Source organism: Sorghum bicolor, chromosome 3 (genome assembly GCF_000003195.3).
Source record: "Sorghum bicolor cultivar BTx623 chromosome 3, Sorghum_bicolor_NCBIv3, whole genome shotgun sequence".
NCBI lineage: Eukaryota > Viridiplantae > Streptophyta > Magnoliopsida > Poales > Poaceae > Sorghum > Sorghum bicolor.
In genome coordinates this window covers 72,471,677-72,609,725 of record NC_012872.2, presented here as the reverse complement: position 1 = coordinate 72,609,725, position 138,049 = coordinate 72,471,677, and the positions used below count along the sequence as shown (strand labels likewise).

Sequence of the window (138,049 nt, the reverse complement as noted above, 5' to 3'; positions counted from 1 at the left end):
CTTTGTGAAAGCTACAAAGAAGACCCGCCAAAGTAACTGTTGCTTTCATGCACGCATAAGCTATGGCCGGGCGCATTTCTCATCAAAGCAAGTTTAAGTACACAAAAGCTAGACTTTTTAAGCTTCTAGAAATCTGTAGCTTTGACAATTGACATAATCTCTCTCTACACATACCTGTGGGTGTGTGCTGCCAACAATTAATTAATTAATAATTAAGGAGTGTATAGTATCTTTTTTACTTGATGTCACATCTCATTGGATGTCACTGACACTTCTCTCTAGATTGCTTTCAGATATTCTTAATTAACTATAGTAAAGAGGCCTAACCTAACCATGTAGCTATAAGTTTACATAAAGTTGCAAGCAAGCCTAACTAGATCACATTACGTACTAGCCAGCTTTCATGTAATCAATCCGGCCCAGCTTTTGCTGATTGAGGATGAATCAGTGAATCTTTGACAACAAACACCATATCTCAGCTAGCATATAGTATACATGCAGCCATGTTTGGGTTACGTACTAGCTTCTATATATTAAGCTATATATAGCTTCATCAAATTATTGGCAACTGAGATATCAAGAGCACTAAACAAAGCATATATGCTAATGCCACATCCAAAGAAAAACGACACTAGCTACATCGATTACATCAATTGCTAGTAGCCAACCATCTGCAAAGCTAGCAACAGCATACATACAAATAAAATCTACGCGATCATGCATCTCTTTGAAGATCTTTTGATGAATATATATAGGGGCAGCCTTTTTCTGCCCATATATAGCTACAAGTACTACACAGCAGGTGTGGCCGGTTTCCCATTTCCAAAGTCAAATCAGTCAGTGCAGAAATGCTGCGCTAGCTAGCTGTTGCGACCTTTTGGCTAGACTATAGATTTGGTTTGGTTTGGTTTGCGTGCTGCTGGGTGCCGGATACAATAGAACCGAATTCTGACCGTGTTTTGCCCGGCAACATGTCGCCTAAAGGCCCAGCCATGAGAGCCCCACCATGGGGTTATATATCTCACATGTCGCCTAATGACCGTGTTTTTCGTTTAATTTTAAATTTTTTTGGGCACAAATTCATTGCCTCGGAATGTGCCCCCGTACTTCGTGCAAGTACGGTGGTTGAACTTAATTTGCTACGGTACACCGGTTACCTCATGTATAGGACGTCAGATTTCAAGAAAATCCCAAAGCCTTGATTTTGATTTATTATAAAACAAACAATGAAAAATAATTTGGTAAAAAAGAAAACTCTAGCCAAAAAATAAATAAATGCCAAGCATCATGAGATAAACGTGTTTGAGTTTTGTTTGAAATCGACGCCAAGAGATGGATCATTCTTTCCAAGCGTCTTCAGTGGATCTTGTCTTTGAGGAACACACATAGTCCCTATCATGCATTCTTTACATGTGCTTCCTAATTTTGTAGCTGAAGGGAGCCCAGCAGATTTGTTATGTGTTACTCCTAATAGAATATGTGGTCGATCACTCTTCTATTTGCTAGCTGTAGGTTCTTGACATATCGCCAGTCGAATAATGCATTGTTGTCCTAGATGTCTGACAGCAACACATTATTCTCCATTATAGCATTATATTGTTGGGAAATGAAGCAGTTGTAACTTTTTTTGTTGGCCACAACATTTCACTCGGTGTGGTAGATCAGGCAGAGGCAACTAGGATACATAATTAGTAGGATGCCTGTCTTTTGATAGACATGCATGTATGTGATGATGATCTCCTGGTCCTGGGTGTGCTAATAAGCAAAATGGAATAACAACTCCTGTCTATATATTCTACCTACAAGAAGGTCAACATCGCTTGGATTTTGTGTTATCCACCATGTTCAGACACACTGGATGATGCTGTCTCAAAAACAAACATGCTGTTGGGTTATGCTGAATGATGTGTCGATTGTTCGTGGGATAATTAGGGCATAAGTAATGCCTCCCCATTGAGTCGATGAAAGAACATATACTATATATAAAAAAGTGAATGCATGATGTACAGCTTTCAGGGTGCACGCACCTATCATTTCAGTTTCCTTTGGACGAAACGTGTTCGTTTGGTGTCGTTTTCTAATTATTCTATCTGATACTTTTAGTACAAAAAAAGTTATTCCCTGTGATCATCTTTCCATTTCCCGCTTTGCTGTTGTTAGAAGCAGATCTAGCTAGCTGCGGAAGAACAGGTGAGATCACAAATATGTTTGGAAAGCAATGTGCAATCTAAATTAACTGCAATATTATTTGAGTTGCTTTCATGAGGCTGTGTACTGCCAATCCATTAGGATTTGTTTGTAGCACTTTTAAGTTTTAGCTTTAGCTTTATTACTCCTCCATCTCAAAATAAACCAAAAATCTAAAATCACCCCAAGTCAAACTATTTTAATTAAGTTTGACTAATTTTATAGGAAATGATAGCAACATCTATGATGTCAAATAAGTACATTATGAAAATATATTTCATGATATATCTAATGATACTGATTTGATATCATAAATAATGATGTTATTTTCTAAATAGCTTGACTTATAACAAGTTTAAAAGGTGATTTAATTTGAGACAGAGGGAGTCTATAAAAAGTTGCGTGGAAATTAACACAAACATATTGTTGCAGAATTACTTTTGATCTGTAAAAAAATAATCTCCTTTCCACTTCACTTTTCATTTAATTTTAGCTGTGCGTAATTAATTGTATGGATCGATGCCTCGTCTTTGATGTGATTGAAGCCCAAACAATTTTTATTATCTATAATTAATTGGATGGATTGGAGTATGTTTGCCTCATTTGTACGGACGTGTATGGTTGTACTTTACAAAGACAAGTATTATTATTCTTTTATCCCAGCTGGGTATCGCTTTCAACCGCAGTTTTCTTTAATTATTTCCCGCAGATGTATGATGTAAGCGCAATCTAATTAGTATCTCTTCATGGTCCAACATGACATGGACCCTTTTGCTCAATTAATTATAGCTGAAAATCTAAAAAAAAGGTTACAAATCTACAATCAAAATGCAAATATCAAGAAAGCATAACTGTATGTAATATGGTTTTATTTTATTAATATGCCACGTCGTCATAATCCTTTTTAGGCTAAAGGCTAATTTGTTAAATTAATCCACAGAAGAGGAGTGAAAGAGAAGCATGATAATAATAATAACAGTAAAAAAATAACATCATCTGATCTGGTGGCTGTGAGATTGCCACTGAAGGAAAGTTAGTATGCATATAAAATGGGGTGTAGACTATAGGTGTAACAAATTATTCGTCACCTCGTAGCGTTTAATATATTTTTCGTTGGTCTTTTGGGTTATTTCAATATTCTTCGGATGTGGACCATATCCCTATACAGCATCAGCTTCAATGGATGCAAGTAAAGTATAAAGTCCAAGCCCACAAGTTAAACACGAAAGGTAGGGGCCAGGAGCTAGCAAGTTGGATAAAAGGGTGACAGGCCATTTCTGAGGGTGGGAAGGGAGCAATGTTCATATCATTGCTGCAGGAGGGGTGGAAAGGAGAACCAAACAATGCCCCTTTTTTTTTGCTCTATGAGACAATAATGTACTCCATTTCAGTCCAAATAGTTATACTACACTTGACACCAAAAGGGGCATGACCTGTACTGCAATTGTGGAAGATCCTTTGTGCCATCCTTCATGTTATAACCAAAGTACCATGCATATTTTATATAACGCGTGAAGAAACCCCCCATAACGTGTTGCTTGCTTGTCAGCATACTGCAGTAACTCTCAAAGATTTATCTTGTTTTACGGACGCAGACATTTCAAAGACTAGATCAACAAATCTTAAGATTGATAATGTTGTCATAGGAATTTATCTTCTATATTTTTCTACAAACATAGATACTTCAAAAGACTAAGCCAGCGGATCTCAAGATTGATGGCATTGTCATAGGGATTTATCTTCTTCTTTTTTTACAAAAATAGATAGTTTGAAGAAAGACTAAACCAATAAATCTCGAGATTAATAAAGTCACCATAGTCACATGTTGTCGACAGAGACATTGTCTTCTACCACTGAAAAAATAACACGGCTGAATTCTAGAATACATGAAATGAAATCTAGAAAACTGCAAACATCAATGTCAAGTCGAGGACTTAATTAAATATAGGTAAACATATATTCCACAAGGCACCTGACTAGCTAGAATTCATTTCTATTCCTTGTTGAATTATGAAATAATAAGAATATATAGTCTACTGTATGCATAAATTTCACTCCAACACAAAACTATGGCTCGCCAAGAATCTAGACCCATACCACACATTATGATGGGTCACTAAGAATCTAGTCCCTAAAGACATAGAGTCTGTCCGCTTAGCAGGAAAGTCATGATGACTAAAAGTACTGTTCACTGATTTATTGTTACAGAAAATATTGCTGAATGACTGACAGATAAACTCAAGCGAACAGGGTCATGCTCCTCCTAAATGATACCTGATGAACATGACAGGTCACGACTCACGAGTTGTTGATACAACTGGCCCAGTGCCACACCACCAATCTTATCACCCATGAGTTGCCACGAGACAACGGCATGGATGATGGCAATCAGGACTAGTATGATCCTTCTTATTAGTGCCACCAAGCTAACAGTAGGTGAGGACAGGTGCAGGAGCTAGGTAGGGGCATGCATGCAGCAGATCGCTAAATGCATGGGCGAGAGGATGATGAAGCATAGCATCAAGCATCATCCACTATTGCAGAGACAGAGAGAGAGAGAGAGAGAGGCGGTGCAAGGAAAGAGATGGGATGCATGAAGCAATGTGCACAGAGATTGGGTGCTGAGCAGCCAGCAGCTGGAGGCTAGCATCTAGCTAGGGCATAGGGCAGGGCCATGCCTACTACGCCAATCGCCACCCCATGTCTCTCCATCTCGCTACATTCCACCGCCAAATCCTGTCCCCCTTGTCTCGCCTGTCCTCGTCGTTAGTAGTATATTTTTACACGCACGCCACAGTGCTTTCTTCTACTTGCAGTCCAGTGCTCCTCCAGGCTCCATGACCGATCCCTTCTGCTAGCTAGCTTTCTCCGATCCCTGTGCTGGGTAAAGGCGATTGCGAAGGTGGATATAATGGGTCAGCAACAGTGGATCTCTCTTTTGAGAAGCTATTTGTTGTATTGTTGTCTTGTCTCGCATCATGTCTGAGGGGTGGACTGCATGATGCTTGCATTATATTTGGCCCGGGACGGGAGGCTTGAGCACCAAGAGAGATTCGCGTGACCTAAGAAGATCGAGAGACCTGATCTGTGATTTGCTCGTCTGGGGCACATCTCCATCCATCGTCATCGACAGTTGGAATTGACGCAGCAAAGGAGACGGCACAAGTAAGCTCGTAAGTACGTGTCAGTCTCGCTGGTGCCATTGCCCATCGATGTCGTCTGCGGCAGACATTGCACGCATTGCTTAATTTCATCACTTGGAATTCGACTCGCATGCAGCCTCGCATGATTAAAAGAGGCTGAAATTGGTTTAATATACTCCCCTCGATCTACATGTCGTATTAGAATCATTCATAAGACAGGAAGGATATCGTGGAGTTACTAGCTAGAATTCATTCATAAACTAAATTAAGTACCATATCTGGTACTCCTACAATGCCCATTTCCAGTCACATGTGTTGGAGCTCGACACTTGCTGGGCGTTGCTGGCTCACACTGCCGTCCGTGCAAAAGGAGCCGTGACGTACTCACGAGAGCCTGAAGCACGACGACTGGTAGCCGCACGGAATGACCACGATGCCCAGGTCCCGGTCCTGGGAAGAAGGACCGGCCGCGGGGGCCGGGGGTCCAGTCCAGAAGCGCCATGGACAGCCCAGCGGCGAGTCCGGCGAGCCGGGGCAGGCTTGGTCCCGGTGGTTGGACGCAATCTTCCGTACTAGATGCTGTAGGTACAGTGCCCATGTCGTCTCGTCTCGTCGTGGCTGTGTCTCAGGCCCAACAGAACAGGTAGACTGTCTGAAAATCCTACTGCCATTCGTTCGTCGAGGGCAACACAGAGCACCAGAATGACTGTCAGGTAGATCGCAGTTTTCCTGGTCAGATCACAACATCTTGAACGTCTTGAGAGTGGACGGGACCATGGTCTGAATGAAATTCTGAATCGAGAGATGATCATCACCATCCATATCTATGCTGCAGATACGTGTCGGTGCGAAGGCACCAACTTCATTCATTGCTGCATGCCAAATACTGTCTCCTCCTAGCCCCCCTAGGCCTTCCCCGCCCTACAACTACAACAGTGACCGGACGGAAGGCGACTCTGGCCTGGCGTCGACGCGTCGTCCTCATGCTCCGGCATCCAGCTCGGCCAGAAAGGATCACACAAGATACAACATCATGTTGCAAATATGACATAGGCAAAGCTGTAACTGAACCCCAGCACACAGGAACACATACTACAGACAGCACCAAGGGGGGAACCATGGCAGAATTCGTATTGACATAGGGCAGCGACAACGAGACCAACTTACAAACCAGGCTCTGATCATACCGATTTGCTGCCCTGCAGATTTGCGAGAAGAGTCAACTGCACACTTGGGCAATCAATTCTTGCACCAGAAAAGAAATGGCAGCATCAGGGCCAATAATTGTGCATAGCGAATGACAAGGAAACTACAATCAATGCAACATCAGTCCCATTCGAGCTCCTCAATGGACAGGAACAGCAAATCTTTCATATTATTTCGCATGTGGGTGTGTTGTTCACCTCAAGCTGGCAGACAAGAGAGGACTGTCGGCATGGGTAACATGCTGCAAGCAGACACCTCAGAAACCACAGAGCTCTGCCTCCTTGTCTTCCTCACGCTACAAATTACAGGAGACTTTGCAGTCAGGCGCTCTTGAGAAACTTAGCATGGTGCGCAATGTGATCGTCCATGAACGTAGCGATGAAATAGTAGGAATGGTCATATCGAGGCTGCATCCGTAAGATCAGAGTAGCCCCTACAGCCTTGCATGCCTCCTCGAAGTTGTGAGGTAGCAACTGCTGCTCAGCCAGGAACTTGTCAGCATCCCCCTAAACAAAGTTGTCAATAAGAGCACAGCACAGTGGATAAGAACTCCCACAAAAATAACTCTTTTTTACTTCTACTCTAAGACAAACAAAAAAACTACACACCATAGCCTCAGGACTCATCAGACATTTCAATTAAAAAAAGACTCATCAGACATTTAATTTCTCCAGAGTCACACTGTGGGTGATGTATGATAGTTATAAGCTCTAAAATCTATCGGAACCAGTTGATAAGCTTGACCCTACCCTACTCTTTAGGAGCCTACACGATTAGACTTCTAACCAGTTCAATCAAAACATGACATTTTAAATTAAATCAATCCATTCAGGCTGTAGGGATCTATGCTACTGTTAATAACTGTTAAGTGACCCTGATAGGCTCTGAATAATGCTCATGTGTGGAGTACTACAAATGCTACGTTAATAAGTAGAGGTCTCATCGTTTGATAAGCTAATCCAACCCAGTGCAGAAGATCATCAGAATGGCTGTACTCGATCACGTGCAACAGCGTAACAAAGAAAGCATGAACAGCCCAATTGACAAAAATGTTCTAAGGTCCCCATTTGCCATCAACTTCCCACCTACCTATTATCCAGGATGGCAACTCAATAATGTTCACACAAACATCTGAGTAAAGCTACTTGAGTCAGATTCAGTGGTATCTCAAAAAAAAATCCAGCTATAATGCTAAGTAGATTTTCAGATGTATCCTGGATTTGTTCTGATACGGGCTGGGTGGTCTGGGTGAGATATCATTTTCAAGAATGAGAGATATCAAATGTAAGCACTAAAATGAGCAGTCAACCCTTTTTTTATTAAAAAAAAACATGTGTGGCAGCAGGGGCGGATCCAAAGGGGGGGCTGGGTGGGCTCCAGCCCCCCCTATAAGTATGATTTGTTCATTAAATTAGGGTTGATTAGCCTTAAATTTTTATTGATCTCTAGCTTTAATCCTACATATCCACTATTTAGCCCCCCCTTGGCCTCCATCCTAGATCCGCCACTGTGTGGCAGGTGGTTTGGCAACACGGGCATGTGTGCCACCGCACTCGACTTAAAATCATACTTCCTCGTTTTCAAACAGCTAATAGTTCCTTTCATGTTTTCAAAATATAGGACAACAAACAAGCCTGGCTAGAAACAACGTGACAGCAGAGACAGGACATGAGTGAATACATGCCAACACTATACCTGGTCAATTAGGATAGGAGTGGGAACATTGCTGTTCTTTTTAATCAGGCAGGTTGCATCATATTCCTACACAAATCAGGCACTTATAAGTATCCAACATGTCTCGGAGATAAGTGATTTCTAAAGAGGAGAAATGGAGAATACCTCCCAATCTGATTTAGTTGGGCCCAGGTAATTTGAGAATGCTTTCTGACCCCACGGGCAGTTTATTGGATTGGCAATTGGAGCAAATGCTGATACTGACTGAAATATATGATAAACCCAAAATTCAGGGTGAGATTCAATACAGAATGTCATGGACGAACTTGAAAAGGTTATCTTGGCTAAATAAAACAGCATGCCAAGAGTACCTTGTATTTATCAGTGTTTTTCAAGTAAATTGTCAGCGCACCATGCCCTCCCATTGAGTGCCCAAAAATTGATGCCTGTGAAGTGTTAAGCTGTTCAAAGTTGTCACTTAAAACTTTTGGAAGTTCCTTCACAACATAATCATACATGCGCCAGTTTTTCCACTTTTCATTTGTGGCGTTCAAATAAAACCCGGCACCTAGTAACAAAAAGAAAACGTTAACATATCTGAATGTGTGTGCAGAAATAAAATCATCCAAGCTGCTAGTGTATACCACATTCAAGTAGTGTTTCCGCAATGTTCCAACAGTAATGCTTTGACAGAATGTAATGGACCTCCCCTTACTACTAAAGCACTATTATAACCTACTTGCTATAATAAGGGCGCCAATTTCCATCTCTTCCTCAAAACACGTTAAAGAATCTCATCATGCACAGCTACTGTATCACCATGAGCATACACAGGGCAGCACTACAAACAAGAGACACTGCACACTCATTTTCAAATATGCTAAAATCTACCTAGGTTAACACAGGGTGACCATGGTCCAAGATCACAATAATTGGTAAAAGGCACAAATGAATTGTATACTGTATAGCTAGAACTCTAAAATATTTACTATCAGGGCTACAGGAAGTAAGCAGTGTTCCTATCCAGATCACTAGATACATCAATATGGAAATTGGCGTGATTAGTTCTTACAAATTGAATGTTGCTTCTATTGTTACTTTATCGATAGATTACCAAGTTTGGTCCACCGTAATTGAACCCAAGTGTTTTTTTTTTGGCGTGATTTCTGTTCTCCTTTTGTAATTTGATAAGTTTTTGTTATGAATGATTCCGCAAAAAATGCTGATGTAAATCACTGTAGATAAATAGGTAAAGAAAGATGTACTAATGCACTGTGTTACATGGATACATGGCTGAAGCCTCGTATCGCATATCGGATACGTATCAGATACAAATACGCGGGCAATGCATATCTTCGGAGTATCCGATTTTTGAATATTGAGTATGTGGGCCGATACATATCTGTCTATTCGATACGTCCCATCCCAGCAAGAAGCAATGCTCTCTTATCTCCCTCTGCCCCCAACGCCCGCTCGCACCTCGCGCTGCCTCCAATGAAGACGCTTGGTGATGCCTAGCCCCCGCTTGTCAGCTGCCTATATAGCTTTATCCATAGTGTCAAGAGAAATTCTTTAAGTCCAGAACGTGCTGAAGATTTGGTCTTTGTGCACTCAAATCTGAGGCATCTGTCAAGGACTGATGCATACAAGACAGGAGAGACAAGGAAGTGGGATGTGGGAGGAGATTCTTTTGATTCGCTTGGTGATATTGGCATTCTCGAAGTGGCTTACCAGCCTTGATGAGCCTGAATTGCAAGCTGTGTCTTTTGGTTTGGATGATCTGCGGCTTGATGTTATGGATGAGAATGAAATGAGACAAATGGGGAAATAAGAACTTGATTCGAGCCTAAGTTGCAAGCCTGAATGCCTTTTATTAGTTTTCTAAATCTGAGATTACTATATTTGAGAATTTGAGAACAGACTTGAGACCAGCTGTACTGTAATAATATAACTTTAGTAGTTAAGTAGATTGCAACGTTTCATTGTTACTCACTTTTAATATGTGATGATACTCTCTCCCTTCGAACCAAGGGCAAATGGCTTTATGTTACGCACTTAGCAACCATTCTCCTTGGAAGTTAGAGTAGATAGACTATAGAAATTTATTTAGCATTTGTTTCAACTGTATTTGTGTTCATGAGATTCAATATTACCATACAAAAATCATATATCATGCATTCATGTGGCAATCTATTGTGCCATAGTTCACCATTAACTTTAGTAGAGATTGGACTAGTAAAAGTGCTGCTCAATGCAACAGACTTATACATGTAGTCACAACAAATCTCATGCATTGCCTAAAAAAAGTACCATCATATAGTGAGCTAATGCAGACTAGCCTATAACCTCCTGCTGAATTTGTGAAGTAACAATTAAGAAAGGCGGATGATGGCAATGGCATAATGAAATCATCACGGGATAACTTGTGAAGTTGGACATTTAATCAAGTTGGACATATATTTGTGCAAAATCCAAAACTTATAGCAAGATTATCTTAGTTAAAATCCTTCATTCCTTACCAACACCAAAATCATAGCTGTCTGACTCTCCTTCAATATTTAACCCACCTGCATGAGCCAAAGAAAAAGAGCAATGAGAAAACAGAACTCATTTACAGTAAGAAAATAATAATAAGCATATAAAGTGTATTCTCAATGATGAAAGGTGAAAACTATTAATAGAAATGAGATCACACTGGGAGAAAACATAACTCATTTACAGTACGAAACTAATAAGCATATAAAGTGTATTCTCAATGATGAAAGGTGAAAACTATTAATAGAAATGAGATCACACTGAGAATACTACAAATCATTTGCAAGAAAAGGAACAGACAGTGCAGTGATTGATCAACAGGACCCTAGTTATATGGTAAATTAGGAAATAATCGTTACTATTGGTTATGTCACTAAACTCAACTATCAACTATGTTTAGGCTGGGGAGAAGAAAAAAAACAAATCCTAAGATTGTCTTGCTCAGACCAATCCCAGAAAAAGGATCTACAGTGGTGGGATTACTCATGACACAAGCCTGTAAGATATCAACACTTCAGATAGTAAACCCTTGTTCCTTAAGCTCTCTAATATACCAGCAGCATTGTATTTATCAAATCAATTTTTAGGAATCCAAGTCAATACAAGTCCTGACAAGTCATAGAAAGGATAATACTGTGATATTAAAACTAATTGGCAGATATACAAAGGATGAGCTACCTCACATGAATAAATGGCTCTAAATTCTACCATACAATTGCTGGTTAGGCCACATAAATGAACCAATAACAGTGAAAAGTCACTAGTAGGTGGTAGTGCAATGAACAAATACCACTATGAACTTTAGAACCTTTCTTGACAAGTCCCCGATAGGGGAACATGTCAGGTTACTCTGCCCTTTTGAGGAGGTGACACTTTTTAAGTTGAAAAGCATTTGATAAGCATTAGTTCCACTGAGTTAAAAAAATGTGCCTACTAACATCTTCAAAATGTAACTCTGGTCCTTGCATAGGGTAGGAACCAGTTGCATGCTGCCTAAACCTATCGAAAGGAGTGATAACACAATCGATTCTAATTCTAAATGGGCCTCTCATTACACATTGGAATTTGGCAGTCAGCCAGAATATGCAGGCAACCATTAGATGCCAGACTGCCACTTACTGAAAGTAGAAAACAAATAAACCTTGCCACTAGCGAGATTATGATTCTCAAGGCACCAGACTGAGCCTCCAAAGTTTTCTATAGGCACCACGCTTCCGGACCGAACACATAGATGGGCAGGCATAAACCCTAGAAACATAACGCTGTCAGACAGAGGGAGCAGGGGTTCAATTTCGACATACGTGGGGATGTGTCAGGCGAGACGAGGGCGATGCCGTGGGCGGCGGCGGCGCGCTGGGCGCCGGACTTCATGATGAAATTTTCGTCGGTGCAGGTTAGGCCAGAGAGCCAGTACAGCACCTGCAAAGCATCAATACGACGCCGCGTCACATTCCGCGGCACATATTAGCCAACCGAGAGAGATAGAGAGAGGATAGAGGAGCGAGGGCGGCGGCGCACTCACGGGTATGTTGGACGCCGGGGACGGGGGCATGTAGATGGAGAAAGTCATGGCGCAGCCGAGGGTGGCGCTTTGGTGGCGGAAGCGGAGGTTGAAGCCGTCGAACATCTTGCTCCTGCTCAGTTGCTCCAGCGCCGCCGCCATCGTTCGATCCGCGCCGCGGCTTCGGCTTCGCCTTCCGAGTTCGGATGCGGTGTCGCTGTGGAGGATTGGGGGGTCCGGTGCACGGAGTGGGGACTGACTGACTGGCGTTGGGCGGATAGGCAGGAAGTATCCGAGGGATGAAGGGCCGTCTTTAGTTTAGAAATATTTTGCAAAATGCTACCGTAAGTGTTTTGTTGGTATGTGATAAATATTGTCCAATCATAAACTAACTAGACTTAAAAGATTCGTCTTGTATATTTCGATCAAACTGTGTAATTAGTTTTATTTTTATTTATATTTAATACTCCATGCATACGTCTAAAGATTCAATATGACAGAGAATTTTGAAAATTTTTATGTTTTGGGTGGAAGTAATATATGGCCCGAAAGCACGAAACCGTGTATAATCAGATTTTTTTTTCCTGAACTAGTGCCAGAGCCAAAGTTTTCCAGAGTCGACATGAAAAGTGTTTTACAATATGTAGGCCGCCTCCTCAAAGAAATGTATGGCCTGAGACACAGCAAAATAGTAATTTTCAGGAAGACATTTTTCTTTGAACCATCTAGTCACACACAAAAAAAAAGGAATCTCTTGTACTGATAATGTTATATACTACTCCCTCCGTCCCAAATTATAAGTCATTCCAAGAATCTTGGAGAGTTAAAATTTTTCAAGTTTGACCAAATTTATATAGTAAAATAATAACATTTTTGGTACCAACCAAGTATCATTAGATTCTTTGTTAGTTATATTTTCATAGTGTATTTATTTTATGACATAAATCTTTATATTTCTCTCTATATTTTGGGCAAACTTGAAAATGTTTTGACTCTTCAAGATTCTTAGAATAACTTATAATTTGGAACGGAGGGAGTACTCCGTAGCATTTTGATATACCCATGCCAAGACTAATTCTCTCCCTTGGCAGTTGGCAACCATTGGCATGTTCCAAGCATTGTGCTCTTTTAGGAGAGTTACATATCGGTCAGCCAGCACCTGACGGGCAAGTTTCTCATCTTGTGAGTTCTTGTGTCATTACATATCTTTATGCTGCAGGAATATTGCAGAAAACTGAGAAAAGCATCCGCAAACAAGCCCATCTTGACCGTGAAAATCAGACACACCCACACAACACGTTGCACGATGCCAATTTCCAGCAAGAAATCTTCCTTGACTACTTTTCAAATTGGGTGTTCATATAATATGCACTTAGAACATTTATTGATTCAGTAATCTCTTGTACATTATAGCAATGAGGAAGCACAAAGAATTAGACAACTCACAAAGCCCCATGCAGGTCGGACACAGGACAGCAAGCACAGGGGAGACACCTGCTCGAAGCACAGCGTCTGTTTATATTCTACTAATTTACAGGATTAACTAGATCATGGTTTTCCAAGGAGAGACGGGCGGTAGAATGCATGGCTTTGTGCCATCTCAATCCTTTCCCGAGGATCATTCATCGTTTCATCCCTCAGTGCTTGGAGGATGTCCCTTGCTGGGAGCTCCCTGCACACAAGTCAGGTATACTATATCAGAAGGGTAAAACGAAAGCAGTGAAATGCATGAGTGAGAAGCGGTCACTTTTCACTCCTCAAGCACACTGTAAATCTCTCCAGTTATGTGGAGAGTAATGGTGATACATAGCACAAACCTTTTTATCAGTATTCTATAAAGCCTCTTCAGAATTGGGCATAGCTCAGCTGGAGCGACCAGCTTGTTTTCTTCCGGGTGCTGCACACTTAAGCTGGGTTGACTAAGCAGCTCAAAAAATGCACCAACGGCAGAGACACCCTGTCCAATGGAATAATAAAATGATCACGGTGTGTAAATAAGGAAAAGGTATGGTTGCAGATGTCAGGGTTATCAAATATCTAGGAAACTTCGACATATTCTGAAATTGTTGCCTTCCAACATTTGTTAGATTCTCAGAATCAATAGAACAGGACAAAAAAAAAACAGTCATTATATTACCTGAATCATTCCCTTTCCCTTGATACTATCGCCCATGTCAGGACTCAACTCTCCCTTGGCAAGCATTTGCCCATACCATGCATTGCGACCTTTTAGGAGAGTTACATAAGTGTCAGCCAGCAGAGGACCAGCGAGTTTCTCAGGTTGTTCTGTCAGCAAATGAGTGATGAAGATCATTTCTGATGTGCAATGAGAAAAATATACAGATTTGCTTGTTGCACTCTCATTCGTTAAAGCAGCCACCATTCCTGAAACATAAAGAGAAATATGATAAAATAGGTACTCAACGTTCATTCAAAGAATGGAAATTATCAAAAAGTAAGCAGCAAGCATTTAACTCTATTCCCTATTTCAAGGTTTTCCAATTCGATTGTTTCTTTTCTTATTAAAATTCTAAGGAGCTCTTCTGATTTTAGTGTACCCCACCCATACTCTATTCAAGCAAAGAGGTCATGTTGATGGCCCGATGGATGACCATTAAGAGATCAACTAAAATTTAAGCAAAGAAAAACATTTCCCTGTTTGTCATGTTTTCTTCAATGTCAAGGAGTAGAATGCCAATTGTACAATAGTGTTGACAGCTAAAAAGACATAGAAGTTAGTTTTACCAGCGCCAATTGCATAGACATTCTTCAGGCCACCCATCACCTCATGAGTGACAAGATCACTGTTGTCCCAGACAATGAAATGTGGCTGCCTCAAAAACTTAGCAAGAGGCTTCCTCCACTTGTTGGATCCACAGATTCGAGCGTTTGCATATTCTTTGTTATAAATTTCTGAGGCGATGTTTGGTCCTCCTAGATACAGTATATTCTCAGTTGGAACTCCAGCTGCAATGCATCCCTAAAAAATATCAGACTGTACTGTTGAGCTCAAATATGCAGGCCAAGCATTAAGCAGAGAAAAAACAACAACTGACTATACATTTCAACCAGATGCATGTCAAGATCAAGGCCATTCCATCCATCAGAGTATTGAAGAATGAAGATAAGCACCATGTCATGATCATGCCATAAATTTACAACCTTGGTGTGTTTGACTTACAGTATACATAAAACACATGGTAAATAAAGAATTGGAACAGACAAGTAAACACATCAATTAGAATTCAGTACAGTCTTCAAATGGAGGAGAAATTTTAATACTATATCATGGAGCGAATGGATTGTTGGTGAGCGCATATCCACAAACTAACTGTGTTCAGCAGCTAATGGCATTAATTGTGCAAATTACTATCTAGTTATGGTATAGAAGAGAAGCAGTAAATGGGCTCATGCTGTCCTAACGTAATGAAATTATTAGCATAGACTACAGACATCAGGTTCGTTTGTCAGAGATGTGCAGTACACAAATGAACTTTCCACATGATAACATTTTGTACTCCCTCCGTCCCAAATTATAAGTCATTCCAAGAATCTTGGAGAGTCAAAGTTTTTCAAGTTTGACTAAATTTATATAGCAAAATAATAACATTTTTTGTACCAACTAAGTATCATTAGATTCTTTGTTAGTTATATTTTCATAGTGTACCTATTTTATGACATAAATCTTTATATTTCTCTCTATATTTTTTGTCAAACTTGAAAATGTTTTGACTCTCCAAGATTCTTGGAATGACTTATAATTTGGAAAGGAGGGAGTACACTGATAAAGAATTCTGCTATTTAATTATTACACTATCTCAATCAGCTTATCATGCATGTCACAAATCATAAACTTTTTTCAGCAACCAAGACTATTCAACTTCCTTAAGGAAACTTGTTGGTTGAATCTTTCAAGTTTAAAATACGCAGGCAGGGACAAGACAGAGACAAGAGAGGTTCTTACTTGCAGAGCTAATCATTTGAGTAGGTGTAATGATACGAGGTATTGGATCCAACGAGGCTTCTATTCCCTTGGCAAGGGAAATTATCACTGGAACACTGATCCTCTCCTTCCAATACTTGCTGATCTCATCAAACACCTCCCTCGTCTCGGTTGACGGCACCCCATTCACGACGATGTCGGCATCCCAGACGGCCTCCTGCAGGTTGGTGACGACCTTGAGAGGGCAGAGCGGCGTCTCGATCATGTTCAGACAGAAGCCATCCTTGAGTATCTCGTCAGCATACAGCGTGCGGTCTCCGAGCCGCGCCTCGACGTACTTGAGGTAGGCGCAGCGGCGGATGAGGCGCCTGAGCACGTCCTCCCTGGAGTTGATCACCTCGAACAGGTGCTCCGCGGTGGAGCGGTCCACCGTCCGCCCCGGGCGGCGCCAGATCCTTATCTGCACCTTGTCCCGGAAATGGCCGTAGGCATCCTGCAGGAGAGCCGCGAAGACACTGCCCCACGCACCGGCGCCGACGCTGACGATCTTCAGCAAGTCGCCCTCCGACTTGCCGAGCAGCCGGCGCAGCTCGTCCAGCCGCTCCTCCGTGGCCGTGCCATTGCCACCGTGGACCGATCCATTGACGTGCACGCTCCCAACCATCTCCCAAGCCCAGTAGTCAGTGCAGCAGGAAGGGCTCGGCTCACAGGCGCGCGCTCCACTAGCTAGGTAATTAATCGAGCACCTTGAGCGCGAGCGCGAGGTATTCCCACCCTCCCAGAGCCCGATTCCTGCATCACCCAACGACCCCGCCGCGCGCGAGACCGCTCCGACCGCCGCTCACCAACCGCGGACCTAACGAAACGCCCTCCGATCCTCCGCTCAGACTCTGAGAGCTGGTCATCCACCGCCACCTACAAACCAAAGAAACGGCAAGCAGAGCACAGAACAGAATCAAGCACGGCACGGCACCGCGCCGATGTGTAGCAGGGTTGCAGTGATGGATAAGTAAGGAGATGAGCCGCAGTAGTAACGCAAGCGGCTACCTTTACGTCGCCACCCACCTCCAGCTCAAGGATCCCGGGGACGGAGCTGGCCGGCAGCCGGCATTGGGAGAGGAGGAGGGGCGCGGGGTGGGTGACGGATGGGGATGGGGATGGATGCAACGGTCCGGCCGGCGCTGGATTGGAAGCAAGCGCCCGATCGGCGTGGATATGTAGATAGATGGGGGCGGGGCGGCCCGGAGGTGGGTGGAGGCATTGATGGGCATGGATGGCGCCAACCATGCAGTGCCCGCCATTAATGAGCAAGCGAGCGAGGGCCGGGAGCGGAGACGTGGAGTGGAGTGGGGGAGGAGGAGGAGCAGAGGGGCGGGGCATGCAAGACAGTCCTCTGCTTCAGTGCTTCGCTTGCTGCTTGCTTCCCGAGCTGGTTGTTGACGAAGATGGAATTTTAGGCAGAGTGATGTGATGAAACGAACTGCTGCGATCGACACCGATGAGCCAGCAACAACGACGGAGATGGGGGTATGGGAATTGGGATGGCATGCTATCACGAAACAGGCAACAGATGGAGTTGATCACTGTCTTCGTTGACACTGGCACATACTACATGCCATGCAGCACATGCGGCCATGCGGGAGTGGACAATTACAGCTTGCAGCTTTCTAGCTCAGCTCCATGGAGGCCAAAGATACCGACGTCCCTCTCAGAGTCTCAAGCACATTTCTAGCTCCTTTCTTGATTGTCAGTTGCAACCTCCACCATGGTACTCCCTCCATAACAGATAACAGATGGTGTTTCAGCTCCGACTCCGAGTACACAAATTAAGAAAGAATGACGCTGATGCTGATTTGTTGTGAAAGAAAAACATTGCTGGCTGACTGTAAAATTCTGGTGATGGTGATAAGTTGAAGCGAACAAAGATTACTAGTCTAACACAACTCGGCGATTAGGAATAGGACTGTACCTAAGATTTGGAGGCCCTGAATCATGATGGGGTCTTAAATTTTGAAAAAAAAAAACATCATAACCAGGGCATTCTTTCACTTAAGGCTGTCTCCAACACCAAATCCATTTGGGAACCCAAACCCAAAATGGGTCTCCAATACAGTACCTATAGCCTCCAACAGAGTACCCATACAGAAGACCCACTTTGGGTATCACGAGAGGCATAACTCAAATTTGGGTATCCTCTCTCTTCGAGACCTATGCAGAGAGTATTGTCTTTTAGGTCTTGTGATTGGAGAAGACTAAAAATAGGTATGAAACCTTTTATCTGTAGCGCTACCTAAAGGACAAATGAGTCTTGTATTTTAGGTGACGATTGTTGGAGATAGTCTAAAGTAAAAGTAAAGGAGGCATAGCCAAATCATTTTTTTTTTCACTTCAAGTTGGAAGCTAGGAAGCCAAGCAGTCCGGTGGACATGCCACTGGACCTTACATTGGTGAATTGGTCCAATTAATAACAAACAATCAATTACAGGTTTGTTTGAATATTCCACATTTTTTTCTTATTTAAAGGATTAGCTATTACTGTATTAATTATGACTTAGTGTAAAGGCCCTTAAGTTTTGGGACCTTGAACAATTGCTTGCACTCTTCTTCTCTTTGTCAATCTGCATGTTAGCAGTCAGATCGCATTGTAGGAGCGCTGGTTGGAGAGCGATGGACACATGAGCCACTTTAGGTACTCTAGCGTCTCTTTGTTCAGTTATGAGCTGTGGAAAAGCAACTTTGAACAATACGTTGTGGAAAAACAGTAAGTTGTTTGGTTAAAACAACTATGAAACCTATTCCCGCTCTTTGTCTCTATTGAAACCGTTGCGAAAAGTCTCTCTACTTTCATCCATTTAGGAAAACACACACTTGAAAGTAGGGTCAAAAGTTCTAAAAAAATTGTACTACACGAACTTAGGCCTTGTTTAGATGCGAAAAGTTTTTGGATTTCGCTATTGTAGCACATTTGTTTGTTTGTGGCAAATATTGTTCAATTATGAACTAACTAGGATCAAAAGATTCGTCTCGTGATTTACAGGTAAACTGTGTAATTAGTTTTTGTTTATATTTATATATAATGCTTTATGCATGTGCCGCAAGATTCGATGTGACGGGAAATCTTTTGGGGTGAACTAAACAAGGCCTTAGCTTCACATTGATCGGTGCCCTACATTTTAGTTGCATAAGCATTTTCTAGAAGCTAAACCAGCCCCCCTAATCTTGTATATGTAAATGTTTTATATAAAAAAAGAGTAAAATTGAACTTATACCATGTTGTCATCTAGGCCCATCAAGGTCCAAAACTAAACATATCAATAATTATTGGTTTACTTTTTTAAAAAAATGGAGGAAAGCTAGGCCCATACTTGGGCTACCGTGCTTGTTGAAGTAAACTGGGCTTGGACGTACCTAGCCATGCATATTTTCTTTTGGAAAAAGTCTACCTTTTCTCTCCCAACTTTCACGAAAGTCCGCTTTCTCTCTCAACTCAAGAAATTAGAAAACCACCTCCATTAACTTTTCAAACCGTGCATTTTATCTTCCTGGAGTGGTTTTAAAGGTGGTTTTACTATAGTGAATGGTGACTCTGCTATGTCTTTTTTCTTTTTTATTTGTTTAGGCTAAATCTTTAAAAAAAATCATAATAAGTCACAGAAAAAACGTAAAATAGAAATTCTAATTTTGCTGGACTCCACATGAGTAGATCTACACATATGTTATATATATTTTTTGTTTATTTTGGCTAAATCTTTGGAAAATCATAGTAAATTATAGAAAAAATATAAAATATAAAATCTAATTCTGTTAGACTCCACATGAGCATATCTACATAGTGAACATATAATATGATATACTTTTGTACAACTTTTTTACTATAGCTTTAAAATTATGCTTTTCTATAATTGTTTGAAATAATTCATAGTTGCAACTTCTATAATTATTTTGTTAGACTAAATCATATCATATTATATGTTCACTGTGTATATTTACTCATATGGAATCCAACAAAGTTAGTTTTTCTATTTTATGATTTTTTATGATTTTTAAATAATCAACCAAATAAATGAAAAAGAAAAGGACAAAACCTTCATAGCGAAAACTTTGTACTAAAGCAAACTATATTATATGAAGTCCAACAAAATTGATTTTTTATTTTTATAATTTTTTTGTGATTTACTATGATTTTTCAAATATTATGTCGAAATAACTAAAAAGGAAAAAATAAAATCACTGTGAGTGTAGCAAAACCATCGTTTGTAAGACCTTCTTCGAAACTGCTCTAGAAAGATAAAATGCACGATTTAAAAAATTAAAAGAGATAGTTTGCCCGATTTTAAAAATCGGAGGAATTAAAAGGGACTTGGGTGAATTCTGGGGGAGGAAGAGTAGACCTTTTCCTTTGAGAAAGATGCACATATTTTTTTTTTCGAAAACCTATGGAGGACCAAAAAGCCCGCAGCTTGGCTAAACTAGCTAAAGACTAGACTCCAATTGGGCTCGCTTTTCTTGCCCCAACAGCCCACGTCTAAATGGAGCCGAAAGGAACCCAACCCAGAGGAAGCATCCGGCGCAGCCGACCCGGGCCCGATGTCGCTGGTCGCCTACGACGCCTCCTCCGACGAGGAAGACGCCGGCGAGCCTCCCGTCGCCCCGGCGCCACAGCCTGCCCCCATCGGTCCGGAGCCAAGGCCTCCGTCTCCTTCTACATCAGTGGGTGCAGCTCCTCGGCCTACGCTGCCGCCGCCGGCAGCCAGCCAGTAAGCTTCTCTCCTTGCTGTCTTCTCTCTCTAGGGTTTCGCATGTAGAGATGGGTGTTGCTTGGTAGGTGACCAGCTGACGGGGCTGCCTGATTGAGTGTGCTGTACTGGAAACTGAAGCTACCGGCTATCGAGTCGCTGTACTAGCAAACCCTGCATCAATACGATTGTTTCGCTTTCCCATGTACTTAGCTCACAGTAGCACGACATCTCTGGTGACGAAGGTTTAATTCGGAATGAATATTGGCATGCATGCGTTTTGCAATGTGCTCCTTTAGGGATGCGATTTACTTCTACACTTCTATACATATCTGTTCATCAGGATGTGCTTGCCCTTCCCTTTATAATAGCACAGCTTCATCCATTCTCTTTATAAACCACGGAACTTTTTCTCCCTGTATAAACACATCAATACATTCACTTCACAAGCTTAGCAGCACTCAAGGGAACCCAATTTAATCCAACTAAACACTGTATCTAAAATGATAAGGTTGGTCCCGGGACATCTCATTGACCACAATGGTATTCTCTATTTTGCAATGTTTGGAATGCTTAATGATGGCTTATGAATGCAACCGACTTCATGTAGAGTGCATTTTGTTTATGGCCAAATTAACTATATGTGAACAAGTCAGTCACATATAAATTCTGGAATGACAATGCATTTGTTCACTACTGCTGCTGCATTGGGTTCTTCATGGTCCTTCCTCTTAATGCTCACCATGTACCACAATTAGATGGTGATAATGTTGTTCTACTTTAGCATGCCAGTATAAATCAGTCTGGAAATTTTATACTTATATAAGACCCAATCGATTTGGTGGTGGTTTTCGTGTGGTGCTAGATTACTCTTATCATGGTTTATACAGGCCGCTTGTTGTCAGAACGAGGCACTAAGACTGTTCTGTTCCCTTTGCATGGGCCTGGTAGTTTCTCTAAACTCGAACAAGTAAGAAAGAGCATATTTGCCTTGTCCCTGATATTCTTCCTTTCTTTTGGGAAAGGAAATAAATTGTTTTTCTAATAGGATAAGTTAGATTATTGAATGCCCTGTGATGCTTTGGTTTATTGGGCAAAAATGTTGCAATTGATATTGGTTATTTAAAGCAGATACTTCCCTTCTGTATTTAATCTCCTTATTGTATTGGGTACGAATGTAATTCATTGCTCCCTCTTTATTTTGGTTACTGGTATTGTTTTTGTTTCTTCTGATTTTTTATTTTCAGTTCTAGCTGCATGCTGAAGTGTTATTCTGGATGTATACTTGACTACTTGTCAGTTTCCTAAATGCACAGCACATTATTACCAGTACCCCCACCATTACTTTATAGGTTTCATATGGTATTGTTTAGTTCTTAACTTATTGGTTTTGTTGTTTTGGTCCAGGAGTGTAGCACCGATTAATTCGAGTAATGTCTCTGTGGCCACACCATCATTGGACCTACCAGATGTTGCAGATCTCTTTGCTCCCCCTGCAGACAATGCATCAAGGAAGAGAGAATCAAACGGGTCTGCTCTTCATGACGCACGCAGTAAAATTCCAAGGATGCAATCACAACACGGAGGCATAAGAAGTGCAGCAGGGAACGCTCTAATTCCACCACAGCTTCGTGGAAGGTTAGTTTTTAATTCTTTTCATGTCCCTTTCGGTGTCATATGGGACCATCTCATTATTTGTATTCTCTCACCCCCTCAGCTAACCAATCGAATGAGGTTTGTGGGCTCAGTCCCAGTATGTATTTGCCAATTGTTCACATTATGTATTTTGTATCCCTGAGTAATGTCTATCTTTTGGTACTGCTTCACAGGAGCAATGTTGTTACTGAAGACATGAGCAAACTCTTTGTGGCTAAACGAAAAGAGTAGCATCTTAACACTTTGAACCAGAACCTCCATTTGGACTTCATAGACACATGTACTGGCTCCCATAGTCCCCTGGATGTGGCGGCATGAGCATGATCTAACGATGTTGCTGACTCCTAAAGAACTGAAGGAAGGATACCGCAACATGGACTATTAACCCACAGCGGGTCGTCGTCAGATATCAAAATGTTCTCTTGAACATTTCTTTGGTGCTCGCTTTTCATGTTCAATGATGCTACAAGCCTGATGTTGGATGTATGCAAACTTCTGTAACTCTGTTATGTTATGGCAGCTAGATGCTACTGTTCTGTTTAGGAGTTAGGGCTAGATGCTACTCCATTTATCTTTTGATCGGTGATGACAATCAGTCAATCGCCTTGTTCGCTTGAGCTTATCAGCCAAATTTGTCAGCCACAGTGTTTTTCTCTCACAACAAATTAGTCAACAGTACTTTAGGGCTAGATGCTACCCCTGGTTAGGTCTTGTTTAGTTCACCCCAAAAACCAAAAACTTTTTAAGATTCTCCGTCACATTGAATTTTGCGACACATGCATTGAGTATTAAATATAGATAAAAATAAAAACTAATTACACAGTTTATCTGTAAATCGTGAGATGAATCTTTTAAGTCTAGTTACCTTATGATTGGATATTTTTTGTTAAATAAAAATGAAAGTGCTATAGTGTTAAAATTCAAAAAAATTCTGAATCTAAACAAGGCCTTTGTTCAGGAATGCTGTAAACTACGTATTCATCTCTTAAGATTCTGCTAGCAAATGAGCTTGTTTCTTTTAGTGGGTGTTTAGTTTCCCATAAAATGCAAGATGCCAACTATTCTAGAATGATGAACAAAATGTCAAAATTTTTAAGGTTATATTTAGTTCCATCTAAAATGCAGAATTTATTGCCCTCTTAGTGGTTTTTTGGGTTTTTTGGCATCCTAAGGCTAAAAGTTAAAATGAAGAATAGTCATTTTTTTGCTAAAATTTTTGCATGATGCTTAGTTTTATTATACAAAATGATAAATCAAAATCCAAATTTTTTTAGATCAAAGGAGAAAAACACCCCCTTAACCTAGTTTTGACATAAGCTAATTCCACGCCTGTTGTAAATTGTAATCTACCGTAACCATCCTTCTGCACCATTGCAGTTGGACCAAGAAAGATGTTAGGGAGTGGCAAATAATTTTTTTATTACTAAATTTATTTAATTTCGCTCGGCGCGTGTACTTTATTTTTTCCCGCAAAAGATGTTCGCGGCCGAAATTTTCGTCCAAATTTGCGCGGCCGAAATTTTCCTCCAAATTTGCTTCTTTCCTCTGGAAGGAGGCGCCGTTTTGGCTTCCCGAGTACGCTTCTCCCGCGGCGTTTTGCTTCGGAAGGAACCGGCGCTCCCTCTTTCAGCGCACTCATCATCTCTCCTCCGCTGCCCCCCACTCCCCCCATCCGTCCTTGGCCGTCGCATTTCCACCCCACCCCACCGAGCCCCGAATCGATCTTGCTCGCTTCGATCAATGGCGGACTAGTGCCGAAGCGAAGACGCGATACCCTGCAGGATTTCTGGCCTTACTCTCTGCAAACGGAGGTATACTCGATAATCCCTCGGTTCCCCCAATATTTTCGCACTTTTTTTTTTTGGGTTTGTTCATCAAGTTTGATGATCATGTTCTCCGCGGCACTGAATCGTTCGTTTCTCGCTGCGGACGAGAGGGATTTGGTCGAACCTCTGATTGCCGATTGTTCCACACGGCCTCTATTAACATCGCCTGCGGAGTGCGATGGGCTTCTCTCCTATCCTAAACCTCAAGCCAAACCCCATATTTACGCGGAGTGGGATTTTGGCGATTGCTTCGTGACGAGCGCAGTGAGCGTGAGATTGTCAAGCCGACGCGTCTGTGAAACTAGCAGTTGTGATTTTGTTTCAACAGAGATATCGTAGCTTGCTATAACCCCTTGCCGCTGGCTACCACATGTAGCTTTCCAGCCTGCACGACTTCTCTTGAAACTCTGCTTGCAGTTGGTTGTGTTGCCTTAAATCGGCATACGCCAGGACACTAGGACAGGGCAACATGGTCATTTATCTTGTAATCATACATTTTTTTCTCTCTGCACATGTGGGTTTGTATATCTGCATTTGAATACTTTATCCGTTTCAAAATGTTCCTTCCATATTTGCAGTATTGGTGTTTATATATGCATCATCTGACCATTTGAATTTGAGAATATTCCAGCACTAGTATCAAGTTTATGTTTTCTTATCAATTCAATAATCACATCGCAATTTATCTGGTGTTGGTATGCTATTCACAGTTTTCAATCTTATAGGTTCTGCTTGCCTGTATCTCCAGCAACCACAGCCTGGGTACAATGAGCACCACAAGAGTTCAGGGAAGATTAAATTACCTTAATTCACAGGAGCCTGGTGATGAATCACAGGCTACTGCTATTGATATTGTGGAAAGACTGCTGGTAGAAGATGACATAGGAACTTCTCAGAAAATAAGTGCTGAGCCAATGAGTGGAACAAAGTCAGCTTCTATATTAGGCACAAAAGTAGCCCAGTGCCTGGCCAAAAGGGGTGACTGCAGTAGCCCACTCCAAAAGGCAGGTATTTTTGACTGGGCTGATGACTCCAGTAATGATGAGTGCACAACCATTATGATTTCCAGGAAAAAACAAAGGATCCATGCTAATACTCAAGCAAAGAATTTGACCTCCCAGACCATTGTTGGTTCCATAACAGAATGTAATGGTCGTGACTCAGGCTTGAATTCTTTTAAGAAGCCAGAGCCTGTTGGTTCTACTGATGATTTATATGATGCATATGATATTGGGCCATGTACTCAGATGGCAGCTGAAGCCATGGAAGCATTGTCCAATGCATCAACTGTAAATTATGCAGTCAGGGAGAATGCACATCCTGAAAGTTCAGTTCTTAGAACAAATTTGGGAAAAGAAAGCAAAGCCAACAAGCTATGTTCTGAATCGCCAATTCGAAGGCAAATTGGTGGAACTTCAAGCTCTGTGAAAAAGCATCCCAGCAAGTCGAAAGACAAGAAGAATCAAAAACAGCTGGCAGGGAAAGCAAAAGGAAGCATGGACAGTATCACTATACAGGGAGATACAAATCATGAGGTGTCTGAAGGAATCAAGAGATCTAGTCCAAGCGATTCAAATATTGTAGGCTCTGATGCTGTAATCCACCCTAAAAGGAAGAGGACCTACACGTTTATCTCAAGAAGCTCAAAAGTTCAATTCAATAAAGCTGGAAGATCAGCTACACTTAGATCCAAAAGTACAGAAGTAGCTGACTCATCAACAACAAATCCAGTTAGCATATCTGGCCCTGATTTAAATCAGCTTGCCAGATTAGAAAAACAATCCACATCTGCACAAGAAGATCATAACTCTAGTTTGACAAATAGAGAACCACTGAAGGAGCTAAATAGCAAACACTCCCAATTTAGGACACAAATATCAAAGAAGCCACTGAAGAGAGGACTTGAGAAATCACCAGGTTCCAGAGAACTTGCCAGTCTGTTAAGAAATGAAGCACCTCCAGTTTTGCAGACAAGCAGGCAAAGAAGAAACATGTCCAAAGTCCATGTTCTGCTGAGCCAAAGCATGGATAAGGAAACCATCAAAATGCAAACAAAGGTAGTGGTTCAATATATTAGCTGTGCATATTTAAAACAGTATTTAATGGTCTGTTGATGAATCCCATTTTTAAAATTTTCTTGGTGTTGGCAGATATTGATATACTTTGGACTACCAGTGGCGAAAACTATTTCAGAAGCTACACACTTTGTTGCTGAAAAGTTTGCCCGTACAAGGAACATGCTTGAAGCAATAGCTATGGGCATACCTATAGTCACGCCATCATGGCTTGAAAGCTGTAGAGAAGCAAGGTGCTTCATTGATGAGAAGAAATACATTATGAGAGATATGAAGAAGGAAAAGGAGCTAGGCTTTAGCATGCCTGTCTCACTTGGTAGAGCCTGCAAAAAACCATTGCTTCAGGTTTTCCTCTAATAATTTCTTATCTATGAAGTGTCCAATTGAAATTAGAGATAGTATTCTTGACAGAGGACAGTATTCTCTTTTTATGCCAAGAAAAAACTCGACATTTACAGTATGCTCACATCATTCCTTTTGTAATATTTATCATACTGTTTCCTGAGGTTTCCAAAATTCGTTTCAGGGTAGAAGAGTACTAATCACACCAAATGCTAAGCCTAGCAAGGAGCTTCTGACAAGTTTAGTAGTTGCAGCTCATGGTCAGGTATGCAATTTGTAATCTAGATATCCGTATCAGTCTACCATCTCACTGTCTTTTGGTAGTTTAACTAAATTTGCATTCATTTATGAACCATGTAGCCATAAAGGCATAAATAGAAAATTTCGTATAATTGCTTTATGTTTTACTGTAACTTCGTGTAATGAATAATTTTGTATGATCTCTAGAATCCCATGTTTTGTTCAATAATTTTCATTGGCTAATTTGCTTTAGTGCTAAACAAATTTTGTCAGCCGTTGGCGAGAATCACAGCCTCTACAGTGAAGAACAAAAAAATTGAGGTGGCCTTTGTACTCTCTTGTGAACAAGATCACAGTGTCTGTATGCCATTAATTGAGAGTGGTACATGTTATGAATTTGCCCTCCCAAAAATCTTCTTCTGTTGCTTCTCCATTTCTTGCAATTTAGGGAACAAGTTCTGTACAATTGTTTCAGGTCTGAAAGTCTTTGACTCGGAGCTTCTGTTAAATGGTATTGTCACTCAGAAGCTAGAGTTCGATAGGTACATGCTTCTATCTTAACAAGCTAGGATCATGTTGTGTCTTGAACATTTTGATATTGATGAAATCTACCCTGCCTTCTAACTCTGAAAGCGGTATATTTTGTTTTCAGGTATCGCCTCTTTCCATGAATAAACCATATGAGCGTGATCGGTTCGGTTACAGTACCATGCAAGGCAGACAAAGTACTTCTGTACATACGCACCCTTATCTTTCTCTAGTTACTCTATGATCCTCTGGACACTCTTTGCATGTATTTATCGTTCGAGCGTCTGGCCCTTACCACAATTATTTGCTTTCTATTGGCTCTTTCTTTTGTTGTATGACTGACCATGTTAGCCGTTATTAAAACCAATTATCTGCATGGATTGGATTATCATATATCATTCTGCCAATGAGCCTATTCAGTGTAATGGTAGAACCAATCCATTCGGTTGGGGTTTCCACGAGGGATTTGAACCCAGTGGTCTGATGCTTTATTGTTTGACTCTGAGCAGTATACTCAAGCAAGCTAAGTTCTTGTGCATTCATCAGCCTCTCTTGCTGAAGTGGCACATAATATAGAGCCTTGCCTCTTGTTACATTTCCTTAAAATTTTTTGTCCTGATGCAGTTTGTAGCTGGCATTTTTATCCATAACAACATGCACTCATGTGAGTTATGAGAAAGAGAGCAATGTCATCAAGAACTCCTGGTTAGAGCTGAAAGAGTGATGCAGTATGTTTGGACTAGGAGGCACAGGGAACAAGCAGTCTTGATAAAACAACAGATCAAGAGCATCTGGTGTGCAGTTCTTTGTATCGCTTCTTGTTTGTGTGCTGTTTTTGTGGATGTTTTGCATTTGAACCTATCATGTTAAAACTGGCTTGTGTGTGTGTGTGTGTCCCAACCAACTCTTTATTTCAGAAACTATCACGCAGGAGTTTGGGAGAGTTAAATGTTGCAGTTATAGCATGATAAAAATCTGTAACATTCTATTCTATAGAAAAGAAAACTTCGAACATCCTCTCTATAGAAAATGTTGCATTCTTGATAGAAAAGAAGACTTAATATGATTATAAGCATCACCCCTACTAGTGTTTAGGGCCAAACCTTCAGTCAGTCTTCTCTTAGAAGATTTTTATGTAATTTCTTAGTTTTTTCTTGGATTTTTTTTGTTGGATCTCTGGTCTTGTATCTGTACATATTGCTTTCTCTTATATAATGAAAAAATAGGTAGGTGCCTCCCTGCTAGATTCAATTAAATACATACATTTTTTTATGTCGGGGCATCATTTAATTAGAGGCCCAGGGTGAAAATGCTACGGATCTTAAACCATTTACATCTTTAATGGCAAGTATTGTGGAATGTTCTCTCATGATACCTAGATGTATTATACAACAAAGGAAACAGTTAAATAACTTGGATTCATGAATCATTCTGATGTGCTAGGATGAAAGACCTATCCTAGTGATGGTTGATAGAATCCCCTTAATGATGAGATTGATTGTTCGTACTAACGCGCACTATTGTTGAGTAGTACTACTGCTGTCCTAAAGTAAATGCATTTTTATAGCTATGCGGCTGGTGTATCACACGGAATAGCTGATACGATCCTTTATTATTGAGCAAATGCACTACTGCACCCAATATAATTGACCTGGCCTTCGATAAAAGAGGCGCCGATATATATGATCGGCCAACAGATGTTCATCTTACTAAGGCCTTGTTTAGTTCCAAAATATTTTGCAAAATGGACACTGTAGCTCTTTCATTTGTATTTGACAAATATTATCCAATCATGGACTAACTAGGCTCAAAATATTTGTCTCGTCAATTCCGACCAAACTGTGCAATTAGTTTTTATTTTTGTCTACATTTAGTACTTCATGCATGTGTCTAAAGATTCGATGTGACTGGAAATCTGAAAAATTTTGCAAAATTTTTTAGGAACTAAACAAGGCCTAAGACACAACACCCACACAATGCCAGCAAGATCAGAAAAATGTCTAGGGAAAAAACAGATAGTGCCTAATCGAAAGCCACCACCAAAGTTGTTGCACTCGGAACAGGAGACATCTGGAACTGCATGGGCAGTAGAACATGTCATCGATGCCTATCTCTTAAAAGACAAATCTTGCACCAGACACTCCCGCACCATATTTGGCCACGTCGCCTGTTAGCTCGTTGGCCGTTGGATCCGACGGGCAAGCAACATAGTCCGTCTGATGCGGTAGCGATCCTCGATCTCTGTCCGCTTCTCACATCCTATGGCTCGCGAAGTTTCTCGGCCCTTGGCCGTCGTGCTCCCTGGGAAGCAAGCGGCAGCCAGGGCGCGGCGACAGGCGAGGAGATGCGGATCTGTAGCGATTTGGTTCTTCTTTCTTTGTATGCCAGACGACAAGAAAATGAACAGTAGAAGCTAATAAAAACTTGCACATTGATACGAATCCATACAAAAACTTGTGAAAATCACAGGAAAATAACAGTAGATCCAAATATTATAAAATTATTATTTTTTAGATTCATAACATAATCCTCTACCTTTTTAAAATATGTTTGCACATGTCATTCTAACCAAAATTTCTTTATTTATTGTAATGCGCAGAACTTGAATAAATGCGAAATAAATTCCCGAGGGATCTAGAAATTTCAACACCAGTTTTATTGGATCTTTTGTGAATCCCTTAGCTTGAGAAATCCATATGCACATGTGTTTCTTCAACTGTAGACTACATCTACAAACTGGTTACTTATTGGTGTGATGATAATATATGAATGATTATTCTTGCCTATGCCATTTTGTATTTCAGGCTATCATACCAGCCCATCGTCATGACAGGCCAAACAAGCATAATGATGAATCAGAGAGTATGAAGAAAGACTAGGGCACTGAAGCTCACCTGGATAATGCTTGCCTTTGCACCTACAAAGCAGCCAAGTATACGACCTGCAGGTACTGGTACCTTCCTGAGCTTATATTATGATAGTTGTTTTCAACGATACACATATCACATATTTGATACTTGATAGTTAGTATTTCACATTTATATAGTAGCTGTTTTGTTTTTATTGTCCAAAGTGAGCTCCAGACATAACATAACAATTTTTTTATGGTCAAACCATTATGGTCACTGATATACTCTGAATTATAGGTTGCACAAACTCAAATATGAGCGCTACAGGATCAAACTAAATTTAAATGTACAGGGGCTGATCATATTGTTTGATATGCCACATAGAAATAGAGAGATTTTGGTCAGTGCAGATCAACCTAAAAAATGGAAGTTTACAATCTAACTATTTTATTGAGTGTTATTTTATTTGTGTGGTCATCTAATTGTAAGCAATTTTGATCATTAGTGTGCAAATACAGAGCCATATAAAATGCTTTCATGAAAACTTGAGCCATTTTACAGATGATCTAAAGCATAGTATTCAAACCAATTATGCATTTTTTTCTCTCTCTCAATTGCGGAAGGAAAGATACCTCCAAATAAACTTTCACTCCTTGCTCCAGTTCCGGTGGTTAGCATGCATAAAAAAGGAGGCTCCATAGCAAGCCTTTGATATATTTTACACAGTGGGGGCACAAGGTCTTGAAGTCTAAGCAGATTGCAAGCCATGCTGCTTAATTTCGTGATACTTAGCTTTTCTAACTTCACTGCAGATATTCTAATCTTCTTCCCATCTTAACAAGGAACACATGTTGTTTACTCGTCGTCCACCAGAATCCTTTAGACGGGCTCAGCGGGGTCGATGGCAACGTTTTGCTTCCTTGCTAAATGCAAATTAATTACTAGATACAGTACCCTATTTGAATCAGGATAATTAGATAACTCGCAATTTCTAATGGCCGTGCAAACATGTGTAATACAGATTTGCTAAGTTGTTTAGCCTTGCGAAATATAGAAGATCAATAGCTACATTTCATTTTTGAGATCATGCATAACAACACAATAATACTCAAAACACTACTTGCTCCATTAAACTAAACAAACTAAACAACAGGCTCAGCTGCACAGGTTCTTGCACAGAGCAGATCATCATTGTTTCAAACCACTGAACTGGTACAATGCCACGCCTGTGTTTCTAGTAGGGCCTTGTTTAGTTCCCGAAATTTTGGGCCGAAATGCAAAAAAAATTGCAATTTGGCCTTTTGGAAGTAAACGGGCCCGAAATTTTTTGGGCCAATTTCGCAGGCCGAAACGGCGGCTCTAGCAGCCCAATTCCAGGGCGCGGTCGTTCTTTACCCGGGCGCCGCGTGAAACCCTAACCCTTCCGCATTCGCCCACCCGCCGCGCACACCGCCCGCCGCGACGCTCTCCTCTCTCGCGTTCCTTCCCTCCGCCGCCGCGACGCTCTCCTCTCCCCCCGTTCCTTCCCTCCGCCGCCGCGAGGCTATCCTCTCCCTCCGCCGCGACGCTCTCCCCTCCCTGCTGCACACATCCACGCCCAAACATCCACGGCCGCCCGCGAGCGGTGTTTTACGCGGCCACCCGCACGAACCCTAGCCCTGCTCTCCTCCGTCGCGTCCGTGCTCCACCAGTAGATCCACCCTTCTCGTGTACTCTCCTCGCCTGTTGCTTGCGAACCATGGCCGGGCATGGCAGCGGCGGCTTCGACGGCGAGCAGGGTGCCTTCAACCGGAGCCACAACAGTGGATCTGGGGCCGGCGGCGTGACGCGGGACTTCTGGGGCTCCTCCGGTCCAAGCCCCTTCGGCTCAGGCGCTGGTTCAAGCTCCTACCCGAACCCGCACCTAGGGTTCGATGGCCTGGACATCAACGCTGGCAAGGCATGGGCGCCAGAAGACGTGGACGACTACGTCGAGCATCTCCGCGGCAGCAGGGACCTCATGCCGCCTCCCGTCCGAGCTCCGTCGGTCGGCGGTTCGCGGCGTCCGTTGTTCCGCCCGCCTCGGCAAGCGCCATCAACTGAGCCTTCACCCGACGACGGCTTCGGCGGCCGGCTATCGCCTGACGGGGGCAGCAACCCCCGATCTGCACGCACGCCATCACGAGGCCGAGGACGCGGTCACCGCGCACACGCATCGGCCGGGAAGGTACAAAACACCCTGCCCCATCTTTGTAAATGTTGCATGTTGTATACTAGTACTAGTAGGAAACGCGCGGCGAGATGTACCACTGTCCCAGAATGTAATTGTATCTCTATTTTGTATGAACTTAAATTTTTGGTTAACCTGCCTTTAACACGGCAGACGAAATTGGTGCTGCTTCTGCTGAATTATGCGGAACACATGCCCTATTAAAAGTACTTACGTGGAAATTTTCTTTTCTTTCTATTTTTAAATGATTTACTATGGGTGCATATAGGGTGTATTTGGTTATTTGCATTAGTTGTCCTACAATTAAACCTTATATAGTACTAGCTAGTATAAAGATATGCAATGTCTTGGAGTGTAAATTGCATTTGGTAAAATTATAGTATTTGATTGCTTACATTGTGTTGTTTTTATCAGAGGTTTTATTTATGTTTGTATTAGAGGTGACGCGTTTTTATATAAACATTAATTATGGAAATCTGAAATGTTCAATATGATTCAATCTTGAATTTACTTTTAGGAACCTAAGTCTGTGATTACTGATTAACCAAACACAAGCAAATTGTAACATAACTTACGCATAGCCAGAACCAAAGAGAGCTGAGGGTAATGCATCGATATGAATGTTTGTCCGATATTGCACTACATTATCTATTGCATTGTCTGCTCTATGGTTGAACTGCATAACAATTGTCTGTCTAGTCTTCAGTTTTGTTGTGTGCATCAGTCAGAATACTACAACTTGAATCAAAGAATTAATTTTCCTTTGAAATGTAAAATTACTGATCAACTCTGTGATTCATCACTCAATATACTGTAGGAGAAACTGATCAGCTCTGTGACGTGCCATTCACTATTTATCCGTATAGCATAAGCATCAGTTCTTCATTTATTTGCTGCACATTCACCAGTTATCATCGTCAGCCTTCATCTACAGTTATGCATTCATCTTCGACTGTCGTGTTAAAGGTAGGTTAACCAAAAATTTAAGTTCATACAAAATAGAGATACAATTACATTCTGGGACAGTGGTACATCTCGCATAAACAACTTTGCTTGAAAATGATGTAGATGTCATGGGTGTGGATATACGTGTAGATATTTCTGTGCATATGAAAACATCATTATTCACACAGATTACTATACACGGTATTCATAGTCAGAAAAGCCGCAGTACTTTCAGGCAATGCTTTTGTCGTATTGTGTTCTTTAACAAAGACGAAAGGACAATCTTAACGGAAGATCATACAGAGAATGATTTATTTTTGTTTACCTCCCAGTCTGAGATCTGCAGCCATTTCAGAGTCTTAGATTTGCAATCATCTTGCCAGTCATGAGTTCTCTTGCTTAAGTTTATCATCATGAGCATTCCGGATCAAGTCTTAGACCTGGAAAAATAAAAGAGAGCATGCAACATTCTGCCTAAGATAAAACTTAAGATAGACTATTCATTATAAAATTCTATATGTATTGTGTCGAGTTCAGGATGACATATTAATGAACCAATATTTTAAATTCAGAGGAATTACCCTTGGGACAAAATTTCCCATTTTATCTCTTAGCTTCAAATGCAAGATAAAAACAAAAGCAAATAGGTGACATTAGTAGTTATCCCATATGTTTCTAATGAAATAGCAAATCTAAGAATTTTATTAGTTATCCCATATGTTTCTAATGAAATAGCAAATCTAAGAATTCATGGCACAATGCATGTTGAATTTGCCGTCATAGTCTTCTGCAATTATGACATTACGTTATTCATGTTATATATAATTTGTGCTCTCGGTTATCACGGTTTAGGTCCACAAGAGCAAAGCAAATTGGACAGCCGATAACCTAACCAAGTACTGCGAGTGCTATGTTCTAGAGATGCACTATGGGAATTGCCCTGGAGGCCAAATGAACAAATTTGGCTGGAAGGGGTTGAGCAGTAGGTACTATGCTGCCACAGGTTTGCTGCACGATAGGGAACAATTGCAGGGCAAGCAGAGGACCCTTAAGAAGCTGTGGAGGTTCTGTAACCTTGCACGTACTCACACTGGAGTTAACATAGATGCTGACGGGTTCATCCAGGCTACAGACAAGTGGTGGAACGACAACGCTACGGTATGTGTCTCATGGACTATACATTGGAATTCACTTATACAGCTCCAACAATATGTAACTGTTGCACTGCCTGCAGGAATCCGAGTTCATGAAGATTAGGTCAACTGGACTGCCTCCGTACTTAGATCAGCTTGATCAGATGTTTGTCGAGAACACAGTGGACGGCTCCCCATCGTACGTTCCAGCTGCTGGTCCAACAACTGAAGTCCAAGAAGTTTCATCTGATGACGAAGGAGCGGATGAGGAGGACACCCGTACCCCTAGGAGCCTTGGGACCAAAAGGACAGGAAGCAGTAGCACAACTGCAACGAGCCCCAACAAGAAGACCAAGAACACATACGCGAGGGTCATGAACCAGCACATGAACTCGCATTTGGAGCTTGCTAGAGAGAGGCTGGAGGTTCACAAGAATGCCCTTCAGAAAAAAGCACATGACAAGGACGCCGCAAGGACAGCTGTGAACTGGAAAATAGCTGAGTGCTCTAGGATTGCTGAGCATGAGCTTGGCATTTCTCGAGACACGCCAGCCCTGTTGGACGGACTCCTTGCTCTGGCAGAGAATGAAGCACAGATGGATTTGTTCCTTTCGTCAAGTGAGACAGTGAGGATAGGAATCATCCAGAAGCTCGCCAGCAACCCTCCGCCGGTGGACCCCTAGAACACCTTCCATCTAATGCATGTAGCAATGGCGCCGTAGTTCCACTGACAGTAGTTGCACTGACAGTGTAGAACCTTTTGCTGGAGATGAGGGCCGATGCTTTTGGTTTAGGGTTGTCTGTTGTAGTGCGTACGTGTGTGTGGTTTTATTTCTTTCTTTTCAAGAACTATGAACTCTATGTTGTCATTTGTTTGGAAAGACCTTTGAATGTACTAATTTGTTTGATCACCAATCTTTGTTGCATTATGAATTTGTATGTGCTACTATGCTACTTTTGGGCCATTCTGGTAACCTTGATTGTGTTGTACCATGTGCTGACTAGTGTGTACTGTAATTGTGGCAGGCTAAGATTTCTTGGTATGATGCACGAAGGGAGGAGTTGCTGCAGCAGTTGGAGAAGGAAGAAGATGAGTTGCTGGATGAGATGATGGAAGATGCTGAGGAGGATGAGTTCATCTTCGGTATGTACCAATATGCAATGCACATAGACAAGTACATGTGTAGAGCTGACTATAGAGTTCCTAAAATGAGTGGCATTGAATGGGTTCATGCTAAGACGGCCAGTGAGAAGTCATGTTACAACATGTTTAGAATGACCCCTACAATGTTCTTTACCTTGCATGAGCTTTTATGTGCTAAGTACGGTCTCAAATCGACTACCAAGTCGACTTCTTTTGAGGCTCTAGGCATGTTCTTGTGGATGGTTGGGGCACCACAGTCTGTTAGGCAAGCTGAGGACAGATTTGAGAGGTCTTTGGAGACTGTGTTAAAAATGTTCAATAGAGTCTTGAATAGCCTTGTGCAGCTAGCAGCAGACATCATTAAGCCAGTTGACCCAGAGTTTAGAACACTGCATCCAAGGCTTACAAATCCTAGGTTTTATCCACATTTCAAGGACTGCATAGGGGCCATAGATGGGACTCATGTCCAATGTGTAGTGCCAAATGACATGTTTGTTCAGCACTTGTGCCGCAAGGGAATCACTACACAAAATGTCATGGCTTGTTGTGACTTCGACATGAGGTTCACCTTTGTGAATGCTGGTTGGCCTGGATCTGTTCATGACATGAGAGTGTTCAATGACTCGATAACAACATATAGCGCTGTGTTCCCACATCCACCTCAAGGTAGTGACTATTTGATACACATGACTGATTGTAATACTTGATGACACTGTGCCTAACTGATTGTCTGTTGATGCAGGGAAATACTATCTTGTGGACTCGGGCTATGCGAACAAGCAGGGGTACCTAGCTCCTTACAAAGGCAACAAGTACCATCTGCAGGAGTTCCGTGACGGGCCCGAGCCACAAGGTAAAGAGGAAATCTTCAATTATGCACACTCTAGCCTTAGAAATGTTATTGAGCGGGCATTTGGAGTTTTGAAAATGAAGTGGCGCATGTTGCAAAAGATCCCTCCATACGCACCTCACAAGCAATCGAAAATAATTGTTGCATGTATGGCCCTGCATAATTTTATGAGAAGCAGTGGCATAGCAGATAAGCACTTCCATAGGTGTGACAATAATGAGAACTATGTGCCGCGGCAAGCGTATGAGAATCAGCCACCTCCTGAGGTTGTCGAAGATGGTCCAAACCCGATGGCTGCATTCCGTGATTCGCTTGCTTATGCTATGGCAACTGGTTCGTAAAACTGTTGTGATTGTTCACAGGTTTGTTTATTTGATTATTGCGGTTTGTGAGTATAGATTTACGACAGTTTTGAATTCATGCGAGTATCTGTGAATGTTTGAGGACATATATGAGCTGTGATGTTTACTGTAACATTGTTGAGCCCATTATGTGGTTGTAATAGGAAATAAAAGTTGTAATAGGATGATCACAGTTTTTTGTAATAAAGTGTGCATGAACATTGCCTGTGATTTTGTCTATGCTTCAATCTATGCTTCTTGTGCATGTGCATGGGGTTGCATGGCAACCATTTAATGCAGCTGCATGACTTGCAGTTTTGCAAAATTTTTTGGTAAGTAAACAGCAAAACCAAAATACAAAATGTCAGTATTTTGGTGTGCTGCACATTCTGTTTGGGATTTTGCAATTTTACAAAAAAGTTCAGGAACTAAACAAGGCCTAGGGTCCAAACCAGCACCTGTGCATAGAGACGCCCGATGCGTGACACGTCTCCCCTAGAAAGATCCATCGCGGACCTCCGTTAGCCCCTCCACTAGCACACTCTCTCGGCTTCACCATATAGCTCGTCTCTAGCATACCCAACACCCAAGTCACATCCATTCATTGCCAACGATGCATGGTGGTGCGGCACGGCTGTAGCTATGCCTCGCGTGGGAAGGAGGTCGAGAGCCGGTTGGTTAATAACATTTGAACCAAAGATTCCAATCCTATCCACATGTGTAGCGTCTGGGGGTGTATGTGTAGTGACCATGAGCTCATCCAGCAACAAGAAGTTGTTGACCATGTGGCCCAACGGGCGGAGGTCATCAGATAGACTCGAGCTGATTAGCAGACTAGAAGGAAAGGAACTTTCAGCCATGTAACTAGTAAGTCTGATCATCTAAATTTATGGAAACTGGAGCTGCTCTAAGGATGGACTCTCGCTCATTGCGACTGGGGAAATCCATGATCATGACCAAAGTAGTATGAGCTCTCGGCTGATAAGATGTCGAGAGCTCAAACATATCCGTTGTGGAACCTGATACACGAGATTGTCAAGATATTCTACAGCATGACAACCTAGACATAACTATCACCATTGAGATAAACTTAATTCAGCACGAGTAGGAATCATAAGTGTTATTAGCATAAAGTAGTACTTTTTGGTAAGGTTTGAGCGTTAATTTGTAGAGTATCTTGGAGGGTGGAAACTTCCATATTAGGGCCTTGTTTAGTTCACCCTGAAAACCAAAAAGTTTTCAAGATTCTCCGTCACATCGAATCTTGTGGCACATGCATGAAACATTAAATATAGACGAAAACAAAAACTAATTGCACAGTTTAGCTATAAATCACGAGACGAATCTTTTGATCCTAGTTAGTCCATAATTAGATAATATTTGTCACAAACAAACGAAAGTGCTACAGTACCGAAAACTTTTCATTTTTCGGAACTAAACAAGGCCTAGATTTGGAACTTTCATAGTAATCGACAATTCAGAAGGTCCAATAGGAACTTCTTGTCTAAATTGGAACATATGGGTTAGTAAAGAAAATAGCCCGAAATACATCCGGATGACGATAGAGTTTGATCAAGCACCCTCAAAATCCAACAAAATTTCACATATATTATTGCAGATCTATGTTGAATCTTTGCCCAAAATAACTTCTAAAATATTAAGACTTCACCTAGCTTTTAGGGTTTTAGGGGTTTGAGGAAAAAACAAAAACAAAGTAGCACGATCGGAAATTCTCTCGAATCATAGATGTTTGTGAGATTGATTCTGGATTTAATTTGAGTTGAGCTCCTCTATCTTAGTCCCTGATAGTCAGAACTTTTTAGGACTCTAGATAGAAAACTGGAATGATATAGTGATGACCTCTTTTGAATGCCAAGATACGATAATCAACTCATCACCTAATTCGATCCTGATCGAGCAAACTAAAACGCACTCACTGGTCACTCCATCGACAAACTGCTGCATACCATACCCTAGCTAGCTCGATCGATATATAGCTAGTGTTCCAACTCCAAACAATACACATGTTATCATTGAAAGAAACAAAACCTCCCAAAACCAGCATCAATGGAGCACTAGACGCATGATATGATTATTGAATCTTTGCTCTCATCAATATGTTGAAAGCATTTATTCTTATCACTAGCTAGCTCATTTAACATGTCCTCCTATAAAAGAAGCACCTATATATGCTCAGGCAACACGTACTACCAACAAATGTTCATCTTGCTAAGACACACCAACCACACAATACCATAAAAAAACCATGTCCAAGCCAAAAAAAAGGCCAGTGCCGAATCAAGAGCAACCACGGAATTTGCACGGTTGCACCATGGAGTATGCATGCATGTCTCGGAACAGGAGGCACCTGGAACTGCATGGGCAGGAGGAAGAAACAGTGATGCCTCCAGGGTGTGAGCCACCACCTGTGCATGCAGACACCTGACGCGTGGCATGTATTTCGCCCAGAAGATCCAATACCCACCTGCGCTACTGTCTCCACCAGCGCTCTTTGGGCTGGGAAATGTTGCTCGTCTCGAGCGGACCGAACACCCAACAAGTCTGTTCCATTCTTTGGCAATGGCGTGTAGGCATGGCAGACACGTTGAGGCGGTGAGACACGGTGTTCGCTACTCAAGCCATCGGTGATTCTTCCGCCGACCACATCTGCGCAGCATCGACCGAGCTTCCATCCTCCACTTGCTGGCTGGTCTCCCCTCTCACGGACAGGGTGGACCAGCTGATTGTGTGCAGGACGAACAAGGCACTGGTGGCCGCAGTCTCAAGCACGCGCGCAGCACAGACCGATTGCAAGAGGAGGCACTTGTTACAAGACAAGCCAATGAAACATAGACTCGCTAAAATTTGCACTGGCCAACCGCTGATCTGTTGGCAGTGTTAATCAGAGAGACGATGTAGACTGTACTACAATTCGAAGTCAAACTACAAATAAGAGAGCATGAACAAATACATGAGTTCTTGGATTCGAATCCCACACGAGGCACGGAGGTGGGAGGCCTTATTTTTTTTTATTCTCGGGGGATTTTAGTCCGAGTTCAGTCAATCAGGACTAAAATCATTACCATTTAATCTCGGATTCGTAGTCCCGAAATTGGGACTAAAAGCCAATTCACAACCGGGACTAAAGTCCATCTGTCTACTAGGGTTACATACTCAACAATAGGGCCCATCATTATACTGTATGGACAAAATACAATACATGTTGCACGATCAAAATGATTGCTTCATAAAGTATTTATATTACAACAGAAATTTTACTGGCCATGTATCCATCAAGAGATCAGCTCAACTCCTTGTAAATTAGAGATTGCAAATTCTAATTAAGTACAACCAGGCAAGTTTAATGTGCCACAGCCACAGGGATCACTGATAAATACATGTTGCTAATCTTTGATGGAGCGATCTTTTAAGGTGCGGCTGCATGCCTTTGCTGAATGTGGAAATACTTATCTTGGTACCTATACAGGTCCGACGATGCTGTTCTTAACTTCATCATGCAGTCAATTTAAATATTAATCTGTACCCAGACAACACCTGGCAAGTAACATGTGTAGTTTAAGCTGCTGGATTTCTATACTAATTCTTGGGCTGCCCCTGAAGATCACATGATCTTATTACTAGGGCTGTCAGTTTGCACCTTAGAAATAATATATATTTGGGAACATATCTAGTGCAAACCACAACCTCCGTGAAAACCTGTACAAACCATGGCAAAAAAGTCATCTAAATTCACCAAAAAAATCACACATGTAGATGATATGATGATACACAACCTTGTAAAATATCTTATCCAAACTCGAATTCATTTGTGAGATATAAAAATAACAAATTTCTAGCAAATTCTGTGGATACCTTTCTGGCTTGAAATTTGTTATTTTTATATCTCACAAATGAATTCGAGTTTGGATAAGATATTTTACAGGGTTGTGTATCATCATATCATCTACATGTGTGAATTTTTTGGTGAATTTAGATGACTTTTTTGCCATGGTTTGCACAGGTTTTCATGGAGGTTGTGGTTTGCACTAGATATGTTCCCTATATATTTAGTCCCTAAGCTGACAAGTAGGCCCACACTATTTTCTTTTCTTCTTCTTATAAAACATGAAAAAAAAATCTCATATTACAACACCTGAGGCCTAGGATCTAATATAACCCAAAGAGTAGGCAAACAGGTACGTTTTGTCAAATTTTACCTTTTGTGCTTCACAAATTTCCAATTCGAAATTAAACCCAACACACAAATAGGTTACCATATTGCTTTCCTTGCTAGCTAGATGTAGCGATGGTCGGTAGATCCTTCATTACAAATTGTAAGTTGTTTTAGTTTTTGTGTTAAGTCAAATTGCTTTTATATATATATAGGCAGCGCTATTCTACACTCTAGGTGTAGAATATTATTCTACACCGCAAGTCAAAACTGGGTAGAAAAAATACTAAGCAATACTGAACAACGTTCAGTATCATCCAGTCGTACACTCAAGACTACGAAATACTGAATAATACTGAAACACAGGTACTGAACAATACTGAATTTTGTTCAGTATAACACTTTGGTGTAGAATAGTATATATATATATATATATATATATATATATATATATATATATATATATATATATATATATATATATATATATCAAGAGTTTATAGAAAACTATATTACCATCTACAGTATCAAATAAATTTAATGTCAAAGTATATTTCATGGTGTCTATGTTGTAAGTGTTTGTGCAGTTTTCTAAAAAAATGGTAAAAACTATAAAAGTTTGGCATAGGACAAATCTAAAATGACAGATGGAGTATAATTTGGAATGGTGAGAGAACCTTTTGCATGAATGCTAGCTGATTTAAGGTCAACTAAAATAGACTACTCTCCGTCGATGAAGTAAGCACTTCTAGCATTTACTCCACAGAATTTATACAATCATGTGTGGGAAGTATGCAAATAAATATCAAGCAAACTGCAGTTGTACGTGTTCGTCAACCTCCTCTGCTTGTTTGCTGAAGTGTAGTGCAAGCTTCTTATATAGTGAGATCCTTTGTCCCTTGCCACATCTCATGACAAAACGCCAAGTTAGAGCTGAGACCATTATGTAGCGAGATAGGACTTGGAGGCACCAGGAACAAGTAGTCTCGTTCAACCATGCCGCCTAGAACGATGAAAAGAGCTGTGGGAGTCCTTAGTGAGACTCGTCGACCAAAGGCCCTCGTCTCGATGGTTGAGCCCATGTATGAATGGCCCTTCCTACTCATCTTGTTCGGGCTAGCGCAATATACCGGCTCATCACTTGTGGAGGCCCAAACAGAACAGAACAGGGCATCGCCGCATCTGTTGTCCACTCGGTCGGTGCTGAAGAAGTGAAGAGTGATTGCCGCTGAAGAAAGGAAAGGAAGAGGGCAGTGCTGAGCAGCATTGGCTATGAAAAGCTTGTAGAGAGTGCTAGTGTGCATGCGTGCTGATGACAGCTGAACAATTTCCGTATGTTAATCTGACTAACAAGAGGAGCCCGGATCCAAAACAAAAGAGAGTTAATTGGCCAACCACCACTTTCTCTGCTGCATCAGTAGCCGGGTGTGTCCGTTGTCCAAATGTTCAGGCCTTGGGGTTGGGGCTGGAACCTCCGACTCCGAGCCAACAAACTCCTAAGGTGCACCTGCATGTCTTTGCTGAATGTGGAAATGCTTAATCATCTTGCTCGCTGTTCTTAACTTCATCATGCAGCCAATTGAAATAATTAATCTGCATCCCTAACAACACCTGGCTGTTCTTATCTAAGCTGCTGGCTTTCTATACTACTAGTAATTCTTGGACTGCCCCTGAAGATCACATCATCTGCTAGCTAGGGTTGTCAGTTTGCAGCTAATAAAACGCATAAAGTCCATAAGCTGACAAGCGGGTCCAAACTATGTTTCTTTTTTTTTTCTTATAAAACATGAGAAAAATCTAATATTACAACGCCTAGGGGCTAAGATCATATAACCCAAAAGAGTAGCCAAACAGGTGGGTTGTGTTGTGTCACATCTTACTTTTCTGCTTTACAATATCAATTTCCAAGTCGACATTAAATCCAACACATATCACCAAATAGGTTACCATTGCTTTTCTTGCTAGCTAGACGTAGCGAAGCGATGGGTTGTAGTCCCTTCGTTAACAAATTATAACAGGTTTTAGTTTTGTGTTAAGTCAAATTGCTTATCTAAAAAAACTGCTTATCTAAATTAGATCAAGTTTATAGAAAAATATAGTAACATATACAGTATCAAATAAGTGCAATGTCAAAATATATTTTGTGGTGTCCCTATGTTGTACTCCCTCCATCCAACATTATAAGACGTTCGACTTTTTTGTTCCTAAGTGTGATCACTCGTCTTATTCAAAAAAAATTGTGCAAATATAGTCAAATTTAAGTCATTCTTAAATAACTTTATTAATAAATCAAGCCACGATAAAAGAAGTGTATTTTGCATAAATTTTTTAATAAAACGAGTGGTCAAATTATGTGTTAAAAAAGTGAAACATCTTATAATTTAGGATGGATTGAGTAAGTGTTTGTGCAATTTTCTAAAAGCTTGGCAAAAGCTAAAAAAAAGTTTGACATAAGATAAAGCAAAAAACGACATATAATTTGGAATGGTGAGAGAACCTTTTATTGGATCACATGAATGCTTGTTGCCACATTTGTTGTTGAATATTGATATGCAACATGTTCGCTTGAGTTTATCAGCCGAATCTGTCAGCCATGCAGCAGCAATAAATCAGCCAATAGTATTTTCTGCCATAGTTGTGTTTAATTTGATGACAATTTTTATAGACTACTCTGGGTCGATGATGTAAGTATTTCTAGCATTTAAAATTCATCCATAAATATAAATATTTATTGTCAAGTTCTCACTTCTCCCTCCCTTGTCATTTAATTAAAGCATGTGATTTATATATAGCATCGACTATCTGGACAGACAGGCATTGATTGAGTGATTTGTTTATCATATTCATTTCATCTCCACCATAAAATTCTTACATAATTTACCCCATTGTCCACCCAATGTCTATCAGTCATTGTACAATGTTTTTCTCTCACAATAAATCAGCGTATAGTACTTTTCAGCATCAACATAAATCAAATTCTCTTCTTCCAATGGCTCACTCCTCTGCCACCACAACAATCACAAAACCAACAAGAACAGAGTCTAGCAAAAAGGGCTCGAGCCCAAATGAAAAATACAAGGCAATTAGACTTGGATGCAGCATGCAAGTGCATGTGCTAGGAATAGGAGGCATCCGGAACTGACGTCGGGGTGTTAGCAGTGTAGCTACTAGCGTCTCTGATGGTTCTCCCTCGCATTGATGCTACCTTGCTCCCTGATATGATCCTATGTATGTTTTTTAGTCTATGAATTGCAATGTTTTGGAAGATGGGGGTGCCACGTCTGGAGGAGTCTCTGTTAAGCCATAGAGACAGCAGAATGTAATCTGTGAGCACCAAAATCTCTTGTAGATTCCATTCTTTTTATTTGCCAAAGAGAACCAAGCAAGATTTAGATGGAGAACTAGCAACAAACTAAAAGAAACAAATCAGAATGTTTCTTAGGAAGGAAAATAATTCAGTCTAAATAATAAGGCAAGTGGAGGCAAAAAAAGATAGTGGGCTACAAATTGATCAAGCACTAAACATTTCACACGTTTTAGTTTCATATTTCTGCTATAAAAAAGATGCATGCCACACGTGTGCTCTGAGACAGGGACCATTCATACCAGGAATGATATGAAATGACCTCTTTTGAATGAGAATATACGATCATCTATTCATATCACCTAATTCAATTATGATCGAGCAAAATTGAAATGCACTCCTGGTCACCACCCCATACACAAACTGCTACATACCATACCCTAGCTCACCAATATATACCCAGTGTTCCATTTCCAAACAACACACATGTATGTTGAAAGAAACAATACCTCTCGAAACCAGCATCAATGGAGCACTAGACACAATTATGATTGATGAAGTGTGTTGCATAGGATGTGCAAAGTGGAACTATAGGAATAGGAGGCATCTAGAAAAGCGAAGCCGCCGAGTCACCGGATGTCTCTTGCTGTCACCGGCCTATGCAAGATGACCTTTAGGTCTCAATAATACGTTGATGTGTTGGTAGAGGCTAGCGAATCAATGCATGTACCACACCAGTTTTTGGCTTCACAACTCGCAAGTATTTTGGGGCTTGCACAAGGCTTTGCGTAAATGAACCAATTAGGATTGCCAATGACAGTGGTTACTGGTTTGATCTATTCTCTCCTTTTGACCAGGCGACTCTGATGGTTACTATAGCCTAGGATGTTTACAGAGCAATATAATTTAGAGTCAGCTCATAAAGTTTAGTAAAACAACTTGTATGTACAACACCTTGGAATGTAAAGAGAGACTATCATCTTGAATTGTAGCAAATGAATACTGATGCCAATTTGTGCATACATATATACTATCGTCATTACAATGTTGTGATTAAGCTGGAGCAAATGCCATGGTACTACTACACAGTACAAACCACCTACTACCACTAGTCCAAATAACACATGCATTGCCTAGCTCTTATAAAGGGCATATCACCCCGGCTTGCTTCTATTGAATCTGCATATAGTCAATGCCAAAACAATATAGCATGCCAAACAATTTCATTGCTCTCATCTCTCTTTGTTCGTGAGTGTGCGTGCGTTGGTGCTAGGATAAGGAGGCATCAGGAGCCACAATTGTTAGGTCCGTAACATGCTGAAGCCAGAGCCGAATATTGTACTGAATGTTCGGAATCTTCGGTGAAGCGGCGGCTAGGAGTGGCTAAGTGGGCGAGCCTTTTACTTCAGCATATTTTGGACGGACGGGACCATCGGGATCAGCTCAGATCTCTCCACCCAATGGGATCTTCTAGAAAACACGCCATCACAGAAATATATATAGCAAATTTCTTAATTTAAAGATGAAGGGTCTATATTGATTCTCATTACTATGCCAGTAATAATATGCAAAGCTTCACACAGATTCTCGTTATTTGCTAAAAAACTTTGATTCTATCATCCACATTCAGAAAACAAACATTGCCGGCTACAAAGACAAATTAGCCAAGATATCAGGATCAAATTCCTGAGGACGGCCATATACAACCGTCGCTCCTATCTAAAATGTTTCTTTTTTTTTCCAAACTGTAAATGCTTCCAAGGGCTCAGTTCTCTTGTCTTCTAATAAAAACAAAAAGAAAGAAGAAGAATGGCAGAAGGTCTCCTCCGAGATCAAATCACACGGCGTTGGGGCCGGTGGGGATGGGCTGGTACCCATCGTGGCGACCAGACGAGACGTCACTACCGGAATCAACAGGGATGAGCTTCAGGACGGCGCCGATCACCAGGCTGACCGAGCCGATGAGCACGCTGGCGAGCCAGAGCCTCCCGCTCAGGTGCACCGTGCTCGCGAACGTCCCCAGGAGCTCCACCATGATCACCTGGAACACCGCGGTGGCGCCAGCCACCGCCGAGAAGATCCAGCTGCTGAAGATGCCGCTGAACACGTTGATCTTCTCCATCTCCCGGCTGTTCACCTCGTTGAACACCTGTCAACATTCAGACAGTGTGGTGTGGATGAAAACAGCCTGCTTAAATTTCAGACTTTGCTAAATATGTGAGCTTCTCTACTGACCTGGCAGAAGACGAAGGTGTTGAATATGAACGTGTTGAGCTGGGTGTCGGAGAGATCGCCGGCGCCGGCGTTCAGCCGGAGGAGGCTCTTTCCCTTGAAGATGAGGACGCCGAGCACGGCGAGCTGGTAGATGCTCTGGCCGACGATGTTCCGCCACATCACCCTGGTGATGAAGTTGTCACCTCGGCCGACCGGCGGCCTCCGCATCATCGAGTCGTTGGGGGGCTCCGTCGCCAGCGCCAGGGCGCCCAGGGTGTCCATGATCAGGTTCACCCACAGCAGTTGCACAATCGTCAGGGGGGCACTTCCTGAATCACTCATTTGTGCATCCATCAGTCATGTGTCACTCTGAGAGCTCGGCTATCTGATGAGAAAGAAAAGCTGCATGCGCACCTGTGAAGGATGCAGAGACGAAGTTCACCATCAGGGCGACGACGTTCACCGTGAGCTGGAACTGCACGAACTTCTGGATGTTGATGTACACCGACCGGCCCCATTTGGCGACGTTGATGATGGTCGAGAAGTTGTCGTCCATGATGATCACGTCCGCGTTCTCCTTGGCGACCTGATTAGCAGTTGTTGCAAGCGTGAAACAGTTGCCGTCCGGAAGACATGTCATGAACAAGCGTGCTACTACAAAGTACAGTACAAACCTCTGTTCCTGCAATGCCCATGGCGAGGCCGATGTCGGCCTCGTGCAACGCCGGCGCGTCGTTCGTGCCGTCTCCGGTCACCGCCACCACCTCGCCGAACATGCCCCTCAGGTTCGTCACCAGCGTGTGCTTGTCCAACGGCAACGACCGAGCCATCACCTGCAGACACAGACGACAGACAGACCAATCGCGTCAGCTTTCACCATGCAAGCAAATTCACTCTTCAGAGAAGACGACAATGTAGCTGTACGTGCCTGGATTTTGGGTATGAGCTCTCTCATCTCATTGGGACTCTTGGCCCTGAACTCGGGGCCCTCGATGGCGATGCCGTCGTCGGTGAGGATGCCGCACTCCCTCGCGATCGCCTTGGCCGTGTTGATGTTGTCGCCGGTGACCATGCGGACGTTGATGCCCGCGTCATGGCACGTCTTCACGGCCTCCCTCACGCCCGGGCGGAGCGGGTCCTTGATGCCGAACACCGCGATGAGCGTGTACCCGTCGCCGGGGACGTCGCTGGCGCTGCCAACGTCCTGGTACGCCAGGCAGAGCGTGCGCAGCGCCTCGCACGCGAACGCGTCGATGGCGCTGGCCACGCGCTTCGCCTTCGCGTCCGTGAGCTTCTCCACGCTGCCGGTGCCGTCGATGACGGAGCTGCACCGGCTCAGGACCACCTCGGACGCGCCCTTGAGGAACGCGCGCGGGTGGCCGGCGGCGTTCGGCGACGCGATGACCACGGCCATCGTCTTCTTCACCGAGTTGAACGGCTCCACCTTGAGCTTCTTGGCGGCGGCGTGCTCCACCTTGGTGTACTTCTCCACCTCGAGACCGAACTCCAGGATGGCTGTCTCGGTGGGCGTGCCCATGACGCTAGTCCTTCCGTCCTTGCTCGTGACGACCTCGGAGCCGGAGCAGTGGAAGACGCCCTCCAGCAGCACCCTCGTGAAGTTCTCCGACACCGACAACCGAAGCTCGTCGAAGCCCTTGGCGGTGCTCACCGTCTGCGCCGCCCCGGACGCCCAGACCTTCTCGACGACCATGTGGTTGGTGGTGAGCGTGCCGGTCTTGTCCGTGCAGATGCAGCTCGCCGACCCCATGGTCTCGCACGCCGAGAGGTGCCTGACGAGCGCGCGCTCCTGCATGAGCTTCTTCATGGCGAACGCCAGGCTGAGAGTGACGGCGAGCGGCAGCCCCTCGGGCACGGCGACGACGACGATGGTGACCGCGACGGCGAAGAAGTTGAGCACCGAGAGCGCGTCCGCACCCTTCCACCGCAGCAGCCCGCCGGGCGCGTTCGCCTTGCCCACCAGGAACCGCGCCATGAGCACGGTGAAGGTGAGCACCGCGAACGCCAGCCCGATCTTGCCGATGATGGTGGCCACGCCGTTGAGCTTGACCTGCAGCGGCGTCTCGTCCTCGCCGCCCTGGCTCAGCGTCTCCATCAGGTTCCCCCACTCCGTGCGCATCCCGACCGCGGTCACCAGCATCCGCCCCGAGCCGTCCTGCACCTTGGTCCCGCCGAGCAGGAACGGGTTCGCGCTGGACAGGTGCACTGGCTCGCTCTCGCCGGACAGGCTCGACTCGTCGACCACGAGCGAGTAGCCGTCGACGTACAGCCCGTCCGCCGGAACCTGGTCGCCGATGGAGAGGTGGACGATGTCCCCGACGACGATGTCGTAGATGGACACCTTCTGCCGGTAGCCGTCGCGGGTGACCTGCATGTCGATCTTCTTCTTCTCCCTGTCCAGGTCCCGGAACTGCAGCGACTGCTTGTAGTCGCTGGCCGCGGTGATCATGACGACGAGGAAGATGGTGAGCATGATGCCGAGGCCGTCGTACATCCCGCCGGGCCACCCCTCGGTGGCGAGCCCGATGACGACGGAGATGAACGCGCAGAAGGCGAGCAGCAGGAGCGTCATGTCCTGGCTGGCGTCCCACAGGAACATCCAGAACGTCCTCGGCGGCTTCTCGGTGTACTTGTTGGCGCCGTAGACCTCGGCCCGGGCGCTCGTCTCGTCCGACTTGACGCCGTCGGCGAGGGAGACGTTCACCTTCCGCGCGACGCCGTCGACGCCCCTGTGGTGCCTCAGGCTCTTGCCGTCGTGGTTGCGCACCACGGTGGCCAGCTCCTCCGCGCTCACGGAGAAGCCGCATTGCCGCGCCATCTCTGGCAACGGGTGCTCCGTCTTGCGGGCGGCTACATATGATTCCAGCAAGCATCGACATTGTTAGGATTGAAGGAAGCAGCAGATTGATGTTGATCCACCCAACACGAAACCGAATGCAGTGATCAAGAGAGAGAATGAGCTAGTGTCGTGTACCATCGATGAACTGCAGTGCAGCCTTCTGCACGTAGAGTGCAACACGAAGCTTCTCCTGTGAATCAGAAAGAAACATTCTCAGTGCTTTGGGCTGGGTGTGAACAAAAGGATGCTAGTAATTGATTGAGAAAATAATTTCATTGATAAAAAAAAGATTAATTGTTCTGTTATGCTGCTTTAATGTGAAATAGTAAAACTTCATTCAATCAGTAGCATTGAGAGGAACTTTGACCAAACATATTCTTTCAAGTACTGCATTTTCATATTCATGTAAGCTTGGCAGATAATTGAGCTAAAAATAAATAAACATCACTCCCTCTGTCCCTTAAAGAATGCAATTTTAGCACATTTTTTAGTACCTTAAGTCTGATTTATTATTATTATTATTATTATTATTATTATTATTATTATTATTATTATTATTATTATTATTATTATTATTATTATTATTATTATTATTATTATTATTATTATTATTATTATTATTATTATTATTATTATTATTATTATTATTATAATAAATAAAGTATCAATATTTATGATACCAAAAAATATTATTAGTAGGAAATGATGTTTTATAATAAATTAATTTAGAGCCATAGATATGAATACAATACACCAAAAACTTAGTCAAACGTGAACCACTTTACATGCCACGTAATTCATAGTTGTGTTCTTTTTGGGTCGGAGGTAGTACATGAAGCTTCACCTTTTGCCTATTTTGACAACGAACAATTGTTGTATTATGTTCTCACTTAAGAAATACCATATATAAACATGTTCGTATATATGTTCTAATAACCATGAAGCGCACGCATACAGATAGAACAGGACACAACAGTCTTATTAGTTAGTCTTGAGAAATTGAAAACCTGGCAATTAAACTAGCTTAAATCTTATCTTTTAGGTTACACGCAAAGGTAACCGGTAAGGCAACCTGTGAAATAACTAGTGGAAATTATGGGGCACTTCAAGGACAGAGCATTTGCTGTTCGCTGCTTCTCTAAGTTGACCATTGACCAACTCTCCAGTCACATAACAGAAGTAAAAATATTGTTTTTTATCATACATAATATTATTTTTTGTATATATTTGATCAATTGACTCAGGGTCTGTTTAGATTGGGAACGAAAATTTTTTGGGTGTCACACCGGATGTGTCGGAAGGACGTCGGGAGGGGTTTTTAGAAACTAATAAAAAAACAAATTATATAGCTCGTCAGGAAACTGCAAGACAAATTTATTAAGCATAATTAATCTGTCATTAGCATATGTGGGTTACTGTAGCACTTAAGGCTAATCATGGAGTAACTAGGCTTAAAAGATTCGTCTCGCGATTCTTAACTAAACTGTGTAATTAGTTTATTTTTTTATCTACATTTAATGTTCCATGCATATGTCCAAAGATTCGATGGGATGGATGAAAAAATTTTGGATAGGAAACTAAACAGGGCCTCAGTAGCCAAGCTAGAATTGCATGCATTGTGACAGAAAAAAAATGCTATTCTGCATCCAGGATACACATTTGTCTCAACAGATCTTCTTGTGGATCGTTTTCTGACAACACAGCTAATGGGCAAACGCATCTTTGTATTGATCGTATCAATGACTGTACAAAAAAAAAATACCGTGCACGCGTGTGTGGCTTAAATGTGGAAGAAAATTGTGCTCTCCTACTATTATCTCGGTAATTTGTTGGTCGCGGATAATAAGCACGCACAGGTCGTCTGCAGCGACGTCGTTGAGAAGGGCAGCATGCATGTGGATAGCGAGCTTGCCGTGCTGTTAGCGATAAGCTTCCGGTCGCAAATAAAATTCGTCATCGTGATGCGGCATAGGTGTAAACGCTTCTCGCGTGAACGCACTTGTGCTCGCGGTGTGTAACTTTCAAATTTCCTTCGTGTCAACGGACACGTGTCAACGTTGCAGAAAAAAAAATACGTTGAGCCCTGGCCGCCCTAGGCAGCAGGCCCAACGGCATGCCATTGCCATCCATGGACATGGACATGCGTCATCGGATGAACAAACCCAACGGCATGCCATTGCCATCCATGGGCATGCGTCATGCATGGGATGAACAAACCGAGAGAGATGGGCATGCATGCCGTCTTTGCGGTCGCGGATGGAGAAACTAATAACAGAAGAGTTTAATCACTTGGGATTTGGGAATCCGGGAGCGGGGGTATGTATATAGATGGACGGACCTGGATGTTGCGGCGCTGCGTCTCGACCTCGGAGCGCTTGTCGAGGTCGGGGACCATGCGGAAGCGGCGGCGGCGGTTCTTGACGAGCGTGCCGACGGCCTCCCGCCACCGGCGCTGCGCGTCCTCCGACGGGTTCTTGGCCGGCACCTCGAACCGCTTCAGGAACTCCATCGACTTGTTCCGAAGGTACGCCATGATCGACCGACGATCGATCGATGTCAGTAATGGCTGCCTGGATGAATCGGCTGCCCTGCCCACCAAGTGAACTGAACTGAACTGAACTGAACCTACTCGAATTCTTTCAAGCGAAACCAAACAACCACTGCGCCGCGCTTGGCAAAATCACGTCTGCAACTCCATGGCCATCTCTCTCTCTCTCTCTCTCTCTCTCTCTCTCTCTCTCTCTCTCTCTCTCTCTCTCTCTCTCTCTCTCTCTCTCTCCCCCTAACGCTGCCGCTGCCGGTGGGCGTGCGCGTGTCGATCTCCTCCTCCTCCTCCTCCTCCTCCTCCTCTCTTTTGCGTCTCGCGCGGCCGTAGGTGGTGGAGGGGGTGGTGGATGGGCTTCTGGCTCTAGGAGCAGAGCAGAGCGCGGGGTACCGACCCGAACCACCTGCCGCGGAGTCCGGGTTGCAGGGGAGCTCGCAGCTGCTTTGACGGAATCACAACCGTAACAACCTCTAGTTCCACGCTGAATCTCCGTCCCTGGATAAATATAGCACTTTGCCATGTTTATTTATTTTATAGTATACTTATATTTTTTATTATAATAATAATAACTTTTGGGAGGAAAAAAAATGCGGGGAGTCCGTATAAATATTTTAACACCGGAGTGACTTGCTCAGCTCAGGCTTTCACACTCACGCCTTGCTTTCCCTGTTCGAGGCGGCCATCAACGTCGAGGAGTAGTATTTTATGTCATTTAGCAATATTTTTCTATTATAATAAATCAGTCAGCAGACGATAACACCGTCAAAGGAGGAAGCCCCGAGGACTGCAACTCCTGCATAATAATTTGGATGGGCTAATTCTCCAAATTATAATAAGTTATTCGAACTTTCCTGAGAGTCAACCAAATTTACATAGATATCAAATAAATATCATTATGCATTAATTATATTTTATATTATATCTATCTACATGAATATTTGTAATTTTCTCTATAATTTTGATCAAACCTGAGATACATTGACTCTCCTAAAAAGTTCAAATGACTTATAATTTGGAATAGAGGAAGTATTATGTAACCTAGCTTAGAGAAACATAGAGCACGGTTTTAAAAAATATGAAAATGTTTTCATATTTTTAAAGTAAAAACAAAATTTCTATGAATTTTTAATATTAAATCAGATTTTTAGTATTTTTAACTGCATATTAATCTAAGAAATTGAATATTTTTTTAAATATAATTTTTCAGTATAAGCCCTTGCCAATAGATGTTAGCTTTAAAATGATCCATCGTAGTATGGATCAGTTCAGTAAATAAGATTTAGAGTCTAAATAAGACTTAGAGTCTAAATAAGACTTGAAGTCTAAATAGATGTTAGCCCTCGCCAATATGGACTTAGAGTCCAAATAAGACTTAAAGTCTTATTTTTTTCTACTTTTTTTCAATAAATATGCTGCCACATCAGCAAAAAACCATAAATAATATGTAATTAATTGTCTTAGACTCTATGATAGAGTCTTGCATTGTGAGTGTCCTAAAACCCCGGTTTGTTTAGCTCGTTGCAGGGGAGCTCGCAGCAGCAGCTACTCCTTAGAGCAACTCCAAGAGAAGAGCTATCCGTGTTATGTATTCTATATTTGGCTATTTTAGGAGAGAAAAGAGAGTCCAATAGCTATTGTATTTGATTTGCTAAAATAGCAAGTCATCTATTCCGGAGTTTTTCATGACAAATATAGCTTGCATGTCCCGCTAGCCATATGATTTACCGTATTAGAAAGACTGTTGGTGATTTTTGTTTTTTTGTATGATTTTTTATTTTAGAGGTTGACTAAATTTTAAATTTAGACATCTATTTTTATCAACTCTCTTGAATTGCTCTTATAGAATTCTAGCCGGCTTTTACTCTGTCTCCTCCTATAAGCTGGTAAAGCTACTATTTCTGGTTTCGCTGACTCTAGCAAGGAGCCATGACCCTCTGAAACTATACAAACAGGGCTGTATATCCGAAAAGAAATCTACTACAGACATAGACCGGAGATGGTAGATCCCAAGAATAAAATCTTGATCGATCATTGTAACCTTTTCTCTTTTTCTTTTTCTTTTTTTGAGATCGTGCAACGCACATCTTTCATTAAGCAGAAGATCACTGTAACTATATGTTGCATTTTGAAACAAGCCGGGCAGTAGAGCTGGGATCCACAACTGTAGATCGCAAAATAAATTTACTTATATATGCATTATGCATTTATGCAGGCTATAGCTCTCTAAATATAAATTCAATCATCACCATGATGAAAAATATATACCGACTGAATCTGTAGCTCCCTCTAATATAAATTCAACCATCACCATAGCAGAAAAATATATATTGTTCCTTTCCAAAGAAAAATACATACTGACCGAACCAATCCCTACATTTCTCGTCAGACATGAGCTCAGCATCAAGCACGATGAAAGCAAAGGAGACAACCCTGAAACCTTCCACCACAAATAACGGGCAAGATGTTCCAATCATGAAAAGATATTACATTCACCACCTACACTAGAAACATAAACCACTCAACCAGGTAACCAAACTGTATAGCGCCTCCGCAGGTGCCTTCTTTGGCATGCCAATAATCGACCAGGTGCGGTGTTCTTGCAATTCAGCGGCTCGTTACAAATGCCCAGAAAAGATTGTTCCAAAGTAACAGTATACTGAATTGGTATCTCCATCTTGGCTTTGGAGCATACAAGCATCCAGTTTTTTAGCATCAGCAGTTCAGCACCACAATGCTCCAGAGTATCCTCGTATCTGTCCGCATTCTGAAATACAGAAGGCACCTTTTAGTCTCCACAACTCCGGCATGCTGGCAGAACAAACTAAACAGGAATAGTAATGCCTTTTTCTAAAGCGATCACTTATTAACAGACTCAAATTTCGTACCAATCTCAAAAGTTCATTATCATAAATTTCAGAAATGACAGACCAAGCATTAACAGCAAAGTTTACCTGCTCTTAGGGCGTCCTCAACGGTGAGGAGGAAATTGCTAGCGGCGTCAAGTGAAGAAACAATAAAGAAAAGGATGGCAGACTGAAAAGCTCTAGGTGCTGTGAGAGGGAGTGTTCTTGGAACATGTGCGAGACTAGCGAGTGCTATCTCGCTAGCACGCTGCTCCTGGTTGCTCACGTCCAATAGAATTTCATCTTGACTGTCTATTTGACAACCATTGGGGACGCCCTTAGGGCGTCCGTAATGGCAATTTGCAAATAGCTAGCTAGATGATGTACAGAAATAATAAAAAATAAACACTGTAGTGGAGAGTTATGTGAGCTAAGAGAAGTGTTTCTGAGAGATCATGCTAGATTGGCTATTTGGGAGTCGCTATCTATTTGATCTCTCTCCTTGATAGCCAATGAAATTCTTTCTAGACTAGCTATTTAGGAACCACTGGGACGCCCTTAGTACTTTGGTGTCAATTGTTAGCACGCAAAAATATGATATGAATATCTGAATGAAGCACGACCAAACTGTATAAGCCTATTGCCTTGACACTTTCAGCTAAACAAACCTCGATTTTCACCAGGATTCTGAGATTCTGAAATTAGAAGAAAGCTGCATGACTTCTTCATGCATGCTTGAACATCTTCATGCTAAGCCAGTGCAGATAGACAGCCACAATTATTACAGGAAGCGTCAAAGGCACAAGTAGACAGTAATACCTGCAAAATTATGAAGCAGGCCAGTTAGGTGAATTCTTATATTAATTGCACAAGCTACGCTGTTACAAGGATCTCACTCTTTTAAGGGAAACAACAACAGAACATCCATAACCATAGGAAAAAAAATTATTAGCTAATCCGATGCACCTAATTTAGTATATATTATTAACAAGGTAGCACAAAAGCGGACAGCCTGTACTCCAACGTCAATTTGCAGAAGAGATACAAGTAAACAAGCATCTCTCTTGGCTTGACGTTCCTTACCAATCATCTTGGATGGCAGCCAGGAATTGATTTTCATATGGTGGAAGCAGCTTGGACGCGATAGCAACGTAGAAGAAACACGCGAACAATGTGATCCCAAAAGCAATGAACGTCGACCCGATCAGCTCATCTCTAGAAAAATGCATCTCTGGATTCCCAATCTTTTGGCCTCTGATCTGCAGACTGGCAGGGGCGGACCTAACAAATCCTGGGGAAAAAATCGAAGTTAGTAGCTACCACACTTGTAACTGAGTCAGATCCGCTGGTTCGGGATGCTCAGTTTCGCACGGCAGAAAGGGAAAGAGCCTGGGCGGGCATACCCAGTGGCTGCTCGTAGCCAGCGAAGGCCTGCGTAGGGAGGCAGCGAGACAGGTAGACGACGCGGAGGCGGGACACGGTCCGCTGCCGCGGGCCGGACCCGGAGGTGGGGTTGCTGTGGTAGGGGAGGCGGTGGTGGACGAGAAATTTCAATATTTAACCCTGAATTCGCAAGCCTCTGAGTATTTGACATCCAATTCGCAAGCCTTTCAATATTTAACCTTGCGCATGCGAATTGTTTCAATCCGAATTGAGCCTAGCTTTCAGGTCATTTTTTAGCATCATCAAATTATAAGATCGACAATCCATAACCCATTCATCACATTTTCGTGGCACATCAACAGAGCAACCATCATCGAAATTAGTAGAAAACTGAGAAAACTGAACACACAACCTAAATACGCATCCCGGTCCACTCTAACGTGTGTAGCAACAAAAAAATAAGAGGCAATTTTGTGCCTCTCCCCAAAACCAACAGATACTGTAAAACCGAGAACAGATATTCGAGATCGAGAGCTTACTCAGGAGAATCCATCAAGACGAAGGGGGAGGACGGCCTGCTGGCGTCAGGCAGGCCAGCAGGGGCGGCGGCGGCAAGGAGCACGGCCGCCCCAGACCCTAGGCCGTCGAGTCAGGGAACGACGACGGGCGGAAGGGGCCTGAGCGAGCGGAGGGAGGCTGGCCGAGAAGAGAGGCACTGGGCGGGCGGCAGGGAATGCGGCGAGCAGTGGGCGAGTGGGCGGCCACCGGCAACTGGCGGCGACGGTCGCGAGCGGTGTCGCTCGTCTGTGACTCGCCACGGAGGAACGCGGCCTAGTTACGATGGGCTTCGGTCATTTTCCAAGTGCTAAATAGTAATAAGGAATATTTGAAAGTGAAAAAGGTATAAAATCTTAGAAATCCCCTAGATTAAAACAATTCGCGTGTGTAGAGTTAAATATCCAAAGGCTTGCGAATCAGCTGAGAGGCTTGCGAATTTAGGGTTAAATATTGAAATTTCTTGTGGTGGACCAGTGGTTGTCGAGGCTGGGAAGGATGGACACCGAGACGTCGCCTAGCAGCGCAGCCGCCTCGGCCAGGATCTAGTCTCCACCGATGTCGGTGGTTGCGAGGCGGTGGAGGAGTGTGTCGCCGGCGGCGAACTACAACGTTCCTACTAGAGGGAGGGATAGGTGCGGCGAAAGTCGAGGGACAGGAGCGAGTATACTTGGGCAGCCCGGCCCTAGCACTATGCAGCACTATGTTCTATCGTATCGTGCCGTCTTAGGCCATCGTGCCAAACTCTCGGTCCAGGCATGACACTATAGCTCCTTAGCCGTGTCGTGTCGTGCCTTCGAGAGGAGTTGAAAAGCTCATCGTGCCCTGCCTCAAGGAGAAGACGAGCGTCACCGCTGTCGTATAGCCATGTGGGAGAGAGAGTGGCCACAGCAGCAGCAGCGTCTTGCAGCTATGCTTTGCGCTAAGCCACCACCGCAACAGCTATGCCTTGCGCTAGGCCACCGCCGTCGCAGCCACGTCTGAATGGTAGTACAAGACGTAGGGAGCAAGGAAGAGAGTGGCTTAGGATCTGCATGGCCACTGGCCAGCGAGCGAGAGACAAATGTTCGGTTGTTCAAATGTCAGAGAAAGAGCAAGGATGCGTCTGCACCGTCGGATAGAGAGTTAGGGTTTGGAAGGATTGTGTGATGTTTAAATATGTGGCTCAGAATACATCCAATGTTCATGATCTATCCTAAGAGCATCAGATGGTGGAAATAATCGGGCCGGCGTCATGTTAGCCTATTAGCCGTGCTGTGTCCATGCCGACACTGCGGGCCGAAGTTGCGGTCCAGGCACAGCACTACCACTGGATCGTGTCGTGCCTGGACCATGCTTTTTAATGTTGTGTTCGGGTCGGTCCATTGTGTTAGTGCCATATGAAAATCTATAGGGGCGAGAGGGCGAGAAGGAAGATGACCGCCGGTAGGACCGCGAAGATCCTGGTCGGCCGAGTGGAGTCTCCCAGTGACATGCAGGTCCGGGAGAGCGTTGCGTCGATGAGGCGTCAATGCGGATGTGGCCGAATTTTTAAGTTAGGCCCGTGCACAGCTTCATAGCTTTGGTTTTTATGCGGCCTAGTATGGCCTAAACAGAGCATGCCCATTTTCCCGATGGGAGCATTTGAGAACGGGATAGCCCATACTAGTGGGTGATTTTTTATTTTTTAAAATTTTTTTGGCGAGACGTGAGTGATGTAATTAAAGAGTCTTGATACACCATTAAGACCAATTTTAATGGAGCATTTCATGTCCCAGTTTTAGAAACAATGTAGAAGAGTTTCATCCTCATAAAACTCTCTCTGCTTATATTAAATTTTTATCATCTCTCTTTATTAATATGGTGTCACATCAGCATATTTAATGCCTATGTAACTCCGGTGAAATTCTATTGAGACTGGCCTCACACCATCCCTCCCCAAATCTGACAGCATACTCAAAGACGTTGACACTAGATCAAAACCCGATGAAGATCACGATGGCAATCACCCACGAAGATGCTGACTTCTTTCAAGTTATAAGATGTGATTTGATTTGGTATAATCCTCGATATCACACTCTGTTCGTTAATCTTTTCTTATAACATAATACAATGTATTACGATAAAATTTCAATAATTACAAAATATTTCTAAATACAAATATAATGTGGCCACTTTTGATGTAGTAGTATATGCTTCCATATGATCAGAGTATGCTTCGATATGATTAGAGTATAATATTGTTAATTAAAAGATAACATTCCATATGATCGTTGTAATGGAAATGGGGATGATCCCTAATTTGAAAAAAAACAAAGTTTAAATTAAAAATGTGTACATGTCTTATATTCTAGGACTGAGGATGTATTGAGAGAGAGAAAGTATTCGCGTACCGTGGTTTCGTTAGAACAAGAACTCAAAATTCGAGAACCAAATGCGCAGTTCGATGTTTTTTGTGTTGATGTTATCATAATTATAGTGCATACCTATTAGGTCAGTCTCAATAACCCGTTTCAATACACTGTTTCCAAAACAAATCTGCTGACAGAGCATCAGTGAAACGAACAATGAAACAACCTCCACAATGCATAAGTTTCACCTTGATGTTTCCTAGGCTGGGCAAAGCATTTAATTACTGCAAAATGATTGGATCACATGCAAGATGGTGAAACGATTTAGTCCTCAATGGGGATTTCATCCTGTTTCACCGCGTGGAAAATAACGCCAGCGGAGTTTCACCATAGTGAAACTACTTCCTTCTCTCTCCTCTTCGTTTCATGCAAAAAGTGTAGTTTTGTTGACATGGCGCTCTAATAAATGTGCATGACATCCTGATGAAACCCCAACTGAGACTGGCCTTATAGTTTTGCTGGTATAGGAGTGTCATGCATATTAAATAAGGTGTCACATAAGCAAATTTGCTGACTTGGCAGGGTCATTAAATAAAGAAATTTCATCAGATGAGAGAGAGAGAGGAGTTTCATCCCCATAAACCTCATGTGGCTCGGTTACCTAGTTTATAGTCTTGGTAACTATGCTATAAAACTATGCATTGAGACTGGCCTAAGGGCGTCCGCAATGGTGTTCAAATTGCTAGCTATTTCATCTTAGGAAGAATATTATTGGCTCTCAATAGCAATTTGCAAATAGCTAGCTTAGGAAGTCGCTAGCTATTGTAGAGAGTATTGTGAGAGAGTTATTTCTAGAAGATCGTGCTAGATTAGCTATTTATGGGTCGCTAGCTATTAGGAAGTCGCTAGCTATGTGATCTCTCTTCTCGATAGCCAATAAGAGTGTTACTTTTTTATTATTTGTATACATCATCTCGCTATCTATTTGTAAAGTGCTATTAAGAACCAATAAAATTTTTTCTACCTAGCTATTTGATAACCGGATGACTACGAGCCCTTCACCATGGCGCTAGCTACAACCATGTACTTGGCTCCGACAAAAGGGACGTGTACCATGGCGGGGTTTATTTGATGCTGCTTCGGTTTCAACTTCGTCGGTAGCTTTAGCTACAGGAGCCACATCAAATGCCCACGCAAGAAGAGGTGCTTCTACGCATTTGGTGGAAGTCCTTTTCACGTACGGATGTGTATTGCTATGATTTGCCACTCTAGCCTACTTCCTCTATCTTAAAAAGACTAATGTGTTTTACTTTGACCAATCATGTTTGACTGCCCGTCTTATTTAAAATTTTTATGCAAATTCTAAAATAGATAAATTATTATTAAAGTACCTCTAATGATCAAATGAGTCATATCAAAGTAGATAATATTTATACAAAAAATTTAATAAGGCAGATGGTCAAACAAGATGTCTAGAAGTTAACAACAACAATCTTTTTGAGATGGAGAGAGTACGGCTTAGCCGAGAAGCAGACCTACACGGAGTCACGGGGAAAGTAAAATATAGCCTTAAGGGCACGTGTCTTACCACATGGACCACGAGATTTGCATTTTGATATGTGTATATACACTTCTCAATATAACCAGTGGTCCATGTGGTAAGATTATACCCTTAAGAGAAAAAATATTAGCAATCATTATATTAAAATTATTAATATATTTAATATATTAAATTTGACCTACATTTTATGTTTGACTAGACTTATAAAAAAATATAAGCAATCATTATATTAAAATTATTATGGATTACATTTAATATTATTTTAATGATGTTTTCTATGCATTATGATTTTTAATAATCTCTTGTATGTGTTTGGTCAAAGTTAAAATATTTTTACCTTCTCGAAAACCATGGTAGAAAGTACTGTTGGCTGATTTGTTGTGAGAGAAAAATACTACTAAATAGCTGGTAGATTCGGTTGATAAGCTCAAGCGAATAGGCTGAAAAATGACACTGTGAGGAAGATGCAAAAACCTCATGTTGTTAAATATTTAAATATTTATGATGGAGGAGGAGAATAATCTTTCTTGTGTACTTGTGGATGAACCGATCAAGAGAGAACTTCATCACATCCTGAAAAATACAACTGCATCCCTGAGGTATAAGTTGCTCGGTACAATTTTGACACTTTTGCTATTTGAACTTTTTTACCTCTTATCTAGGTACAACCAGGGGCGGATGTACGCCCGTGCTGCCCGGGCTGTAGCACGGGGCTAAGTTCAATAACAGTGGAGAATTGTTTTATAAAAAATACATAAAAAGGCTATCAAGCCCATTAGCCCCCTACGATAGGGATTCAACCTATTAACCTCTATTATTTAGCCCCTCCTGTGCTTCATTTCTGGATCCGTCACCGGGTACAACGGTAGCATATGTTCATGAACACCCCAAGTACACAAACAGTTCCTATAACTATACGTAGATTCGAAGATCGTGACTGTAATGATATCATCGAAAGCACGAGGCTCCATAGACGATGGGTACGTCATTATCTCTTTATTATGGCTCTACACGAGAGAGGTTGCACGTGTTAAACTGGAAAAAAACCCTGGTGGGAATCACGATAACGCATGACCAGCCGCTTCATCAGCTGGAGGCTGCTCGAGCTACGGCTCGAACCCTTTTGCTATTTGAACTGAACACACAAAACTGCACACTTGGAGTGAGAAAACGCACTTGGGTCTTGTTTACTTCCTACCAAAAACCTAAAAATTTTCAAGATTTCCCATCACATCGAATCTTTAGATATATGCATGGGGTATTAAATATAGATGAAAATAAAAACTAATTACACAGTTTGGTCGAAATTGATAAGACGAATCTTTTAAGCCTGGTTAGTCCATGGTTGGACAATAATTACTACAAACAAACGAAAAAGCTACAGTGTAACGAAATGTTTTGGTTGATGAACTAAACACACGGCCTTGGTACACACGAAAGGGTTGGGACGCAGAGCAGGCGGGCAGCAGTCGGTGGGAAGTGGAGAGCGGGTGGGGCTACGTGCCGAAAATGACTCGGGAACATACAGGGTGTACCAGTACCAGTGCGTACCGACAAGCCAATGAATGAGACGAAAGTAGGAGTAAAGAATAAATCCAGTGCAGCATCCCATCTCACCTCATCTCGATCACAAGCGTGATTAATTCTGCCATCAACGTCACAACTCCTAGTAATAATTAATTAATGAAAACTGTCACAGCTCCTCTCGGTCCGTGAAAACATGAGACGTCTTCGTCTCTGTCGTCGATCTCAAGGTCATCCGAGAACCAACGACAGTTGCAGGCCCCACTTGGCTGTCTGGCTCCATATTCTATACATTTTTTTTATACATCGGAGTAAGTATTAGAAGTACGTATGTAGTAATAAATAAAAAATATGTTATACATTTTTTTTCAAAATGATTATAAGGCCGGTCAGACCAGTTTCAGTGGAGGTTTTACCAGGATGTCATGCATATTTATTAGAGCGTCATGTTAGCGAAACTGCACTTTTTGTACGAAATAAAGAGGAGAGAGAAGAAAGTATGGTGAAACTCCGCGGGCGTTGTTTCCCACGCGGTGAAATAAGATGAAATCTCCACTGAGGGCTAAATCGTTTCACCATCTTGTATGTGATCCAATCATTTTGCAGTAATTAAATGCTTTGCCCAGCCTAAGAAACGTCAAGGTGAAACTCATGCATTTTGGACGTTGTTTCATTATTCGTTTCATTGATGCTCTGTCAACAGATTTGTTTCGGAAACAGTACATTGAAGGACCACCTAGACTGACCTCATATACTAGAAAGGTTTATGACGTTGTCTCTAAAACCGTCATGACAAATAAAATAATATCATGAATAAAACGTCCACTCTTGATGGCTAGTCATAGTCATATTGGAAAGGTCTACGGAGTAAACTTCATGACTCATAAAGAGTTAATAATTATGCCAAAAGTAACTTTTTCTTTCCTCTTAAAAATATTATCATATCATAAAAACACTTATGTGGCAGTTCATTAAATGTAAATAAAACTCTCTTTGAGAGCGGCCCTAAACCGATTGATCATAGGAACAGTTGAGATTACAAAAGCTAGATCGTTCAGATCAGCGGGCTGCACCAACACAAGAAACAGTGCAGCACAAGTCTTTTGTTTGCCGCGGCAGCGAGAAGCTGAAACGAACGTATGTACCCTTTGTGCAATCTGGTTTCACCCAGGCCTGTTTAGTTCAAAAAAATTCCTAAATTTTTTAAAAGATTGTCTGTCACATTGAATCTTTAGATAAATACATGCATACAACATTAAGGCCTTATTTAGTTCACTCCAAAAACCAAAAACTTTTCAAGATTCCCCGTCATATCAAATCTTACTGTACATACATGGAACATTAAATATAGATGTAAAAAGCTAATTGCACACTGTAAATCACGAGATGAATTTTTAAGCCTATACTTCATGATTGGACAATGTTTGTCAAATAAAAATGGAAGTGCTACAGTATCAAAATCCAAAAACTTTTTGGATCTAAACAAGGCCTAAATATAGATTAAAAATAACTAATTGTATAATTTATCTGTAATTTGTGAGATAAATCTTTTGAGTCTAGTTAGTCCATAATTAGAAAAAGTCTATATAACCCCCCAAACTATCTAAGGTGGAATACTTCATCCCCCAAAGTATAAAACCGGATATTTTACCCCCTGAACTTTCAAAACCGGTCAAATAACCCCCTCGAGTGGTTTTAGATGGTGGTTTTGTCTTTTTCTTTTTTATTTATTTCCACTGAATCTTTGAAAAATCATAATAAATCACAGAAAAATCATAAAATGAAAAGTTCAATTTTGTTGGACTTCTGATGAGTAGATCTACACAATGATTATATAATATGGTATACTTTAGTACAAAGTTTTGGTTGTAGATTTAAATCTATGTTTTTCTATAATTAAAAAGAATAATTCATATATGTAGTTCCAATGGTTCAATTGTGGTAAATTTTTTATGGTGGACTCATTATTGTATGCTTGAACTATGATAAAAGTTTCGTATCCATTGGATCAAGTAAAATTTAGTTATAGATTTATTTAGCTTTATTCTTGTTAAATCTATGCTTTATCTATAACTAAGTTATATGTGATCCAATGAGTATGAAATTTTTACCATAGTTCAAGCATACAATAATGAGCCCACCATAAAAATTTTACCACAATTGGACCATAGAAACTACATATATGAATTATTCTAATTAATTACAGAAAAACATAGATTTAAAGATACAGAAAAAAACTTTGTACTAAAGTATATCATATTATATATTCACTATGTAGATATACTTATCAGGAGTCCAACAAAATTGAATTTTTTATTTTATGATTTTTCTGTGATTTATTATGATTTTTCAAAGATTCAGCGGAAATAAATAAAAAAGAAAAAGACAAAACCACCCTCTAAAACCACTCGAGCGGTTTATTTGACCGGTTTTGAAAGTTCTGGGGGTAGAATATCCGGTTTTATAGTTTGGGGGGGTAAAGTATTCCACCTTAGATAGTTTGGGGGGTTATGTAGACTTTTTCCGTCCATAATTAGACAATAATTATTAAATAGAAATGAAAATATTGCATTAGCTAAACCTAAAATCTTTCACCAACTAAGGCCTTGTTTAGTTCCTAGGAAATTTTGCAAAATTTTTCACATTCTCCGTCACATCGAATCTTTAGACGCATGCATGGAGTATTAAATATAGACGAAAATAAAAACTAATTGCACAGTTTGGTCGGAATTGACGAGACGAATCTTTTGAGCCTAGTTACTCCATAATTAGATAATATTTGTAATATACAAACGAAAGTGCTACAGTATCAATTTTCCAAAAATTTTCGGAACTAAACAAGGCCTAAATAAGGCCCCATTCAAGCTTCATTCGTGCTCCCTCCGTTCCAAATCGCTTCTCGAGAAATAACATTGATTAAATATATATTTAAAAATATTAATATTTATATTATATAATTAGTATCAATAGAAAGAATTTTGAACTTAGCTTTTTAATAAATTTATTTAAAGATACAAATATATTTTTTATAAAATTAAATTAAAATTTGTGACATGAACACCGAAAATAATACTTAGTTTGGAAGCGAGGGATTATACTGCAGAGTGCCGAAGATGTTCGAAGCCGTGCCAAACGTAGCAGGAGGCCACACGTGTGCAGAAGCTGAGGAAACATCTCCGTCTTGGCTGACGCCGAGGCAGGCAGGCAGGCAGGGCTTCTAGACACCTCTCACCTCACCCAGTCACCCGTTCCTTGTTGCGCGACCAAGGCCATGTTTAGTTCACCCCGAAATCCAAAAAGTTTTCAAGATTCTCTGTAACATCGAATCTTGCGGCACATGCATGAAGCATTAAATATAGACGAAAACAAAAACTAATCATACAGTTTGACTGTAAATCACGAGACGAATCTTTTGACTCTAGTTAGTCTATGATTGGACAATATTTACCACAAACAAACGAAAGTGCTACAGTTGCGAAAACTTTTCAGTTTTCGGAACTAAACAAGGCCCAACACAAGTGGCGGCGTCTCCCCGCCTCGACCGCGGGGCCACGCGGTCAGTGACCGAGAGTCCACGCGGACGCTTGTGCTAATTAGTCCAGGCGGAACACTCGAACCCGTCCGTGCGCCCGGTTCCGTGGACCTGCTGGGCTCCGGATCCGCTGACCTCGCGGCCCCACACGACGGTGCACGCAGAGGGGCAGGAGCTCGTGGGATCGGAGGCCGTCGGTTTCCGGGAAAGGGAGGAGAGGTGGGCCCATGTCACGGGTCTGTCTGATCCGAGTCGAGTGGAATCGCGAATCGGGCGGGTCGGGTGGCTCACCCGTCCATCCGCCCGCACCCAATGCCAGGTCGCCAGCCAACCGGATCTCCTGTGGCGCGCACTGGCACGGGCACGGCCCCTCCTTCGCCTAGGAGAACCCGTAGTACTTGTACGGGTCAATGTTCCGTGGAGCGTCAGGTCAGGTCTTCTTCACCTCGTCAGCTGATCTGGTTCTCTAGAAGATTCGGCATCAGGGAAATCGCAGGGGTAGTGCTGTGTGTTCCCATCTTTGTTTTCATTTATTGCGCCCACAACCTGTCATTAGCTTCCACCATCACAACCCGTGAGACTTGCATTACTTAAGTTGAGAACTTTTTTTTGATTAAAACTTGGGTTGAGAGTTTTACGATGAAAGAAATACTGTTTAGAAACTGAAATATAGCTTAGTTGGTTACATTTGCGGTGGAATATGTTCATTCATGTTAACGTTCTTACCTTTGACACGTCCGCTCATATTTTTTTTAGATTTATTTAATCAACCTCGAGATCTTCTTCTCTAGTTAAGTTTTTTTGAGGTGTGTGCATCATGTTCATAGAGAGTACTGAATGTGAGCGTCTTTGTTCGCAACGTGTTCCGTTAAAAAAAAGATTAACCACTTATGTATAAGTGTATTGTACTTTTAAGACCATATACTATATGATAGAAGACTTTTCTAAGATGCCATGCTAAAATAGCATTAAAATTTGACTAAATTTATACCAAAACATAATGATGGATAGTATCATACTAAATAAGCATTCTTTTGTATAGAGTGTATACTTTAATAATAAAAATATACTAGAGACAATGTCATCTTAAGACCCATTCATCTGCACACTTGTACCACATAGGCTTATTTTCCCCCACCCTAGCTCCTTCCCCCCTCTCTCCCCTCCTTATCTTCTTCTCTTCCTCACCCCACCTCCTCCTCGAACTCCGGCGTTGCCTCCCAAGCGTCGGCGTGGCCTCTCACGCCACATCCACCTTAGCCAGCCCCGGATCCAACAACACCACCCTCACCCCACTTCCACCGGTGGTAGGATCTTTTCGGAGCTTTGCGGTCGCGGCGAGAACCTATCGCCAACAGCGACCGCATTCTTCCCTTCTTCCTCCCCCACGCCCTCCCACATGCTGCCACGACAAAACTCCAGCCATGACGCCCTGCACGTCCTGACCCGATCACCCTTGTCGCTGTCGGTTCCCCTAAACCGCCCATCGACCATCCCCTGACCTACATGCCTCCCCCGGCCGGCCCTTCTATACCCCACTTCAGTTGGGAAAGAAGGGTGGGGCATGGTCACTAAAAACCTTGACATCGGATTCAGGGAAGAAGGGCGATGGTGCGGGCGCAAGTCGGTTGGGGGCACGAGTGCGAATCAGACGGCCGTAGGGTTCTACAAATTGGAGCTCGATCGCGTGCGCGCTCGTAAGTTAGCTTTTCCGTAATAATAATACTATTTGTAATCTTAAATGTTAGTGTTTTCTATAAACACGATTTAAATTAAGTTAGCTTTAACTAAGCCTACAACCGCATCCTTTCTGTGCAAATAAACCTCTATAAGACTATAACATGGCGAAATGACCATAGAAGATCCTGCCCTACCAATGCCCACATCCCAGTTTCAAAATCTTCAAACCATCCGCCACCAAAACCCAACCCAAAGACAAGCTAATGAAGACAACCACAGAGATCAATCAGAAAAAGTTCAAAAAAGCAAACATAGTCCACACCAACACAACAAAAACAGATTAACAGCTTTAATAAACCTATCAGAGAGCGCTTTACCCACTAATAATAACCTAGTCACTCCTCACTAATCTCACACTCCCTCTGCAAAAGTCTCCAACCGCCGCTGGTCTCTCTCCTCTCCTCTCCTCTCCTCTCCTCGAGACAACACAGCTACTAGAGGCTAGAGCTAGCTCTCGCTTCTCCTCCTCGGCTGGGCAGGCTGCATTCGCATTCCATTTCACCTCGCTGCGGTTTACCTCTCCCTTTCTCTCACCTTCCTCGCCCACCTCCGTCGCCTCCTCCTTAAGCAACGACGCGGCGAGCGACCCGCGACCCTAACCCTAGGGAAGAGAGAGAGCCACCACCAGCAGCTGGGCCGACCGCACCCACCCACTCAGCGGCGGCAATGGCGGGGCGCCCCCTCACCCCTCGCTCGTCGGCGGCGGCCGGCCGGTATGCGTGAGATCGCGGCGCCGGATGGGGAAGGACGCCGGCGAGGCGCAGCAGCCGCCGGACGGGGCGGGCGGCGGCGCAGGCGGAGGCGCAGGAGGAAGCAGGGCCGGTAGCGCCCGCCGCTTCTGCTGCTGCGGAGGCGGAGGAGGAGCGGCGGCGAGGGTGGTTCGGCTGCAATGCGTGGCGGCGCTCGTGCTCGGGGTGGCCGTGCTGCTGTCGGCGCTCTTCTGGCTCCCGCCCTTCGCGGGGCGGGGCGGCGCCAAGGAGGGCCCGGATCCGGGCGACGAGTTCGGAGGTGAGCGCTCCACCCCCCGCATTGCGAGATCTCGGTTCCGTTCGCCCGTGGTCGCCGAGTGGCGGTTGTTTGCTCGATCTGCGTTTGCGTTGCGCTGGGAGTTCGTTGGTGGATGCTCCGCTTTGGATCTGGATGCGCGCGGTGAATAGTTGCGGTTTCGGGCTGGAAATTTGAATTACCTTTGACTGCGAGGAGCCTTGCCGAGACTTTGCGTATTCGGGCCGCAAGCTGGATCTTCTAGTAGAGCTCGCTGCTCTCTATTGGTGTGTATGGCCTGCAAATTTAGTCGCGAATGGCTTGTTTCTGCTGGATGGTGATGCTTGAGTTTGATCTGTGCTGTTTAGGCTGTTGGACAAGTGTCGGTGCTCTTTTTGGGGGGTGCGAAATGCCGTTTTGGGGAATATTCAGCCAAAATAAGCGAGTCTTATGCGTTTGGCTGAAAAAATTTGAATCAACTCCAAGGAAGGGGACTGCTTTGGCATGTGTTGGTGCTATTTTTGTAAACATAGTGGGTTTATACAGGCAACAAATCTTTCTGCTAAAATGGGGCTACTATTATCTGCCCGCGGTATTAGGTAATGGCTAGGGACTAGGATGCAGCCAGTAGCTATTTTGTGTTGTTTACTGATTTGTGTATCATATTAGATTCCTTGTTTCGTTAAATTTGATGATGCAACGTACCTTACTATATTTAATGTGGCCACCTAGCATTGTGTTATGCTGGTATTGACTTATTGTGGATGAGTTTGCATTAATCTGTGGGATTGTGCACGGATTTTCATTTCATCTTATTTACTGCGTTATGAACCTAGGGATTTCTGGTGACTTGTCATTCCTTGTTTAGTCCAGATAGATCAGTACACAGCAATTTGGCCTACGGTCTATTCCCAAACCATATGAAGTATAATCTTGCACTGGGCTCATAGCAACAAACACTCCATTATAGCATATCTTTACTAATGAACCTATATTTTGCAGCTGCTATAGTGGCAAGCTTTAGGCTACACAAGACAGTTCCTGAGCTGAGTGGAAATAAATCCCAGCTTGAACTGGATATATATGAGGAAGTTGGCATTCCTAATTCCACGGTAGGTCCTTGAATTCCCTTGATCTACACATTGCTTGATATTTTCATCCAGTTGCTCTAGACTGATGCTCGAACTTGTATACAGGTGGTTGTGAATATGCTACATCCATTAGATGGATCAAACTGGACAAACATCATCTTCAACATTGTTCCTTTCCCAGAGAACATGACTATATCATCAACATGGTTGAGCATTCTTAGATCAAAGTTCATGTCCTTGGTTGTACGGCAGTCAACAATCCACTTGACTGAACCTCTATTTGGGAATTCATCATCCTTTGAAGTAATTAAATTTCCAGGAGGAATAACAATCATCCCTCCACAAACTGCTTTTCTTCTTCAGAAGCCCCATGCTACCTTTAATTTTACTCTGAACTATCCGATCTACAAATTACAAGACAGAACCAACGAGTTAAAGGATCAAATGAAGGCAGGACTACTACTCAATCCATACGAGGTTAGTTGTACCTTCTGGCCTAGTTTCTTTGTGTTTGTCTGCATTGTGTGTTCAATTTAATAGCATCAAAAGAAGTAGCATATGCACATGTGAGATTTGCTCATTTGATTCTTCTTCTAGCAACCTTCATTATGCCAAAAGCTTAGACATTTGGTGATTCTGGCACTCCACAAGTCTATGCATAATTGCATATTTATGCAAAATCTGCATGTAAGTGGTGCATATAATCTTGTAGACATATTGCAATCTCTGACGAAGTTTCTGACATTTACTTATTAATTTGCTGGCCACGTGTTCAAATAGTCCTGTGAATATGGAACCCATGTACTGTAGGCATATGACACCAGTTCACATACTATCACAAATATAGCTCCATCTAGGGTTGCCCTTAGTAATTTTTTTAGCTTTGACAAGCAATATGCCAATATCAATAAAAACATATCATCTTAAATTTAAAGTGTTATACACTATATTTTTTTTCCATCATAAATATAGTAATGTCTAACTTTTGCTGTCAATCTATATAGTCAAAGTTAAAAAAGTTTCCCTGAGGACAAACCTAGATGGAGTTGTTATATTTGTGATCGCAACAAGTAAAAAAGAACGAAGCGCAAATAGTTGTTTCTATCTTCTTTTTTTTTGTTTGTGTGTGGTGCTTTGGACTTGTCATTCTATTCTAAGCCAAAAGGAAAATTGAGAAGGGAGGAATCACCTAGTAGTAGTATCTTCTCTTTCCTTTTCCTGTCAATTGAGTTCCAAATATTTTGTATTGCAGAATCTGTATATCAAATTGACAAATTCACAAGGTTCAACGATTCTCCCTCCAACAATTGTTGAGACCTCCATTGTCCCCAAAGTTGGAAATAACCAGCCATCTGTACCAAGGATGAAGCAGTTAGCACGAACAATTACCAATTCATCGTCATCCTCGGGAAACTTGGGTCTGAATCATACAGTATTTGGCAGGGTAAAGCAGATTAGCCTTTCATCCTATCTCAGGCATTCCTTACATAGTGGAGGTGGTTCTGATGCACCAAGTCCTGCACCCATGCATCATCATGGTCATCACGGCCATCATCACCATCACCACAGTCATTACGACAACAGGCATCCAGCTCCTGCTCCTGCTCCAGTACATTTTCCTGTGCCGCAACCCAGATATAGTGCTCCACCTCCATCTGGGTGTCCATACAGCAAAAACAAGCCAAAGAAAAGAGAGCCTGTTACACCAGCTGCTGAGCCTGCAGCTAATGATCACCGATCTGCTTCCATTGCTTTACCACCACATCCATCGTCGCCTTCGCCTGCTAGTCGTTCTCGACATGGTCACAGTACACAGGGTGCATCCCCTGTTCCTTCCCCTCCTGCTCTACCAGAGCCACCTTTGCCCACCGTTTCTTTTGCTCATCCACATCCTCCAAGTGAACATGGAACAGGGACAAGTCCTGCTCCAAGTGAAGAGGCAACACGAGCGGGTCCTGCTGGGATGTCACAAGTGGCACCTGCACCTCATTCATGTGAGTTCCTTTTCCGTTTATGCTTTTGCAACTGCTGTAGATTGTTATCTGAAATGCACTTAGTTTATCTGCTCTATGTGTAGAGTATGCACATTGGAAGTAAAACACCGTGCAGAGGTTAACAAGTCTAATGTTATAATACTCACATGAGGGTTTGGACAGTTCATTCGAATATTTTCCCCACTTCTTAGGCACAATCTGTGCTTGTAAGGATAAGACGATATATCCCCTTCACTTAACCCCTCATCTGATCTTATTGCCTAGTTGCCAGCATAATTAGTTGAGGTTAAATTGGCAAGTTAGGAAGAGGAAGTTTAGGTTTTACATGATGGCATATATGGCAATACAAAGCTCATCTGAGTTTTTTTTTGGGGGGTGGGGGACTTGCATATGGTGATAGTTATGGTTAGTTCAACTACTGGAGAATAATGCAGTGCTCCATTTATTTTCCAACAACGATAGGTAGGAAATCATATCGCTGACAAGCTAACAGTAACACAACATGGTGTTGACATATAGTACAATAATATATAGTGAGCCCATCAGGCCATGAAGGGCACTCATTACCATGTTCACCTCATTGATACCAAAATAGCCTCTTCGCTGACTACATGATGTTATGGTATTGCAGCTTACGCCACCAGGATGCAGGGCAATGTTCCCTGCCGCTGGGTCGTTTTTGTCCTTGCGTTATGTACCCTAACAAGCCTGCTACGATGAAGGAAGTAAGTGGCTGGCCAACTAGATGTATATCAGCAACCGCGGTGGCCACTGTTGTATGTACCAAAAAGAGAAGAGGACCCATGGTGCTCCAACGGCGGCTTATCTGGTTCCGGCCCGGCCAGGTGATCATCAGCTCCCGGGGGCGGGTGGGCAAAGGCACAAGGAAGCTGAGAGCTCACCGCTCTTGAGTCTTGCCCCTTCGGTGGGATGTGTCATCCTCTCGTTGCTAGTAGTTATCAGTTGTCACTGCATGTAAATATGGAGGGATGGGATGGGTATAAAAGGCAAGGCGAACCGCAAGACGGGCGGCCGCGCGTGGTGGTCAAAGCCACAGGGGGTGGCAGGCCCTTGTGTAGCGCGCGCGCCTCTGGTCAGGTCTGCTGCCGTGTGTGTAGTGTACTGCTGCTCCTGCTCCTCCGGCGGGCTCGTCAAAAGTGTAAAGACCTCCAGTTTCGTGGAGGTTCGTTTCGCAGCCATCCACGCTCACTTCTGCTGTGCTATCCTATCAGTGTTTCATGGTGCTCTGATCTTACCGTGCTTAATGCCATAGAATGAAATCGTCGAGCTCTGTGATCGGTGGTCACGGTCACGGCTCCTTCCATTCCACGCATGCATGCGTGTAGTATGGAAGCTGCTGCAGTAACACATTGGCCCTGTTTGGTACAGCTTATAAGCTGCTTATGGGCTATGGCCAACAATTTTGTTTGGCATTCTTGTTTTTTGTCAAAATTCTCGAAATCTTCTATCCAATAGTTTGGCATTTGGCAATTGGGCTTGTCATTTATAGCAAATTAGCAAATTTTCCTCCTTTCTTGGCATTTATGCACGTTTAGAATAGGCTTGGCATACTGCATGCGTGTGTTTTTATAGCAAGCTGACAACTCGATGCTTCTTCGTTGATCTCTAGAACTAGCAGTTTTTTTTTGCCAAGTCAAAATTGCCAAACACTTAGAAATGCTCTTTTTGTTCTTTTCTCGTATCGTTTTAGGAGTTGGTAAATAACAATATTTGCCAAACAAAATTTGTAAAACTGTTGGAGTTGCTTTAAAAAAAAACAGCCAGTGTCAATATACTTTCTTTTGTAGGTTTTTTCATCTCTGCAATTTATCTTAGAAGTGCCTTTTCTGATCGCTCTGCCAAACATGTGTATATCCTTGCGGTTGTGATGATCTAAATTCTGAATCGAATCGGAACTTTTAACTATATAAGATAACAGGTTTGTAGGATCATAATAACTACTATAAAAAATTGTAAATTCAGAGTCTTAACGATTGTAAATTCAATTTAATAGAATAGTAGAATCAACTTAGGTTAAGACAACATTGGGTACTAAGATGATAAATTTGTAAAATCAAGTAAGATCGTTGAGTCGTACCGTACAATCAGTACAAACAATAGAATGGAGATGTTATTGACAAGGAAAAAGTCTACGCAACCCTACAAATTTACAAACTATCTAGGGTAGACTACTTTATCCCATAAACTATAAAACTAGATATTTTGCACCTTGAATTTTTTAAAACCGGTCAAACAATTCCCTCGAGCGGTTCTAGAGGGTGGTTTTGTTTTTTTTATTTGTTTCTGTTGAATCTTTGAAAAATCATAATAAATCATAGAAAAAACATAAAATAGAAAATCTAATATTGCTGGACTCTCCATGAGTAGATCTACACAATGAATATATAATATGGTATGCTTTAGTACAAAGTTTTTGCTATAGCTTCATATCTATATTTTTCTATAATTAATTGGAATAATTCATATATGCAGTTCCTATGGTTCAATTATGGTGAAATTTTTGTGGTGAGCTAGTTATTGTCTGGTTAAAGTATAGTAAAAATTTCATACTCATTGGATCACGTATAGCTTAGTTATAAATTTATTTAGCTTTATTCTTGTTAAATCTATGTTTTATCTATAACTAAGTTATACGTGATCTAATGAATACAATTTTTTTACCATAGTTCAAGCATACAATAATGAGCCCACCATAAAAATATGACCATGATTGAACCATAGAAACTGCATATATGAATTATTCTAATTAATTACATAAAAATATAGGTTTAAAGTTACAACAAAAACTTTATACTAAAGTATACTATATTATATATTCACTGTGTAGATTTACTCATCTAGAGTTCAACAAAATTAGATTTTGTATTTTATGATTTTTTAAAGATTTGACAGAAATAAATAAAAAGTAAAAATATAAAACCACCCTCTAAAACCGCTTGAGAGGGTTATTTGACCGGTTTTGAAAAACTTAGGAGGGTAGAATATTCGGTTTTATAGCTCGGAGGATTAAGTAGACTACACTAAATAGTTGAAGAGTTATGTATACTTTTTCTTTATCAACCATGTAAGAGTACCCTATAATTTCTTCTTAAAAACATGTTGTTTTCCAACTCCCCAAAAAGGATTGAGAGAAATAATTTACCAGTACAGCACCAAACCAACAGTGCGGCGCGGGCGTGGCAGCTATAACTGGCCACGTTACGACGTTAACTCGCTACAGGACACTAGTGTCTGGTTCCGGTAGAGTATCCGAGCAATCTCATCAGTTAGGTCAGGTGGTTGCTGCTGAAAATGACCATCACGCCCTCACTCCCCGTCTCCCCGGACGCGTCTAGCCTAGCCCAGCCCAGCCCATACTGATGGGTGCCTGTGCGTGCACGACCGAGCAGCTTTGCTCCGGCATTAATGGCGGCGAGCACACCGGAAACCTGATCGGAGGCCCCACGCATCCATCAGCCTCCTGCCTCTGCCTGCCCGTCGTCGGCCAGCTACATTAACGCCGCCCTCTTAATTAAATTGCCGTCGCTCGCCTCCCGCTGCCATCCATGTCCATCGTATTCGTACTACAGTGACGCATCCTGCTTCACCCGCCCACCTCGCACGGACGGGACGGCGCACTCCAGCTCCATACAGCTCGATCGCGCGCGGTCCATGCCCGCGTACGTCGTCCATTCTACGGAGTAGCTAGCTCTCTAGTACAAAACGCCGCCTCGATCCTTCCCACCCTCCCTCACGGCTAGGCCAACTAGCTCCTGCGCAGCGCATGCCGGCCGGCGGCTCGTCGTACCTGGCGACCATGGGCCGCCGGAGCTTCTCCTACCACAGGCTCAAGAAGCTCCCCGCCGCCGCTCCCTCCTCTCCTCCCCATCCTCCCGCCACGACGACAACCCCTACCACCGGCCTCGATCAAGGAGGAGACCCGCCGTGCGCCACCGCGGCTGCCATCGAGGAGTCGTACCGGTCCTACTACCGCGCGCTGGTGGCGAGGGGGCGGCGGCCGTGGCGGGGCAGCGGCAGGCCGCGGCGCCGGCGCCTGAGGGTGTGGGGCGCCCTGGCGCGCGCGCTGCGGCGGAGGGCGGCGGCCGCCGGGGCCCGGGTGCGCGCGTCCGTCGCCAGGGTGGCGCGCCGGCTCAGGGAGGGCCGGCCCTACGTCGGGGACCTCTTCGCCGGGAACTACATGTTCCTGCAGGTGACGCCGTCGCCGACGACGACCGTGGGCGGCGGGACGCGCGGCGCCGTGGTTCCCTTCGCTGAGTACTACTACGGCTGTAAGGCCAGGGCCAGGGCGGAAGCCGGCGACGGCGCGGTGCAGATGCACCCTGCTGTTGCTGCTGCTGCTGCTGCGGTGCTCTACAAGGTGTAGCGTGCAGCTCGCACTGCTTGCTGGCTGCTGGTTCCATTGCATGCGTGATGTCAAAACAGCGATAAAATCATCCTGTGTTGTGCACTAGAGTCACCGATGTATGTAGACTTCACTTCCACTGGCCTGATGGTTTGGAAATTAGTGTTCAAATATGGGTAAATAAATGTTGTTGCTCAAGGTTGGATTGGAAATTGGGTTAGTTTTTTTTTTCCGCCAGTGCTTGTTGTTGAAGGCTCGTAGGCCCAAGTGGCCATTATACCAGATTGCAATGCCAGTACTGCACCCAAAATAAAGAACTCATTCGGTCCTTTGGTAGCGCTACAGTTCAAAAATTTAATACCTATTTTTAGTTTTTTGAACAACAAACCTAAACACTCTCTGTAAATAGGCCTCGAAGAGAGAGGATATACAAATTTGAGTTATGTCTCTCCTAATATCTAAAATGGATCTTCCGTATAGGTATGCTATAGGTATTGTGTTGAAAACCCATTTTATGTTTGCGTTTCCAAATGAGTCTTCTATTCGATATAGCCTAAGTATGATGAAATGGGAATGGTGCTTGTGGGCAGATAGAGAGAGCCATTGTCTGACTGCTTAGGCCATGTTTAGTTCACCCCAAAAACCAAAAAGTTTTCAAGATTTCCTGTCATATCGAATCTTTCGGCATATGCATGAAGCATTAAATGTAGATAAAAATAAAAACTAATTGCACAGTTTAACTATAAATCACGAGACGAATCTTTTGATTCTAGTTAGTCTATGATTGGACAATATTTGTCACAAACAAACGAAAATGCTACAGTAACGAAATCTAAAATCTTTTCGCATCTAAACAAGGCCTTAGTTTAACTGACAAATAGCCAGCTGATGGATGGTAATTTTACACACGTGTGTGACTCGCCTAGCTCTTTGGCGCTAGGGGAAGAGTTTTGTAGGAATTGTCCATATGTGTGCATGGACAAGGAGGAGGTAGCGTGTTTTGGTGGCGGGCGACGGCATTCGTCCCGCTCCCGCCCGCGCCCCAGCGTTCAGCAACCGCGTCTCGCTTCGCCGAGATGCCGGCGGCACCCTTAGCTAGCGGACTCAAGATGCATCTCGGAATCGAACACCTTGGGAGGGGCATGCCTGACTCAGGCAAGGTTCTCAGGCCACGAAACAATAATGCAAGGAGCTCTCAGGCGCCGGCGTCCGAATCCGATTTCGGACGCGGTCAGTGTCGCGGGTCGGTGTTAGCGACGACTAATGAGTCTGACTGGTAGTTAGCGGACGGGATGGCTTGATTGCAAAACAACGATAAATAGACCGACTCATCTGCTTCCCAACCATTCATGTTCATCCATCCAAACTCCGCGCTGCTGTTGCCGACTTGGGCACGCACCCGTCTGCGGCTGCCACCAAAAGAGCTAGGCTCTTCATCACATCACACACATAATCAGGTGTCTTCGCCACCAGGCCACAGCTACCGGATCCACTGGCGCCCACGTCCACGGGCGGGCCATGGCACACCCATTCCGAGTTGTTCCTGTCCTGCTGGCTGCTGCGCCACCTCATATCCTAACCGCTTCATTACTCATCTCCAGGACATCAAAAACATGTTATGTTCTGTCCAGCCATCAAAATCATCCATGCTGCTTCTAGTGCCCCCACTAACCATGTCCTGAACTTCCTCAGAACATGGGGGCGCCACCGCGTCAGTGACCATGGATCGTTTTGACGCGGCAATAAATCACAGTAAACCACAGCGAATTCTAGCATGAAAACTGGCTATCAGTTAGAGGAGGTAACAATTAAATGAATCGGCAAGTCTTTGTGTACAAGTGATTCTGATCAAGGTACAAACTGCTGCTACGGCCTATGGCTGCTGCAATGAATTACACGAGGTGACGAATCTCCAAGAATGTGAATTGAACAAAAGAGGGTACACGGTCTCTCCACAGGCCCTGGTCTCACTAGCTGCCTGAGGGGGTAGGGGAGCAGAGGAAACAATGTGGTGACGGTCAATTATCCGACAAATATGTACCAAGGACCGGATGGCGTGGTATGGTCATAACAGCTGCTGCCTTTTTGTCAATAAGGTTTACTGTGCTTGTTGTTGTTTTCTCTCTTGAGTTGTACTTTGAGTTTTTTACCGCCTAATTGGTACCCATTCATCCTATTGATGGCTGCCTGTGCAGAGGTAGGAGAATCGTAGCTCACAAAACCTGCATCCAGGTTATATGAATCGGTTAGCAAAGTTAGCAGGCTGTGCACTGGAAGATATAGAGGGTGGGAGATTTTACCGAAGCATTTGCTGACACCCGTTGCTTTGTCTACAAACACCTTAGCACTTAGTACTCTACCAAAACTCTGAAAGGCACTGGAAAGCTCTTGGTCACCATAGTCTTGTGGGATATGGTAAATAAATAGATTGGCTCCAGGAGGACCTGTAGCATGATAATTAGGTTACATTGCTTTTAAAACACAAAACAGTATCAGTTATAAAAGTGGTAGACAAATTAATTGATTGTATAATGGGTTATGGTCCTTATGGATTTTGATAGCACAGCTATTATAATAAGGGCTACCAATCATTTTTGTCCTACGTACTGAAGTGCATTATTGCAAAACAAAAGATCGTGCACGTCATGCTAGAAAATGTATGACATGTTTACTAGAAAACTTAACATAGACTTGAGAGACAAAAAGTACATGCTAATGACTACATCAACTCTCTAGCAAATAATCTTTCTCCCTTTGCACATAATAGACATACATAGAGTATCGAATGTGGCTAACCTTCAACCTGTCCACCGGCATTGCTGCTGGGACTAGAAGAAATGGCGGAATTGGCATTCGAATTTGGAACTTTAATTGAAATTGAATTGTGAGAATTTCCAAAAGGACGATTGTTCATGGGACCACCAGGATATGACCCAGGATACTGCATACCAGGGATAGCAGGATAAGGGCTCCCTAACTGCATTGCAAAGGACCTTTGAACTGAACTGGGAGACAGTTCAGGATTGACTCCTCTTATCGAGTTCCCTTGATTAAGAGGTTGAACCATATTCTGGAAGGGGCCTTGATTTTGCATAGGAGATAAAGGGTACTGCATAAGTCCATATGTCCCTGGTGGCTGCACAGGAAATAAAACACACTACAATTAATTCACTGTTGATCATCGTTTACGGCAAAGATTCTGTTTTTTGGAGTTTCCACTCATAACATGTATTATTTAAGAATCAATATATAATGTCAAAGGGAGTAAAGCTAAGAGTTTCAAAAATTTGAATGGATAGATCTTTTCCGTTTGCAACATATGTTCACCAAAGAACAAGCAGGAAGCAATCCAAATAGGTGATATGTTATCGGTGAGAAGAACAGAAGTTAACAAATCATATGTTCTGAACAGGATTGGTGGAGACAATTTGTGAAGAAAAAAACCTTTGAAAGCAGAATACCATTAGAGTGCTGCCCTTGGTAGAACTATTAAGCATTTTCTATGATATATGGTTGCAAAATGTAAAGAAGGCTAAAGGAACAGCAGAAGACACCTGATAGCCAAATCCATTGTATTGAGGCATATATCCCATCTGTAAAGCTCCAAATACTGAAGACTGCTGCATTGGACTTGCACTGGGCATATTAGATAGCTGTAACTGAGCCTTTTGTGCTTTCCGAGCCTGCCTTTCCTTTTCTGTATCGGCCCATTTGACAACCAACGGCACACTAGAACCCTACAAAATATATTTGAGCTTGTTGGAATATTTAGGGAAAAAAACATGGGTTTCCTAAAGAAATGCAGAAAATTCATATGGTAAGTGTCAAATAGGCTATCTGAAAATGCAAAAAGAACTGTAATTCATATATTATATACACATTGAATAATAACAATATAATAATTAAACAGCCATAAAATTCAGGCTTTGCCGCATTGCCAGCTATTCATGGCACCATATGGAAGTTAGAATGTAAGTCAGGTAGGATTCTCGCTCAGAAAAACAATCAGGTAGGATTTGCTAGGAAAATTCAGGACAACTTAAGAAATTAAGGTTGAGTGTGAATAGATTTGCATACTTAGATAATCAAACTAAATTTAATAATTGCAGAAGTGGCTGAAAACAGGGTGGCTACAAAAGTCCTGAATGGCATCATTTTGGAGTTATATATATTGGACTAGAGTGAACATAAATTGTTACTTATATCCGAACTCATTTTTGACATACCTCTATTTTGTGCTTCCCGTTTAGAGCTTCAATAGCTGCCAATGCTTGATCTTTTGTTTGATATTTAATGAAGGCACAGCCAGCTGCAAAGAGCAAAGTTAACTGACAATATACACTTGAGGCAATGCTTATCATTCTATTGATAAGGAAAGCAACTTTTCTGCAGGTTATTACCTTTGCTTGTTTGTTGTGAACCTCTCAAAATTTGCAAATCCTTGACATTCCCATATTTGGAAAACAAATCAGTCAACTCAGTGTCTGTAACATTTTTCGGAAGCATTCCAATGAAAAGCTTATGTTCTGGAAGTCATGACAAGTATAAATATGAGTGCACTGTTTGGATATCCCCACACAAAATCACTGGCAAAGAGAAAGTTCTACTTAAACAGTAAACATACCCAGCCTCTCCAACTCTCCATCAGCATATTTTACTTGCAAAGGACTTGATGCCTGAGTTAAAGAGAAAGAAGAGTGTAATCGGACTCTCAAAGCAGAGACAAATATACAAGATATGTATTTGATGAGTGTCTAGAAAAGTGTCACCAATATCACCATATCCAAACAAGGCATCAAAAGTGTAGCTAACTCCTAACTGGTTATATGACTACAAGAAAATACTAGTATCCACGTTTACCAACTATAAGGCATTTTAAATTTTGTCCATCCACGATATATAGATCTCTAACAACCAAGACCTGACAGCATGCTTTGTATCACCATCCTCATTTGGTGAATGAACTTTTGCCTCTGTTAGTGCTAGTCACATTGAAATGATGCAGTGTTACTTCATATCTGAACAAAGAACGCATCTTAGCAGGAGTGGGATTAGATATGTAGTCACTCTCTGATGCAATTCATTGTGCACCATAATAACAAACATTCAAGAAGATACACATCGTCAAAAGCAATATATTTCTATTGTAACTGATGCTAGTTGAGACAGAATCATGCATTTTCATGTACCTAATCCAGAGACTTTATTCATACCCAACTGTTGCAGTGACCTAAAAGTGTGGTCATGTTTTATATGACAGAGGCCGCAATTGACCACACCCAGAGTTTGGTTTTCCATATCGATTTTTCTGTTTGGTTCAGAGCCACAGTTAGGTGTGTGCCAGAAAATTGAAGCTACAAAAAGTTGATTTTGCATACCAAGATAGATGCTAAAGTGTTATGGCCACTCAGTGGTCTAATTTCTGTTAGGTGTGCCACGTCAGAGACAAGCCTAGGCCATTATATGGTTGGTGACCAGAATCAGTATTCAGCTGTCATAGTCATAGACCCAACTTGTTCCCTAAAAGAGCATTTCATTTGCTACTTGCAGCATGCCAAGCAATGCAGGCTCCAACCAAACATAAAATTTGTCAGTTGGCTTAGATATTTTGACTAGTTTAGGATTACACTGCAGAGGACTGAGAAAAGAACTTCCTCTTGAATCTTGTCTATTAATTGGCACCAAAAATTGCAACTAAAGCATTCATATTACCCCCAGGTAAGTATATGCTCCTTCAACATGCTTTATCAACATTCCTGCATTTGGCTGGACCATGAATTGGAATCTCTAGTATTCCTCCTATCCTACATAAGACTAACTCATTCCGCAGCTTACAATGTTGGAAACCGCAGACATTATGCTTCTAGGAATGAGGCTAAACTGACTAGCTTGGATAAATATCATAATAGCAACCTGCAGACCAGCCTTACAGAAGATGTATTTTACATTACATTCATAATCCATGTCTGCAATGGTTTGTCAAATTATCCTACTCAAAGTAACAAAGAAAAGATTTAGCCAACCTAAAGGCTACTCATGAAGGGTTGTTGCATTACATGTGTATTTGTTTTGTCTACTTAGCATTCTCTTAAAAGCACTACTATGTATCTGCACTAGGAAACAGATTCCGAGCAACTTCATTCAGCAAGAACTCATTCAAGAGAAGTTAAAGTGCACATTCCTCTTATTGGATACACAAGAAAGAAAGAAAAAACGATCGCCACTGGGCTTGACACTATTTAGATATATCCTTGAAATCAGAAATGAAACAATCCCCAGAGAATCTACAAACTGAGAATGGGTTCATGTCTTGCAATTATTTGCACACACCTATTAGTGGTTAGAAGTTGGAGCCCAAAATTTTAAACAAACCCAATTCAAAAATTTTGAACCGACAACCAAAGTCGCAGTCACTAATTTCAGTTTCTCTAAAGTGCCCCACGAAAGACTCATCTGATCCCATCCCACCGGACAGCCAAAAGCAAACATTAGCTGACAATGTGGCCCCTGCCAACCAGATTATGGGATACTTTCATAATTAGCAATCCAGAAGGAGCTAAAGGTGCTACAGTGGGTTCAGTTACTGACAATTCCACCTAGGCAGTTGGCAAGAAGGAACCTGCTACCAGAACAAGATCAGTAGAATGCTCGGCATACCCCAGAGAGTGTGCGCTTGTTGTGGTAGGCATTCACCGCCTTGTCAGCTTCCTCCCTTGACGGGCATATGACGAAGCAGCACCCTGCATTATGTTCAGAGCATGTAAAACTAAAGTGAAATCGAGAAGCAGATGGGCAAAATGAGAAACACAGTCAGGCTGGAGCAGAACAAGGTGAAGGAAATAGCATAGAAGTGCGAAATTATAGCATGTCAGTGTGTAACGTAACAAATAGGTTTCAGGCGAAACAGGGTAGTTTTTCTAATTCTAGTTATGCAGAAACGCCAACGCCAACTAAATTTCCGCATCAGAAATGCCAACGCCAACCAAATTGCCATCTGAAGCAAGTTTACCTGAGAACCCAAACCAAGCAGCTAAATATAGCACAGATTCCACACAATTACGGCACATTTAAGCCTGCATTGCTCGAAAACAAGCTGAAGCCACAGCAGAGACGCATACTTTTTTTTTCGACATATATATTTTACAAAAATCCAAAATGAAAATATGGAGGGAGCCAACAGAAAATGATTTCAAAAACAGAAATGGCAAAGGAAGAGATTCAAAAACACACAATGGAGCAAATACATACACTACGCTAACACAATTCAGGCCTAGCACACTCGAATCCATGCTGAAACCCCAACAACCAGAGGACTCGACGCGAGATCTCCCCGCAGCATTGCAGCAAATCGATCCCCCACATGCAGAAAAAACCAAGCCAAAAACGCTAGCACAGATTTGTCTAACCAAAAAGCTCAGATTCCTCCGACCGTGCGGCATTGCTCCCCAAACCCGAGCGAAGCAAAACCACCTCGGAGCGAGCACTCGAGCTCAAGGCGCGAGCGAGGGAACAGCGCGGCAGGCATTGCAGCGAATCGAGCGAGAGCAGACGCGGGGGAGGGAGGGTGGCGAGCCCAGATCCGGGGCCAGGCAGATCCGCACCTCGGGAGACCTTGGTGACCTTGTCCTTGATGACGGTGACCTCGTCGACGGCGGCGACCTCGCGGAACATGGCGAGCAGGTCGGCCTCGGTCATGTGCTTAGGCACCTGGCCCACGAAGAGCTTGACGCTCTTCTCCTCCTCGCCGCCCTCGTTCCCTCCTCCTCCGCCTCCTCCTGCCTCCCCCGCAGACGCCGCGGCCTTGTCCCCGTCCTCCGCCATTGGACGCTCTGCCTCCTGCTCCAGCCGCTGCTGCTAGGGTTTCCGCCGCAGGCTTGCTTGTCGCTGGCGCCGCTGCGCGGGTCGGGTCGCCTCCGCCTCGTCGCTGCGGGCGGTTGCGCTGCCAACAATTGTTTTTGGGTTTAGGTGGTGGAGGAGGTGATGGAGTTGGAGGCGGAGGCGGAGACGGAGCAATTTATTATTATAATATAATATAATATAATATAATATAATATAATATAATATAATATAATATAATATAATATAATATAATATAATATAATATAATATAATATAATATAATATAATATAATATAATATAATATAATATAATATAATATAATATAATATAATATAATATAATAATTAATGCCTAATGGATATGCATGCAGCAGTTGGTGACTCCCCTACTTTTTTTTTTTTTGAACCTGAGACTACCCTACTTGCTGCAATCATGACTTCAGCCTCCTCCTTCCATACTCTACTCTCTCCCACATTTTGGTGGTTTTTTTTTATTTCTGTTTGTTTTGGGAGACAAACATGGAGGTTGTCTTCCCTACCTTGCTGCAACGGTTTCATGCATTTGCCTTTTTTTTTTATTTCTGTTTTCCTTTATATATTCGTCGTCAAGAAAGAAAGTGCTTGGATTTTTATTTAAGTACGGATGTTCATATACATGTATACACATATATTTTCTCTATATCCTTCTAAAAAACATATATTTTAGTACTCAGTTTAGAATCCATATCTGATGCAAGCATGCTGTTATTACTCCTCCTCCTCCTCTCTCTCTCTCTCAGTATAATTAGCGGAGTAGGTAAACACGTGTGACGGGTCAATCTTTGTCCACCGGTTTTTACCGTGAGAGGGAACAGTGACAAGACCTGCACATGCGTAGCACTCATGACCACTTCAAATTCAACACATTGATGTAATTTTCTTGGAATGAAAAAAAAGGAACGATTGTAAATCCACCACTAGATGAGCTAAAATATTCATGGTCTCTATTTAAGCCCCAATAGCTAAATATAGATGCCCAGGCTAAAAACATTACTCCAACAGGGCCCCTACTCCAGACCCCATATTTGGCTGGCCACCCATATTTCTCCCCCAGACCCCATTCTTGTTGGCCCAACAGGGCAGCCCCCATTCTCCATCGCGTGTTCTAGCCCCAGCGCATGCTCCCTCTCTCTCTCTACCCTTGCATATGCATGACACCCTACGGTAACCGGCTCGATATTCTAATTGTGTCCACGTCCAAAGAAGGAAGAAAGAGGAAGAAGAAAAATACACTGACGAGTGGGTCCCTTCTGTCATTCTCTCTGGAATAGGTTTGGAGGCTCAAATTTAGGTGCTACTGTTGGAGTTGAAGCAAAAAAGTTGAGTCCCAAGAAGTAGTGAGAGCACCCAAATTAAAAATAGGAGCCTAGTTTTCGAGTTGCTCTTATAGCCCTGACCGGCTAAGCTGGCTGACTCCTCGACATGATAGAGGTGTGCTTAATCTGATATGGTCAATAATTGAACTCTCCTTTTATCTTATTATGCAGCATGAGTGCTCGAGGAACGAAATAAAACACTGGAGCTAGCTACTATTAACCAACCAACCATGGCCTTGTTTAGTTCACCCCGAAATCCAAAAAGTTTTCAAGATTTCCCGTCACATCGAATCTTGCGGCACATGCATAAAACATTAAATATAAACGAAAACAAAAACTAATTACACAGTTTGTCTGTAAATCGTGAGACGAATCTTTTGATCCAAGTTAGTTCATGATTAGACAATATTTATCAAATAAAAATGAAAGTGCTACAGTAGCGAAATCTGAATTTTTTTTCGGAACTAAACAAGGCCCATGTGAAAAGAAAAATAAAGACTTTGAAATCTGTTCATTCACTCCTTGCCTCTTGGTGTGTCACTTGAGCAGTTGAGCTGTTCATGATAGTAGTATATGGGCCTGTTCATTGGTTTCAGGTTAGTTTTTTTTAGGAAATCATTTCAGGTTAGTAGTAGTATAATAATAAACAGTGATGTCAGTTTGGGTGCGAAACAAAAAAGGAAAACCTGGGTTCCACCGCGGCCTGGCAGATGGTAACAAAGGGTGACACTGGACCCAAGGAATGAATGGTGGACAAGGACATGGGGACCTGAGGAAAGAAGAAAGAACAAGAGAAGAGACGAGTGGCTTGGCAACTGGAGTGGAAAGAAGGAACCCTCGCTGTCCCTGTCCATCCTCCCACAACAGAGCTGGCATGTCTCTGCTCCTCCAACTCCATCCATCTCAGCGTCAATGAGCTTTTGCTCGTGGTCGGGTCTGGTCCTCCTCTCGACCCCTCATCCTCTGCTCCGCAGGTCCAGGAGGACACATCTGAGACAAGAGAGGGACATCAGATCAGGTGTTAACACACGCGAGATTTGGACGTCAAATTACTGCAGGATCAAATCAAACCAGTTTGGGGTTGGGACTAGGATTAGCCGACTAGGTCTAGGAACCCCGTGATCATTACTGTACCAGTACTAGTTACTCTACATGCTGCTCCCTCCATCCAAATTAAAACGTAGTTATGAGGTTTGTATTGATCAATTTTTTCCTAAATTTAATTTAACTATGTCTATAGAAAATTTTAGTAATATTTACATCTCTTAATAAATTTATTATAGAAATACCTTCAGTGATTCATCTAGTGATACTAATCGCGTAAATATTAAATATTTTCTTATATATATTTAGATTCAAAGTTAAAATTGTTTGACCTTTTAGAAAGTGAGAACAACATTTTTATAGGATGTTAAAAAAATGACAGGACCGTGGGTGCCTATGACTTCGCTACATGATTAGAGAGAAGATGTGGATGTCCGATAACTAGCTACTCCCAACCATGAAAACGAGATGGATTTTTATGTTCACTAATTAAGATGCAAACTAAAAAAAGATGACGTGGCACTCCAATTAAAGCAGATAGATGAGGAAATGGTTTACAGGAACCATATACACGATAACCATGATATAAAAGAGATGTGATTGGTAGATGATAAAGAAAAAGAAAACATGTGTTGCAAAAAGAATATTCTATAAAAATTATCTATTGGGACATAGATTTTATATGTAGTGTCTATATAAATTAGTATGCATAGACCTAATTGTGTTTTTTAGCGTTGGTCCTAATATTTTTTTTGTTACTCTCATAGTGTAAAAATAATATAATTCTAAATTCAATATAAGCCAAACTTTCTTAGGTTTGACAAATAAAGTTTTAAAAAATAGTATCAAATATTTATGAGCCTGTTTGGTTGACATCCAAGTTTTGTCATGCTAAAGATTTGGCAAGCTAAAGTTTGGGCAAAAACATTGTCATAGATTTGGCAAGCCAAATGCAAGAGTTTAGTATGTTTTGGTAGCAAAACCAAATAATAGCAAAAATTATGGCTTGCCAAATCATTGACATGCCAAATTTTGGAGAAGCAAATCAATTAGGTCCTATATTTTTGAATAGGTACACTATATAAAATATATTCTATACTAATCTAATAATATTTATTTGGTCTCATAAATATTACATGCTAGTACTTTATATGTTTGATCAAGTTTAAACTTGTTATATCATATTCTTCTGAAAGTGAGAATCACATTTCTTTTTCGATGGAAGGAGTACAAAGAAGAAGAGGGGGACCGAAAAAGGCAGATAACAAACATTACGGTATGGAGGGGGGTGGGCTAGAAGGTCAGGATTAGACTCTAGATGGCTTGCTTGATCTGCTTTTTGATGATGCCATGGAAGTGTAATAAATAAACAGTAGGGCGCAGATGAGATGTGTCTGAATGATTTGGGGCACAGGGTACAGGTACAGACCCAAAGCTCGGATTGGAGGACGCCCCTTTAAGTTTCTTTCATGATGCTTACACTTGGTACTACTAGGTTTTTATCAAAGCTGATGATAGTAGATACGATGGATGGATTATTAGTGCTTGCTCCTGCTCGATCTGCATGTTCATGAGGCTCAGGTGACGGCATAATATGCAGGCTCGCGTGGTGAGAATGAATGCGGTGTCTCCGTGTCACTCTCAGTCTCAGTTGGTAACTACACATGATATACACATGTTAAAAATCTTGCTATTGACATGCACGTCGCGTAGCCCGCTTGTGGCAACTCGCCACGGATCGGCGTCCGAGGGGTGCATCTGACACGCCCTTAGCCTCTCAACTTCTCAATACGCGTAGTACTTCAAAAAAAATAACGCGTAGTACACAGAACAAAGTCAACATATATATAGTCCGACTTCCATACGGACTAAATCTGACTACTATAGCATTTGTGTTTTAGTTCTTATTTTTTAAAATTTGACTACTATAGCATTTTTATTTTATTTGACAATTAGTGTTCAATTATGGACTAATTAGACTCAAAAGATTCATCTCATAGATTACATGTAAACTGTATAATTAGTTATTTTTTAATCTATCCATGCATACGTCCGCCCAAAAATTGGATGTGATAGAACGAAAAGAAACTTTTTAGAACTAAACATGGCCTAAACCATATTGCACATAGCATTAAATATGGTCCTAGGATTTATTTGATTTAATTAAATAAAATATGGCCCACGAGACTGAGCGTTCCAATGAAAATCTAAGACCCACTGAATCACTGATGTTTTAGTACATCATTAATGCTATGTATACAAAGATTTAGCCTATTTTGCACTAACAGACTTTCAATACTTGCATCAGCAGGGTTCTTCCACTTCAACAAAACCTGGAGTGGAATATTCTACTGTTAGAGATCTTGCAAATGTCATGGGACTTTAAGCAAAACTGATCTACTTCTGCATATAAATAAAGCATGTTAGGATAATCACTAAGAAATGCATTGCTTTCATGTGCTAGGGAACATAGCCTCATTGTTTTCAAAATAGCAAATGAAATTTGGAGCTAGACTACGAATTTAATTATTTAGGACAAAATTCTATCAAGCAGGAACAAAAAAACCATTCAGAACAGAAAAGTATTAAACTGAACATGTTGTCCTTCACCATCTCAAACAAGGTACGTCATAGCACTAGGGATCACCAGCGAAGTGAAACCATTAAACCTTCAATTGCTTTCCTGGGAGTCTTTGAAGCCAAGGTCAATGCAAAGAATCGGTTGCCGCCTTTGCCAGATTTCTTTGTGCTATAATTTGAGAAATCTGCTTGAGGAAAGCCTCCTCAATGTGGAAAATGGATAGATAGGAAATATTAGAACTACTTTACAACTAGAAGGAACCTACTGGAATTGCTTATACAGAAGAACAAATAAAAAAGCTTGGTAAATCCCTCACTAATGCAGTGTGACAACACTGCAATAAATTCATCACATCAGAAGTGCACAAAACTAGAACTGGCACTGTACCATCAATAGGGATATTTAGGAATCCTAAAACCCCATACAATGGATCTGCAGCGATAAAATTTACACCAAAATGTCTCAAATCCATTGCTGGTCACAAATTACAATTCCTAGTACCACAATAATAATGTCCCTCTAGTTACCATGTACAGCAGAAGGATAGAAAGAGTGTACAAGTTTCTACTCTTAAGCTGGCCAAATTAGCTAACTAGATAGACAATTACCAGATTACACAATTATCAGATCAGTGGATGGAAATAAGAAATGGTTGACAAAGCAACCATTAGTAGTGTCCCAATGATCACTTTAATATTTCTAGCGATAGAAGCAGTGTAAGTTTCTATCTGAAGCTGTATAGATTTATTGCTTAAGAAACATTTTTTAATGGGACATTGACATGGTAGCATGGTGGAAATTTAAAGAGTACAAGTTATACTAACAGAATTTAAAGAGTACAAGTTATACTAACAGAACAGCAAACTAGACTATGCTTAAAACAGAGAAAAATAGTTCATGGGGCCATTGAGCTTTGGTTGTCACTAAGGCATTGAAAAGGAAAATTAGTTCAGCACAAACCTTGGTTCAAGGGTCAGCTATAGAAAGGAAGAACTTGCACTTCTTCCTCTCTGCAAGTCAATCAACCAGATATCTGCCAAACAAGAACCACCGTTACTACAACAGTGATCAACACTGAGTTTATTATTCACGTGATACATAAAAGAGGCACAGTTTGAAGGACCTTAGATAAATATAACCCCACAGAAGCCACAAGGGAGCTGAGGCCCGTGCCGCAGCCCGGGGTGCACGCTGTTGCCCAGGGTGCGAGTCGCCGCCTTGGAGCCAGGCCACCGTCGTCTTGGGGCCACACCATCTCAGGCCCGGGTGTGTCACATGACAGAATACAAATGATGTAAAGGAACTAAAATAGTTACCTTCTATATCTGCAGAAGTGGTTCTAGAGATGCCAACAAAACATGCATCAGTATACTGGTGGATAAAACTTTCACCAATAATCGTTGCATGAACACTCATAATCTTTGAAGTGATGAAACCTATTGTTGTCCCGCACAATTATCTCCCTACCAACAATACCAGATATGAATTTAAAAGCCCGGTGACAATCTACACAAATTCGCAGATTCTTCATGATCCTTATAGGTACACCAGGTGGTATACATATCAATCCGAACGCCAGAGCAAGCTTTTCACTGTGTTGAAACACCTCTGATTCTTTCTCTTCTTCCTCAAGATCATAGAGAGCATATTGTGTGTCTGGCATGTAGCCAGCACCTTGCATTTGCCCTTTGAGCTTGGCCAATAATGCCTGGATCTCACTATTCATCTCATGTGTTGTGTCCTTAGCCTGGAAAACATGGACAATATTTTTCCATGTGATCCAACTGCGCCCTGGGTCTTTCTTGATTCCAACATTCTTCATCTCCTTCCTTACATCTGTTGCTTCTGCCCACCTGGAGCAATTCAAAACTTACATTAAATCCAAAGCACAATTTATTGAAAGAAGGGTATTTAAGTTACTTTACCTGCCAGCAGATGCAAGCATGTTTGAGAGCAGAACATGATTGCCCGAGTCCTGAGGATCAAGTTCAAACAACTTTTCAGCAGCAACCCTTCCTAGCTCTGTCTTCCCATGCATCTTGCATCCCCCAAGTAGTGCTCCCCAGACAGAAATGGAAGGTCTCATTGGCATCCCCTGTATGATCTCATAAGCTTGCTCTTCCATTCCTGCACGACCAAGCAAGTCCACCACGCAAGCATAATGCTCAATTCTTGGTTCAATCCCAAACCTCTGCTTCATTGTCTGGAACAACTCATACCCTTCCTTTGTCAAACCTCCTCTGCTGCAGGCCGTGAGAACATTGACAATTGTGATGTAATTAGGTGCTGTTTCTCGACCCATTATCATTTCATCAAACACTGCAAGTGCATTCCAAGCATCACCAATATGAGCATAACCCCCTATCATTGCATTCCATGTGACAAGATTTCGCTGAGGCATCTCGAAAAATACTTGCTCAGCATCTTGGATACCACCACACTTCCCATACATGTCAACCAACGCACTAGCAACAAAAATATTTGCATCAATGCAGGAACGGGCAGCAACTGCATGCAGAGCACGCCCAAGGTCAAGTCCTAGCAGACCCGCACAAGTGGTGAGCAGACTGGAAACCATGAAGTCAGTCGGCTCTTCCCCAGCTCTCCTTGCACCCAAGTACACCAAGAAAGCCTCCTCCTCTGCCCCATTCTGCGCATACGCAACAACCATAGAACACCAGGACACGCTATTCCGAACTCCCATCCCATCAAACACCAACCTGGCCTTCCCCATGCATCGACACTTCCCATAAAAGTCCACCATAGAATTGGACACGGACACATCCTTGTCAAAGCCGCACTTGGCCACAAAACCATGGAACTGCTCCCCAAGGGACAGGCACGTCATGCCAGCGCACGCGTTGAAGAACGCGCAGACCGAGACCACGTTCGGCATCCCACCAGCCCCCCGGAGCCCAAAGTAGGCCTCCACCGTCTCGATGGGCCGGCCGTCGAGCACCGCGTTCGTCATGACCGCGTTCCAGGCGACCACGTTCCTGTTGGGCATTTCGTCGAACAGGCGGCGCGCCAGAGCGAGTCGGCCCGTCTTGAAGTACATGTCCAGCGCGGCGCACGAGACGAAGGCGTCGTCGGGAAGGTAGCCGAACCTGAGCGCGAGGGCGTGCACCTGCGGCCCGACGGCCGCGGCGCAGCGCGGCGGCGCGGAGGCGGCGGCCTTGAAGGCGGAAGGGAAGGTGAAGTCGTTGGGGCGGAGGCCGAGGCGGAGCATGGCGGCGAACGCCGAGAGCGCCTGGAGCGGGCGCGCGTGCTGCGCCGCGCCCGAGATGAAGGCCGTGTAGGACACTACGGTGGGGCTGGGGTCCGCGGCCAGCGCAGCGGCGGCGGCGCCCGGGAGGTCGAGCTTGGAGTAGAGGTTGACGAGGTGCGCACAGATGAAGGGCGGGAGGGCCGGAGCCAGCAGCCTCAGCGCGCGCGCGTGCGCCGCTCGGCCGAGCCGCGGGGACCGGGAGGCGATCGCCGCCTCGACCGCGCCCGCTAGGAGCTGCGGGTCGACCGCCACTGCGGCGGCGGCGGCGCGACGCATTTGGCGCTGGGGCTGGAGCTTGCCTTGCGCCCTTGGCCCTTGCCCTGTCTGGCTGTCTCCGCATACGTGGAGGTGGAGGTGGGCCGCCACGCCCTTTTTGGGTCCACAGACCTACACGGAGCCGAAGCTTTAGCAAGACCGGCGGCTTTCCTAACTGCACCCCACGGTTCGCGCCAAAATGCAGCATGCCTAGCAATCATGGCAGACTGTACGATTAGTACTAGTAGTAAATTCTCTTCCAATTCGTTAATCCAAAGCATTCTGACGGACGTTCCAAACTCATGACCAGCGTTGATACACAAATAAACAAACCTCCCTTTCTTTTTTTTTGTTGTAGTAGTACATATGCATATTTTTCTCTACAAAAATTCAATCACAGCAGGTCACATCACAACACCAGGGGAGAAAGAAAAAGAAGACTAGCAGTACGTAGATAATAGCAGGCACTCGATCGAGTACGTCATCAGAAAGAGTGAGGTGAAGGCAACTATGAGAGCAATTGCCGGCCATTGCGTGGATCGATCGATCGAGAGAGAGAGCTCTCAAAGCAGCAGGCTCGATCGTCAGCTCATGGGTTGAGTTGAGTTGAGTACATCGATCAGTTCTTGACGAACTGGAGGCCGTTGGCCTGGGAGTATCGCTCCATGAAGCGCATGAAGCGGTCCCAATCCCGGGGCGTGCGCATGACGTACTTGGCCTCGATCCGCGCCGGCTTGCCGTTGACGAACTTGGCGCTGACGTCCACGGACTGCAGCACGCCCTCGTCGTCGATCATGTAGAGGCCCGTGATGTCCCCGAGCTCCGCCGACGAGTCGAACACCGACGGCTGCTCGAACGTGAAGATGGCCACGCCGTTGGTGCCGTCCCGGGACTTGGTCAGCCGCACGTCCGGGATCGTCTGCTCGTCCGTGCCCTGGATGAACTGGATCGACGGCCGAGCCGCCATCATCACCACCTGCACCCCCCGCCGGGGCGTTGCCTGCCGCGGTCGCCCAGGGCACTGCACCGACACGCCGTGGAACGACGACTGAAGCTGGCTAGCGCCACCTGAATGAACCAACATATACAGCTAGTCAGTCAGACGAGATATACAGTATATCAGATTGATGTAAGCTCAGGTTGCTGTAAGTTAACCTCAACAGGTTAAAAAAAGAGGTCCGATATATAGCCACAAAACTTGACAATTTTTTCCATATGGGCAGTCCTGTGTGTTAGGACTTAGGAAAAGATAGGAACAACTTTGTTTAGTCCCAAATATGATCTATCAACAAACACGGAGTACCTCCCTTTTATTCTTCTACAATTGAAGAACATGAATCCACCAAGATAGTTTTTTTCAAACTCTCCTGAGGGCAGCTACCTGAAGGTCTGAACCAACAACATGAGATGGCATAACAGCTGAAGGCCGAGTAATAAATGGCTAGGCATGTTTGTTTAGGCTTCATGTGAGTTTTTAGACCTTTCAAAAGCCAAAAAACTTTCGGAAGCCAAAAGCCGGAAGCTCACTATCTGAAACTTTTGTGAAAATATCAAAAAACTAGTAGTCTAAGTAAAGTGGCCAAAAGATCAAATAAAGAGGGCCTAAAGGCTGAATCCTAGCAGCCAAGTTCTTGGAAGATTACTTTATTTTGAAAAACCATGGGACGAAGAGAGTATACAACTTTAACTAACTAATGAAACATGTACCAAGTCTAAATGGAACGATAGATACCATGGAGCGCAGAACGAGAACATGTTGCAAACAAGGCGGAGATTAAAATTTGCATCTGGAGGCATATATGGATGCCTAAGTGCTAGTAGCTGATTTTAGTTCGTGGTAGCCGCTAAATGAGCCAGCGGCCTTGTAGTGGGTGCTAACAGCTAATACCTTGAACGTACGGGCCACGGGCTGCTAAAATATTCATCGTGCTGGGGGCCAAAACTGAACAAAAAGGCAGCAACAGCTATCGTGGGAGGCCAAGCCCAAAGCCTACTTAGCCAGTCGCTCCCTATCCTTGATGCTTGATGGCCGGCCACTCGAGCTCTCAAAAACAAAAGGGTAAGGCGGGCGGAGGCGGAGCGGAGGCTGCGACCTGCGAGCGGCGACAGGGGCACTGGGGGCAGCTGGAATGGGATTGGCTGATGCGAGATTGCGAGTAGCAGGGGCGGCCGGTGGCGAACAGCTTGACTATGCAGCGCCCTGCCGGCGAACAACATTTTCCAAGGATCGGAGTCGGAGGGCAGTATATGTATATATGTATGTACCTGCGACGTACCGACGGGGCTGCTGCGCTGCCCGTGCCGACACCGGCGAGGCGACCGCGAGAGCCTTCATCACTGCGGCCATCCTCCAGCTTGCCCTGGTGGCTGTGCTTCTCGAGCGAGGCAGCTGGCTTGGCCGCGGCCGGGGAAGCTGCAGCCTGCAGGGGCTGGTGTGGTGTCCGGGAGGACGAAGAGGAGGGGCGGGGGAAATGAAATGCACAAGGAGCAGCCGCCAGCCGGTTTGAGTGGTGCAGAATGGGACGGGAGTGATTGGGTAGTGGTGTGTTCAAAAGACAGCCATCCATCATCCACATCCAGAGGGATTCTTTTCTACCTTCTCTCTTTTTATTTCTTCTGAAGTTCTGATGATGATGCTGACAACTAACTGCTTCATAATCCCTCCAGGTTTCGGATATTTGCACGTATGCCCTTGTTTCTTGGTGGGCCCGTATGCCACTGAGACATAGCTAACCACCACGCTTCCTTTCCTTCCTTTCGCTCATCTCAGTCTGTCTGCTTCCTTTCCTTTTTTTTTTCTTTTTTCTTTTTGATAACTGTCTTCTTCCTTTCCTTGGAGCATGACATGAGGAGGCATGCATGCAGTTGTGCCTGTGTGGTGCCCTCGTGGCCTCGTGGTCCACGGAGGTGCCAGGAATGACGACCGGCGCGTGAGCAGCCAGCAGCTTTGGCGTTGGCAGGGGCAAGCCGCAAGTGGCATCGGCCGCTAGCCAGTGTTCTACTTCATGTCTTCCGTCTTCGCCGCCACCCATCTCCGTTCTTCTCTACTCTTCATCTTCTTCGCCCAAACACCGTCCAGAACTGCCTCTGAAGCTGGTGCTGAAGAATGGGAGGGCACTATCTTGGAGCAAGGCACTCTTTAACAAATTATGTTCAATTGTTCAGGCAGTATTTTCAACTCGTGATGCAACAAACTCGGTGTCGAGTTTTTCCTTTAACTTTTGCTTCCACAAATAGCTCCTACAAAATGCAGTGTAATCTTAATTATATTTTTGGGTAAAGCTGTAAGTTCTGGTGGGCTAGAAACTGGTTAAATTTTTGTTCATCTGCAGTTATATGCTTGGGTAGTTAGTTAAAAAAATGGTCAGTAAAGAAACAACAGTGGAATTCAAGTACTATTGCATTGGAAGAAAAAGCAGAAGTAGAAAATTATGCCATGTAAGATTTTGATCATGTTCTAGCTAAACCTTATGAACAGAGAGTACAAAGAGTAGACAGCAGAGCTTACGAATAAGATACCAGTGTTGCAACTCACAGTTGAAACAGCTTGTAAGAAGAACTTGGGAAGTTAACAGACATTTGTGGTGACTTTTGATACTGTATGGCTTCTATAGTTTATGATCCACCGCTTAACCAACAATACTATGACCATGGGGCTTCACCAACCCTTTATCTTGCAAAACGCTCCTAACTTGGACTGCACCGCTCCACATGTCTCTGTATGCATAAAGGTTTGAAATAGTCACATAATAACCGCTATTTCCAGGCTCCAAATGGAGCAGATGCTTGGCAATGGATTCGCCCATCTCGAGTTCACTCCTGCTACTGCAAGCATTTAACAGTGCACCCCAAACTCCGTGTGCTTGTTGAGACGGCAAGCTCTCCACAAATTTGTGTGCTTCCTCCAGCCGACCAGCTCGCCCAAGCATGTCTACAATGCAAACATGGTGTTCTGGGGCTGGCGTGATCCCAAACTTTTCTGACATAAGGCGATAATACTTCCACCCTTCATCAACAAGTCCAGAGTGACTGCAAGCTGACAATAGAGCAATAAAAGTGCTTTTCGTGGCTTTCATTCCAGAATCATTCATCTTCCAGAAACGTTCAATAGATTTCAACCCATGGCCATGGAACCCAAAAGCTGATATCATGGAGTTCCACCCAGCAATTGATTTTTCGCCAGAAGCTTCAAATACTCTGACAGCAATGTCCAGTCTCCCACACTTGCAATACATATCAACAAGTGATGCTGAAATAAAAACATTATTGTCCAGACCAGACCTGACCACATGCCCGTGTATGCTCTTTCCTTGTCTATAATCACCAAGCTGTGTGCAAGCACAGATGATACCGACTAGAGATATTTCATTAGGTGCAAAATCCTCCATCTTCTGATAGAACTGCAATGCTCTCCAGCCGTTGTTATTCTGTGCGAAACCAGAGATCATACAATTCCAGGAGCACAAATTTGTGTCTACCATGCTATAAAAGACTAACTCAGCACTTGTGGTATCTCCAAAGCGGAAATACATGGTCAATAATGAATTCTGCACCCTCAAATTGGAAGCAAACAAGTGCTTCAGTATCATGGAGTGAATGGATTTCCCTAGTGCTAGCAGATTAAGATTTCCACATGCTGATAAGGCACTAACTAACGTAATACTGTCAGGGTTTATGGCCAAAGAACAATACATGAACCGGAAGGCTTCCAATGCATCTTTGTCAAGTCCATTTTGAAGACAGCCAACCATGATCGTATTCCAGGAAACGATATCTGATACCGGTATTATTCTTTCAATAAGCGAAAAGGCGGCCAGTGGATCACCACAGCTCATATACATGTGCATCAAAGCATTAACAGCTGAAACTTCATTGCATGTAAATCCACACTTCAGGCTGAAAGAGTGTAGTGCTTGGCCAAAGCTAAGTTCTTCTGGAGTAGAGCATGAAGGTATGACAGCTAGCATAGTGGTCAAGCTGCAGCATAAACCCTCAGAAAGTAATCCTTTGAGCACTGATCGAGCCTCTTCATGCAGCAGATCATTTCTTGAGTAACCAGATATCATTGTGTTCCATGATATCAGGTCTCTTCTTGGCATTGTCCTAAACAGCAGGCTTGCACTAGTTGGTTCATCACATTTCAAATACAGATCAAGTAAGCTATTTCCTACGGAAGACTCATGAAGAAGTCCTTTTCTGATTATGTATCCATGGAGAGCTTTCCCTTCAAAAAGTAGATCTTGATAACCACAACCTGAAATTATGGTCACCAAAGTGGCAACATCTGGCTGGTTCTCCGATCTCATTTCCCTCAAAACAGCAAGGGCTTCGGTTACTCTTTCATTCCGGACTAGCCCCTTGATCATAGCATTCCATGATACCAAATTCCTGTTCAAATTACTGGCAAATACCTTCTCTGCAGCCTCTGGTATTCCAAACTCAGAGTAGAACGTCATGAGAGAATTCGCTACCGAGCAAGATGCAGTCTCCTCATAACCGAGTTTGACCACACAGCTATGCACAGACTCCCCAAAGGAGAAGAGATCATCCAGACGAGAACAGGCTGAGAGGACCGAAGAGAGGCTCACCTCATCTGGCTGGAAGATGGAGCATCTCATTTCCCTGAAGTACCATGCTGCAACCTCAGCAAGCCCATTAAAAATGCTTCCACTTATGACAGAGTTCCATGAGGTGGTGTCCCGGCACGGCATGCTCTGGAAGACAACCTCTGCAGAGTCAAAATCACCACACTTCGCATACATGTCAACAAGAGCGTTCCACACGCTGAGACAATGAGCACCGAGGCACATCTTGGCCGCCATGCCATGAAGCTCCATCCCACGCCGAAGGTTACCTGCACGAGACGCCCCCGACAGCATGACGACCACGGTGGTGGAATCGAACTCCCCAAGCTCCCGTGCCATCCGCCGGAACAGAGCCGTGGCGTCGTCGTACCGGCAGCTCATCGTCAGGGCGCCGATGGCCGCGTTCCACAGGATCACGTCGGGCGCAACGGCCTCGCGGAAGAGCGCCAAGGCGGCTCCCGCTCCCGCGCCGCGCCCGGCCCTGGCGTACGCCGCGAGCAGGGACGTGCGCACGGGCGGGTCAAGCACGGCGCCCGACTTGAGGGACGCGCAGTGGAGGCATGGGACGCGGTCCGTGTCACCCGAGGAGGAGGAGACGGACTTGATGGCACGTACGATGGAAGCCGCCCTCCCGTGCGGCGTCTCGTCGAGCAGGTGGTGGGCGTTGTTCGGCGCATGGTGGAACAAGGACGCGCGGGGGGCGAGGAGGGACGGGGGTCTGAGAAGCGACGAGGCGTGGAGGAGCTTGACGGCGAGAAGGCCGGGAGTGTGGCGTCGCATCCACCGCCGTGGTGCGTCGAGCTCGGCCGGCGGTTGCGGCTCTGCTCTTGCATTGGAAGGCCGGCGGGTGATGCTTGAGAACTCACAATTCAGAAGAGGATGGCGAAGAAATCTCCTCAGTAGCGTGGCGAGCGGGCCACGAAGGCCAAAAGTTTTCACCTCGCTTGACAAAGCTACGGAAATTTTGGCCCAGCCCACAATGGAAAGGGATGAGGCTGTTCGGTTGATAGGGAATACATCCCTGGAATCATTCCAACCAGGAATGTAGTGTTAATTAGGGCCCATTCGGCAGCGGCCGAACCAGAATTCGTTCCTAGTCAATATACTCCAGTTTTCAATACGGATGGCTCCTTTCCACCCGGAACGACTTCCGGAATGGCCGAGCCTTAAACTATCTTTGATCACCTACAATAATTCCTAATGGAATCAAGATGAAACGAACAAAGCTGTCCAACTGTTGCTTGGGCCAGCTACGAATTATGATAGGCTAGATTTGGGCCCCAAATCCAAGGTTTAGCAACTCTAGCCCAAGTCACTAAATTAAGCCCTTAAACTTCAATGGAAAAAAACAGACAAGTCCTTATCTCACATATTCTTGTCTTGATTTATAGGTGAGGAGAGGAAAGTGGATGAGATCCATTGGATAGGGGTTCTAGATGTGAGAGGCTGAAACTATAATTTGGGAGGGCATGGAAAATAGGAGTCCAAGTAGGAGGTGGGTTGGATTTGATTTTTTTAAGATCAAGTCCCTAGATTTAGAATAGGGACTTGTTTAAGAGATGGGCTGAAGTTGCTCTTAGAAATACGGCATCGATAATGTGTAAAAGGTGGTCCTCATGGTGTCATAAGAGCATATCCATCAAATTACTCAAATATTCTCCAATACCGAAAAACAGACATATATAACTAAGGCCTCGTTCGGCAGCACCTGATTGGTGCCGGGCCAAGTTTGGATCCTGGCCAGGATTGAGTGAATCATGGTTTGTCACTCAAACCTGGTGAATGATTCATTCCTGGTCGGATTAAAACCTGGTGAGAAAAAAAGGAGTGTTCGGCTGGAAAGAAAATAGAGATACTGGTTTGATCAGCTGCAGACACATGACATCAAGTACTGCGTCTGGCTAATGTCAGTCTACTTAACATGCGTCCGTGATTATAATTGACTGTAAGCAATGAACATCTAAAAACAAATACAGATCACAAATTCAAGATCCAACGATAAAGATTGTAAATAAATAAACGACGTCACAAGTTACAAAAGATGATAATCTAAACATTATCATAATCTTTAGCGACTTGCACGTATCTTAGTTGTATGCCAAGTAATCGTCCGCTCAAGTTAACACTACATCTAGTAGCTATATGAGTGAATGGGAGTTGGGGGCCATCAGGCAGTAGTTGCATATGGTACTGAACTTTAATGACACTAGAACAGAAATTCGACATATACTTGAGTAGAATCGATCTCTTAAAAAAGACTAGGGGTTCCTACAAGCATTTCTATTCCATCATTAGAACTTGCTCCACTCATCAACCACACAGTCATATCCCCACCAAAGTGGCCCTGCAAATAAGGCAGCCAAAACACCGGTGGAACAAATCAATTGAGGGGACAAAACAAGTCAATTTTAATCCCACAAGTACATTTCTCTATAACATGCACTGCTTTTGTTGATTCGGATGCTTTCTAATTTGTTGTGGCCTATCACTGCTATCTTTGAGTCATAAAGAAGCTAAATATTATTAACCATGTCATAGAGAAGCTAAATGGTGGAGTACCTTCTGGAGTTGGTACCGGATCCCAAGAAGACGGAGGTTCACCTTCCCCAACTCTAAATGGTGCTGGAGAGATCTACAAGTAACAAGAAACAAGAAGTCACATAGTGTACAGAATGTGTTATAACAATTACTCTACTCAAGTAAAAATACCAGTCTCAACCTAGACGTTCAGATTAGAAAGGTGAGACCATTCTGAGATGTTGCCGCAAAGACGTTGCAGATTAATAAAGTATGTTTAGAATACCGGTCTAAACATTCTTCCAAGATGTAGCACACTTGCCGGCATATGTTCTTATTCCACACTTCCAGCAGAACTACAGTATGTTTAGAATCGCTAAACATAATTTATGAGTTGGCCTAGCACACTTGCCAACATATGTTCTGTATGTGTTTCAGATATGCAAATGTATATGGGAGCCCCCCAAATATAATACAAGAATATTCCAATGCAATATATTTCCGAATACATAGTGCCATAGTGGCGCTCATTAGCACTACATGCACCCAAATCCTTGAGATGAACTATATATGTGGCTAAATTACTTACTATTTGTCTTCATGCGCCTGTTGGCCCTAAAATGCAACTCTGAATACTTTCAGTACTCATTTTTTACATCAATGGTCACGAGTAAAGTTGTTATTAAGTATACATGCATAATTGATGCTGAAAGGAGATTGCATTATTTCTTCTAAGTCCACTAGAATGCTTCATGTATGCCCATGCAAAACAAGTTACTTTAAGACCCTCACAGTTCACTATAGCGCTATCAAGTAAGTCACAAGTCATATAAATCAGGCAGGGCACCTTGAAAGACTTTTGCCCTGATTAGTCCATGTATGTTTGGGCTTCAAATGGTTATGAAGACCTCCTGAGAATGTTTGGGCATGTTCTATGCATTTCTCAGATCATGAGAAAACCAGCAGGCTGCTAGTAGCATGAACTTTTGGCTGTATGTGACAAAGATGAACTTCCTTGCAGATGCAAAGAAGCGAACTGGCTGTTGGGCGATCCACTAGACAGAAGCAGATCATGCCCCCTGTGTCTAGCAAATGATTATGCGGTGACAGTGACGAAGGAACGTGCCTACCAGGAGGTGTTCAGTGACGAGGACTGCCAATTTATCAATTTGGTGACCATGACTGCAACAGGTTAGGTTTAAGTGAGGTTGGCCAATATATCAATTTGGTGACGAGGACTGCCAATCTATCCATGGCCGCAGTTGGCCCTAGCTCCGGCTTGCTGTACCTTGCGCTGCTCCTCCTCTTCACTCCATCGCCGGCTCGCTTCTCACCCGCACTCCCACAGGCTGCAGGCCGCACCCAACCAGATCTCGCGGCTAATCTTGCGACCGGAACCCATCTCCCTCTGCATCCCCTATGAGGAGCCTGATCTCACAGCTACCAGTGACCAGAGGCTAGATCTCGCTGCGGCCGAAGCAAACCCAGTTTTTGAATCCCCTAGCCCTCAGTCCCAAGAACTAAGAACCCTAGAGAGCTAGAGGAGAAGGGAAGGGCGCGGGGCCTTACCGGAGAGAAGGCGGCGGGGAGTATGGACGTCGGAGGGGAAGCATTCACCGTCGCCGTTGGTGGTGGCCGTGCCGCGTCGTCGCCTCGTGCGCCTCCCGCTGTGCCGTCGCCTCGCCCCCAGCCGTCTCCTCGCAAACGGTATGACTCGAGACGAGAGACGACTTCGTTCCGGACGGTATGACACCAGGTTCTGATCCGGGCCGTGCAGTGTGGAGGAAAATTCAAGCTGGGCCTGTTTTCTTTCCCAGCGAGGCCGAAACGAACGGGCAATTCAATGCATATCTGGTTTGAAACCAGGCTGCAGCAATCCGCTCGGATTGGGCCCCGGAACGGACCAAACCGGCTGAAACGAACGAGGCCTAATTGAGATGGCCCTCGGAATACTTAAAATATTTTTATGTACCCACCACCAAAAACCACCATCTCTCTCTGAAGCGAAAAAAGAAGCACCTTTATGTACTTTAGGAGATGAGAGAAAGGTAATATGGCGAGAATGCTATTAGGTCATCCATATATAATTACGAGAGTCATCTACATAACTATCTGTTAGCTGAGTTACCCATAAGGCCAGCCCTAATGCACAATCTCATGGTGAGTCTAAAATATAAATTCTATATTGTTAACATATACAAAGTTTTTTAAATCAATAATAAAAATAGAAAAATATGATTTAGGATGAAACTAATACGATATTTAAGAAAATAGAGAGAGCAGGTCTCTCGTCCAAATCAAAAGTGTTCTACGGGGAACTGTGACGGGGCTGCTGTGGTGCAGTTCGTTGTTTCCACCCACCGGTTTTTGTTCCAGGACAGGCACTCCCACCACGCCAGGTCCAGCCTCCAATGACGCAAAGCTACCTTTTTTTTCTCACTTGCCACTTTGCCAGGAGCCGAGGAACCGATTCTCTCCGTCCCAAGACGACACGGAGTAAACCAAACCAAACGACTCTGAGAGTCGCGCGCCGTTGCGTTACGATTTACAAACAGCATCAGCATCAGGGATCGGAGGGAGAGCCGAGCGAGGGGTCCTTCCTTCCTTCTGCTTCCCTCGACCCCGATTAGCAGACGAGGCACGTGACTGCCTACTTAATCCGTTGGCGTCTTCCTCCGACAGCCTATCCAAGAGCAGAGCTAGCACAAGGCAGGAGCAGGCGAGGCGAATCTTCTCATCGATCGTAGCTAACACTGACAGACAGCTCACGCACGAGACTGGTTCATCAGCTTCAGCAGAGATCTCGTCTCGCTGCAGTGCACGGTCATCCAACGCCACTCTTCTCGCCTGGAAGAGTAGCTTCTTGCTCGTGCTGAGCTCGGTTCTAGCTTCAGCTTCTAGTCCGGCCGATCCGTTCCCCAAGGCCAAAGCTCGATCACAGACTTGTCTAGTTGACACTTTCATTTAAAAAATTATAAGTAATCATATAATTAGTTATTTTTTATTTATATTTAGTGCTACACGCATACGTCTAAAAATTCGATGGTATGGAAAATTTAGAGAAAAAAAAAAGAAAATTTCGAGAACTAAACAGGGCCGTGCACAGTAAAAGATTAGCCAGAGCTGGTAATACTCCCGGTGACTGGTTAAAAAGCCAAGCCAGATTTTTTTCATTTACCGGTCTATGCATGCATAATTGCAGGGTAATCGTAAAGATCGAGAATGGACACTGCACGTGAAGAAGGTCTAGCGTGACGACATGGCCGGCCGGGCGGGCGATCCCATCTTCATCGCGCTCTCGCGGGTGTCTTTTTCCTATCATTGCTCGTTGGATGCCCACAGCTGGGAGCAGCTTGTCCGCTGCCTTCACGAGTTCACGTCACATCACATGTGTCCATCTAGTTTCAGCTTTAATTTGGTGAAATTTCTTGTTACGCCCGAGATTTTGGGCGTCATGGTTCATAAGATTTGGCTACCTACTTGCTGCATCGTCTCTTCTCCAGCCTTGCTTTGGTTGCGCCATTTGTTACTCTTCAGACTGTAAGTAATGTGGTGTGGCCCTATGTAAGTTAACCTCCTACTACAATATGGGCCCCCTAAACCCCTTCGGAATGAAGGACCTTTTTTTCATGTGTTTCTTTCTGTAAAATTTCTACGTAATTCCTGTGAAATTACCGCGTTTCAAAGGGCTAAAGGTGTCAACTGTACAGTGTTGAATCAGTTTGTCTTTCTTGCAGTACAGTGAAACTGTAATTTGTCGACCAAAGTATAAGTAAACTCCTGCTAGTAAGCAACTTCTCTAATCTCTTACAAAGGTTAATTAAGACAACAACACCAGCTATCCGACAAAGAGAACGACTACTGCGAATCCACTCGATAAAATGAATGAATACTGCAAGAACCACTCACCCGGCCCATCTCTCAACGGCAGAATGCACTAACTAGAGTTGTTTTTTTTCCTTTATTAGTTGGCTGTGAGTAATTAACAAGAGTCTGGTAGTACTGTACTAAGATATGCCTGGACAGTTCAGAGACCTCGTGAGCTTCTCTAACCAATACCGCCTCAGAGCCACGACATCACATGCCTGCAGCACAGCGGCAGTTGATTATGATGTCTTCAAAGCTAATTTCTTGGCAAAGTGGCAATGCCAGAGGGCTTTATGCTGATAATCATGGGGTGATGATGGACCTGCCAGTTCTATCTAAAGGAGCAAGAAAGCTGAGGGTATAGAACTTTCCATGTGGAGTTTCCAGCTGCACATTGCTGCCCTTTCTGGTGAATTAATATCATGTTCCCTTTCCTTCTTTCAGAGTTTTCTATTCATAAACTGACCAGTGATAGAAAGGAAACACTCATGCACTACACTTTTTCAGGTGAATGCTTGAGTAGAAGGTAGGAGTAAAAACAGTTTCCTTGCATGTACTACTGCCAATGATCTGATCCAATGAGCTGCAAATTATGGGAGCATCAGGAAAACAAATCACACACACCATGATTAGCAGGTAAGCAGCAGAACCTCTGCTACATGAAAATGTGGCCTTTTGGGTGCCTTGTGACGTCCGATCCCATTTATGTTATTTGAGGAAAATAGGAGCAAATGGGTAATTGGTGATGGGGTTTATGTAGTTGAAGAGCCAGCAGCAGGCAAAGGTAGACTGGCAGAATTGAAACGGGCAAGAAAGGATCAAAATCTGAACTTCAATCAAGGCAGGTACTAGGTAGTATACCATATCTGAGAAATCAACTAGTAATATATAATCCCTCCAGTTTTATTACAAGAATCACCCAAATAATCTCCACTTAACAAAAAGTTACAAAACAAAAGTCTATATAGTAACATATCGTAACCCCTCCCAAAAATATGAACGAAAAGAAATCTAAGATTTACAGGAGAGAAGTAAAAGCTGGTCAAATATAACAGCAATAGACTACAGTAACAATTCTTCACAAGGATGAAGCAGAGAGTAGTGGCGGCATAGCAAGCTGCAGAGGCAGCCAGCCCGGCCGACCAACCAAAGGGCCACCTTTTTCCTGCACGCCTGCCGCCGAGACATGCACATGACCTGCCCCATCCACGAGGAGCCGTGCCGAGCGAGGCGGCGAGGACCATGGCGGCGTGGTCCACGGCAGGCAGGTCGCCCATTCCGCTAGACCGCTACACCAGCAGCCACAACATGGCCAGCAGGCCGCCGAGGACCGGGAGCGCCGAGGTCGACGCGGACGCCACGGCGGGGGACTGCTGGGCGACGGCGTGCGCGGAGCCGAACGGCGCGAGCGCCGAGTCGGGCTCCAGCGCGTCCGGGTTGGGCGGGCTGGGGCTGGACGGGATGGTGGGCTCCTCCGCGCCGGGCGCCGGCGCGGCGCCGTCCTCGGCGGGGGACGGCAGCACGGGCATTATGTCCGGCGACAGCTCAGGCAGCGCCGGCGGGAGCGCGGGGCCGGCGGCGTGGCGGCCGTGGTGCCGGTTCGGGAGGCGCGGGAGCGGCGGGTACTCGGGCGCCGCGGAGATGGACGACGACGCCCGGGGCGCGGGCGCGTCGTGTCGGGCCGCCGCTGCGACGGCGAGGAACGCCAGGAGGAGGAGGAGGAGACGCCCCCGCGCGCGCGCCCTCGCCATTGGTCGCTGTCCGCGCTGGGCACTGGGCCGCGGAGCGCCGCGTGTGGGGGTGTGCGGGTGGTGGCGGCGAGAGCGAGAGCGGGATGGTGGAGTGGTGTTGTGGTTGGGGTTGGGACGTTGGGTTTTGGAGAGTTTGTTTGGTCGGGGTGGGGGAGCAGGTGGGTGGGTGCACACCCGCACATGCTGTATGGCGGCACGCGCGCCACCATGGCTGACCTGCACGGCCAACATGGCTGATCCATGCGGCAATTGTTAGCTCCTATCCTAACACAAGTCTTGCAAGCGTGACGGCGTCAGGCAAAGGCAACGTATCGACGTACCCGAACGGAAAGTACTCCGTACGTACATGGGAGAACTGTCCATGGTTGCTTTGCTTGCTATACATTGAAAAATAGGAGTGGAAAAATAACGAAAGAGGGCAGGAGTCAGTCATACAGCTCAAAGGTTGCTTACCATATACTCCCTCCGTGCCAAAATAATTGTCGTTTTCGCTTCCCGAAAAATAACTTTAACTAAATATATAATAAAAAAATATTAGTATTTATAGTATATAATTAGTATCATTAGAAAGATCTTTAAGTCTAGTTTTTTAACAAATTTATTTAGAGATATAAATATTGCATATATTTTATACAAATCGAGTCAAACTTGTGGCACAAAAACCTAAAACGACACTTTTTTTGGGACGGAGGGAGTATATGGTCTGTGCATTTCGCCCTTATAGAACACATAGAGTGTGTTTGGTTCATTTCTTATATAAGCCTGGCTAGCCAAACTAAGACAGGCTAGCTCAAGCCTGCCTCTAGCAAGCCAAGACATGTTTGTTTGGTTGCATGCGCTGCGAAGCCTGACTAAGATAAATTCGTGTTTGGTTGGTTGGCTTAGTTTGTATACAGTCACCTCTTTCTTGGAAGGTGAGTTTACCCTCCCCTTTGAGGCATTCTCTCGAGCATCTCAAGCGCGGCAGAAGAAGAAGACCTCAGGCGCTAGAACAAAGGAGGCACGCGGCGTTGGGCGCCTGCGCGCACAACGGCGAGCCGCAGGGCACGGAGCACTACGAAGTGGACGCGGCTGGGTCGAATGGCGGCGCGGACGACGTGGGGCAGCCGGCGTAGGGGATCCACGCGGCGCATCGTTGCTAGTGTCGACGGCCAGGAGCAGCAGCTGCGGCGGCAAGCCGAGGCGGGCCTGCACCACGTATGTCGGCGTCTGCAGCAGCTGCCGCCCCGACTTGATGGGCGCGTACGCGCGGGCGCGGCCAAGCGACGCGATGGTCCTGGCGCACGGCGCCGCATGGTCGCCGTCATCGGGCCGCTTGCTGATTGCCGGAGGTTGCTCCTCTTGGCAATGACATGGCATCACTTCAGTATTGCAGCACAGGGCCGCGTACCTTCTAGATTCTTCCCGGAACTTGGCATCCATCTCCTTATTGGGCGGGTACTTGGGCAGGCTCGCCGGCTCGCATGCGTACGGCGCCGTCGTGAAGTACTGACGGAGCAACAACGCAAGTCAATTAGCAATTTGTAATGGAACGAGTTTTAGACACACGACGTGACGACGAAGGCGCCGCACGAAATAAAAGTTTGTCCTGGTACCTCGGAGTCGAGGGCGGCGGCAGCAGTGCTGCGGGCGGTGGGGTCAGGGGAGAGGAGCATGGCGAGCCAGATCCGGCAGAGACAGAGAGCAACACGTTGAGCACCTCATGCTCCTGAACCTCCGCCGCGACTGGATCCAAGCGAGGAGTGCACGAATCAAGTCAATGGTGCTCGCCCTATGGATGGAGATGACAGAGCTACGTCCCTGGACCCTGGCAGACGGGCACAGCGCCACAGGAGCATGAGAAGGAGAAGGAAGATGGCGGAGCTGCGTCCCTGTCGGATGGGCACGGCACCACGGGAGCATGCGGAAAGAGAAGGAAGTCACCGGTAGGTGCCGAGGCGGTGACGGAACGAGCACGGGGAGTTGGCTCGGGCCTGGCTCCACTTGAACGGTCGAATCGGAGGTTCAATCCTAGCCAGGCCCTGAGCGTACGGCTGGCTAGATTGGGCCTGGCCCCGGAGGCCGAACAGGCAACCAAACAGAGCAAATTTGGCCCCAGCAAGCTATGGCCACCAACCAAACACACCCATACACGCTACTCTGCCTACGATGTCAGCATCCCAAATCCCCTTGCTGCTGACTCTGATGGAGCTCCTGATGAAGAAGCCACGCCTGGAACAATCAAAGGAAGCGGCGACCGCGTCAAGGGCCAAGAGAGCTAGCCGGCCCAGTACCCGAGTGTCCGGCCCAATGTATGTTGTCTAATGTATCCAGTGAACAGTGCTATATGAGTCGAGTGCCCGGCCCATCTCTGTCCCTGTTCTTCTTCTACTATGGGAGAATTAGGTGTATAGCTCTAGAAAAAACTTTTCTTAGGTATATAGTCCTTTATTTTTTTAAATCTAGCTTTATAGTCTAAAAATAAAATTTATTTATCTTTATGATCTTCTATCAATTTTGGGCAGCTAACGGTGTTAAGTCAGGGGTAAAAAGACTGTTTACCCCGTTTTTCGTTTCGTTTGTTTATTATATATTTTGAGTGTGTGTGTCTATATATATATATATATATATATATATATTTCTGATACATAACCACACATATATATTATCACATAACCACATGTATATTTCCAGTACATAACCACGTATATATGTTTTTTATTTTTTTCGCTAGGGGTAAAGTGGTCTTTTTATCCCTGACTTAACACCGTTAGCTGCCCAAAACTGACAGAAGGTCATAGAGCTAAATAAATTTTGTTTTGAGGCTATAGAGCCAAATTCGAAAAAGAGGACCATATACCTAAGACATATTTTTTCCAAGGCCATACACCTAATTCTCCCTTCTACTATTGTCCCCCAAGTTCCTCTCCTCACATACGAGCACATCCAAATGAATCCAAATGAGAAATGACCAAATCCAAAAGAATAAACCGGTATATGTCTCAGATTAACCTAGACTACGATCGAGATGTTCAGTTCGCAACTTTATGAGCTCTTTTTTTTTGACAAAAAATGAGCTCCTTTTCTTTCTAACTAATTAATCAGGCACTCTGCCAGACAGTATTTGAAATGGGGTCTTCTTAAACCCTAGGTCGATCGGTAGCAGTGGCGGAGCTAGGATTTTAAACTTGGGTATTCCCACTTCCACAAAATTAAATCATTAGGTTTAAAATATAGTCAATTGTACTGTGAGTCAGCAACTTTAAACTAATATTTTCTTTTTAGAATATAGACTTCTAACTGAAATGCTAGTTTTTTACATGTTTTGAGCTTAAATGTGCAAAAATACTATATATTATAGCATTATACATTTATATATATAAGTATATATACATATTTACATAAAAGTGTACCAAAACAGAGTCGATTATATGGATTCAGACGTAATACACGAGCGGACTGAGAAGGCTACCAATGCTACAAGCCTTGGAGGTACTAATAAAAGACTGACTTTTTTAGAGATATATTCTCTCTTTTTCCCCAGAAATGGTTTTAAAAAATACTCTCTAAAAGTAGTTATTAAAACAAAGAAAGGACGGCAAAAGCTTTGCCGTGGATTTTATTAGACGATAAAAAGTTTTGTTTTTTTTGTTGTTTTGTTTTTTTTTTCTAAAAGTAGTACAAGAGTTTCGCAAGAACCTTCGACAACAACAGATGCACGCCGGCTCAGGTTCTGGAGAAGCTCAGGGAGGAGGCTGACCCTTGGATTGCTGTAGGTTTCCGTGGCCTAGCGCCCTTCTTGGCCGCGACCGGCCTTGTTTAGTTTCCAAAAAAAATTCAAATTCAAGATTCTCCGTCACATCGAATCTTTCGGCACATACATAAAGCATTAAATATAGATGAAAACAAAAACTAATTACACAGTTTGCCTGTAAATCGCGAGATGAATCTTTTGAGCTTAGTTAGTCTATAATTAGATAATATTTGTTAAATAAAAACGAAATTGCTACCGTGTCCAAAAACCAGAAAATTTGGGAACTGAACAAGGCCATCTACCAGCTTCAGGCTCGTGAACCTGGGACCGGACCGGAGAGTCAGAGACCATCAAATACCTTTCCTCAAAGGTTGAGGCTTGCTAGCTGCAACAATGCATCAGAATATCTGCAGCTTGCCTTTAGTAGAGATCCCTAGCACTCGACCACACTGCACTCCAGGTATCAGTGCAAAAGCTTCAGGCCAAGAAACAGAGCAGTATATATATACATATAGCAGAGCCCATCATGTTTGTGCTATCCATAGCATAACTGAAATAACGCCAGTGGCAGTGAGTGCAAGACAGATCAAGGTCTGTTGGCTGTAGCCATGAGTGGGGGTGCTGAGATGGTTGCCGGAGCTGTTGTACAGCGTGTGGCCGGCATGCTTGGGCAGGCCGCCTGGGAAAGGGTCGAGCTTCTGTGGACGTTCGAGGATGATGTTGAGGAGATGAAGAACAAATTGGTTACTGTGCAGGCCGTGATGGTGGATGCTGAGAACCGCTCCCATGGCAGTGAGTCGGTGCGGCTTTGGCTCAAGAAGCTCAAATCTGCCGCCTACAACATTGAAGACACGATTGACGAGCTGGAGGCCAATACAATGATATGGAGGAGCACCACTTGCCCGGTAGCACTTCCATCCTGTTCCCTGAATATATAAAGCAAGCTTATTATTTCATTTGAGATAGCTGCATCTGTTATGCAATCATTTTGCATCAATATATAGCAACATGAAAAACAAGTAAGAAGTTTGATGACATCTTTATTGAAGTTGCAGCCTCTCATATCACTAAGCCATTAATGAAAGTTCCCTGAAATTGTCTGGCTTAGATCTAAAATAAATTGTATACAATATACATCTTTCTTCTTATACATTCAGTATTCCTTGACCATGGAGGTTTAATTAAATTGATTGTCTCGCAAAGAAAACGATTTCTAGGCAATAACTAAATCTAAGCCTTCATAAAGTTGCTCCAAATTGATGGCATGACATCCGTTTGTGTGAAAAAAATAGTATGTATTCATTTTCTTCTTAGCATATATATAATATATGTGAAATGAAAAGAACAACTTCTACCATATCGTTTGCAGATAGTGCAATTGTCTACATTGGTTTAAAAAAAACTAAATTTGCCAAATATTTATGAGTATTTTTTTGATTTGTTGTGCAACTCCAATGTTTAATAACCATGGACACAAATAACTAAAATTATTTATTGTAGACCATGCCCATGTACAAAGCCACATAAATTTTAAATAGAGATGCATTTTATAAAGTGATCCTGCTTGATATTGGCATGAGGTCTGATTCAAAATATGATTTGTGGGAGTTCATGTTACAAGCATGCAGTTGTGAAATCATTTCTAAAACATCTATTACATTTTGGTCACTCACTCTGGAGTCTTATGGTGTGTTTGGTTTGAGGAATGAGGTTGTCCATCATCTACTTATTCCTCACTTTTTTTGTTTGGTTTGTGAAATGGAATAGGTTGATGTATCATCATTTCATTCCTTACAAGCTAATAATTAGTACTAGTATAAGGAATATAGTCATTCCACTATATTTGATGAATGTACTTATGATGCACCACCTCATCTAGCATAGAGTGTCTCCTCAAACCAGACACCCTAGTGGGCTACTCCTGGTTGTTTTAGATCCTAGAGTGTGGTTGTAACTTGTCTTTTCGTGTGTGTTGGGTGTGTTTGGGAGTGGTCTCTTTGATGTCTCATCTGCACTTTTAATGCTCTCTTCTTATAATTAGATAACATGCAGATCTCTTGTATTGTTTGAAAAGAAAATCTAATTATGTTATTTTATTATATGTCAATCCTATAAGCAGAAGGATACAATATTTTAGACATTTCTATATTCTACTTGGCCATTTTATAGGAGTAATGGCATTTTGAATGGACATATATTTAGTTGAGGATATTCAAATTTAAAAAGGTTTGTTATGAAAATTTAAGAACAAGACAAGTTTGTCTTTTGTAGTCGCATACATGCAACATATGCATTTTGTAGCCCATTTTCCATCCTCCCAGACGAAGCAAAGTTTTCAATTTTGCCATTTTAGAGATAGGTTACAATAAGCATTGTCATAAAAAAGTCAATATTAATTCAGTTATTTAGGATGCAAATTATATATATATTGCATAGTTACTACTTAGACATATTACTGTAATCAGCAAATGCCCACATAATAGGGGGAAAAATTAAATCTAATGTTCTATAACTAACTATGCACTGCAGGCTAAACTGGTGTCCATGTCATTCAACCCACTAATCACACGGTTTACCTTGTCATTTGAGATGAGAAAAGTCAAGGAAGGGCTAGATAAAGTAGTAGAGGAACAAAAAAATTTTAATTTTCTGCACCTCATAGACACAAGGCAGTCTGTGAACATAAAAAACCAAGAAACATCTGTGGTTTCGAGTGATAAAGTTGATATGGTAGGAAGAGAAAGTGAACAAAGAAGGGTACTAAATTTGGTATTGCAGAAAGACAGTCAAACAAAAATATCCATTATTCCCATTGTTGGACTTGGTGGTATGGGTAAGACTACACTTGCAAAATCTGTTTTCAATGCTAAAGAGACAAATATGTTTGATGTGAAAGCATGGGTCCATGTATCAATGGAGTTTGATGTGAAGAAGATTGTAGCTTCTATTATCTCTCATATTGAGGTTACCTTCCAAGCAAATGATGCTACACTACAGAATCTGAATTCTCGCATTGAGCGCATACTCTCAGGGAAGATTTATTTTATTGTTTTGGATGATATGTGGGAGACAAGGGGAGATTCATTGGATAATTTGATGAAAATGTTACAATATGGTAATGAAGGCAGCAAGATAATAGTAACGACACGAAGTGATCAAGTTCCTACAGCATTGTCTATCATCAGGACTTCAGAATATCATATTGTTTCACCAACTAAATTGAAGGCCTTATCAAGTGATGATTGCTTTTCTATTATTAATCCTTCAATGCAAGGAAGAAATAGGCTGGATGTTGACCTTATAAAAATTGGAGAAGAAATTGCTAAGAAATGTGGTGGAGTACCGATAGTTGCTAAAGCTCTTGGTTATGTGATGAATAAGCATTGCACAAAAGAATCATGGAAAGCACTTAAAGACAGCAATATTCTTGAGATAAAAGATGATGACTATAGGATTATGAGGCGCTTGATGCTAAGTTATTACCCCATGCCCTCACTTCAGAAACTATGTTTCATGTATTGCTCTATCTTTCCTAAGGGCCATAACATAGATCATGATAGCTTGATTCATCAATGGGTTGCTTTGGGATTCATTCAAGATGCTCATGAGGCCCCACTTCACCTAATTGGTCAGGAATATATTAATGATTTCTTAGGGATGTCTTTCCTTAGTCTTTCAACTACCCCTGAGGTGAGCTGCATTCGTCATATAATTGTATTACTGTATATACTATTTTCTGATTTTGCTTTTACAGATATTCCCCAAAGCTAGTGCTACAAACCATGATCCGAACAGGAACACAACTTCTTTAGCACCTCTACCTCCTAAGTATGCACCAGCGTCAATAACACCTTCCACATCCAAAAAGATTATCCAATACCAATGGTATACACAAATCAGTTAATAAAATTTCACCATACGTAATCCCACTTTGATTTCAAAGACAACATGGTCTTAATGTTTCTACTTCTTCAATATAATATACATACGAACAAACCTCACAAACTCATAATTATGTTTGAGTTGTCTAAAACCTTTGGAATGTGGAAAAATTTCTGTTTCGTGTGTTTTTCCTATAAAAATGAACTAATTCCTATGAAGTTCTTGTATGATTCTTGTGAGATTTCTACGGTCCAAAGGAGGCCTAAAAGAGTGAAGCCTTGGGTTAGTTATAGTAGCTAAAGGCCATTTGGCAACTTGAACCAAAGCACGAGTAGTTTGCATAGGAAAATTTGGATATCTTTTCATTCCTGTATACCGCTCTTGTCTCTTTCTTCTTGTACCAACATGCATAGAAAATGGTCTCCAAAGCCTACTTCCACATGTGCTAATTTTAATTAATCTTGCTTCATATCTATAGCTATTAGCCAACACATTTGAAGTGATAGGGAATGTACTACTTTAACAGTTTGAGCTTGAAATATAAACGAACCACGAGCAAGGAAACTTTTCCCTGTGTAATCAGTGAGGTAGCTACCTATCACGAAGGAATATAAAGTAAGAATGTAAAAAATTACAAACACGATGAGTGACAAGAGAAAGAGTAGGATTGTTAAGGAAGTAAATATAGGGTCAATACATATCCTATCCTAAAACATAACCCTAAGAGCCCTTTTGCACTAGCTACTATCCACAATGATGACTCCTCCCAAATAAAGCTCGATAACGAGCCAGCTGGACTCGGCTCGGCACGGCTTATTCTGGCTTGTTAGGATAATGAGCTAGGCTCGTTACGAGTTCGAGCTGGCTCGTTAAACTCGTGAACCAGGTATAAAAAGTACACAAAATATAATATTTGTATTTATCTAAAGCTTAATAATAATAATAATAATAATAATAATAATAATAATAATAATAATAATAATAATAATAATAATAATAATAATAATAATAATAATAATAATAATAATAATACAAAAATAATATATCCAATAGTCTTAAGTTAATTAAAATATTTATATGAGCTAACATATCAACTATTTGTAAAGTATAAGACATGAAGTAATATAAAACTAATATAAGTTATGATGACTTTTTTCTTGAAACAGTAGTTTGTTTGGCTCGTGAGCGGCTCACAAGCTAGCTTAAGTTGGCTCGTTATAGCTAACGAGCTAAAATCTTAGCTCGGCTTGGCTCGTTATGATAACGAGCCAAGTCGAGTCGAGTCGAGCCAGCCACGAGCCGAGCGAGCTAACGAGCTTCGAGTTTTCCGTCCAGCCTTACTCCCAAACAATATTTTATTCGTTAAGACATAGGGTTAGCAAAACCAACCAATTTTAGTTGTTGCTAAACACACCTTTTAATGATATATATTGGTGTCCTTTCCACAAAAGAAGAAGTAAAAATTGCTTTAGGTCAATCTCTAGAATTGTGACATGAAACTTCACATATGTACCATTAACTGGATCTATTGCTAATTGTTATATACTTGTATCCGTGACAATAAACTCTTCATCAAGCTACGTAAACCTTAAGTGTCAAACATTGTTAATTTTGCAATAGGTTTTAATTGTTGAGCAAACACACCTTTTAATGAATAGTCTCTCCAGATATATCTCTAGAATTGTGATATGAACCTCCACACCTATAACAACTAGATCTCTTACCAGAAGTTGTATATTAATTTGCATCCATAATAATACCAGCCAAAACCCTTGATCAGATTGTTGTCTGCATTTTGTTTCTATTTTTCTAATGTTTGTTTTAATTTCCTTGTGTCTTCAAGGTAATCGATTCAGGGACATTTAAACCCACCCTGAAATACCGCATGCATGATGTGGTACATGATCTCGCAAGATATGTTGCTAGTGAAGAATTCTCATATGTGGATAAAATGGTGCATAACAATAGAAGTGACAATCAAAGTTGTCACTATCAGTTGTTGATGAATTATAATGAGTCTTCATCTTATAAGCATTTTCCAAGAAAGGTCAGGGCCATGCATTTTAGGGAATGTGATAAACTCCAACTTCACAAGAAAGCATTCTCATGGACATTATATTTGAGAGTTTTGGATCTGAGTGGATGCCATGTGTCAGAGCTACCAATTTCTGTTTATAAACTAAAGCTATTAAGGTATCTAGATGCTTCCACCCTTCCAATCTCAACCTTATCTAAATCCTTGAACCATCTGCTAAACCTACAAACCTTGATATTTTCAAATACTTCCCTAAAGACATTACCCACTAACATTGGTTGCCTTCAAAAACTACAATACTTCAATGTATCAGGATGTGTCAGGCTTCGTAAGCTTCCTGTCTCTTTTGGGAACCTAAGTGCTTTGCTCTTCCTAAACTTGGCAAGCTGCCATGAACTGCATACACTTCCAAAATCCTTTGGCGACTTGCATAGGCTTCAATTTTTGAACCTATCTGATTGTTACAAACTCCAATCACTACCAGAATCTTGTTATCAGCTTCATGATCTGACACATCTTGATCTGTCAGACTGCCATAACCTTGAAGAGCTCCCAGATTGGATTGATAAACTCTCTAAGCTTGAATATCTGAACATGACAAGTTGTCCCAAGGTTCAAATTTTGCCAGATTCTCTATGCAAACTCATGATGTTAAAGCATCTAGATTTGTCATTCTGTGTAAAGCTCGAACACCTACCTTCTTCTATTGGTGATTTACGAGTTGAAAGTTTGGACCTTAGAGGCTGTGTCTTCCTTCGTGACTTACCAGAAAGCATTTTTAGTATGTCTACACTTAAAATTGTTGAAGCAGAAATAGCACCTTTAGTAGAAGGTGAAGTTGGAAAACTGAGAGAGAGTATGAACTTGCAAGGGTCCTCTAAGATTGATGGAGGAAGCGGTGATCTATGGACTCAAATTGCACAGCTTGAGAGGACACTCTGCCATGAACTGAGGATCAGAGGCCTTGAGAAAGTCAAGCATTTGGAAGGGGCAGAGCATGGTAAACTGTCCACCAACTCAAAGCTTACAAAGTTGAATCTTGTATGGAAAGATGATGAGGATAGTCTAGTGGAGCATGCAGCTGCTGCCATATCAGTGTTGGCGAAGCTTCTGCCTCCTAGAAATCTCCAACACCTCGTTCTAGGTGGTTATATGGGCATAGACTTCCCTAGGTGGATGCTGGACATTTCTTCCTACCTACCTCATCTTACCACTGTCTTTCTTATCAGTCTAAAAGAGTGCAACTGCCTCCCCCCACTTGGGCGCCTGCCAAACCTGAGAGCACTGGCCGTGGCTGAAATGCCCAACCTCAAGAATGTTGGTCGGGAATTCTATGGAGATTACGGGAGCTGCCAAAAGCTAAGAATAATTTATTTGCACTCAATGGACAACTTGGAAGAGTGGTGGACAACAAGATCGTCTGCTGAAGATGGAGGGTTTTTAATCCCAAATTTACATATGTTGTTTGCCTGTGATTGCCCAAAGCTGAAGTTCCTGCCTTATCCCCCAAGGAGCATGTCGTGGATGCTAGGGAACAGCAACCACGTGCTGCCAGAACATGGATTTGGGAACCTCTCATCTAGTAGTTCTCCATTTCTTCTTGTGATAGGGGATGCATCTCTTTCTTCTGAAGGGTGGCGTCGGACCCAGCACCTCTCTTCAATCGAGGTTCTTTTGCTTGAGTCTGTCACAGGTCTTAGAACCTTCCCGGATGCTATTCGATGCTTCAAGTCCCTCCGAAAACTCGAGATAGCGTTGTGTGCAGATTTAGAGACACTGCCGGAATGGCTGGGAGACTTGACTTTATTGAGAGAAATTGGCATTGAGAATTGCCCAAAGTTGTCTTCGCTGCCGGAAAGCATAGGTCGCCTTACTGAGTTGAAGAAACTACGGATAATTGACTGCCCAGCACTGCTAGAGAAGTGCCAGGTAGAGGACAAGCACAAGATCGCTCATATTCCAGAGGTCACATCCAAGTAGCTGATGGCTCCCACGTCATCGATCAACTGCAAGATGTAGCATGGCAAGATCCTTCTCACTGATGTCTTCTTTTATATACACTGCTTGTACGTTTTTTTTTTGTTTTTTTTTTGTGACTTCGTATACTGCAGGTTGGTCGTCGTTGGTGGCCGGCGGGCGGATATTAATATAGCAGGATCTGCGAGCACCTTCGGTACGGATGGTGATTAGGCAAAGCCTTGCCAAACTCTGAAGAAAATGAATGGTGGATAAATATATTATATGTGTTCATTACAAACTAATCGTATTTCGTCTGTGCCGTTGAACTGCAGAGAGCAAGCTGCTCAGCTCCTAGTCTCCTCCTACGTGCATAGCATAGGCAAGACGAAGTTAGTCTGAGTGTGGTGCTGTCCATAGTCCATGTGTGAGTGAGTAGTACAAGCGTTTTCCATGCATGACTGGATATGCATGTTTTTGAGACACATTAATTTTATTGTGCTTGTTGCACAGTTACATGCCTGCATTAAGCTTGTACCTCAGGGGCGGGCGGCAAACATTCCGGACCTTCCGATTGACGAGTGCTTCGTTAACCATTTTGATTTATTAGCAGGCTATATATCCCATTTCGATGCCCATGCAGGTGAGTTCAACTTACACATTATCATTTAGCTCATCAACTACTTGGAAGGAATACTAATCAAAGGGGCCAATGTTTTGCAGCCCACAATTGTACCATAATGTCGTGACATTGTGGTGGCATCAGCATGCCGGCACGGCGGCGGCGGGGTTTGAAGCTTTCCAAGTGTGGCCCTGCTTGCAGTCGGCAGCAGCAGCACCAGCTTGTGTCTGGCTCCGGTGATTTCGATCGACAAGTTTGCATGAATTTTCCTTTAGATAAAGACCACCGGCCGGTTTGCATGAATGGAGCGAGAGATATCATAAGGCTAAGGTTGAGATGATCGCCAGTCGGTCTGATTCTGATCTGGGTGTGTTGCTTGTTCCTTCTACTTTCTGCCATGTTGCTTTTTAATTTAGCAATTGGTTGAGCTAGCTACGAGTTATGTAATTAATTTTTTTATTATTATCTAAATACTCCTTCCGATATCTAGGAAATATCCGATTTGACACCCAAAATTTTTTCAGTTCCCAACTAGACAAGGCCCTTGGTTGAGCTAGCTGCACGTTCCCAGATAAGTTTTGCACACTACTACTCTGTAATAGTTTTGGTTGTTTTCGATGTAATCAGCGGCTGAGCCGTTCTTCTGAAACCTTGGCTGCAATGTAACCTTCGTCTAGTTGTAGCCTCTGGGTGTTGTGGTGTGAAGAAATTGTCCAAGCTAAAGCCATATAACTAATTCAACTTAATTAGATTTTAGACCGGGCAACGTTACACGGGCTGAGGGTCGCTGCTCGACTGCTTCCAATGGCTCTAGCTGAGCTCTCGTCGCCCCGAGTGTGGGCGGCCGCGTAGGCCGCCGCCACCTCTGGCCGTTCACCGCCACCTCCCCGCCAGCCGCCGTCGTCGCCCTCGCTTTGGCTTCGTGCTCCTTTCAAGGTGCTCTGTGGTTGCTGCCGTTGGGGGAGGTTGAAGGTTGTGGCGGCTCGCTCAGTGCTGACCTGATGTCAGTGGTGTTCTTCTGACCATTGCTAAGGTGAGTTCTCCCATGCTCCACTCCGATGAGTCTCCCGGAGCTCCCTACAGCTGCGGGTCTGGCCACTGCAGATCTCATTTGGAAAGAGTTAGGCACGCATGTCTCTCATCGCGTCCGAGATCGTGCTTCTTTCTCTCTGGTAGCCGCTTTTGGTAGATGCCGATTTAGGCTGTCTGATTTTTCTGCTAGCCATCTCATCGCTGCTGCTATTGAGGGTACCCCGATTGAGTTCTTTGTCAGGCAAATAGGGGATAGAACTTTTCAGTTCTTTGTGTCTACTAAGCAAGTAGGGTTGTTCATTGTTAAGCTTCGCTCCTTTTCTTGCGATGATTTTAAAGTCTCGTTCTTCCTCTGGGGTGATGGTGGCCCAAACTGGAAATGGGAGTATGAGCGCTTCCTTCTTGAGGAAGCTTCTTCTTGGGTTCTTCCCTACTCACGGGCTCCCCCTAGACGGGTTCCTCCGGTTCGTCGTCCTCCTCATTCTAATCATCGACGCCCGAACCCTCTCAAGTCCAGCAATCGGACTCTGGGCATTAGGAAACAGCATGTTCAGTTCTCTAATGGCTTTTCCGCTGCGGCCTCACCATCCTTCGTAGAGGTGGTCAAAGGTTTTAGGGCTAAACCCCTGGGAAGGGGTTCTTCGTCTTCAAGCTCGGCCATGGCGGCTGCCAACCCTAGTCCGCCGCTCTCTGGGGCTAACGTCACTCCTCTTGGCCCTTCTCCTTGTCCCTTGCGCTCTGCTGAGCTCCAGAAACCCCGCGTCCCCGTGCATGAGCGTCTTGTCTTCCCTAGAGAGGTCAGTGCCTCTTCTCTGTCAGACCATCGTCAGCACCGTCAGATGAGGAGACAGTGCAGTCGCTGCCTTTCCTTCTCGCACTGGCGAGTCAACTGTCGTTTGCCGGTCCGCTGCCTTGCTTGCTTCCGACTCGGCCACGCTGCTGTGCGGTGTTATTTTTCCAAATCGGACAGGGGACAGCAAAATCCTTCTAGACCCAATGGCGTCGTCAAGCTTGCTGCAAAGCCTGTCTCCCCCCTCCTCGTTTCCAATGCTCATGAGAGCAGGCCGGCTTTTCACCGTACCCAACGTAACATACACTCTGCTAGCGGCCCAAAGAGCAATCATATCTTTGACAAGGGGAAAGGCCAAACTTCTGATGGTCGACCCGCGAATCCTGCGACCGTTTGGGCCTGGAGGCCGAAGCACAAGCCCAGCACTGTTCCTATGACTTCCCCCGACATTTATGTGGCCACCCACCACCCTGTCGAGGCGCACCCTGTCGAGGCGCAAGACGATTCGCCTTCCTCTTCCACCTCTCCCGCTGCAACAGTAGCCTCCCGAGAGCACCAAGAAAACCCCACTTCCGCTCCTCCGCCATTGCCTCCCTTCGCTGCCAACATCCAGCCTACCTTGACTGACTTCATGGCCTTCCAGAGGGCGGATCCTGCGCCCTTCATTCCCGAGCACCTGCAGTATGAGGAGGTCCCCGAGCGTGAGTTCATGGTGAGGGTGGTTGCCCCTGCACGTCTGCAGCCGAGGAACGAGAACCTGGCAATCGCGACCATCGACCCGTTGCCTGGTAATCCCATGAGCTTTGCTGCAGTTCGTAGTGTTATGCGCGATTTTCTTCAGTATGAAAAGAGAGTGCCGTTCCTGGAAATTCAGCCCTCCCACCTGGGCCAGGCACTAGTCAGGTTCACGCACACCTACTCCAGGGATGCCTTGATTGAGGATAGCCCGCATCTTTTTGAGGATGTCAGCATTTCCTTTTGCAAACATGACAGAGGTAGAAACTGGAGAAAGTCTGAATACAAGTATGAGTGTTGGCTGCTTCTGCTAGGTTTTCCTAACGACTATTGGTCTGAAAGGAATGTCCAGCAGGCTGTGGCTAAGTTTGCTAGAATTTCTCTCATGGAATCCAATGAAAGTTACCTGACAAGACTACTAGTTAAAGCAAGGGTTAGGGATCTAAAAAAAGTTCCCAGGTTCGTTGTGTTTGATGAGCCAGAGGTGGCTGATGGTGGGTCCTGGACAGTACAAGTTGAAGTCCTTCAGCAAAAGCCCCAGTTAGAGCAGCCACCAGAGGAGGATCACATTCCTGTCAATTTCAACCCAGAGTTTGGTATGCCTTTTGATTTTCATGGTTTGGGGCAACCAGTTATGCCTTTGCAGGAAGATCTTGGTCTGGACCTCCAATTAGATCAACCTCAGCAGCAACCTCCTCTTATTGATCTCAACCAAGATGTTAAGGAAGATCTGGACCCAATGATCATCAATCTACCTGAACCTGTGCAGGGAGAAGAAGGACATAATGCTTCGAACAACAACAATATTCAGTATCTGCTACAGCTTGAGGGAGAAGTCTACCAAGTCCAGCCGCAGGGGACTCAAGATTTTCAGAATCGTGAGCCTCTCCCCCAACTTTCTGAACCTCTGAATCTGGTAGGCCACAATCCCTTAGGAAGCCCGTTTACCTCTTCTAGGACTGAAGTGTCTGTTAACCAGCTACTTGGCTCGGAGATTGGCCCTCTGTCGGATGCCCCAACTCAAGTGCTGCAGCATAGCCTGTCTGAGGGCCAGACCAAACTTCAGCTTACCTTACCTCTCAGTATTCATCAGCAGAACACCCAAGTGCAGAAGGAGGTTACTACTGGTGTGGGTTTCAACCTAGAGGAAGAATCTAATGCTGCTGTAGGTTGTGCACTCCTCCAAGATCTCCTTCAAAATTTAAATAATGGCCCGGGACCGATTGTGCAAGAAGGGCCTCAGTTCAAACCTCTGGGTCCTCCTTTGGCTACTCCTGAAGATTCAGCCCAAGAAGAGCTTCAACTTCAGCTTGGGCCTCTCATGGGCCAGCACTTGATTGAGCCCAACCAGACACAGCTCCCCGAACTGCCAGATGACATTTTTCCAGAGGAGCAAGTTCCAGAGGAGCAAGACTTCCAGCAGGCCTTGGTAGGGGATAACTTTCAGGGACAACTGGGGCTTCAGCTTGCTGCACAGCAGCTTATGAGTGTTCATGGAGCAGATGGAGATAACTCTGCTAGGTCTAGGACCCTGGATGCAGAGGCTACTAGGCTGTGGGCTAATTTTTTTGCCTCAGGTAACAGTTCACACTTTCATATCTGCATTCCTTCCTCCTGGGCAAATTTCTTCACAGTACAGCTCCTCAACAGTTCTTCTTTCAATCAAACAAGACAACTCCTCACCTCTAAGCTCTCCTCACTATTGTTCACCTTGGAAAATAACTACATTGATTTTTCCATTCCCCCAACCTGCCCTGACAACAATTTTGGCTGTTCGTCAGATGTTGCTGCTGATGTGTGCATTCATGGTATTGGAACTAGCAAGGAAGTCCCACCAAAGAAGAGGAGGATTAGTAAGCTCTCTGCTGTGGTTGAGTCAGAGGTAAGGAGGAGCCCTAGACTCAAAAATGCACAAAAAGGCTTCAAAGCAAACACATGCATTGATAAAAATTGCTTAGCCTGTAGAGCTGTGCCACCTGTGCTAAAGAAAAGCCAAATAAAAAAAATTGCTGTTGAGTTTTGTAGCTTGGATGATGCTGAGGTTAGTGATGAACTCTTGCAGTTAAAAAGGCTGAAGATGAAGGCTGCAGTGGGTCCTCTTGCTCTGAACATTCAGGAAGATGCAGATGATCAGGCCAACCTGGGAACCAAGCAGAACAAGAAGAAGAGCCAGATGGAGGAGGGAGCTTTTGAGAAGACTCCCTGAAGGATCAGACTCTTAGAAACTTGTCAATGACAGGATTATTTTGCTATCTCAGTGGGGTTGTAATCTGTTTTATGTCTGATGTCTGGTTGTACCTTGTTCTTGGTAGATTTGGAAACTTTGCCAGTCTCTTTTGGGGCATTCACGAAAGTCAGCTCTGTGTTTTGCAAGGGTTTAGGAAACAGACCGCTGGGGAGTTACAGTTTAAGACTTCTTCTGCCACTGTAGCTTCTTTGGACCAAAACTTTATCAAACGTTGTATGCTGCTAAAGCCTGAGGCTCAGTACAACTATGTTGATCTTATTGCCAAGTTTTTTTAATGGATCAAAACCTTGTTAGAAAATGGAAAATCCTGTGCTGGAACATTAGGGGACTCAATCCAGATGAAAAATGGAATGCAGTGAAAAATAAGGTCATTAACTCAAACTGTGATATTGTCTGCTTACAAGAAACCAAAATGGACCATTTTGACATGGCTTTCCTAAAGAAAATTCTCCCTCCTGCTTTTGATGATTTTGCATTCATCCCTGCGGTAGGGGCCTCAGGTGGCCTTCTGGTGGCTTGGAAATCATCCTTGTTTAGTGGCCTGGTTAAACTCACTACTGGATTTGCTATTGCTATTGAACTAACTGCAACTATTGACAATACTTCCTGGACCTTGCTCAATGTGTATGGCCCATGCTCTGCTGAAGGGAAGTTAGAATTTTCTAGATGGATTAAAAGTTTGACCTTCTCTGATGAGGACCTCTGGTTGATATTGGGGGACTTTAACCTATACAGGTACCCTGAAAACAGAAACAAAGAGGGGGCCAATGTGAGTGACATGTTCCTCTTCAACAATACAATCAGTTATATGGGATGGACTGAAATCCCTGTGCAAGGAAACAAATTTACCTGGTCAAATATGCAATCTTCACCTTTGCTAGAAAAGTTAGACTGGGTTTTTACCAGCAATGCCTAGACCCTGACATTCCCTGAAACTTCCTGCTCTTCTCTTGTCAGAGAGATATCAGACCATGTTCCTCTTCTCATCTCCATTTCAACTGTTGTCCCAAAAGCTCACCTATGGAGGTTTGAAAATTACTTTCTTTTAAGGCAGGGTTTTCAGGAAGTTTTAGCTCAAAACTGGACTTGTTCTGATCACATTCAAGATAAAGCCAAAGCTTTAACCAGGAAATGCAAAAATCTAAGGGGGGCTTTGAAAACATGGAATGCTTCCGTCCCAAACTTGAAGTCATGCATACAAAACATTTCAGTAACAATTCAATTCATGGACTCTATAGAAGAAGTCAGGGATCTTAGCCTTGAAGAATGGAATTTCAGATGTATCTTAAGAGAAAAGCTATTGTTTCTCTTAGAGCAACAAAGAGTTTATTGGAGACAAAGGGGGGCTATTAAATGGGCCACCCTTGGGATGCAGGCACCAAGTTCTTTCACTCCAATGCAACTTTGAGACACAGGATCAACTACATTTCAAGCCTGAAAAATGAGCAGGGTGAATGCCTTTACTCTCATGCTGCAAAAGAAGGTCTTCTTTGGGACTCTTTCAGAGAGAGAATTGGTATCTCTGAATTTTCAGAAATGCACTTTGACCTCACTGTTTTGTTTCAAGGAAACACTGATTTGTCTTCATTAGAGGAACCCTTTACTGCTCAAGAAATCGACAGCACTGTGAAAATGCTACCCAATGACAAATCTCCTGGACCTGATGGCTTCAGTAATGAATTCATTAAGAATTGTTGGCCCACTATCAGGGACAGCCTTTTCTGGGAATTCTTTGATAATAATGTTTGCATGCAAAGCATTAACTCTTCATATATTACACTCATCCCAAAAGTGTCTCACCCCTCAACAACTGCTGACTATAGGCCTATTTCCCTACTCAACACTGCCCTAAAACTAATTACAAAAGTTTTGGCAAACAGGCTGCAGAAATTGATCATCCCTCTGATTCACAGAAATCAATATGGGTTCATTAAGCAAAGAACAATCCAAGATTGCCTTGCTTGGTCCTTTAAATATTTACATCTCTGCCATACTTCAAAGAAAGAGATAATAATATTAAAGTTGGATTTTGAAAAGGCTTTTGATAAAATAGAGCATCAAGCAATCCTAAAGCTGCTCCAAGCAAAAGGTTTTGGTTCCACCTGGATCTCCTGGATTAAAAACCTATTACAATCTGGAACTTCAAAAGTATTGCTAAATGGCTCCCCAGGGAAAACAATTCACTATAAAAGAGGTGTCAGACAAGGTGATCCACTGTCCCCTCTTCTGTTTGTTCTTGCAGCTGATCTCCTCCAATCAATAATGAATAAAGCAAAAGATTTGGGCCTGCTAAAACTGCCAATTCCTTCAGATGCCTTGCCTGACTTCCCAATAATCCAATATGCTGATGATACTCTCATAATCATGGAGGGGGATTCAAAGCAGTTATTCATTCTGAAAGGACTTCTAAATACCTTCTCTGCCTCCACTGGACTCAAGGTAAATTTTTCAAAATCTTTCATGGTGCCAATCAATATGGAAAGCAGTAGACTTAATCACCTGGCAAATACCTTTGGATGTGCAACTGGCAGCTTTCCATTCACCTACTTGGGCCTTCCTCTAGGACTGTCCAGGCCTAAGATTGAAGATTATTTGCCTTTGGTGACAAAATGTGAAAGAAGACTGATCTCCACCTCAAATTTCTTAAGTCAAGCTGGGAAGCTGGAGATAACGAATTCAATACTCACAGCACTTCCAATGTTTCATTTGTGCACACTCACTTTGCCAAAGGGAGTTCTCAAGCAGATTGATAAATACAGAAAGCACTGCTTATGGAGGGGTTCTGATGTAAATTCTAAAAAACCACCCAAGGCAGCCTGGGGAATGGTCTGCAAATCCAAAAGAGAAGGGGGACTAGGGGTACTTGATCTAGAAAGACAGAACCAAGCTCTGTTGCTAAAAAATCTGGATAAGTTTTTTAACAAGAATGACACCCCATGGGTTAATCTGGTTTGGGAAAAGTACTACTCAAATGGTAAATTGCCCAATCATACAAGGAAGGGCTCTTTTTGGTGGAGGGACCTACTTAAACTTCTGGACACTTACAAAGAATTCAACAAAGTCACAATTCAAAATGGACAAAGTTGCTACCTTTGGTTGGATAATTGGAGGCAGCAGGCACTCAAACTTCAATATCCAGAGCTGATCTCCTTTGCAAAGAACAAATTTCTGATTTTATGCAGAGTCATGCATGCTGATAACCTCCAGAACCTGTTTCACCTCCCTCTGTCAGAACAAGCTTATCAACAGATGCAACTTCTACTGGCTATCTTGCAACAATTACCTGTCTCAGATCTCCAAGATTCTTGGTCAACCTCCTCAGGGAAATTTACTGCAAAAAAGGCCTACATTTACCTGGAGGGACATGAGCAGATACCTCTGGTCTTTCATTGGTTATGAAAAACTTTCTGCCAACCAAAACACAAGATTTTCTTCTGGCTACTACTGAAAGATAGGCTAAGTACAAGAAACCTATTAAGAAGGAAGAACATGATTCTAGAATCTTATGACTGTGTACTTTGTCAAAGAAGAACATAAGAGACCCTGTTACATCTGTTCTTTGCCTGTCCTTTTGCTCAATCATGTCGGGCCTCAATTGGCTTTAACATTCAGAATCAGTCTGACATCTTCCATGTCTTGGACCTGATTAGAGAGCAGGCAAATCATGAATTCTTCCTGCTGTCAGCAATATTAATGACCTGGTCAATTTGGGGGGCAAGAAATGACTACATCTTTAAAGGAATACAGCCTAGCTTAACAAGAACTAAGAGTTGCTACTTAAAGGAGCTGCAGATCTTGTCTCTGAGAGCAAGCACTAGACACAAGGTGGCTTTTGATTCATGGATCGTGAATCTTTAGTGTTGTGTCTTTCTTTTTTTATTTTCTTCTATTCTACTCTTTAAGAGTTTCTTGACTCTGTTCTTTTTGTCTGTTTTCTCTTGATTTTTGTTCTGTACTGTTTGAACCTCTTTTAATAAATGCTCCTGTAGGGATCTTTGATCCCTCCAGTTTATTCAAAAAAAAACGTTACACGGACCATGACCCATGAAAGTGACCACAGCTTGGAGGCCCAAACCGTACCCCAGCCTCCGAAACGGAAAAGGCTCGTGACTTGGGACCGCTTCACTGGAGACCGCCGATCGACGCCGTTGCTTGTCCGGCGGCTCGGGCTGGGGCAGGGGCAGGATGCCATGGCGGCGGCGGCGGCGGCAGAGAGGATGCTCGCGTCCTGTGGTACCAAAGCTGATCGGTGCTCAAGGTACACGAAGTCGCGCGCGAAGGCACTTCCGCATTCGCGTTAAAATTGGACCAGTAACAGAAAGCTATGTCCTAACCCAACTCTAAATTTCCTGCTAGCTCCAGCCTGACTATGGCCAGATATGCTAGGCAGGCCACGAGCCCTATTTGTGTCGGAATACATGCACCGAATAGACGACTGTTAGCAGCTCCTGACCTTCCATTCTGCTCTGTTTAGGACGAGGAAGACACCCACCACCAAGGCTTGAATGCTCCCACCAGCAGCAACATCAACATCATCATCTAGAAGGTTGACGGGAACACTTTCACAAGCCCCTCCTGATAGTTTTTCTTGCCACCATCAGTTCAAAATGGTAATAAGGAAAAGGATTAATTGTAGTATTCATCACAGAAGATCCAACCTCCAAGGAAAAGGATTGTCTAGGATTTTTTTATGGAGTATGTCAAACTAATTTTTTTATATGTGATTCAGTAAAATTCATTTAGTAATTCCGTAAACAATAGTTAAACTTACGTCCCAATTTGGAATATAAGTGCCAAATAACAAAATAAGTCTTAAGTTTTAAAAAGAAGTTTCAATAGAAAGTTGAAACACCATACTAATAGCGAAATATGTATAAAAAAGCTATTACAACAATCAAACTAATTTGGAGACAAATTGGTGTACCAAATGACAGATAGATTGAGATTCACCCCTATATTATACCTTAGAAGAGTAGAGAAGTTAGGGAGCCACGTACTCAGCAGGCAAAAAAACAAATTAAAAGACTCGATCGATACACTTGCATGGCATATGGTTTTCTGTCCGGCACATGTAGCTCTCACTCAAGGTTTCATTTAGCTGATGGAGGAAGGCGGGGGCAGTGCAAATGTCGTGCCCATCCAACCAACCCCGTAATGGGTGATCGGGCCGCCGGCGACCTTATGCTCGCAAACATCGCCGACGCCATGAACGCCACGACGACTGCAGAGGTCACTGCGCGCGCACGGCGTCCCTCCCGTCCTGCGCGCCGGCCAGCCTCCTTCGGTCCTTCCGGAGCCTGGCAGTGACGGCCCCGCTCTACGCAAAGCTCCCGCTCTATGTTCCTGTTCATTTTGGTTTTCGTGCAACCATAGTATGAGCTGTTCGGCTTATGGTTTTTGCAGCTCGTAAATCGGCTAATATTTATTTATTTATTATGAGAGAAAAATATTCTCACCATGTAAGCGGGCCGCTCTGCAGAGACGTCTTACAAGCTACCGCACCGCACTGGCCGCAACGCTAATTTGCACATTCTACGGGTGTCCACCAACTCAGGCCTTGTTTACTTCCAAATTTTTTTACAAAATATAAATAGTGACATTTTCGTTTGTATTTGATAAATATTGTCCAATCATGGACTAACTAAGATCAAAAGATAAGTCTCGTCAATTTCGACCAAACTGTGCAATTAGTTTTTATTTTCGTCTATATTTAATACTCCATGCATTCGTCTAAAGATTCGATGTGACGGGGAATAAAATTTTCTGGGAACTAAACAAGGCCTCAAGCGAGGTAGCCACAAGATACCCACTCGGCTTGGCAAGGAAACCTGCTAGGCCTAGCAGGACCTGCAAGCACGAAGAAGAAGCAGACACATGTGGAATTGGCTTCATAGGTGAGCCACATTGATCTCAGCGAGAGTGTAGATCTCCGCATAGAGGTGCCACCGTGAGAGTACATGAGGATATATGAGTCGACCGCACTTGCAGTGCGGTGTGCGAGTATCCAGCTGATGACGACGTCGTCGCCGTCGCCGCCGGGGGCCATTATGGTCCGCCCGTTTGGACCATAATCTCGGTCCGGCAATTCTTCCCGCGCGCGCGCTTCAGGCCCAGTTCTCATTCCTGGCCTAGCTTAGGTTATCGCGACAGCTTCGGCCCATATCCGCTCAGCTTCCCGTGATCTGGCCCATTTCAGCTACAGATCTTTCTTCAGAAATAAATGAAAAGGACAAAAATAGCCTAGAATGGAATTCGAACACAAGATCTACTGCTTCAATGGTTGTGCGATGCGACTATCCACCACTACACCGTGATAATTGTGTAAATTTTTCACTATACCATACAACGTAAAAAAATAATATCCAACCACCAAAAGAATAATATTTTATACTAAAAATACCTTGAGACATTTCATGGAAACATGGAAAAAAAATCTAAGCAACAGGAAAAACGAGTAAGAAAAAGACAACATACAAAAGGAAAAACTCATACAACAATATATACACTTGAACATCTAAAAATACATCTAGAACATCATACGTATACCATACGAACATCACAGATATACAACACGAACATTCACATGTGCACATCCAGAAGAACCATATCAAACTAGAAAAAATATATCACACAAGTATTATATGAATACTCAAAGATAGTCATGTAACATTAGACTTATATTATGTGCTCATCCAGAAATATATCTAGAACATCGCATGCATGACATATGAACATCAAAAAGTACAACATATAACATCACATATATACCATGTGAACATTAGAAAAAAAACATCTAGAATATCACATATATACTATATGAACCTCGCAAAATATAACACAAAACATCACATGTATATTATATGAACATCACAAAATACATCATAGAACATCACATGTATATTGCGTGAACATCACGTATATATTATATGAACATCACAAAATGCATTATAGAACATCACACGTCTACAACGTGAACATCACAAAATAGAGCATAAAACATCACGTGTGTACTACGTGAATACTATAAAACACATTATATAACGTTATATGTATACTATGTGAACATCTCAAAATAAATCAAAGAGTATTGTATGTATACTACGTGAACATCTCAACATACAACAGAGCATCACATGTATACTACACGAGCATCACAAAACGTGTCATAGATTATTGTATACTACATGAATATCATAGCACCTTATATAGTACTGAGGTTAATCGGAGTAAAAAAATAAAAACATATACAAAACATAAATACAAAAAGAAAAAAAGAAACAAAACAAAAAGGAATAAAAAAATAAAACAAATTACTTGTAATCAATTACAACATTAAAAAAATAAAAAGAAAGATAAAAAATAAAAAATAATGACAATTCACATAAAACAAAATAAAAAAATAGATCGAAGCATGGAAAAATACAAAAGATAAGAAAAAAAAAAGAAAGAAAAATAACAAGATAAAGGATAAAAATAAAAATAAAGAAAATATTAAAAAATGAAAAACATGAATCAAAAGAAAAAACATAATTAGCAAATAAAAAGAAATAAAACAAAAATAGATAAATATTAAAAAGAGTGAAAGTAAAACCACAGAAAAAAAGAAAAAATAAAATATAAAGAAAACACATGCATCCAACAAGTTACGTGCAGAGTCTAAATGCCAATTTACGTGCAGTCAGTTTGCGTTGTGTCCAGCAGAATGGACCGCATGCTAATGGGCCGTCGTATCCGAGCGAGCTGCGGCAGCGCGGAAGTGCGGACAAAGCGGAAGTGCGAACAAGACGATATGCGCGGGAAACATCGGCGCGTGGTTCCGGACCGGAAGATTCCCGGTCGCTGCCGCCGTATGCCAGGGAGAAGTCGTGCCATGCATTTTGTGCCGCGGAATCGGAACACGCACCTGAGATACTCTTTGATTCCGCGGTGGTCGTACCTGCGAAGCGTGCATAGTAGGAGTCGGAGTGCGACGAGATATCATCCTCCTCCTGCAGTCTTGCTTGAGTGTGGAGACGAGGTCTCCCCGGCGATGCGCATAACACGGGTGGCCGAGGGCCGAGGGGAGGCCACGCGGGTGCGTGTAGGGGAAGCGTGACACGTTCGAGATGCGGAGAGTGAGGCCAGGCAGGATGTCGTCATGGCATCCAACGTGAAGCCTAAGGAAGAGGATTTACGGGTTCTAGCATTGTTGCAGCCCTGCTAATATCCATTGGGCTTAGCGGATTGATCTGCTTTAAGCCGCAATAGCATAGCAGACTATCTGCATTGTCCAAAACGGGATTTTTGTGGGGTGGGCAATGCGGGGCTTACGCGGCTTCCATCTTGAAAATATTCTATGGCCTCGTTTAGATCTAAAAAGTTTTTTGGATTTTAACACCGTAACATTTTTGTTTTTATTTGACAAACATTGTTCAATCATAAAATAACTAGGCTTAAAAGATTCGTCTCGTGATTTACAGGCAAACTGTACAATTAATTTTTATTTATATTTATATTTAATGCTCGTGCCTTAAGATTCGATGTGACGATGAATTTTGAAAAGTTTTTAGCTTTTTTTGGGCCTTGTTTAGTTCCAAAAAATTTGTCAAAATAGGAATAGTACCGCTTTTGTTTGTATTTGACAAATATTATCCAATCATAGACTAACTAGACTCAAAAATTCGTCTCGTCAATTCCGACCAAACTGTGCAATTAATTTTTATTTTTATCTATATTTAATACTTCATGCATGCGTATAAAGATTTGATGTGACGAGGAATCTGAAAAATTTTGTAATTTTTTTTGGAACTAAACAAGGCCTTGGGTGAAAAACAGGCCTATGTACCCAATGTTTACTTCCAAAATTTTTTACAAAATAAGAATAGTAACAAATTCATTTGTATTTGGCAAATATTATCCAATTATAGACTAAATAGGCTCAAAGAATGTCTCGTAAATTCCGAGCAAACCGTGCAATTAGTTTTTATTTTTATTTATATTTAATACTTAATGTAAATTTTGCAAAATTTTTGAGGAACTAAACAAGGCCGACAGCTCTCCTGCGTTCCATCCTCCTGGTTTCCGGCTGACAGGTGCGCACTCTTCCGTTGACTCGCACTCACTTCCATGCATGGCTTCGCCCATACGCCACGCGGCCACGGCAAGATCCGAGATCGGCACGGACGCATGGTGGTAGGCTACGACAACATTATTCGATCTGTACAGTTTCAGCAAGCGACGGGGATGTATTGCCATTGCTTGCCATTCCCTGCGTGCTGCGTGCATAGAGCTCGACACTGCCATTCCTCGTGACAGGTGAACACGGCGACTGTGGAGGTTACAGGCTGGCCCTGCCTTGTCTCAAACGCATACGCACCTGCATTCCATGATCCAGCAATGGTGGTGTCGCTTCTGCGTATGGAAGAGCAAGCTCCAGCTCCAAGTGACACTACATATATTACTGAACGCGAGCGGGCACGCATCGAACGCCATCCACAAAGCCAACTCTCTTGCTTCCTATCGACCAGACCACCCGCCGCCCACCGCTGATGGAGATGGAGGTGCCACGGCGGCGCACCCCCCTGCTCCTCTCAGTCATCTCGCTGCTGCTGCTGGCATGGCCGGCATCGTGCGCCAACCCCGTGCTCCTCCCGGTGGCCAAGGACCCCGCCACCTCCCTCTACACCATCCCCGTCAGGGACGGCGCCAACCACGTCATGGACCTCGCCGGCCCGCTCCTCTGGTCCACATGCGCCGCCGACCACCTGCCGGCCAAGGTCTCCTGCCGCGACCCGGTGTGCAAGCTCGCCAACGCCTACCGCGCGCCGAGCTGCCGCATTGCCGGTCACCCCTGCGGCGCGAAGCGGCGGTGCAAGGCGTACCCGTACAACCCCGTCACGGGGCGGTGCGCGGCGGCGAGCCTGGTCCACACCAGGCTCATCGCCAACACCACCGACGGCAGGAACCCGCTGAGCCAAGTCTCCGTGCGCGCCGTGGCGGCGTGCGCCCCGAGGACGCTCCTGCCGCGGCTGCCCGCGGGAGCCGCGGGCGTCGCGGGGCTCGCGGACGCCGGCCTTGCCCTGCCCGCGCAGGTTGCGGCGTCGCAGCGCGTCGCCAACAGGTTCCTGCTCTGCCTTCCGAGGCGCGGCGAGGGGGTGGCCGTCTTCGGCGGGGGCCCGCTGTTCCTCATCCCGGACTCGGCGGTCGGGGACCTCACGTCGACGCTGGCGTTCACCGCGCTCCGCCGCAGGAGAGGCAACCCGCTGTACTACATCCCGGTGCAGGGCGTCGCCGTCAACCAGGCCCGAGTGCCGCTCTCGGCGTCCGCGCTGGCCACCGGCGGCGTCGTGCTGTGCACCAGGGTGCCGTACACCGAGCTCCGGCCGGACGTGTACCGCCCGGTTGTCCAGGCGTTCGACAGGGCCCTGGCGCGCAACGACGCCAAGGTTCCCGGAGTGGCGCCGTTCGAGCTCTGCTACAGGTCCAGCATGCTGGGGAACACGCGCCTCGGCTACGCCGTGCCGGACATTGCATTGGTGCTCGAGGACGGGAAGAGCTGGACGTTTGTAGGCAGCAGCACGATGGTGGACGTGAACGGCCAGACGGCGTGCCTCGCGTTCGTCGAGATGAAGGGGGTGAAGGCCGGGGACCCCGCCGCGGCGGCGGTGGTGGTCGGAGGGTTCCAGATGGAGAACCACCTGCTGCAGTTCGACCTGGAGAAGAAGCAGCTCGGGTTTGCCAAGGTGCCGTTTTTTACGGCGTGCAGCAACTTCAACTTCACCAAGACCCAGTAGAGTGTGCAACAAAACACCAAAAATAACTTGTGTCTACTTGTCAAAAAAAAAAAAACTTGTGTCTGGGTTCCGAATCAGTCAACAAATGGTCAAATGCTGACTCTTGTTACAAAACAACGCTATCTTCAAATTAAGCTACAATATCGGCTCAGTTTCAACAGAGCTCGGTGAAATCTTTAAGTATAAATTACTTCTCGTAAGAAACTAAGGTCTTGTTTAGTTTCCAAAAATTTTCAAAATTTATGTCAATCGAATTTTTGGACGCATGCATGGAACATTAAATATAGATAAATATAATAATTAATTATATAGTTTATATATAATTTGCGAGACGAATTTTTTAAACCTAGTCTATGGTTGGACAGAACCTAGTTAGTCTATGGTTGGACAATAATTATCAAATAAAATGAAAGTGCTAAAGTAGCCAAAATCAAAATTTTTCTTGATTTACAGGTGTCGACGAAAGCTGGTCGGCAGTCTACCTTGGGGTATACCCACGGTAGTAGTTTATCGGTAGACGGTGCGCAAACTACGAACTCGATGGTGACGCAAGACACGGACAAGCTTTTTATCCAGGTTCGGCCGCCGAGCTGGCGTAATACCTACGTCCTGCGTCTGGTTGTATTGATTTGTGTTGAGAGAATATGATGTGATGTGTCCTCTAGGGGACCCCTGCCCCTCCTTATATATCCTGAAGGGACAGAGTTACAAGCAAAGTATCCTATTTGGTACAAAATCTTGTAGCCTTGCGGTGCACGCCGACCAGTCGTGCGCCGCACGTCTTCATCTTGTGGGCCGAGCCACCTCTGATGGTGCGGCCCATATAGGCCCATGAGGGTATAGGGGTTTATACCCCCACAGCTAGTCCCCGAGCACCATGTATTATGATGTAACACGCCGTCTTGAGCTTCTTCGATCAGTGAGGCTTGACGTCTTCAATAAGCAGGAAAGTCGCCCAAACAGTTGCAACGGTATTTTGACCAACTCAAAAGACAGTTGATCAACATTGACATCGAAGAAGCAGGTTGTTCGAAGAATGCATGGTGCTCTAAAAAAGATTTCTTTCCTGGTGAAGTGTGCCCACTTTACTTTTCTAAAAAGTATAGACCTCAAAAAAGCAAGCATATTCACCGCAAGGTGAAGTGTGCCCACTTAGTCCCCGAGCCTGGTAGTAGGTGACGTAGGCACGTGGTGCCAGGGTCAAAAGAAAAGTCCTCAAAGAAATTCTGAAACTGAGATGCATCGCCAGATGCATCGTACCGATGTAGTCCCCGAGCTTGCTGGAAGGCGAAGTATGAGCCTTGTAGCAAGTTCTAAAAAATTGAATTTACCAGTCCGTCTGCAATTGAATAGACTAATCGACCAGTCCCCGAGCATATAACGCTCGGTGGTCGGTACAGTCCCCGAATTCTCAAATTGGTGGGCTGGTCGACCAGTCCCCGAGCGTATAGTGCTCACTGGTCGGTACAGTCCCAAAATTCTCAAATTGATGGGCTGGTCGACCAGTCCCCGAGCGTATAGTGCTCGGTGGTCGGTACAGTCCCAAAACTCTCAAATTGGTGAGCTGGTCGAACAGTCCCCGAGCGTATAGTGCTCGGTGGTCGGCACAGTCCCCGAGCACGGCGTAGGGACCGGTGGATAAGTCCCCGAGCGTGGTTGGGAACGTAAACGTGCTCGGTGGTCGGCACAGTCTTCGAGCACAGCATAGAGAGTAGTCGACAAGTCCCCGAGCGTGGCTGGGAACGTAAACGTGCTCGGTGGTCGGAGCAGTCTCCGGGCACAGCGTAGGGAATAGTCGACAAGTCTCCAAGCGTAGCTTGTCGACTGGGCCAAACTCCTGAAAAATAAATATAAAGAATTGGTAGTACATGATGTATAAATAACCTTTAGATAAAAAATCAGTACTAAGATAAGTTTTAGATTTTTTGTTATAAAATTAGCACGAGTAGTTAATTCATCCTAGAGCTTGTACCAGCTCTGGTCTAGCCAACAATCAGCATGAGGTGCGGAACCTAGGCATGCGTAGGATTGTCAGCCACGTCAGAGAGCTACTGCCGACCACCCGGAACGCAGAGGGCGGATCTCGTGCACGTGTAGGGAGGAGTCGGAGACAGTACCAGCTCTGGAAAGCTCGTGTAGGAGAAAAAACTAGTCGGCTAAAAAAGTTGTTTTGAAGAATAATAATCTTAAAAATATTATGCCAAAAATAAATAAAATATTAGAATTGTACTTATCTTTGGACGAAAGTCTGGTCGGGAGAGTTGCTTGACTTGTTGTCGTGATGGTGGTCGCGGCTGTCGTAGCGCCGTTCTTCGCGGCGATTATTATTGCGACTCGTGGTCAGAGCAAGTAGGCCACACAACTTGGTCGATAGCCTGAGCAGGTCGGTGTCGTCGATCTGCCTCCCTTTGTAGCAGAGAAGCGGGTCACGCGTTGTCGGCGTGGTCGGAGACGTTGCTGGAATAGTTGGAGTCGTAGCCAGCGTGGTTGAAGCCGCCGCCGACGTCGATGAAGAAGTGATTGGCGCAGATCGGATCTACACCTCCTCCGTGGTCGTGGCGGTGAAGCTGTTGAAGCTGACGGTGAACGTGAAGTCGCCCGCCATGGCCACGAAGTCGGGGATAATGACCATCTTGTTCGTCGGGAAAGTTGCACGCACACCCCCTACCTGGCGCGCCACTGTCGACGAAAGCTGGTCGGCAGTCTACCTTAGGGTATACCCACGGTAGTAGTTTATCGGTAGACGGTGCGCAAACTACGAACTCGACGGTGACGCAAGACACGGACAAGCTTTTTATCCAGGTTCGGCCGCCGAGCTGGCGTAATACCTACGTCCTGCGTCTGGTTGTATTGATTTGTGTTGAGAGAATATGATGTGATGTGTCCTCTAGGGGACCCCTGCCCCTCCTTATATATCCTGAAGGGACAGAGTTACAAGCAAAGTATCCTATTTGGTACAAAATCTTGTAGCCTTGCGGTGCACGCCGACCAGTCGTGCGCCGCACGTCTTCATCTTGTGGGCCGAGCCACCTCTGATGGTGCGGCCCATATAGGCCCATGAGGGTATAGGGGTTTATACCCCCACAATAGGCAAACTGTGAAATTAGTTTTTATTTTCGTCTATATATTAATGCTCTATGCATGTGCCTCAAGATTCGATGTGATGGGGAATCTTGAAAAGTTTTTGGTTTTTGGGTGAACTAAACAAGGCCTAAGAGTATTTATAATGCAAGACTTTATCACAGAGTCTAAGACAATTAATTACATATTATTTATGATATTTTACTAATGTGGCAGGATATTTATTGAAGAAAGAGGTAGAAAAATAAGACTTCAAGTTTTATTTAGACTCTAAGTCTATATTATTTAAGGTAATAAATAACTTTAGACTCTATATGATAGAGTCTGCATTGTAAGTGCCCTGGCTATACATAGCACGAAGACATGAGTTCCAATTTCCAAAGTACAATTGACATGAGAAAAGGACAAGAGTCACAAGACCCTGATTAAAGCATCACCATCAACTCCTAGTCCTATATCCTACTCTCACATATACTACTGTAAGTCTGTAACTGTACTAGATAGATTATGGGGGCATATATAGATAAATTGGTTGCATAGCCTTAGCAAAGCAGACCGAGGAGTATTAGGCCTTGTTTAGTTTTATTTTTTTTTAAGAAATCGATACTGTAACACTTTCGTTTGTATTTGATAAATATTGTCCAATCATGGACTTAACTAGGCTAAAAAGATTTGTCTCGACAATTCCGACCAAATTGTGTATTTAGTTTTTATTTTCGTCTATATTTAATACTTCATGCATGCGTCTAAAGATTCGATATGACGAGAAATTTGAAACATTTTGTAAATTTTTTTAGGAACTAAACATGACCTTAGAACTCTTCGGATGGCAGCACCTTGGTGCGGGAATCATGGCCTGTTTAGTTCCCCACCTAAAATTTTTTTATTCATCTCATCGAATCTCTGGACACATTTATGGAATATTAAATGTACATAAAAAATAAACTGATTACACAGTTTGGTTAAAAATCACGAGACGAATCTTTTAAGCCTAGTTACTCCATGATTAGTCTTAAGTGCTACAGTAACCCATATATGCTAACGACA

At 43.5% G+C, this 138,049-nt stretch overlaps 14 protein-coding genes, 2 long non-coding RNA genes and 1 pseudogene across 28 annotated transcripts; 7 read left to right on the top strand and 10 right to left on the bottom strand.

Moving 5' to 3' along the window:
• On the bottom strand, positions 6,439-12,535 carry LOC8081319 (S-formylglutathione hydrolase). The gene is made up of 7 exons (XM_002456871.2): positions 12,268-12,535; positions 12,047-12,164; positions 10,730-10,777; positions 8,582-8,778; positions 8,376-8,474; positions 8,232-8,297; positions 6,439-7,042 (listed from the first exon to the last, which is right to left on the bottom strand). Exons 1-7 carry the CDS (start codon positions 12,406-12,408, stop codon positions 6,857-6,859), a joined length of 855 nt encoding a protein of 284 aa, XP_002456916.1. The 5' UTR covers positions 12,409-12,535; the 3' UTR covers positions 6,439-6,856.
• On the bottom strand, positions 13,596-17,642 carry LOC8062295 (probable glycerol-3-phosphate dehydrogenase [NAD(+)] 1, cytosolic). The gene is made up of 6 exons (XM_021456409.1): positions 17,237-17,642; positions 16,211-17,104; positions 14,992-15,213; positions 14,384-14,631; positions 14,064-14,203; positions 13,596-13,918 (listed from the first exon to the last, which is right to left on the bottom strand). The coding sequence occupies exons 2-6, from the start codon at positions 16,851-16,853 to the stop codon at positions 13,795-13,797; spliced, it is 1,377 nt and encodes a 458-aa protein (XP_021312084.1). The 5' UTR covers positions 16,854-17,104; positions 17,237-17,642; the 3' UTR covers positions 13,596-13,794.
• Positions 20,703-23,270, top strand: LOC110433386 (homeobox protein Hox-A3). The gene is made up of 3 exons (XM_021455365.1): positions 20,703-20,946; positions 22,333-22,563; positions 22,755-23,270. The coding sequence occupies exons 1-3, from the start codon at positions 20,777-20,779 to the stop codon at positions 22,810-22,812; spliced, it is 459 nt and encodes a 152-aa protein (XP_021311040.1). The 5' UTR covers positions 20,703-20,776; the 3' UTR covers positions 22,813-23,270.
• LOC8081318 (BRCT-containing protein 1) lies at positions 24,179-28,829 on the top strand. Its single transcript, XM_021455712.1, has 7 exons — positions 24,179-24,392; positions 25,133-26,464; positions 26,558-26,827; positions 27,009-27,089; positions 27,338-27,446; positions 27,540-27,606; positions 27,717-28,829. The coding sequence occupies exons 2-7, from the start codon at positions 25,175-25,177 to the stop codon at positions 27,733-27,735; spliced, it is 1,836 nt and encodes a 611-aa protein (XP_021311387.1). The 5' UTR covers positions 24,179-24,392; positions 25,133-25,174; the 3' UTR covers positions 27,736-28,829.
• On the bottom strand, positions 46,132-52,444 carry LOC8062294 (calcium-transporting ATPase 1, plasma membrane-type). Its single transcript, XM_021455879.1, has 7 exons — positions 51,948-52,444; positions 49,745-49,799; positions 47,681-49,620; positions 47,427-47,585; positions 47,167-47,338; positions 46,774-47,081; positions 46,132-46,687 (listed from the first exon to the last, which is right to left on the bottom strand). Exons 1-7 carry the CDS (start codon positions 52,140-52,142, stop codon positions 46,376-46,378), a joined length of 3,141 nt encoding a protein of 1,046 aa, XP_021311554.1. The 5' UTR covers positions 52,143-52,444; the 3' UTR covers positions 46,132-46,375.
• Positions 54,415-57,390, bottom strand: LOC110433359. 3 transcript variants are annotated; one of them, XR_002450761.1, is made up of 5 exons: positions 56,920-57,390; positions 56,401-56,654; positions 56,081-56,288; positions 55,666-55,816; positions 54,415-54,918 (listed from the first exon to the last, which is right to left on the bottom strand). It is a non-coding gene; the product is annotated as an uncharacterized LOC110433359 (long non-coding RNA). The 3 variants fall into 3 exon arrangements; XR_002450760.1 differs by having other exon boundaries at positions 56,401-56,560; positions 56,920-57,380; XR_002450759.1 differs by lacking the exon at positions 56,920-57,390 and having other exon boundaries at positions 56,401-56,911.
• LOC110433358 lies at positions 55,714-56,394 on the top strand (annotated as a pseudogene).
• Positions 67,982-73,143, top strand: LOC8062293. Its single transcript, XM_002459025.2, has 5 exons — positions 67,982-68,630; positions 69,609-69,718; positions 69,803-70,174; positions 70,950-71,691; positions 72,323-73,143. The coding sequence occupies exons 1-5, from the start codon at positions 68,360-68,362 to the stop codon at positions 72,409-72,411; spliced, it is 1,584 nt and encodes a 527-aa protein (XP_002459070.1). The 5' UTR covers positions 67,982-68,359; the 3' UTR covers positions 72,412-73,143.
• Positions 74,825-76,382, top strand: LOC8081317. Its single transcript, XM_002459024.2, has one exon. It carries the CDS (start codon positions 75,476-75,478, stop codon positions 76,073-76,075), a length of 600 nt encoding a protein of 199 aa, XP_002459069.2. The 5' UTR covers positions 74,825-75,475; the 3' UTR covers positions 76,076-76,382.
• LOC110434187 (RNA-binding protein BRN1-like) lies at positions 77,822-84,035 on the bottom strand. The gene is made up of 9 exons (XM_021457988.1): positions 83,656-84,035; positions 82,712-82,794; positions 80,679-80,730; positions 80,455-80,580; positions 80,281-80,363; positions 79,609-79,791; positions 78,851-79,190; positions 78,355-78,498; positions 77,822-78,276 (listed from the first exon to the last, which is right to left on the bottom strand). The coding sequence occupies exons 1-9, from the start codon at positions 83,873-83,875 to the stop codon at positions 78,143-78,145; spliced, it is 1,365 nt and encodes a 454-aa protein (XP_021313663.1). The 5' UTR covers positions 83,876-84,035; the 3' UTR covers positions 77,822-78,142.
• Positions 88,424-92,584, bottom strand: LOC8081315 (pentatricopeptide repeat-containing protein At4g14850). Of its 7 annotated transcripts, none has more exons than XM_021456758.1 (4): positions 90,799-92,584; positions 89,997-90,726; positions 88,884-89,906; positions 88,424-88,625 (listed from the first exon to the last, which is right to left on the bottom strand). In XM_021456758.1, exons 1-2 carry the CDS (start codon positions 92,415-92,417, stop codon positions 90,261-90,263), a joined length of 2,085 nt encoding a protein of 694 aa, XP_021312433.1. In that variant the 5' UTR covers positions 92,418-92,584; the 3' UTR covers positions 88,424-88,625; positions 88,884-89,906; positions 89,997-90,260. The 7 variants fall into 7 exon arrangements, with proteins under 7 accessions (XP_021312433.1, XP_021312435.1, XP_021312434.1 ...); XM_021456760.1 differs by having other exon boundaries at positions 88,903-89,906; XM_021456759.1 differs by having other exon boundaries at positions 88,424-89,072; positions 89,834-89,906.
• LOC8081314 (photosystem II reaction center PSB28 protein, chloroplastic) lies at positions 92,709-94,969 on the bottom strand. The gene is made up of 2 exons (XM_002456866.2): positions 94,662-94,969; positions 92,709-93,464 (listed from the first exon to the last, which is right to left on the bottom strand). The coding sequence occupies exons 1-2, from the start codon at positions 94,741-94,743 to the stop codon at positions 93,016-93,018; spliced, it is 531 nt and encodes a 176-aa protein (XP_002456911.1). The 5' UTR covers positions 94,744-94,969; the 3' UTR covers positions 92,709-93,015.
• LOC110433871 (pentatricopeptide repeat-containing protein At4g19220, mitochondrial-like) lies at positions 95,124-98,864 on the bottom strand. The gene is made up of 2 exons (XM_021456755.1): positions 95,905-98,864; positions 95,124-95,636 (listed from the first exon to the last, which is right to left on the bottom strand). Exon 1 carries the CDS (start codon positions 98,759-98,761, stop codon positions 96,026-96,028), a length of 2,736 nt encoding a protein of 911 aa, XP_021312430.1. The 5' UTR covers positions 98,762-98,864; the 3' UTR covers positions 95,124-95,636; positions 95,905-96,025.
• Positions 99,959-102,231, bottom strand: LOC110433458. The gene is made up of 3 exons (XR_002450882.1): positions 102,068-102,231; positions 100,541-100,613; positions 99,959-100,325 (listed from the first exon to the last, which is right to left on the bottom strand). It is a non-coding gene; the product is annotated as an uncharacterized LOC110433458 (long non-coding RNA).
• Positions 105,233-106,227, bottom strand: LOC8081312 (classical arabinogalactan protein 26). The gene has a single exon (XM_002456864.2). The coding sequence runs from the start codon at positions 106,114-106,116 to the stop codon at positions 105,655-105,657; it is 462 nt and encodes a 153-aa protein (XP_002456909.2). The 5' UTR covers positions 106,117-106,227; the 3' UTR covers positions 105,233-105,654.
• On the top strand, positions 110,399-118,992 carry LOC8062291 (disease resistance protein RGA2). Of its 5 annotated transcripts, none has more exons than XM_021455844.1 (6): positions 110,399-110,754; positions 112,379-113,539; positions 115,575-117,939; positions 118,058-118,149; positions 118,236-118,365; positions 118,446-118,992. In XM_021455844.1, exons 1-3 carry the CDS (start codon positions 110,458-110,460, stop codon positions 117,744-117,746), a joined length of 3,630 nt encoding a protein of 1,209 aa, XP_021311519.1. In that variant the 5' UTR covers positions 110,399-110,457; the 3' UTR covers positions 117,747-117,939; positions 118,058-118,149; positions 118,236-118,365; positions 118,446-118,992. The 5 variants fall into 5 exon arrangements, with proteins under 5 accessions (XP_021311519.1, XP_021311520.1, XP_002459068.2 ...); XM_021455845.1 differs by having other exon boundaries at positions 118,058-118,153; XM_002459023.2 differs by having other exon boundaries at positions 118,058-118,365.
• LOC8062290 lies at positions 132,579-134,083 on the top strand. The gene has a single exon (XM_002459022.2). The coding sequence runs from the start codon at positions 132,677-132,679 to the stop codon at positions 133,919-133,921; it is 1,245 nt and encodes a 414-aa protein (XP_002459067.1). The 5' UTR covers positions 132,579-132,676; the 3' UTR covers positions 133,922-134,083.

Coding starts and splice junctions, on each gene's coding strand:
- LOC8081319 (XM_002456871.2), bottom strand. CDS start 12,408: ATGGCGGCGGCGCTGGAGCAACTGAGCAGGAGCAAGATGTTCGACGGC. Junction 8,475..8,581: donor AAAACACTGATAAATACAAG/GTACTCTTGGCA, acceptor CATATATTTCAG/TCAGTATCAGCATTTGCTCC. Junction 7,043..8,231: donor CTCCTATCCTAATTGACCAG/GTATAGTGTTGG, acceptor AACTTTGTTTAG/GGGGATGCTGACAAGTTCCT.
- LOC8062295 (XM_021456409.1), bottom strand. CDS start 16,853: ATGGTTGGGAGCGTGCACGTCAATGGATCGGTCCACGGTGGCAATGGC. Junction 15,214..16,210: donor TCAAATGATTAGCTCTGCAA/GTAAGAACCTCT, acceptor GATGCATTGCAG/CTGGAGTTCCAACTGAGAAT. Junction 14,204..14,383: donor AGGGAAAGGGAATGATTCAG/GTAATATAATGA, acceptor TCCATTGGACAG/GGTGTCTCTGCCGTTGGTGC.
- LOC110433386 (XM_021455365.1), top strand. CDS start 20,777: ATGTCGCTGGTCGCCTACGACGCCTCCTCCGACGAGGAAGACGCCGGC. Junction 20,947..22,332: donor CCGCCGCCGGCAGCCAGCCA/GTAAGCTTCTCT, acceptor GTTTTGGTCCAG/GAGTGTAGCACCGATTAATT. Junction 22,564..22,754: donor CCACCACAGCTTCGTGGAAG/GTTAGTTTTTAA, acceptor ACTGCTTCACAG/GAGCAATGTTGTTACTGAAG.
- LOC8081318 (XM_021455712.1), top strand. CDS start 25,175: ATGAGCACCACAAGAGTTCAGGGAAGATTAAATTACCTTAATTCACAG. Junction 26,828..27,008: donor GCAAAAAACCATTGCTTCAG/GTTTTCCTCTAA, acceptor AATTCGTTTCAG/GGTAGAAGAGTACTAATCAC. Junction 27,447..27,539: donor TATGCCATTAATTGAGAGTG/GTACATGTTATG, acceptor CAATTGTTTCAG/GTCTGAAAGTCTTTGACTCG.
- LOC8062294 (XM_021455879.1), bottom strand. CDS start 52,142: ATGGCGTACCTTCGGAACAAGTCGATGGAGTTCCTGAAGCGGTTCGAG. Junction 47,339..47,426: donor TGGGCATTGCAGGAACAGAG/GTTTGTACTGTA, acceptor ACTGCTAATCAG/GTCGCCAAGGAGAACGCGGA. Junction 47,082..47,166: donor CGTCTCTGCATCCTTCACAG/GTGCGCATGCAG, acceptor TGAGTGATTCAG/GAAGTGCCCCCCTGACGATT.
- LOC8062293 (XM_002459025.2), top strand. CDS start 68,360: ATGGGGAAGGACGCCGGCGAGGCGCAGCAGCCGCCGGACGGGGCGGGC. Junction 68,631..69,608: donor TCCGGGCGACGAGTTCGGAG/GTGAGCGCTCCA, acceptor TATATTTTGCAG/CTGCTATAGTGGCAAGCTTT. Junction 70,175..70,949: donor TACTACTCAATCCATACGAG/GTTAGTTGTACC, acceptor TTTGTATTGCAG/AATCTGTATATCAAATTGAC.
- LOC8081317 (XM_002459024.2), top strand. CDS start 75,476: ATGCCGGCCGGCGGCTCGTCGTACCTGGCGACCATGGGCCGCCGGAGC.
- LOC110434187 (XM_021457988.1), bottom strand. CDS start 83,875: ATGGCGGAGGACGGGGACAAGGCCGCGGCGTCTGCGGGGGAGGCAGGA. Junction 80,364..80,454: donor TTCACAACAAACAAGCAAAG/GTAATAACCTGC, acceptor TGCTCTTTGCAG/CTGGCTGTGCCTTCATTAAA. Junction 79,191..79,608: donor ACAATGGATTTGGCTATCAG/GTGTCTTCTGCT, acceptor TTTCCTGTGCAG/CCACCAGGGACATATGGACT.
- LOC8081315 (XM_021456756.1), bottom strand. CDS start 92,417: ATGCGTCGCGCCGCCGCCGCCGCAGTGGCGGTCGACCCGCAGCTCCTA. Junction 90,727..90,798: donor ATGCTTGCATCTGCTGGCAG/GTAAAGTAACTT, acceptor GAATTGCTCCAG/GTGGGCAGAAGCAACAGATG.
- LOC8081314 (XM_002456866.2), bottom strand. CDS start 94,743: ATGGCCGCAGTGATGAAGGCTCTCGCGGTCGCCTCGCCGGTGTCGGCA. Junction 93,465..94,661: donor GCCCCGTCGGTACGTCGCAG/GTACATACATAT, acceptor TGGTTCATTCAG/GTGGCGCTAGCCAGCTTCAG.
- LOC110433871 (XM_021456755.1), bottom strand. CDS start 98,761: ATGCGACGCCACACTCCCGGCCTTCTCGCCGTCAAGCTCCTCCACGCC.
- LOC8081312 (XM_002456864.2), bottom strand. CDS start 106,116: ATGGCGAGGGCGCGCGCGCGGGGGCGTCTCCTCCTCCTCCTCCTGGCG.
- LOC8062291 (XM_021455844.1), top strand. CDS start 110,458: ATGAGTGGGGGTGCTGAGATGGTTGCCGGAGCTGTTGTACAGCGTGTG. Junction 110,755..112,378: donor GGAGGAGCACCACTTGCCCG/GTAGCACTTCCA, acceptor TATGCACTGCAG/GCTAAACTGGTGTCCATGTC. Junction 113,540..115,574: donor GTCTTTCAACTACCCCTGAG/GTGAGCTGCATT, acceptor TGTGTCTTCAAG/GTAATCGATTCAGGGACATT.
- LOC8062290 (XM_002459022.2), top strand. CDS start 132,677: ATGGAGATGGAGGTGCCACGGCGGCGCACCCCCCTGCTCCTCTCAGTC.